This window comes from Peromyscus maniculatus, chromosome X (genome assembly GCF_049852395.1).
Source record: "Peromyscus maniculatus bairdii isolate BWxNUB_F1_BW_parent chromosome X, HU_Pman_BW_mat_3.1, whole genome shotgun sequence".
In the NCBI taxonomy this organism is placed as follows: domain Eukaryota; kingdom Metazoa; phylum Chordata; class Mammalia; order Rodentia; family Cricetidae; genus Peromyscus; species Peromyscus maniculatus.
The window spans coordinates 2,729,994-2,858,772 of NC_134875.1; the positions used below are offsets into that span (position 1 = coordinate 2,729,994).

A 128,779-nucleotide genomic window follows, 5' to 3' on the forward strand; every position below is an offset into this window, starting at 1 on the left:
CCAGATAATCTTGGCTTATCCAGCATAAGAAAGGAAGGTCAGGTGCTGGGGAATTAGCTCAGCCTGAACAGTGCTTGTCTTGCAAACATGAGGACCTGAGTTCACTCCCTAGTACCCATGTTACAGACAGGAGAGGCAACTTGTGTGCATAATCCCAGTACTGGAGAAGTGGAGATAAGTGGATGGCTGGAGTTGGATGGCTAACCAGTCTAGCCTATTTGGCGAGTTCCAGGCCTGTGAGAGACCATACTTAAAAACCAAGGAATGACACCTGCTGTTCTCCTTTGACCTCCACAGGCACATATACATGCCCATGTGTGTGCATACACAGGAACACACAAATGGAGCTCTGGAGTGCCAGGAGGACAGGAAAAGAGGCTCTAGAAGCATGGCACTGAGTGGGTTCTGGGGGATGTGGTCTACCTTTTTCCTCTTTCATTTTATTCATAAGCATTTAACTCATTGTAATGAATACAACCTACATTCTATTCTTCTTTTAATATTTATTTTTATTTTGTGTATGACTGATTTGCTTGCATGCATGTATGTGTACTACATGCATGCCTGGTGCCCATGAAGCCAGAAGAGAGCATCACATCTCCTGAAACTGGAGTTACAGACAGTTGTGAGCTGGCATGTGGTTGCTGGGAATTGAACCCTGGTCCTCTGGAAGAGCAGCCAGTGCTCTTAACCTTTGAGCCATCTCTCTAGTTCCCCTTTCTATTCCTGTAACAATTTTGTCAGATACCATTTTTCTTATTTTCTCTCTACATTTTATTATTAAAAATTTGAAACATACTGAACACTAGAAAGCTGGTGCCTATGTACCAACCCTTAATCCTCTACAACAGCATTATGTTGTATTTGCTAGATTCTATGTTTGTCTTTATTTTACTGACATATTTCAAAATAAGGTGCAATTAATACACTTTACCACTAAGTACCTCAGCAAGTGTAACAATAACTAGAGGTCAATATTTATGTACTGTCCTTTTATCTTTTGGAGGCAAAATTTACATTGAGTGAAATGTACAGATCTAGATGCTAAGTTTTGGCAAATACCTTTCTTAAACCCCCATCTATATATAAGCCTTTATGAGGTGTTTGGAAATTTCCCATGCATCCTATTCCAGACCATTTATAGCAAGATTCCACAGGGGAAGCCATTATTCTAATTTTTTCACTACAGACAGCCTATTTGAGTAATTACTATTGCATGAGAACGGAATCAGATAGTATATACTATTTTATACTATCTTATATCTGGATTCTTTCCTTTACTATGATATTTTTGAGATTCCTCTCTATTATTGAAATATGTTCCCTTTCCTTTAATTGCTGAGTCACATTTCATTGTATGGCTAGTTGATTCATTCACCACTTTATGATGTGGGCTGTGTGGGGCGTTTACCCACCACCCCCACAGCTTCCCAGAGTTTTCTTGAGTGTGAGCAGCAGGAAATATTAGATAGAAGGATTTATAGCGGAGAATCTTGTGGAGATAAACAGATAGAAAATAAAGGATAGCCTCGAGAGGGCCTGGAACCTATTCCAACGGGCCCGGACTGTCTCTGGTCCAGGGTTTTTATAGAGACGCCAAGGGGTGGAGCAAAAGACCTCCTCCCCCAGCACAGCCAAGTGCAGACCATCTCAGACACCTGCACTCAGGCCCGTGGTCCTGATCATCCTCTATTCGGACCTGCTGGGTAAAGCCACGAGGAACCCCAGAACGGGCTCCCACAGGGCTGTTTCCAGTTTGGGTTGTTATTCACTATATGAATAGTTTTGTATGAACATATGCTTTCATTTTTCTTGAGTAAAAACCTGGGAGGGGAATTTGCCATGTCATAAGGTAGTTGTATGAGTTATTAGCAACTGCCAGAATGTTTTTCAAAGTGGATATGTAATTGAGACTCCTACAAGAAATATGTGCGAGTTCACTTTCTTTCTCATCTTCATCAACATTTATGTTGTCAACTTTTATTTTTATCCATTCAAGTGGGTGTGAAGTGATTTCTGGGATCATTTCCTTGATGACTAATTACATTAAATATGTTTTGTGTTTGAAGTGCTCATTTCTGTACCTTCTTTTCTAATGTGTCTGCTCAAATTATTTGCCCAACTCTTCACAGTTGTCTTTTTCTTATGTGTTTTAAAAATAAAACCACATGTGCTGGAATTTGATATGCAATAAGTTGCATATTTAAACTGTGGTAATTAAACTTTGATAAGGTTTCATAAATACATGAGCAACTATGAAGTCTTCCACAAAATGAAGGCAATAGCATATCTATTACCTTGAAAGTTCATCAGATCCTGGTAATCTCTTTTTCCTCCTCTCCTATGCCCAGATAGCCAATGATTTGCTTACTATTCCCAAAGTTGTTTGTATTTCCTAGAATTGTATATTGCTTCCTGTTTGGTGGCTTCCACCCAACAATTTGATGATATTCTTAGTCTGTTGTACTTCTACAGTAAAATAATTGAGGCTGGGTGTTATGGTTTAAATCTATACCTTCAAAGTCTAGGAACTGTCAATCTGATCATATTAAGAAATGAGACCTTCAAGCCAGGTGGCGCAAACCTTTAATCCCAGCACTAGGGAGGCAGAGGCAGGAGGATCTCTGTGAGTCTGAGGACAGCCTGGTTTACAGAGTAAGTTCCAGGACAGCCAGAGCTACACAGTGAGACCATGGCTCAAAAAAAATCAATCAATGAGACCTTCAAGAGGGGCTACATGGGTCAGAGATGTTTGTTTCTTGCTAATTTTTATTGATATCATCTCCAGTAAAATGTTGAACAGAAGTTGTGAGAGTAGACATTCATGTCTTGGCCCTGATTTTAGAAAGAAAGCACTCACTTTCCACTCTTAAGCATGACAAGACTTATAGATTTGTCACAGATATCCATTGTCAGGCTAAGAAAATTGTCAACTTGTTCTGGGAGTTTAAAATAATTCTTTTAAAAAATCTGCAGTGGATGTTAGAGTTTCTCAAATGCTTATGGTGCAACCACTGAGTTAATTATCCAGTTCTTTCTTCTTCATTTGTTAATATGTTGAATTACATTTTGACTTGTATTTCCTTGAGCAACTCTGGTTATGACATTCTATCCTTTGACATTTTTAAAGTCACATGGCTAAAATGTTCTTTAGAATGTTTTATGTATATGTTTATTAACTATACTGATTTATAGTTCTCCTTTTTCAATTATTGAGTCTCATTATCAAGAATAGCAAAAAGAAAAAAGAAAAATAGCAAAGTAAATGCAAAATAAGTAGAAGGAAGGAGGTATTCTAGACAAGATCAGAAATCAATGAAACAGAAGACAAACTAGGAAGAAAATGAGTAAATCATACATGTTTTAAAAAGTAATGAGGTTTGTTATTAAAAGTATTGTTGTTAAAAAGTAAAAGGAATGTTAATTAAGAAAAATATGATATATTTAATCATTAGTATCAGGAATGAAAAAGGTATTGCCACAGATCATGTAGGTATTAGAGAATAATGAGGGCACGTAATGAGCAGCTTCACACCAATCATTTAAGTTACATAAAATTGACACAAGGCAATTTTCCAAACAAGCAGCATAACAAAATAAAATAAAACATGAATAGTTCTATAGTTTGTAAACAAACTTGATTTTCTATCAGAAAACTTTTCTAAAGAGTCTGGGGAGTAGCTCAATGGGTAAAAGCACTTACTACTTGTGATGGCTATTCTTGGTTGTCAACTTGACTACATGTTGTTGGTTGCTTCTTTTTTACTCTTTTGGCTCATTGGGGTCCCACCACCCAGCTCCCAGATAAATCACATGGAGTCTTATTATTACTTATAAATGCCTGGCCTTAGCTTGGTTTGTTTCTTGCCAGCTTTTCTTAACTTAAATTAACCCATCTACCTTTTGCATCTGAGCTTTTATCTTTATCCTGTATACCTTTCTTTAATTCTTACTCCATGGCTTACTGTGTAGCTGGGTGGCTGGCCCCTGAAGTCCTCCTCCTTCTCTGGCTACTTCTTTCTTCCTCCCAGATTTCTCCTTCTGTTTATTCTCTCTGCCTGCCAGCCCCACCTATCCTTTCTCCTGCCTTGCTATTGGCTGTTCAGTTCTTTATTAAACTATCAGGTATTTTAGATAGGCAAAATAATACAGCTTCACAGAGTTAAACAAATGCAACATAAAATAATGCAACATATCTTTTCATCATTAAACAAATGTTCCACATCATAAACAAATTTAACCCATTAAATAATATTAAATAATTATTAATTAAAATAATATTTCACAATAACTACATCTGGAATTAACTAAAACCCACGTGGCTTGATTCACCTGTGAGGGATTTTTTTCTTAATTAAATCATTTGGAGTGGGAAGACCTACTTCTAATCCACATCTTTGAGGTGGGAAGATCCACCTTTAATCTGGGCCATACCTACTGGCAGCCTATATAAAGGACAGGAAAGAAGGAAACTTTTGCTCTTTACCTGCATGCCCTCTTCTTGTTAGCACATCCATTACTTCACTGATATTGGAGCCTGCTTCTTTAGGATTCCAGCATATACTGAAGATAATCTGAGACATCCAGCCTCATGGACTGAGCAACTAGTGGATTCTTGGACCTTCTATTGGTAGACAGCCATTGTTGGAGTAGCTGTGGACAGCCTGTAAGCCATTCTAATAAATCTCATATATATATATATATATATATATATATATATATATATATATATATATATATACAGATTCATTCTGTAAGTTCTGTTCCTCTAGAGAACCCTCACTAATATATTACCCAAGTGTGAGATCTGAGTTTATGACTCAGTACTTACATAAAAGCCTACCCAGGAGCATGAACATATGTAATCCCAGCATGTCTAGGGGAAGATGGAAAGCTGGAGAATTTCTGGAAGCTTGTGGACTAGTTAACTTGGTTATCTTCTGTGGTCTGGAGAATGATCTGTGATTAGTATACTTTCAGTTTTTAATAGATGTGTTTATTAAGTATATAACAAGAAAAATTAAAAGAATAAATAGATAGCAGCAGATAGAAAGAAGCAGAAGACATAGCAGAACATCATCAAATCTGGTACCCACAATATCCAGAGGAGGTGACTGGAATAGCCTAATTGAGAAAGCATACAAAAATATCACCAAAATAGGGCTTACAAAAATCCAGATGAAATGTGCTGGGGCAGCTCCATTGAGGCAGCCAGCTCCCAGAGTCCACTTTCAACAAGTTTAAACACTTCATGACAATTTATCAATGTAACAAACATTGCACTGGTTATACAGCAGAAATACAATAATGAGACCCTGTTTCAAGCAAGGAAGAGTGACACTGAAGTTGTCCTCTGATATCCATGGAGTCACATGTAAACATGTATACATGCACATGTATGTATACATATACATACACATGGTACATACAGAGAGGGGAGTTGAATGTTAAAAGAAAACTTTGCTTTAAAAAGTGAATATGTAGGTGCAGATAATTTCATGGATGAATTCTAGCCAATATTTAAGGAACAAAAATCACAGATCTCATCTCACGTAATAGTAAAAAAACTAGAGCAGAAAAGGACTCCTACTTCATTCATGAGGCAAGGACATAGGACACAGTACTAAATCATTGTAAAAGATTATATATTTAGAAATTATAGAGCTGGCTATGGAAGGATTCTAGACTTGGGGTACAGACAGTTGTTAGAAAGGACACCTGATTGCAAGGTTGCAGATGATGGTGGGAGGAAGAAGTACATTTACAGTTGCTGTCTGGTAGTGCAGGGACATCAGCCCAAGAGGAAGAGGGATCCATGTTTATTATCCACAAGAGGGTGAGTAGGAGAAGACAGTAACCATGCTGGAGAAGAGAGAGGGGCCCCTTGATGCTATAGTAATTCGGTGAGAGGACCACAGGATACCAGCTGTATGTTTGGTGGGGCTTGGATTGCCTGGTGTCCATATGCCTTTCTGTCTTTTGCATTCACAGGCTAAAGAGGAGCTGCTACAGTCAGCACACATCCCTGTCTGGTCATGTTCCCTTCCAAGTCCACTGCTATGGCACTGGCGATTCTTCAGGACTGGTGTGGGTGGATGGGTGTCAATGCCCAGCGTTCACTGCTTATCCTGGGCATCCCTGATGATTGTGAGGAAGACGAATTCCAGGAGGCTGTGCAGGCTGCCCTCAGGCCCCTGGGCAGATACCGAGTGCTTGGCAAGGTCTTCAGAAAGGAGATAGGGGCAAAGGTTGCTTTGGTTGAATTCGCTGACAATTTGAACCAAAGTTTGATCCCCCGACAAATACCAAGTGATAGGGGGCCCTGGTCTGTGATCTTCCTGCCTCAGGTCCCTGATATCGAGTTACAGGGTACATTCAATTTCCCTGCACAGGCTCATGGGCAAGCTTTGCAAGGGGCTTCAGGTGGGGCAGGGGCTTCAGGTACATCAGGGACTGCAGTTGAGGAAGGAGATGGAGGTGAGACAGGGAATGTGGGTGAGGCAGGAGGAGCAGCTGAGGAAGGCGCTGAGGATGAGGCAAGAGTGTCGGAGGAGGAAGGAACAGAGGGTGAGGAAGGAGGAGCGGGTGCAGCCCCTCCTGCCTCCTTCCTACAGGAGGAAGGAGCTGCAGCTGAGGCAAGAGTGTCAGACAAGGAAGAGACAGAGGGTGAGGAAGGAGGAGCAGGTGAGGCAGGAAGAACAGCCGAGGAAGAAGCTGCAGCTGAGGCACGAGTGTCAGATGAGGAAGGAGCAGAGGCTGAGGGAGGAGTTATATATGAGGCAGGAGTAATAGATGAAGCAAGACTGTCAGACGAGGGGGCTATGGATGAGGAAGATGATGTAGTTGAGGCAGGGGCTGCAAGAATGTCTGATGAGGAAGGAGCTGGAGGGGACATGGGGGTTGCAGGTGTTATAGGAGCTATGGGTTGGGTAGGAGCTGCAGGTGAGGTAGGAGCTGCAGGAGAAGGAGGCGTTTTAGAGGCAGGAGCAGGTGATGATGGGTCTGCAGGTGAAGAGGGGTCTGTGGGTGATGAAGGGTCTGGGAGTGATGAGGGGTCTGCAGGGGATGAAGGATCTGTGGATGGTGGAGGGGCTGTGGGTGAAGCAGGAGCTGTAGGTGAGGCAAGAATGTCAGATGAGGAGGGAGCTGCAGGTGACATGGGAGTTGCAGGCATTATAGGAGCTGTGGGATTGGCAGGAGCCGCAGGTGAGGCAGGAGGTTCAGGTGAGGAAGGGGCCTTTGATGTGGCAGGAGGGGCACATGGGGCTGGAGCCTGGACCCAGCAGTGGAGCCAAGCCCTGCAGCCCATCCTGGAAAACATGGCCTACCAGGAACTGAGACACTTCTCTGGGATGGAAGAGCCCGGCTCTGGGGGTCAGTCTTTCGAGAGCTGGCTGGACCATGCCAATGACATGCTATACCTGTGGCGCCACATATCCGAGAGGGAGAGGCGGCGGCGGCTGGTGGAGAGCCTGGGGGGCCCTGCCCTGGATCTCCTGTGTGAGCTTCTGGAAGAACATCCAGATACCCCTGCACAGGACTGCCTGGCTGCACTGGTGCAGGTGTTTGGCAACAAGGATACCGTGATGACCGCCCGGCTGAAGTTCCTGACTTGCTCCCAGCGGCCTCAGGAGACCCTCTTTGCCTATGTGATGCGCCTGGAAGGTCTGCTGCAGATGGCCCTGGAGAAGGGGGGCATCCAGCCTGCAATGGTGGATCAGGCGAGGGTACGGCAGGTGCTGATGCGGGCCAGGCCCAACCAGATGCTGCAGAACACCCTGAGGAGGTTGCGGCTGGAGAGGCGGCCACCTGGCTTTGTGGGGCTGCTCAGGCTTGTCCGGGAGACTGAGGCGTGGGAGGCAGCTCTGGCTGAAAATGCGGTGGTCCCAGTGGGGGAAGGGGTGGAAGTGCATGGTGGAGAGCTGGATGTGGCCCAGGCTGCCCTTGTCAGTGTTGGGGGTGCTGAGCCTGCCCCTGCTGTTAGAGAGGCTCTGCCAGCTGGTGAAGATGCTGGCCAGGCTGCTGCTGCTGTTCTTGAGCAAGCTGCTGGGCCTGCTCCTGATAGTGGTGGTGCCATAAAGGCAGGCCCTGACTCTGATGAGGCCAAGGTCTTCCCTGTCACCCAGAGAGATGAAGATGTGTTGGCCCCTACTGGCTCAGGCCAGGCGAGGCCCACTGAGGGCCCAGGTGTGCCTGAGAGCTTGGCCCGTACAGGAGATCAAGAAGTAGAGCAGCCCTAGTAGCTTGAGGGGAGGATGGAGGATGACAAAAGATCAGTTGATGCTCATCTTGTGGTGGGACTGTAATTCCAGCCTGTGGTAATGTGATGGTCAATGTTGTCAACTTGACAAGATCTAGACTAGCCTAAGAGACAAGACTCTGAGCATGTCTCTATTGGATTAATTGAGGAAGGAAGACACACATTGAATGTGGGTGGCACCATTCTATATACTGGGGTACTGGACTGAACGAAAATACAAGAACATTCACTGCTTCCCACTTCCTGACTTAAATGCGATTTGATCACCTGCCGCACAGTCCTGCCACAATTATTTTCACCATGGTGGACTATACCGTCAAACTGTGAGCCAAAATCTGCACTTCCTTCATTAAGTTGATTTTGTCATGTATTTTGCTACAGCCAAGAGAAAAGCAACTGCATCCCACCACTGTTGGGGTAAAGTGGAGTGGCAGCAGTGGCTGGGTAAACATTGGCCAAAGAAGAGCTACAGCAGTCCCTTGGGTAGATGCTTATACTGTGGGATATACTGGTTACATGGTTTTCCAGAGATTGGGGGCAGGAATAAGGAAGTTATGTGTAAAAGGGAGAGTGCAAGACAATAGCCAGGCAGGCCTCAGGATCCTTGACAGTGTAGTGAGTATTGTGGCAGAGGGCATCTACCTAGAAAACATGGTGAAGAGGGGAGTCTACAAGGATTAGTGCATGCAATAGGACTTACCTTCAGAAGCTGTGTAAGACTCAGAGTTGGTGTTTGTCTACTCATCCTGTTTAGTCTACTTCTACTAGTAAGCAGAGCCCAACTCAAGTCTCTTCACTGAAGGATGTTTAGGGACTAGGTAAACTGGGTGCTACTCATGGGACAGAGAGTGAAGAACTGATTCCTCTGAAAGCACCCCCACAGAAGTGGATGGCAAAACAACAAAAAAGCATAAGCAGGGATAGCTCATCTCAGCCTGTGATAACACTCAGCTTGTCCCTTGGTCAGAGTGGAGGAGTGTGTGTGTGTGTGTGTGTGTGTGTGTATGCATTCCTGACAGTAAATGAATGTATGAGTATTGCTAGTGGATGGGGTCACTGTCATTGACTGTGAATGAGTATGTTTTTGAATGTTAGGAGCATGAATTTCTCTCAGAATACATTGAACATGATTGTGTGTCACTGAAGGTGAGCTTGAATTGAATATGTGTGACAGTGTGAGACTGAGACTGTGTAGAGTCAAAATGTGTCTTGAATTTGAGAGAGAGAGAGAGAGAGAGAGAGAGAGAGGGAGAGAGAGAGAGAGAGAGAGAGAGAGAGAGAGAGAGAGAGAGAGAGAGAGAGAGAGAGATTGATTTTGTATATTTCCTCCAAGGTCACCAGGAATCAGCAGGCCCCTGGTGGCCACCCTGTTCCCAGACCCCAGTCCTCTCCTGCAGAGCAGAGAATTCAGAAAGGACAAATGGTCTGTCTTTCTCCTTCACCCTTGGCCTATTCCTAGAGGAACTCCCCCAATGCCCTGACTCCTTCACTTCAGAGTGGTATGGGCCAAGACAGAAGCCCAGGTGCCTGCCAGCCACTTTGCAGTCCTGAGGCAGACTACTTTCCTGACATGATGAAAAGTGCAAGTGGAAAGATTACTCTGCTCAAAGCTTTGTGGTAAACTCAGATTACCCTAGGGACCTGTGGCCATGCTCTTAGAGCACATTATGATGCTTAAGACTGGGACCTGACCTTCTCAGTGTCCTAGATCCACTTGTCCCTTGTGGGAGCCCAGCTGAGAGACCAGCTCCCACCTTTTCCCCCAGGGTACTCTTTTTTTTTTTTTTTTTTCGAGACAGGGTTTCTCTGTGTAGCTTTGCGCCTTTTCCTGGAACTCACTTGGTAGCCCAGGCTGGCCTCGAACTCACAGAGATCCGCCGGGCTCTGCCTCCCGAGTGCTGGGATTAAAGGCGTGTGCCACCACCGCCCGGCAAGGGTACTCTTGAGGAGTGAGAGATAAGAGATTTAAATAGAAGGATAGAGAGGAGAGAAACAGATAGAAACACAGGATAGTCTTGGGAGGACCTGGATCATATCCACTGGCCCCTCCTGTCTCTTCTAAAGGGCCTTTTAAAGAAATGCCAAGGGGTGGAGCAAAAGATCTCCCCCTAACTCAGCCAAGTGCAGACCCTTCCAATCACCTGGTAACCATGCATGTGGTCAAGCAATCCTCTAATGCAGCTCTGCTGGGTAAAGCAAACTCAGATCTCACTAGAAAGCCTTTGTGGGCCTCCAAAGTCCCTGCACAAGGTGATCATCCTAGCACACACTCACCTGGCTCTCCACCCTGTGTCTTCCATGGCACTGCCCATGGTCTTGCTTTCCATGAGTACCCCACATATTGATTAGAGTTCCCTATGTCAGTCTGAAAGCATGATTCCTGGCCCCAAAAGACAGCAGATACCTGATTCTGAGATCCATAACTACTAGTCTCTATACCAAATATGAAGAAGGGTTTGGAGGCTGAGAATAGTAAACTCCTACTCAAGACCTTCTACATCCAAATACTGATTCAGGTAAGGCATGGGAGTGAATGATGGAGGCATATTCATGCCCTCCAGTTCTGTGCTGGCTAGTTCTATGTCAATTTGACACAATCTGAGAGGACAGAGCCTGAATTAAGAAAATGCCACTATAAGATTGGGCTTCAGGCAAGTCTGTATAGGATATTTTCTTAATTGGTGATTGATGCAGGAGGGACTAGCCTACTGTGGGTGATGCCATCCCTGGGTAGGTGGTCCTGGGTTCTATAAGAAAGCAGGCTGAGAAAGCCATGGGGAGCAAGCCAGCAAGCAGCACCCCTCTAAGGCCTCTAGTGTCAGTTCCTGCCTCCAGGTTCCTGCTCTGTTTGAGTTCCTGTCCTGACTTCCTTCAGAGATAAACAGTGCTGTGGAAGTGCAAGCCAAATAAGCCCTTGTGGTGGTTACAGTTAAAATATCTAGTCTATTTATATTTGGTAAAATTAAAGAAAATATTCTATCATCTATCCTATATTAGTGAGTCTAAAGTTTTATATCTAATTTACTTTTTACCATAACCAAGGAAAACTATAATTATAACTATCTAGTCTTCAACTCCATCAAAGACCCCCAGAAGGATATATTATCTAAGTAAACAGGAAGTGCATTGTGAGCAACTTCCAAAACTCTGGAAATGATAAGAGACATCTGGTTGCCTGGACAGTCACCCAAAGTTGCTCTGCAACATTGAGGCATCCATCTTCAGCCTACAGACTTTTTATTGAAGCAGGATATTTGAAGGATTGTTTCACCTATTGATAAAGGTCATCAGTCACTTTCTTCTGTGTCCTGCAGAATGTCTGGCAGTATCTTCTGTGAAGCAGGAACCTGAAGGACCATCTCGCCTCATTTTGGCAAAGTTCAGTGTTCACTTTCTCACTGAAATGTACAGTCAATACAACATACTGTCAAGAAGTCCAGACAAGAACACTTTCTTGACCAAATGGCCAGTTTTTCCAAGAAGAAGATAAACTCCATATGGAGTGTCTTCAATGCCCATCTTTCTCTTTGAAGTAAATTGGTGCTGCCAGGAGCAGACATGTCTCACTTCCAGAAAAGTCTAAGTTTTTAAAACAATTTAAATGCCATATTCTGTAGGTCTTTGAAGTGTTTAAAGATTACCTACCTAATTGAAATATGTCTATGTATATCTAGAAACCTTAACTAACATGACTGTAAGTTTGATTATCATACATGATTATTAATCTGTATTTCTTAGTGATACATTACAATTTTAAATGAGTTGCATAAACATAATGCTTTAAATAAGAGTAGAAATATACATATAGTATAATAAAATTATCTTTAAATTTGTATCAATAAACTAAAATCCATACCAATGGAAAGTATTTCAAACAAGTTGTTGCTTTTCAAAAGTAGATTCAATAATCTACCCTTTTATCCTATCCTATCTATATGCCCTTTTCTTCTTTAGAAAGAAATTAAATTTATAATCAAACCATTTTAAATAAAAATAACATTTACAAACAATATTTTGGGAATTTGGGCATAGCTTTTCATACTACTTCCTGCCGATTGAGGGAGCTGGCAGTCTTATGGGGATCCTGAGAAAATTAAGAGTTAAATCTTGGCTGTAGTAGTGTGTGAGGTTGTATTGACCATTCAGGGGGGTCTTGGTTGATCAAACCATATTAACCTAGAAGCAATCCATAGGTTCTCATCTTCTGTGGAAACAAAAGCAGAACCTCTTTTCCAAAGCAACTTATCCTTAGACATGAATTTTGAGGTCAAGATGCCTTTAAAATATACATCTTGGTTTAATTGAGTAGTGTGTGATATTGTGTCCCCCAGTATATTGTGCACCTTAATAAACTTATCTGGGGTCAGAGAACTGCTGTGGATATCACTCTGTATAAATAAAATGCTGATTGGCCAGTACCTAGGCAAGAAGTATAGGTGGGACAAGCAGAGAAGAGAATTCTGGGAAATAGGAAGGCTCGGGGAGAAGGAGACTCTGCCAGCTGCCACCATGACAAGCAACATGTGAAGATGACGGTAAAGCCATGAACCACATGGCAAGGTATAGATTAATAGAAATGGGCTGAATATAAGAGTAAGAGCTAGACAATGATAGGCCTGAGCTAATGGCCAAAGAGTTTAAATAATATAAGCATTTGTATGTTTATTTTGTAAGTGGGCTAAGGGACTGCTAGGGCTTGGCGGGACCTGGAGGGAAAACACTCAAGCTACAGAGAACAGAACAGCCTCTAGACAGACATAAAGACCAGAAAATGGTGGCACACACACATCTTTAATCCTAGCATTCTGGAGGCAGAGATCCATTGGGATCTCTGTGAGTTCAGCCACACTGGAAACAGCCAGGTATGGTGACACACATGTTTAATCCCAGGAAGTGATGGCAGGAAGCAGAAAGGTATACAAGGAGTGGAAACCAGGAACTAGAGTCTGTTAAGCTTTTAGCTTTTAGGAGCAGTTCATCTGAGATCTATTCAGATGAGGACTCAGAGGATCAGATGAGGAATTGGTCAGGTGAGGCCTGTTCTGTTTCTCTGATCTTTCAGTGTTCACCCCAATATCTGGCTCTGGGTTTGTTTTTTATTAATAAGACCTTTTAAGATTCATGCTATAGAGAAGCCCCTACAATCAAATATCTTTCTGCAGTTAAAAATCCCAAAGACAATATAATCCAGACTCTCTGTGTAATTTCCATCTTTACATGACTTATTTTTTAATATTACTTTATTCTCCTTTTAAAGGACTTTATTTTATTATTTTAAAACTATGTATTTCTTTTTTTATGATTCTCTATATCTTCTGACCATTGTTTTAAACTGTAGCATGACTAGGACCAAAGTGGCAGCTTTGGCTACTGACTGCGTACCTTAGCTTCTCAGCATGGTGGAGGTATGTTTACTGTCAGCTTGGGGATCCATGCTCACCACTGAGTCTGGGAAGCAGTGGGTTTATGTCTCCATCCAGCAGCATGTAGCCCAGAAACCTTTTTTTTCTGAATTAGCAAAAGCCAAACCCATCAGGCAGTGTGTTGCATGGTTTGGAGACACCTTTGTGTACTGTGGCAGGAATCTGCCATGCTATAGCTCAAGCATGCACACTGTGGTGTCTCTGTATCACAGCTTGCCTGAGAGACATAACAAGGAAGCTTCTCTTACCTCCATTTTAGAACCCTTTTAAAAAGCTTTCTCAGTTTTTGGGTGGAAACTCTTGCTACTACATTGGGCACCAAATGTAGAGGGATGTTTCTTGGTCCCACCTAGCCCCATGGACCAGACCAGACAAATCTCTCCCACCTAACTCTCACAGCTGCTTATAAAATAATCACTCAGAGGCTTATATTAATTACAAACTATATGGCCTATGGCTCAGGCTTCTTGCTAGCTAGCTTTTTCATCTTAAATTAACCCATTTCTATTAATCTATATATTGCCACATGGCCATGGCATTACCGGTCTTCTGGCATCTTGTTGCTCCTTGGGCGGCAGGCTGGTGTGTCTCTTCCTCTCTGTCTCTTTCCTGTATCTCTGCTTGGATTTCCTACCTGGCTCTAAGCTGCCTTGCCATAGGCCCAAACAGCTTATTTATTAACAAATGGGTATGGTGATATTTTATATGTATTAAAATGAGATTTGTATGTTAATAAATAAATTTGCCTGGGGGTCAGAGCTAATAGCAAGCCATCGCAGAAGCTGGGTGGTGCTGGTGCATGCCTTTAATCTCAGCACTTGGTAGGCAGAGCTAGGTAGATCTCTGTGTGTTCAAGGATACAGCCAGCATTGGAGACACACACCTTTAATCTCAATACCAACCATAGAAGACCTGGAGGTCTGTACAGACAGGCAGTGATGTGGTTGGGTTTACAACCAATGAGAAGGCAGAACAGAAAGTCTTTATAAAGACAAACACACAGGAAGTAGCTCACTTTCAGAGAGGTAGGACCACTGTGAGAGGAAGGGTAAGTTTTTTAGCTCTTAGCCATTGCTCTGACCTCTTGGCTTACTTCTTTGCATTGGTTCTGTGTTTCTTACTGAATAAGACGGTTGGTTCTACAAATGGGAACAACATATATTCATGGCCTACAGAAAGACTTCCCACAGCAGAGGTTACCAGCTATCCTTAAACTATGGAGAAGATCTTGTGTTGCCTGCTAGGAAGTAGCTGGGGGGAAAAAAAGAGGACACATAGTAGAAGATTCAGCTCACAATTGCTGACTGAAAATTGGAAGAGGCCCATGGACAGGCTGAAGGGCCACTACCAGGCAACAATTGGCAAGAAAGTGGGAACTGCAGTCCTACAACCTGGAGGGAACAGAGTATTCAGACATTGAGTGAATCTGGAAGCAGATTCCCTGCAAAGCCTTCAGATCAGAGTTCAGCCAGAAATACCCTGGCTGTAGCTTTGTGAGCACAGAACTTAAGGAACCAATTGAAGTCAGGCACTTCTGTCTTGGGGCAAGTGGGAATTAATAATAGGTGCTGTGTTTAGCTTCAAAGTCTATAGTGATTGGTTATGCCAGGCTGGATTAAGTAGGTGACATGATGTTCTCTTAAAAGTGAGGCCTCTTCCAATGCATGTGGTTTTTCTCATTACTACAAGTCCACGAGGTGTGGGATCCAGCTGGGTTCCTTGCTAAATTCTCTATTATGGCTGCAACAATGCAATTCCAGCAGTGTTTTGTCTTGCTTTGTCTTTCATTACACGTTTTTGCTTTCTAAATTTGTAAACCAAACTCATTTTTCCCTAGCAACATTTCTTGTCACTGCAATATAGTCACAGAAGATTTTAAAGTGTTGGGAAACCCCCCTTTAATCCTCTTCCATACACGTTCCAAACCTCTGGCACCAAGATATTTGATTGGTTCTAAAATTTTCAGGCCTAGATTATTCTCCTTATCCCATGTCCTTATCCCATCCAAGTAGGGATATCTTCAAAATAACATGAAGTTCCTGCTCAGCACAGCACACTCTATTCAGCCAACCTCAAGCTGACCAAACAGCTTCAGAGCATGACCTGGGTTTCTGAACACTCCCACGCATTTATGGAAAAACAGCACAGCAAGCACTTGTAAGGTTTTCCCCTGGGAATCTCTCTTGGTTCTTCATGACCATGGATGGAAGTGTGAAATTAGTTTCCTTGATTCAAGCCCATAGCTCTTTCCCTCTTCTCTTTTCCTTTATAAGTTCTTTAACTTTATTATGAGTTGAGTTGGAGTTTATGTTAGAATATCAACCCTGAGTACATCAGCATAATCTACAGATTCAGTTTTAACATGGTTATTGAGTTGCTTTGAGGTCATTTAGGTGGTCCAAACTTGTAGCAGGAATCTTAAAATGTTCTTATTAATAAGATCAAACCCAGGGCCAGGTATTGGGGTGAACGCAGGAAGATCAGAGAAACAGAACAAGCCACAGCTACCTCACCTCACAGTTCCTCAGCTGATCCTGTTTCCTCAGACTGGAAGCCTCTGAGTTCTCATCCAAATGGCTCTCAGCTGAACTGCTACTCAAATGTCTGAAAGCTTAACCAGCTAAATGCTTCTAGTTTCTGGTCTTCACGCCTTATATACCTTTCTGCTTTCTGCCATCAGTTCCTGGGATTAAAGGCTCACTTCCTGGGATTAAAGGCGTGAGTCACCATGCCTGGCTGTTTCCAATGTGGCCTTGAACTCACAGAGATCCCGAGGGATTTCTGCCTCTGGAATGCTAGGATTAAAGGCTTGTGCTACCACTGCCTATCCTCTATGTTTAATATTGTGGATGTTCTGTTCTCTGATCCCAGATAATTTTATTAGTGTGCACAATATTTTGGGGAACACAATACCACCACACAAACTCAATAGGATCGGTGTCCTTGTAAGGAGAGGAAAATTTGGAGGTGTGGGAGAGAGAGAGAGAGAGAGAGAGAGAGAGAGAGAGAGAGAGAGAGAGAGAACCAAGTAAAGAAGTAAAGATCAGAGTTATGAGGAAAAAATGGCTCTACCAATATCAATTTGGAGCATCAAATTAAGTAATATTAACTTACCAATTCTCAAAACCAACACATCTAAAAACTTTTGGTTTCATAACCCCTTTGCATTCTTCTTTTGTTGGTGTTAAATTGAGACAGGGTCTCACTCTGTAGCCCTGGTTGTCCTGGAACCCTCTATGTAGACCAGTCTGGCCTTGAACACACAGAGATCCACCTGCCTCTGCTTCCTGGGTGCTGGGATTAAAGGCATACACTGCTATGCCAGATCTAAAAGTGTAGCCCAGGATAGCTTCCAACTCCTGATCTCTTCAGAATATCCTACTGACATGCCACCATGACTGGCCCCATTAGAAATCTTATAGATTATTGAGAGCCTTGAAGAATTCCTCTTTGTTGGATATATTATACATATATACATGTATATATGTATGCATGTGTGTATTAATACAGTACAACATTTACTGTATTGAAGTAATGATGAGAAATTTAAAAATATTCATTGAAAGATATCAATAAAGTATGTTAACAATAATATTTTATAAAGAAACTATATAAAAATGAGCTTTAGTAAGAAGAACCCTGTAGATGTAACCATCTTATTAAATAAGAAACACAGAGCCAATGCAGAGATGAAAGCCCAAAGGGTCAGAGCTAAAAACCTTACCCTTCACTGCCACTGCTGTCTTCCTCAGCAAGAGAGCTACTTCCTGTCTGTTTGTCTTTTTTATAGACTTTCTATTCTTATTTCTCATTGGTTGTAAACCCAACCACATGACCTCCTCGTCACTGCCTGTCTTGTCTGTACAGACCTCCAGGTCTTCTATGGTTGGTATTGAGATTAAGGGCATATGTCTCCATACTGGCTGTATCCTTGAACACGCCTAGCTCTGCCTCCCAAGAGCTGGGATTAAAGGAGTGCACCACCACCACCCAGCTTCTGCTATGGCTTGCTATTAGCTCTGACCCCAGGCAACTTTATTTATTAACATGCAAATAAAATTACATTTCAGTACAAATAAAATATCACCATAGAACCCTTTTTCATTTTTTTTGCATATGTATAAATGTTTGGTGTGCTCACATGTGTATGGACATGTGTAGAATATTCCTGTGGAAGCCCAAGGTTGACATTTGGAGTCTTCATTGATCCCTCTTTACCTTATTCACTGAGGCAAATTCTCTCAACTGAACCCAGAGCTCTCTGGCAAGTATTTGACTAGCTGAGCCATCTCCCTAGCTCTCCTTTTACATTTCTTGTGATTCCTTTGATGTTTAAGAAGATAGATGGATTTTTATTGCCATTTCTGACTTCAGACTACCATGATATCCTCCAGATACTTGGATAACTTCCAGAACATTTCTTCATACTCTTGAGAAAGAAGGAGAAAGTAAAAGACAAACAATCTTAGCCTCACTATGAAGAGATAATTGGTTTTCTGGACCCTCCCTCAAAAGTGCACAAGAACTGCTCAGGGCTTTCCAGAACCCCTTGAGAAGTGCAGTGTTATTCCACTCTTCTTAGGTTTTGTGCATATTGAACTGTCCCCAGTAACTGTCATCAGTAACTGTGCATTTTGCATTTGTGGATACTCATTGCCCTATATGTCCTATATGATACTGCCGATTTGTGAATAGGAGGCAGGAGCATGGGTGAGACAACATAATGCCAAAGGCTCAGAGTTAAACAGTAATTAGTTCAAGCTATGGAGGAATATAACATTTATTAAATGTTTCTACAAGCTTCTACTAGTTATTGGGCATAAAACAATAAATAGGACAAGGTCAATTCCCATGGAAAAGTAAGAATCCAGCACAGAGACTAGATAAAAACAAAACTAAGTATTCAAAAAAATGGAGATCATTGCCACTACAGTAGCAACAGAATGTCAAGGTTGCCAGGGAGGATAGACCACGGGGAGACTATCTTGTGTGAGAATATGTGGAGGGTGTCCCTTGGGTGACTAGGGAAAAGGACATTTCAGATAGGGAAAAACGGATATCCTAAAATACAAAGACAAGGGAAGACCTTCAGCAACACAGCCTGCTAGGTCAGTGTTGATGTTATGATCAGAGAGGAGTTAGAGAGCTGGGAACAACAGCCTCAAGATAGCACATTTTAGAAATGTGGAATCTCTCCAAGTTTTTCTGGTATGCAGGAAGTCTTTAGAGCTGCTGCAGCCCAACAAGAGTGCATGACTTGGTGAGCCTTGATCCTAAGCCTACCCTCCTTACCCTAACTCAATAGACTTGTGACACTGACCAATGCTCTTTAGTTAACCTTTTTTTAACATCTTATTTTCACCATCTATGAAATGACCATAATGAAGACATGTGGTGGACTGTGAGTGTATGGACTGAGTGGGGCAGTATGTATAAAATATTATTGGTCTTCCATATGGACATTTGTGTTACCCCCTCACCCCAGGTACTTTGGGAAGTATTGCCTTTGATACCCATAAGACAGTTCTTGATATGGAATTAAGAACCTCAGTTATCCCTTATCACTCTGCATACTTGCTTTTGAGTTTTGTGCATTTTGTCTCAATGAACACCATTCCTTCCTTTTCTTGGTACCTGTTTCCATATTGGTAGGGTGGAGATTATAGAATGTACTCCTAGGGGCTAGAGGAATAGAGACTGTCCTTCCCTCCTTCCTTTTTGTAGCTGCTAGGATGGTTGTTTATGCATGTTCTAGGGATCTGAGATTACAGTTCTTCATGCTTGAAAGCTGGAAGCTCATGGGCAGGACAAAATGGCAGATAAGAGACTCTGTCTCAAACAAGGTGAAAGGCAAGGATTGACAACTGAGATAATCTTCTGATTTTCACACATATGCCTGTGAGCTCCTGTACTTTCACACATGGACACCACACACACACACACACACACACACACACACACACACACACACACACACACACACGGGGTGGGGTGGGGGGAGTCAGTCCAATGGGGAACAAATAATGAATTCAGAAAATGTCTAGTGTATATAGAGGCTGTCTTTCCTTCCTTCCTTTTTGTAGCTGCTAGGATGGTTGTTCTGTATGGCCCAATGTTTTGCCTATAAGAAACTTCCTCTGGGACTGGGCATCATTCTCACTCCTCTGCACTATCAATCGTCTGCAGTGAATAATGCCACTATGGGAATCAACAGTGGGAAGATCTGTCATCCAGCCTATATGGCCCACCTCTAGCTGAGTGGCACTGTGAAATCTCTCATAATTTCTGGAAAGCATGGAATTGTGACCAAGAATGGTCAGTGAGGCTCCCAGAGTGCTGAGTGGTGCTTGGCTACATAATCACTATTTTCCTTCCCAGACTTTACTTCTGGAAGTTGTTTGCACTGGAGTCAAGTTGAAATATATACAAGTTAGCTAGTTCAACTCCACTACTCCACTCTTTACTTACTGAATGCTTATTCTAGTGCTCAGCACTGTGGTACATGTAAGACTAATGGGTGATATAGCCTGTTCAACTTTTACTTATCCACAAGCATTTCTGTATGAGATCCTGTCATGTGCCAGGTAGTGTCAGGTTCTGAGAAAGCCAAAGCAAGCACAAAGCCACAGTCCTTTGCCTTGTTAAGGGGGAGGTTACTCAGATAGTCATATAAGGCAATTTACAGCTCTAGCCATAAAACAGTGAGGCTCTCAGGGCAGTGAGGGTGAGTGTATAAAGAGACTTGGCCTGTGTTTGCAGTACTAAAAGCTTTGCCAAGCCATACCTGTACACAGATGTACAGTGTGCTGTACAAAGCAATGGTTCTGCTTTCTACTTATCCATTCTCTGAATTCTTACCAACTCCTAAACTGTTCACTATTGGGAAACATCATGGCTTACTCCAAAGAGGTACTACTACTGTCTTAGTTAGGGTTTCTATTGCTGTGAAGAGACACTGTGACCACAGCAACTCTTATAAAGGAAAACATTTAGTTTTGGTGGCTTACAGTTCTGAAGTTTAGTTCATTATTACCATGGTGAAACATGGTGGCCTGCAACCAGACATGGTGCTGGAGAAGGAGCTAAGAATCCTACATCTTGATCCTCAGGCAGCAGGGAGAGACTATTGCACTGGGCATGGCCTAAGCATATATGAGCCCTCAAAGCCTGCCTCCATACTGACACACTTCCTCCAATAAGGCCACATCTACTCCAACAAGGCCACACCTCCTAATAGTGCCACTCTCTATGGGCCAAGCATTCAAACACGTGAGTCTCTGGGGGCCATACCTATTCAAAGTACCACAACTACCTAGAAGGGATAGAGGATATGTAAAAATGAAGCAGGCAGCATGATTGGCTTGTGCAAACAAAATGGAAAAAAAATTCTTAGCTTAAGCATCTTTCAAAGGTGACTTCGCATGGCAGTTACTATGGGGAGATATTGAGATGGTATCACCTAGCACTCTCAGCTTGACTCCACCCCTTCTTACCTACTGGTTCTGTGCTGAATGTGCACTGATGACATTCCTATATAAGGATGACCCTTTTATTCTGTGGAGGCTTGGAATCCTGACCTTTTTCTTTAGCTGAAATGATGCCAGTCATGGAGTAGGTACTCAGCAGGGCTCTGCAAAGTGAATTAGTAACACAAAGAACACTTCTAATGCAGGTTTGGGGATGAGACAGAATGGTGATATCAGGAAGCAACAGGGCTTCTGGGGACAGCTTCAGAGAACCCAGATCATGGCAAACCTTAGTGATCTTCTTCAAGACTTCAGGGTTGTGCCCTGTAGGCAAAGGAAGTGTTTGAAAGGCTTTGGAACAGTCATGTGTCAACACGATTTTTTTTTTCATATTGGGATAAAGAGCCACTTAAGGGAAGAAGGGTTAATTTTGGCTCCTAGTTCAGAGGGATTCAGTTTATGATGGACAAGTCATGGAGGTGAGGGCACAAGGCAGCTGGGCACATTATTGCCTCAGCTGGTTTCCTACTTGTTTCCCTTTTTATTCATTCCAGAACTCCAGCTCATGGGATGGTATGGCCCACACTCAGGGTGAGTCTTCTGTCCTCAGTTAAACCTCTCTGGTAATACCCTCATAGAAACATCTCCTAGATTATTCAAAATCTAGGCAGGTTGACAATGAAGAGTAAACATCACCCTCAGTTTTGTGGTCAGATGGAAGACAGGATTGGTGGGGTTGAGAAAGTAGAGGTTCCTAAAAAACCTCTTTGGGGTTTTCAAGAGTTTACATTGACATGCCTGTGGCTCTTCTAAACTGGTGGGTCTAGGAACAAGTGGCTCAATTCTATAACTATTTGAGAGGTAAGGTTGGCAGAAATTGGTCTGCATTGGATGGATAGAATAAGGGAGAATTCAAGGATACTGACACCTCCCATCCATCAACTGCTGCTGATGGGACTAGACATGCACAGAGATGATTTTATAATTCTTTTAACCACACTTGAGGTTCTAACCTATTGTTTTGAGGGTGAGAAAATTAAGGTCTAGGGTCACAAGCTAGAAAGCCAAAGGTTCTGGCCAGCTATGGCCAGGAAAGCTACAGGCATGAGTTCACCCTCCTGTACTGCTAGGAGTTAAGTCAACATGTCAGGCTTGTGGAGAAGTAATGAAGAACATTTAAATGAACTTTGTTTCTAACATACATTCTGAAGGTGATGCCTTCTAAAGGGTTTGCAATGAAGAGATGGAATAGAGTCTGAGGCTAGGTACTAAGCGTTCAAAGTCATTTAAATGGAAGCACAGAGGAATGGCCAATTGAAGGTGGAGGCACAGATTAGAATTACATGAATAGATGGTAGGTGAAGCTTAAGTACAGGAGTAGTTCTTAGGAGTTGTGTCAATGAATAAAGCCCTGAACCCACATTCTCTGGTAGGACATTCCACAGGCAATGTAAGAGCAACTGAATTGCAAGCTTTCAAGCTCTCTGATGTATGCGATCCAATAGTGATAAAAACAGGCAAAAATGTTCATTTGCTTCCCAGAGCTAGCACCACACAGACACAGACAAATAGGCATTAAGAAGTAAATCAAAACTAAAAATTTTGGTGAAAGGAAGTACTGTGAATTAGCAGAATAGCAGAACCAAGGGCTAGGAAGCTGCTATACTTTATAAAGGGCAATCAGAAAAGGTTCCTGAGAACATGGCCTATGATCCAAGAGCCAGAGGAGAAGTGGACATCTGTGCATATGTAGAAGAGTAGTCTAGCCAAATAATAAGATAGACAAAGTTCCTGTGGCAGGAGCCAACTGAAGTGACAACCAATTGATGCCTTAACAAGTACACAACATTCTCTTGTATTTTAGTAGCAGTCTGTAGCTTTGTTGTCTTGAACTTGCCCCCTATTCTTGAGCCCCTGGAGAGGAATTTGGAGCAGATAAGCCTGAGTTCAAACCTCACTTTGTTCATTTGTACTCACAATGCCAACTGGGTTGCCTATGGAGGATAGCATACAGTACAAGGAGACTACAGATTTGTTCAACAATTCTAGAATCCTGAAATAAGGGAGTCTTTTACAACACTGACTTAGGTATCAAGTAGATGACTCACTGGGTAAAGGCATCTACCTCCAAGCCTAATGACCTGAGATCAATCTCTGGGACCCACACGGTGAAAGGAGAGAACCAAGTCCAGCAAACTTTCCTCTGACCTCTACATAAGTGTGTTTACACACACACACACACACACACACACACACACACACACACACACACACACACACACACTATTCACATGATACATAATAATGTAATAGAACATTGAATGAAAGAAGTCTATGAAAAATTCTAAGAAATCTGATGGCCAAAATAGCCAAAATCTGATTTAGAAAGAGAATCCTCAAGTGAAACTGTTCTAGAAGACATGACAAGCTAAGTCAGAGAAAAAAAAATCTCTTCAAAATGTGACAATTTTCTAAGTCAATAAAATCATGAAAGCACTGATTAAGATAGCTTGCTTTTTAGAAAAACAGAGAAAATATGTTATTTGGCCACTGCATGAGAACTCAGAGTCTGTGATCCCAGTGTATTGTTCAAATCTTAGATGGTCTTTTAATAAAAAACCTAGAGCCAGATATGAGGGTGAAAGCTGAAAGATCAGAGAAGCAGAGTAGCCAGCAACTAGTTCTTAACTCTACAAAATCCTTAGACTGACAGAGCCTCTGCAAGAGAGTGAATTTCTGTGTCCTTCCTCCTTATATTCCTTTTTCTGCCTAGCCATATCATTTCCTGTTTCAACCTTCCTAGTGCTGGGATTAAAGGTGTGTGATCCCAAGTGCTGGATTAAAGGTGTGTGCCACCACTGCCTGGCTCTGTTTCTCTTTTAGACTGGATTAATCTCATGTAGCCCAGTGTGGCCTTGAATTCACAGGAATCCAGATGGATCTCTACCTCTGCCTCCTGAGTGCTAGGATTAAAGGTGTATGCCACTACTGCTTGACCTCTGTGGCTAACTCTGTGGCTGATCTGTCCTCTGATCTTCAGGCAAGCTTTATTTCTTAGATTACAAATATATCACCACACCAGTGTCCAGCCCACTGGTGCTCCATTTAACAACAGTTTCTCACCAATATTCAGTTACCCAGATGTTGCCTGAGACGATTAATCTTAACTGTCAACTTGACAGGAATGAGAAATGCCTAGGGGAATGCTACAGCACACCTCTGGCAGAGCAGCAGACAATTCATTAGGCTCTGATCTAATGACATTTTAACCACATGGCAGATTCATAATATGGTAGCATTAACTGGGAAGTTTTGAGGAATAAGAGATGGGGCCTAGTTGGAAGGAGTAGGTAACTGAAGACTTGTCCCTCCAGGCCATATCCTTTCCCTTGCCTCCTTTTGCATTCCCTTTGTCTGTGCTGTGTTCAGAAGAGATGTCCTCCCTAAATTTCAGGCATTTGAATACTTGATAAACAGTTGGTGGCTCTTTGGGTCAGGGGATTAGGAGATATGGCCTTGCTGGAGGAAATAAGTCACATAGGGCAGGCTTTGAGATTTCAAAAGACTTGTGCTATTCCAGTGCACTCTGTCTTCTGCTTGTGGTTTGAAATGTGAGCTCTCAGTTGCTATCTGCTTACCACCTGCTACCTCCTCTCTGCCATCATAGGCTCTAACCCTCTGGAACTGTAAGCCACAAATAATCTCTTTTTTTCCTTAAAGTTTCCTTGGTCATGGTATTTTATTATAGGAAGAAAAAAAGTAACTAGGGGCTGGAGAGATGGCTCAGTGGTTAAGAGCACTGACTGCTCTTCCAGAGGTCCTGAGTTCAATTCCCAGCAACCACATGGTGGCTCACAACCATCTGTAATGAGATCTGGTGCCCTCTTCTGGCCTGCAGTCATACATGCAGACAGAACACTGTATACATAATAAATAAATCTTTAAAAAACAAAAACAAAAACAAAAAACAAAAAAAAAGTAACTAATACAGTCTGATTCCTGCCCACCATAGTATGACCTGCTCTATCATGCCCTTTCTGCCATGAAGGACTGGCACCCCTGAAACTAAAATAAAACCTCCCTCCTTGTAGTTGTGTCTGTCAGACATTTAATCAAAGATATACAAAGGTCACTGATATTCTGCCATACCAGTTCACATTCTCATAAGCATTAAAGAATTTCTATAAAATTCTCTAACATCTGGTGATTAATTTAAGAAGTAGCTAACAGATACTACACTAGATGTTTAGCTGTCTTAATTATGTTCTATTGCTATGATGAAAAACCATGACAAAGGCAATGTATAACAGAAAGCATTTTATTGAGGTCTATCTTACAATTTCAGAGGGTGAGTCACTGGCCATCATTGTGGAGAACATGGCAGCAGGCAGGCAGGCATGGCCCTGGAGCAGTAGCTGAGAGCTCACATTTGAATCACAAGTTGCAGACAGAGAGAACCAGAGAGTGAGACCAGGCCTGGCATGGACTTTTAAAACCTCAAAGCCTATCCCCAATGATACACCTCCTCTAACAAGGCCATACCTCTTAATCCTTCCCCAAAAATCCACTAACTAGGAACCAAGCACTCAAACACATCAGCCCATGGGGGCCATTCTCATTCACACTACCACATTAGCCTTATGGAAGTAGTAGACAATTTACTTAAAATAACACCAAAACCCTTCAGCATACTGGGCCTGGTGCCACAACTACCTGTAATCCCAGCACCCAGAAGCCTAAAACATAAAGATTCACATGCTTGAAATCAACCTGGGCTATATAGTGAGTTCCAGGCTAGCCTGACCTATTATATTGCAAGACCTTGACTTACAGAAAAAGCTAACTTACATTTTATTTAGGCCTATAAAATATTCCTGACACTTCCCCACTACAAAAAGAATACAGGGCTGGAGAGATGGCTCAGAGGTTAAGAGCACTGCTTGTTCTTCCAAAGGTCCTGAGTTCAATTCCCAGCAACCACATGGAGGCTCACAACCATCTGTAATGAGATCTGGTGCCCTCTTCTGGCCTGCAGGGATATGTGCAGGCAGAACACTGTATACATAATAAATAAATTAATTAATTAAAAAAAAAAGAATACAAAAGCTTCTTTTCCTCCCCGTCCCCTCCTCCCTCTCCTCTGTTTCCATGAGTTAGGCAAACTTTGGCATTTTTTGAGTTTATAGACAACTCAAACAGTGATGAAGCACACATATTCTCTCAAAGCATTTACAATCCCACAATTGTTTATGAGATGTGAAAATGCAGGGATCAGCATCTTTTTCTTAAAGAGAAGAAAGCACAGATTGTTGGTTACAATCAGCTGTAACCATGTGTCTCATAAGCAGCTACCAACAATATGCTTGATTTCTATAAGTGTCTGAAGTCATAAACAGATAAAAGTCAGTAAGATAATTTCTCAACAGGCATTTCCTCATCCCCGCAGCGAAGGCCATTTCTGGCCTCTTTTTGAATTACTTAACTACATTGATGGGACAAATGCCAATTCTTTCTCTAGATGAAATCTGTTCTCATGTATTACTCACTGAATCCTAAAAGTAAAGTCAGACATCTTTAAACACTTCCTGAAGAACTTTTCCCCTCAAACTTCTGTCCCATAAATTCAGCCTGGAGAGAATGAGCCACAGAACTGTTTCCCTGCCCTTCCTGTCTGTGGTATATCTAATGTTAATCTCTTTCCTCACCTATACTTGGTAATGTATTTCTATTGGTCTGAAAATCATAACATGACTCCCTGTATTAGTCAGTGTTCTTTATAGTAACAGAATATATAATATATAATAAATAGTATATTACATATAATAATTTGTATAATATATTATTTATTTGGATCAATAATTAAATATTGATTCAATATCCAAATAATGTGGATCAACAATTAAAAAATTATATGCAATAATTATATATAATACATAGATAACAATTATATAATATATATTTTATTTTATGTATTGTATGTAATAAACTATATATATATATATATATTTATATATATATTAGGATGACTTACAGGCTGTGGTCCAGCTAGTCCTACAATGGCTGCCTATGTATTTGGAAGGTCTAAGAATCCAGTAGTTGTTCAGTCCACAAGGCTGGTTGTCTTACCTGCTCTTCAATATATGATGGAATCCCAAAGAAGTAGGATCTAATGCCAGTGAAGGAATGGACTTGAGAGGGTAGGAGGAAGCAAACAAAGAGAGAAAGCTTCTGTTAATCCAATTAAGCAAAAATCCCTCACAGGTATGCCTAAGTCATTTTTGGGTTTTAGTTAACTCCAGATGTAGTCAAGTTGACAACTAAAAACAGCTATCACACCTCTTCTTCTTAGCACAGCAGTATGCTGCAGATTTTATCATTCTTGTTCCATGATGTGGCACTGCCTCCTCCTGAAGTCTGGCAGAGCATAAAGATTCATGGAACAGTGGCAGATCCTTTCTTCCCAGTTTCTAGCATTTAAATGGCCATACGGGTAAGGCATTCACAAGGATGGTGGTATAGTAGCATTGTCCTCCTAGTTTGCTTCTGAGATGCCTCTAGAGATGAATGGATGCCACTTGGGCCCATAGTCCTAAAATTTCTTCATAGGATTGGTGTTGTCATAGTGCTATATTTTCCATAACTTTAAGTTGCATGTACATACTCCTTTCCACATCTCCTAGCCCCTTTACATTTTCATATGACATTCAATCCATCTAGCAAGTCTTGAGAAGTTTAGTGCTAGGGATTGCACAGAATCCACAACTCAGTTTTTTGTAGGACTGATATTTCAGATGTATTGAGCCTCCAATGCTGTACAACTGATACATAACTTGGCTTTTGTTTTTTATTTAAACATAGTTACCTACATGAATTTCTTTCTCTGGGTTGGCAATCTCTTTAGTATTTATATGGTGCCTGGCACTGTGCTAAGTTATAGGGACATGAATATTACCAAAGCATTGTTCTTGACCCTAGCCATGGACCCAGAGCACAGAGTCATGACACTGAACCCCATGCAGGGCTTAATGGAAGCATTCCTCTAGAAAGCCCAATTCATTATCTTCTCCCTTTTAAGATACACAATATTTTGGGGAACACAATACCACCACATTTCCTCTCTTTTTGTCTAAAATTAAAGAAAGCTTATAACTAATACAAGAAAAACTATCCAATAAGTATATACAATATATACAGCCAAAATTACATTAATGATGTCTAGTTCATTAACGTTTGACAGATTCAGATAAAAAAAACTCCATTATATAAACAATGTCCAGTCCAGTAACATCTGATAAACTCAGACCAAAAAATTTTCATTACTTATCTTATTTAAAACAAGTAGTTCCTTTTTAAAAGTAGACTCCATTATCACATTTCTCCCTCATATGCAAATCTTAACTTCTAATTGTTATATGTGGGTATTTATGTGAGAGTAAGTGTGGGGAGAGCCCAGGAAACTAGCAAAAGCTTTGTGTGGTAGAAAAAAGAAAAGAGGCTTTAAGTGAGGGAATAGAACAAATGGTATAAGAAAGTATATGGGTTCATAATACTGATGGCTGAAAGGTACATCAGGGAGTTGGGCTAGGGAGATGGTGAGGAGGAATGTGTCAGGAGGTTGGAGAATCAAACAAAACCATGTATGTATGGAAATGCCATAAGAAAACCTATAAACTTATATATTCATAAAAAACCTTATTGCAGGATAGTTTGCAATAGCAAAAGATCTGAAACATCTGAATGGTCATTATTGAGATAGTAGTTTTATTATCATGACCACTTGCATAATGGATTACCATGGCATGTAAAGAAAACTGTGGAAATTTCACATGGGTCTGGAAGTAGCAGGATACAGGACCATATTTGTTGCATTTTGACATTTCCTTATTTTTGAAATGAACAAAAGAATTCATTTGTACAAGTCTGGAAATAACACAGGAAATGCCTCTCCTACATTACTATTTTCTGGCCCAGGGAACTCCTACTCAGACAGCTCCCACTGGAAACCTTCTGTACACTGTGAATAGGGGAGCCACCCTTGCTGGATCTCCATAGTCCCCTGACTTCCCTCAATTCATTCTCCTAGGCCACAGTTTGTGTCATGTCATAACTAGGGGTATTGCACATTCTCAGTTTTCAGCCTAGCTATTGGCACATTTTAGACTGCTTTAAAATTGCTTATTGTGTGAATGAATGAACATGTCTCTATTCAAATTAAACAGGCTTTTATTTAGATAAACACTAAAATTCAATATTGTAGCTGACGGAAATAATTCAATTTATATCTCTACTTCTCCATAGCTAGGGAAAGAAATAGTAACAATGCTCCTGCTTAAAATATATTATTTATTTTTATTTTATGTTTATAGGTGTTTTGACTGTGTGTGTGTGTGTGTGTGTGTGTGTGTGTGTGTGTGTGTGTGTGTGTATGTATACTGTGTATAATCCTGGTGCTCACAGAAGCCAGAAGAGAGCACTCATAGTGGTCAACAGAGCTGGATGGACAAGGTGGGCTGCCAAGGGAACCAAGTGGCTTCCATGCCAAGTCAAAATGTCACCTTGGGCCTTGGACCCAGCCAAGTCAAGTCACTTTGCTCAGCTAAGCATTTTGGGTACACTAAAAGATAAACCTTTCAGTAATCCCCAATTTTCTTAAGTAACTTCTAGGAGGTCATTAATATAAAATAGCAGTCACTGAATTGTGTTCTGGAGCTTTTTCTAACATTCTGACTTCTTCTCTTTATAGAGGATAGTTGCAAGGCCCTGGTCATCTATCTGGCCCTAGAGACCTAAATCCTTGATTCTCAGGCAGCTGCAAAGCAAAAATGTTGGCACCAGATGATTTTAACCAGGTGTCACAATTTCTATTCCTCAAATCCCCATCAGTGAAATCTTTTGTCCTTATGAAATGTGTTTTTAAAATTTTAACTGTGGTACATAAACATACCATAAAACTGACCATTCTGAGTATTTTAAGCACATAGTAGCATTAAGTACATTCTCATTCCTTTGCAACTGTCACCACCACCTACCTTCAGAGCTTTCTCATCATCAAATGCTCCTCCTTGGCCCTCTCCCCTGAAAGCCTTTTGTCTTTATGAGTTTCACTATTTTATGGAACTAATGTTCCATAGCAATTGTCCTTTTGAGAGTGAGTTCTTTTGAGCAGCACAATGTCCTCAGGAATACCTGTTGCAGCTTGTGTCAAATTCCATTTATTTTGAAGGCTGATTCATCTTCCAATGTATGCATAGACTGTATCTGGGTTGTTCATTTTTTCATCACTTAGGTTGTTTTCCCCCTTTGTCTATTGCAAATGATGATTCTGGGACATGGCTGTACACATACTTCTTTGGGACCCACCTTTCAATTTGTTGGAGGTTTTTACCTAGAAGTGGACATACTGGATAAGATAGTCTCTGTTTAACATTTTGAGTAATCACCATTCTGTTTACTCCCTCCTCTAAACAACTAGCCCTTTAAAACTTTGAAAATAAAAATAAATTATTTTAGTAGATTAATAACCCATTGGTTATTTACCCATGGTTTTCTCCTCAGGACTTATAATAATGAGAAAGTCTTGTCACGAGAGAGGCATAGAGCTAAATTTCGGGAGTGGGACTAAAGTGGGGCCTATAAATAGAGCCAGAGAGCCTGTAAATTTGTACCTGCTTTCAGTGTAGAGTCCATAGTGTTCTTTCTGTTCTCAAGGAGGTTAATGATCTCAAAGGCTGTGAATGTACTGAAAGGAGGTTCATGATAATCTTCTCTTTCAACAACAGTCCTGGGAAAAGGGAAATGTACTGGTTGTGAATTATATATGTTCTCTAATGGGGAAGATGATCAATCTGTTACTATGTTACTGATATAGCCATTTTAATCAGTAGGTATTTGGAGGATGCTGTAGATTGAATTATGCCCCTTTAAGAAAGATATGCCTGTAAATGGACATTTCGATGTCCTGACTGCCCAATCCAAAATAACTGACTCAGAGGCTGAATATAAATTATAAAATGCTCAGCCAATAGCTCGGGCTAATTACTAACTAGCTCTTACATTTTAAGTTCCTTATTTGCATTCTGCCATGTGGCAATACCTCAGTTAGCATGGCCCTCATGCTTCTCCTCGCCCCTCCTTATCAACCCCTTTTCACCTGGCTCCTCCCTACCACTTCCTGTCAGCTAATTGCTGACTCAGCCTCATGAATGCATGTGAATTTTATTTCATCAAACACACCTTTGCATCATTAAACAAATGTTCCAAAGCATAAACAAAAAGTAACAAACCTTGAAATAATATTCTACAACATTTGTCCTCTGCATTTGCTTTACTTTTAATCTTTGGGGATGTATATTATATGCAGCATAGATTTTTTTGTCTACCCTTTTTGTCATTTCTCTCAAGTCTTCTTCCTCTCTTTGTCATTTTGTTTTAAATATGTACTTGGTTTCTTCATCTGTCTCATTTAAAAAAATGTGCATAAGTGTTTACCTGTATGCATGCCTGGTGAGTATGGAGGACAGAAGAGGGTGTTGGATCCCTCAGAACTAGAGTTACAGATGCTTGTGAGCTGCCACATGGGTGCTGGGAATTAAACCAGGGTCCTCTCCAAAAATAACATGTGCTCTTAACTACTAAGCCATCTCTCCAGATTCTGTTTCTTTTGAGGCATTATATGTTGTGTTTAATCACTTATGGGTCTTTTAACTTTAGTCTTATTTTCTGAGATTAAAAAAAACTCTTAAATTTCACCTATAATTACTTTCTAAATCAATTACTTCATTTCTGTGATTTATAACTCTAATTTGTGTCGGTCCTTCATGTCTTGGATTATCCTGTCTTGGTACTAATAATTGAACCCAAACCTTTTCACATGCTAAGCAACTACTGTATTGCTGAGCTACATATCTGGCCCTTTCTTACCATTCACCTTATTTCCCTAGACAATTTTACTTCTATTTTCTTTAGGAACTGTTATTCTCTCCCCCACTCTCTGTGTGTGTCTACTCTTTCCCTTTCTTTTTCTTCTCCCAAAGAACACAGACTAGCCAGGTTGTAGTATCTCAGTAGCTCAGTCTCTTGAAAGCTAAGAATAGCATATATCATTTAGTTTTATATCCTTTTACTTTTTTGTCTACTTTCAGCCAAGACTGCTTCACTATTCCTTCCTTTGACCCTACCATTCTCTGTTCTAGATATGCTTTCTTCCTCCACCTTTTTGAAGCCCACTAAACACAAAAGTGTTTCTTTTTTCTTTTGGCTCAAGACCAAGTAACTAATATATTAGTGTACAGCTACTGTCAACACCCCTTTCCTTCCTAAGATGATTAATGTTTCAGAGGTGATTCTTTTTCAAACATTTCCAAAGGTTTTATTTGTGAATATGTTTTTAGAAAAGATGTTTCATCTGACCAGTGGAGTGAATAGCTCTGTCCAGGAATCCATCAATAATGGAGGAAAGGACCTGGTTTATTCAACTCTACTCATACTCATAGTCCCTGTCATGGGACACAATCAGTTCTTCAGGCTTAAATCATACACTGATCTCTTTCCCAACACTTTTCACTGAATCGTTGCCAACCTGAATGTAGAAATCCTCTTAAATGGTACCTGGATTCGAATCAGCTGGATTGGTCTCTCTCAGCATCACTCAGCCTGTCTTTACCACATTGAGCCCCTCCCATGGCTACCATAGACCCCAAATTCATGTACTTCACTAGACCCAGGAAGAAAGGACAGTCTTTCAGGTCAATGTAGTGTTGCTTCAGGTGCTCACCAGAAGCTCAAAGGAATTTCATAGCCATCATAAGGAATCTCTTCTGCTCAGAGCCCTTGATGATCTCTCCCATCAGCCTGAATTTTGTGATTCTTTTGACTGAGCCTCCAGAGTATCAGATTATGTATGTTTGATAGCTACACACAACTTGTGCTATTATCTTAATGACTTTATCCTAGTTTAAAATGAGGAGTCTAGGAGGGTGCTATTCTGCCCTTATTCCCTTTCTCTGTTAGTATTTTGCATGAGATTTGTCTTTGACTGTCTTCTGTTAGTTCATTTTCATGTGAAATGAATGTTTTCCTGCTCTTGGAGCACAGCACAGGCTGATTGTCTCTATTCACGTATGTGGAGCACCCTCTTCTGTTGACTTTGAGAACTCTGCCATACACACAAAGCTTGCTTTGTGTTCCCCAAGTGGTTGTCCCTTTTCTTTCATGGGGCTGCTCTTATTTCTTTGTCACCATTCTCATCTCTCTGCACCTTTATTCTACCCCTTGTATTTCTCCTCAGTGGAATATCCCTCATTCCTTCTGAAAGAAAAACTTGAGAATCCATTGAGCTAAGTTATTCCAGCCTCCACCTACTGGGTGTTGACAAGCCCCAAGGTTACTTTGAGTGTGGGATGTTCTTAGCTGATGCTTCTCTGTGTCTGAGGCTCTGAGATCTCCAGGACCATCTTCTATTCCTCATGATTCTTGGGTTCTTCCCCTCACCTGCTCCCAGACTTGTTACTGAATATTAGCACATAGAAATCATATTTTCTAATCTAATTTCATTAGAAAACAGATTTGTGGTGTCTAAAGACTGATTCTTTAGGTTTCAAAAATTGCTTTATTTTAGTCCCTGCATAAGTTCTGCTGCCCCTAGTCATCCCTGTGAAAGGATCAACATATCTTCGCTTTTCAAGTCAGGCCCTGGTTCTCAGTAGTGCAGGTTTAGTTTTGGTGCTACCACTCGGCTGGAAACTGCTGGTTGTAGACTAATGTTTCTTGGTCCAACCTGGTCCTGCCTGGGTAGCAGCCATTTTTATAAAATAATCACTCAGAGGCTTAATATTAATTACAAACTGTTTGGTCTATTGTAGATGAATGGTCTTATTAAATAAGAAACACAGAGCCAAATGCAGAGTTAATAGCCCAAAAGGTCAGAGCAATAGCTAAGTGCTAAAATCCTTATCCTTCACTGCTACTGCTATTCTTCCTCTCCACAAGGGCGCTACTTTCTGTGTATCTGTCTTTTTATAGACTTTCTGTTCTGCCTTCTCATTGGTTGTAAACCCAACCACATGACCTCCTCGTCACTGCCCATCTGTACAGACCTCCAGATCTTCTATGGTTGGTATTGAGATTAAACGCATGTGTCTCCATGATGGCTGTATCCTTGAACACACAGAGATCTGCCTAGCTCTGCCTCCCAAGTGCTGGGATTAAAGGCGTGCACCACCACTGCCCAGCTTCTGCTATGGCTTGCTATTAGCTCTGACCCCCAGACAACTTTATTTATTAACATACAAATAAAATCACATTTCAGTACAAATAAAATATCACCATAGTCTATGGCTCAGGCTTCTTGCTTGTAGCATGAATCTTAAAGAGTCTTATTAATAAAATCAAACCTGAAGCCAGGTATTGGGGTGAATGCTGGAAGATCAGAGAAGCAGAACAAGCCACAGCTACCTCACCTCACCAGTTCCTCAGCTGATCCTGCTTCCTCACACTGGAAGCCTCTGAGTCCTCATATCTGAATGGATCTCAGCTGAACTATTGCTAGAAGCCTAAAAGCTTAACCAGCCAAATGCTTCTAGTTTCTGGTCCTCGTACCTTATATATCTTTCTGCTATCTGCCGTCACTCCCTGGGATTAAAGCTTCACTTCTTGGGATTAAAGGCATGTGTCACCATGCCTGGCTGTTTCCTTGAATAGATGGATTTCTGCCTCTGGCATGCTAGGATTGAAGGTGTGTGTACCACCATTTTCTAGCCTTTGTATCTAGTGGCTGTTCTGTTCATCCCACAGCAGCTGGTTGTCAGAATATCCCCTGTACTCCCTATCTTATCTTCTTATTATTTGCTTTATTATGTCAGAGTACCATTCTTGTCTCCAGTTAAGTGAAGGACAACAAGCTGCCCTACCCAGGCCACATCCTCACCTTCTCCAGCCTGCAGGCCACCAACCTGCTCTAATCTACACTAAACTGGATTTAATTTCCCAAGGAGGCTCAGGTTTCATTTTTTTCTTAAATACATAAGCCTTACCTGGTTTCCAAGCTCTAGTCCATTTCATTGTCTCCTCTTCATGTCACACTTCTACCCTCTGCCTGGTGGGAAGCCTCTGGAGAAAGGTGCTGAAGCCGGATGCCATTAGTTCATTTCCTTTACCCTCCCCGAGCTACAGTGTTTTTTCTGTGCTCTTGTGGATTATTTACATACAGCATCATGTTTAACTTATGCTGCCCCTTTGACTTTATTTCAAATATATGAAATGTATAACCAGTACTTCCTGATTCATAGTAAAAGAAGTAGAGATACAAAGAGGCAAACAGCAGATCAAAGTAATTAGTTTGATGCATCTACAATAGAACACAGTCTCCCAACTTGTGAGATAGCTGTTGGCAGTTATAAAGAATAAGAATAGTCAGCATCATTTGCCACGAGTGTAACACATGGCTCTGGCAGCGCCACTACCTTGAAGTTATCATGACTGTACTTCTCCCCAAGAATAGCTTGCTGCCTGAGTGCTGCCAAGATGTGAAGGCTGGTCACTTTATAGCAGATGTGGGACAATTCCTTGGTGGCTAGATCTAATGTGAAGACTCCCTTGAACCTGGTCAAAGTGACCTGAAAATTGCACATGCTTCCATATAGTTCCTGGTAAATGGGGCTTCCCAGAGGGCATCATTTAGGATTGTGATTTAGAAAAACAGTGAGAGCAGGCTAAAGAGAGGTAGGGGAGCAGCACCATGTAGGAGATAAGTTAAAACCATTTGATGATTGATGTCAGAATGTGCCTGGCATGTAGAGCTACTGTGAATAAAATGAATGATAAAAAAAAAGCTTAAATTGCCATGGGGACGAGACAGTCCCCCCCTTTTTTACTTATCTACCCTTAGCCAAGAGAGATTTGGGACTTTTAAAAGATAATGGAGATTTAAGTATTGTGCACACAATTAACTCAGACATTCTACCAAGTAGCACTTATTGATTATGTTATTTCTAGGTCTCCAGCATGGAAATTAAGGTGTAAATGTCTCTGCTCTGATGCAGAATAAACAATAAATAAACAAACAATGAAATTTATAGGTGCTCCAACTTCAGTGGTATTAAATACCCTTATAAGAACAGAATTAGATGTTATGATGAGTCATAGAAGAGTTGGGGGGATCTTTATGTGGAGTAGTTAAAGAAGCTTTACTCATGAGTTTGCTGTTGCTGGCAGCCAAGTGCAATTTCAAATGATTGTATCTAAAGCCAAGAGATTGACTGAGATGGTCTAGCATAGCAGTTCTCAAACTTGAGATTCCATCAGAAAGACAAAAGGGATTGTATTTCAATAAGCCAATATTTTGCTTTCCCATAAAGTTCCCTATAAATGTTTAGGTTCCAGGATCTGCACCACTGGATCTGGATGTACCTGGGAACAGAAGGCAGATTAAATTCAGGTTTCAAGGTTAGGAGCATGAAAAGGGGCAGTTTGAGACAGACAGAAAATCAAGAGGAGGGATTGTCCCTGAATCCAGGTGAAGGCAGTTTGAGAAAAGCAAGAATGATTGTTTACATTGACTGTTAGCTGAAGAGTTTGAGAGCTGAGATCTGTGAAATAATATTAAATTTAATGAGAGAAGTGTCATTGATGATTTCGGTGAAGGGCCAACGAAGTGGTAGGTATATAAGGAATTAATACAAGAGGTTTAAAATTTTTCTTCTGAGAAACTTTTGTGTTCAAGGGAGACACAGTGAGTGATGAGTAGGAAATGGGAATCAAAAGGGACTTCTACTTTCTGGAGGTGGATAATAGTAGCACACACTGGAATTATCAGCTGAGATGAGGAGAAGGAAAGAGTGTGGAAAGTTTGTAGAGAGGAGACTGAGAAGGGGTAAATGGACCAGAATAAGGGAGTAGGAACTGATGGCCAGTTCCAAGGAGTGATTGACTTGACATGTGTAGTAATATATCTAGGGGAGAACTAGTGACATGGTTTTGTTTGAATCTGGCCACACATGGTGTAAGGAGTGATCACAGTGGTGCCAGGACAGAGAAAAAAGGACTGGTGGCAATTTGGTGGGACTGAGAAACTATTGGGAGATCAAGTGTGTATAGAAAAGAGAGAAGGGGTGGTCAGAGAACAAGATCCTTAGCATCAGTTGTCAGTAATAAGAAGTGAAAATGTGACCAAGACAGTAGGTAACAGAGATTACAGAACTGGAAAAATCTTCAGGACTTGAGAAAAATAAGGTGAGGAGAGTCAGGTCATTAGATAGGGCATTATGAGGACTTCAGTGTCTCAAGAAGCAATGACAAAAGTAGTGGAAGAAAAAATAAGGGACAAGAGACAGCAGGAAGGTGAGCAGATTACTGGAGCATTGAGGACAGTTATATCTTGTCCCACAGCTGGTGCTCAAAGTGAGTAGTAAAAATGGAACCAAGTTAACTTGCAAGGTATGTAAAAAGAATACCTCAGGAAGAGGATGCTGTAGGCAGGGAAAATAGTGCTGCTGGGACAAATAGGCCCATGAATGGCAGGCAAGGAGAGAGTGTTATGTTGTCAGAATATAATGTACAGGGGCAGAGACAGTTAAAGTCATAGGAGAGGCTGAATATGGAGATAAGAATATGTCTGACATAGAGCCTGAGTACTTCACTACTATGGTTCTTGGGTATGCATTGGGGAGAACACAATGGTCTTAGACTTGATCATCTCTTGGAAGAGCCATTAACAGATTGGAATTATTAATTCCTCCTCTAGGTGGAGTCAAAAGCAGGAAGAAGGGAGGTGTCAGGGATTTTTTACTTTTTAAAGTAAGAAGGATTGTTATACTGTGTTGATGGCTTTTACAGAGAGACAGCTCATAACACAGATGAAAAATTGGGTTCTATTTTAAAATATTCTGCACATTATTGATTTATTTTTGGTGTGTATACATGTTCCTTTTTGTGAGCACCTGAATGAGGAAACCAGAAGTTGACACCATGTGTCTTCCTCATTTATGCTCCACATTAGTTTCTTTAGACAGGGTCTCTTCACAGAAAAAAGTGCTTGCAGATTCAGCTGTACTGGCTGGTCAGCAAGACCAAGTGTTCTTGTCTCTGCAGTCCCACTACTGAGAATACAAGCCCATACAACATTCCTGACAGTTTTTTTTAACCTGGGTAAGAGCCCACTGTGTACAGAAAGGAAAGCAGGAAATTAGCATCAAGTACTAATGTTCAACAAAAACAAAAAAGGTATTGTGAATACAGAGACAGGCTGCAGAATACATGGACATATCACAGAGATTCAGTCAAGAACAACACAAGAGGCTCCTATAAGGTTGTACTTGAGAGTACACGGAGGCACCAATTCAGTTCCCTGTCACCAAAATATGTCATGGACTGTGATTCAAGACAGGGAAAACAGGAGCTTCTGAGAGATATGGCAGGGCTGTCTCTCATCCGTGTATACCCCAGGTGTCAGTGACTCCAAGGAATGTTAGGTCCCCTCCCTTTCCTGCAAGCAGCACAAGTCTCTGATCTCTGAAATGTGAGAAAAGCTGGGATACTGATGTTTGCTGCAGAGAGTCAACCCACGAGGTTGGCAAATCTTTCTCATTAAGAGTATGAAGTCTCTGGGGAGCAGAGGATGCCTGAGAATGTAAAGTGCTTTCTGCATGAGGTGACACCCTGAGTTCATTACCCAGTACTCATTTAAAAAAAAAAAAAGGTATATGGACAGGTATGTTTAATCTCAGCACCAGGGAGAGAGAGACAGGAGGATCAAAAAAACCTGTCTAGCCAGTCATTCTAGCACAATCAGTGAGCAAGCTACAGGTCCAGAGATCCTGTTTCAAAAATTAGAGAGAGAATAACTGAAGAAGGCACCAGATTCTGACCTATCACACACACACACACACACACACACACACACACACACACACACACACAGACACACACACACAGACACACACACACACACACACAGAGGGGTGGTGGTGGTGGTGGTGGTGGTGGTGGTGGTGGTGGTGGTGGAGGGAGACAGAGACGACAGAGAGACAGAGACAGAGAGAGAGTGTGTGTGTAAGTTCTTTGAAATCAGGCTATCTCCGAGGTCACAACATTTCCAACCCCTTCTTTGGCTTCAAAGCACAGCTCAAAGCACACATCTGTTCCTCTCCTTCAACGTGAGTGAGCAAGAATGAGGTAATGGAGAAAACAGTGGAATCCGGACCCATCCATAGAACCCTAGAGAGGACAGGGAGAGAGACATAGTGTCATCAGGGACCTGGTGTGCTGTCTGGGTGCGTGGGGTCCGTGCAGAGAGTGCAAGGCTGTGCATAGCTAGCTAATACTCCACCCATGGCTGGTGACGTTCCAGAGAGGCGCCCCCACCGCGCCTTGGGCACAGGCTAAAGAGGGCTAGGCCTGGCCTGAAGCTTACAGGAATTGTCGAGCCGATGTGGACATCTGCATCGTCAAGCATGGACATGAACATTTATTTCGAGGGTGTGGGTGGGTGGGTGGGTGGGAGGGGAGAAACGTGTGCAGTGAGGAGCTTTCACAGTGGCCATAGCAAACCCCAGAGTCTCCCAGATGGTCCTCTTTTGGAGGTGGAGCTGCAGGGGTGATGGCTGAAAGGAGGAAGCTCCCTTCTAAGGAGAGGGTGCAGAGGGGTTCCTGGCAGCCCGAATCCTGGATGCTGACCTCATCCGGGCAGCCTTTAGGATGGTCTTGTCAAAGAGCTCTTTTTCACGGTAGTGCACGGGTGGGCCACGCAGGTACTTCTCTTCTGCCTCCTTGTAGCTAAGCTCGTCGAGGGCAGCGATGGAGCAGATGATTGCTTCTGGAAGAAGAACCTCCATGGTAAACCGGACTTTGTCTCCTCTTGCCAGCGAGAGCAGGGCCTCATCCGCTTCCTTGGATATTTCTTGCAAGTGTCTGGCCACGAGATGCAACTGGTCCTCATCCTCCAGGTAGGTCTCAATGCAGAAGACTTCCCTCTTTGATTTCCAAAGGTCGTCCAGCCACCTGGACGGTTTCCTGCCCTTCACAATGTCCCGCAGGTGCTGGTCGGCCCCCTTTCTCTTCACGATGAAGTCTACTAGCTTCTGGTTGGCTCTGTCCCAAGAGGCCCTCATGCGGTCAGGCAGGAGTTTCTTGCGGGGCCCCTTCCCACCCAGGGCTGTCTCCTCCTCCCAATCTTCCAAGTCGGCATAGCTCACCTTGGGGAAATCAATGTGCAGGTCGCCCTCTTGGATGGCTCTCCTTAGCGGATAACTGGCTTGGGAGGTGTAGTAGTCCATAAAGGAGCCCAGGAAGGAGCCACAGGCAAGGTCTTCTTTGTAGTGGTCAATCACTGAGAGGCACCAGCTGATGCCCTGGCTGTACACTCTGCTGGCTCTCCGCAGGAGCGATAATTTTGCTCCACAGTCCAGGTGCTTCAGCTTGCGGAGAGGGACTCTGACACCCCTGTGCTCAAACTGCATGTTGCCCTCGATCAACAGCACCCTCGCCATCTTGCCGTTTTTGCTGACACTCTTGACCACCGCCGGCCAGAAAGGAAGGTCCTGGAATTTGAACCAGACCAGCATGCCTCGTTCGATGGTACTCGGCTCTTGAGCAGAAGCCACGTTGGTGGCTTGGCGGTCTTCTTGAACTCCAGCCGCTCTCCTCTTGACCCCGGTGTTAGTTGCCTTTGAGTGCATCTTAGTTGCCAATTCTGGGAGCCCGCATTGTGCACACAGCACATGGATCTTCCTTTTCCGGGTAGCAATGCGGAGAGATCTTCGTAGCCTCGGGATTGGAGGCATGCAGGCTGCCGATGCTCCCTTTGAGTCTGGTTTCGGGGTCCCCCGGCCGGGGTCCTCCTCGTTCTCTGGGAGGGTGGTCTTCCTTTGGGCTCCAATAGCCCGGATCTCTAGGCTGCCGCACCGTACTTGTTGTTTGGGAGCTCTGGGCAAGGTAGAGACATGCCTCGGTGGCCCAGAGGCAGCCTGCTGCTCATTTTTATCCCGGGCACCCTCCCTGGAGGCCGGGGCGCTCAAAGACCTGAGCTTGGATGTGCTCAGCTTTCTCTTGCTGGGATTATCACCAGCATTTCCTGCTGGTGTCTTGCAGGAACCTGGCCACACTCTGGTGCGTCTTGGCATGTTTCCTTGCATTTCAAAGTGAGCGTGCCCAACAGCACTGTGCGCCCGGGCTTTCCCCCCTTGCACTGCAGGCATATTCGGTGAGCCCATCCACACAGATCCCGGGCGGCCCCGCTTCCCAGGACTCCTGTGGGAGAGCCCTTGGCCTTTCTGGTTGCGCCCTTGGAGGTGCAGGCGCTGGCGTGGGCTGGAGCTGGCCTGCTCTTTCGGAACCTTTGGCGCCGCTGTGCTGGTTCTTCTGCCACCTGCCCTTCCTCCTTGATACAAGCAGGTTCCCTCGCCCAGAACATCCAGTGCCACCTTGAGGGCTTTTCTGTATGCCCTGGTCTGCCTCGGCGAGCTTTTGCCCTGTGACTCCTTTCCTGCCAAGGAGGCGATGGTTACGGTTTCAGACTTGGTTAGGGGCCTCGCCTCTGTGCTCCTTACTCTCGTCTTCTCACCCACAGGCAGGATTTGGACCTCCAGGAAAGATGCCCCTCTCCTCTTCCTATGGGCTGAAGTCCCGGGTCTGGACAGCACCCTTGCAGGCCACAGCTGGCCCTTCCAGCCACAGAGCACATACTCTGCAGAGTCCATGGTGCTGTGCTGATCAGGACAGGGTGACTGGCTCCCTTGATTGTGGTGGGCACTGTGACTGCTGGTCGTCTCCGGCTTGGCTCCCCTGCCTGCGGTGCTATCCTCCCTCCAGAATCCGGTAGACAAGCTTGAACTGATGTCCTTGCTCAGAGTGATGTGGGCGTATCCTGTAGTGTGCGAGAGGGAAGCAGGGCTGCGTTAGGAAGGAATTAGCCTTTAGTGGACACAGATGCATCAGCTCAATGAGGTGAGGAGAGAGAAAGCAAGGGGGTGCACAAAGTCTGTTCCACAGAGCTGAGGGTGCATCCGGGAGAAGATGTGGAAGGATCCAGAGCAGATGTGTAACACACGGTTCCCCACCTGGGGCTGAGGTGGTGAACTTCCTCCTGGAGAGGTGAGTTTCTTTACATGGCTTGTGTATTTTCTTGCCCATCCAGTACCTTGGGGCTCCCTGGGGTTCCCTGGGGGTGGGGGGAGCCTCATTGTTCTCTTTCCTAGGGAGCTAATCCCACTCTGCCCCACCCCAGGAAGCCTGTGGACACCTAGTGCACCCGTGCCTTCCACACCAGTGTGATGCCAGGTTGAAGAGCAAGGGGGTAGGGAAATCTTCACGGTGATTTGCATAACATGGCAAGTAAGGATGGTTGAGGTCACTGTCATAGCTTCTGGCGTCCCTCCCCCTCCCCCAGCCCCCCATATTTTGGTTCAGATCTCTTGTTCCCAACTCTGTCCTGGACCTCGCTATGGGATCAACTGTCCACATGGCACAAAGGAGAGCCCCCAAAAGAAAGCACTTCATTGTGGAGAAATGCTTAGTAATTGGCAGGCTCAGTAGTGTCAGATGGAGAGCAACAGGGTAAGTGTCTCTGTTGGAATTGCCCACCCTCCTGCTGCAACCTCAAGTCTGGAGACCCTGCCACACCCATATCTGCTGGTGATAGGCACTGTTCTACCAATAGACCCCAGGCCACAGAACTCTCCTGCCCACAACCTCTGTGCCCTAACGTTAATCCACAAAGTCTTAGACAGGCAGGAAATCAAAGCAGTTAGCTTGATGACCTTGTATGGTCACTTGCCCATCCCTAAGTCCAGAAGGCATGCTTTGAATCGGAAGTGGTGTCCAGTCTCACCTGTAGGGCAGCACTCCTGTTCATGTTCCTCCATGCTCTGCCTCTCCACACAGTCCCTCCCCCTTGTGCTTCTCAGTGGAATCTCATCCCTTTCTTCTCACTGTGAGTAGGTGTGTATCAGGGTCTCTTCCTTTCCTGACTGCTCTTGCCTTTTGGGCCCGTGGTTTCCTGTCAGCAGTGTGCATGTCGTGTGTGTGTGTGTGTGTGTGTGTGTGTGTGTGTGTGTGCGCGTGCGTGCGGGAAACAAAGCCCACATCTGTCTGATCCTCAAAAGAGGCCCACTGTGCTTGCCGAGAAGGACCACACACTTTAAAGGACCACAACACAGTAGAACCATGAAGGGCTCACATGCCACAGCTGCTTACCTCTCATGCGAGGATGCAGGTGCTTTCTGTCATTGATTGCCTGGGTGCCACCAGGCACAGTGAGGTAGAACACTGTGGACTCGGCTCCTAACACAGCTTCCTAAGGACACTGCTGTTCTTTGGGGCTCCCGTTACCCCATGTCCCTTCTGTGAGTGTGGGCACACTGAGCTCTCTTAGGGACTCCAGTCCTTATCCATAGCAATTCCCAACCATACAGAAATACGGGAGGCAGATGATATTCACATCATTCCCTCGGTCCTCCCCCTCCAACCCTCTCTGTATCCATAAACACCTGGTGTTACATTCTGGCTCCCTAGTCACTGCGCAAATGTGCGGCGGCCCTTCTGCCCTATTCCCATTCAAGTCTTACTGACTTCGAATCTGATTTCACAGTGTGTAAAGTGGCTATCTACATAAAGAAGCCTAGGTCTGTCCCAGGCCACACCTGCTGGGTGATGCAATAGTAAATGTGTACTGTGGAAGTCTGGGGCCCAATTTAGGGATCACCTGCAGTAATCTTTCCTCTGAGGAATCTGTGTGATCTCACAGGGTTGGCCTTCTCTGATCCAACCCCCTCAGAGCCCTGGGCCACAGCTGTCTCTTGAGGACACAGAGGAAAACATAGGTGCCTCAGTTACTTCAGGCTGCCTTCTGCTGGACCTTCCTAGCACATGCCCTCCAGCAAGGCTGAATGAGCACCATCAAGCCCCAACGTGCCCCCATGTCCAGGCACCACACCTCGGGCACAAGAGAGCCCACCCCTCACTCAGTGCCCTTAGCAACCACGGATGCCCGAGTTACGCTTATAGAACGCAAGCTTTTGACCCCAGGCAGGCCTTGCACGAGCTTCTGCTTCCCTCAAGCATGATGTTCTCAGCCTCACACACGTCCTGAGTTAGAAAATATACCTGGGAATACCAAGTATGTGTTCAAGCCCACAAACCAGGATATCCACGCAGCATCTGTAACTCAGTCATAAAGAGAAACGTTTGCACTCAGATCAGGCCATACTCTCCACAGTGTGTGTATTCCATCTGTGCATGCCTATTGCTCCAGGGCATAGAAAAGTCCTTACATTTTCTATAGCCTGCTTAAATATTGTCAGTATTGCCACCCGCCTCCATCGTTTCAGGCATCACCTCCAGTGCACTACCTTCAACGGTTACCTTTCCGATGAAAGAAGACTATCTTCCCCAGAGGTGCACAGAGAAGTGTGCGAGATAGGATCCTGAAATCTCTGTCTCAACACACGCTTTGGCTCCGTGCCCGAAGGCCTTCTATCAAGAACTTGCACACACGATCCCTGTGTGCGACGTCTAGTCACATTTTCTCCAGATGGGAGCTTCCAGATGGCTTCCCTCCCTGTGGTAAGACACACAGACAGGGGACAGTCTGATGAGAGGGTGCAAGAAGGGTACAAAAGCATATTGCTCACACACAGGGACAGAGATACACAGAGATCCAGATGATGTGCTGGTGGGTCAGAGAGAAACCTGTAATTACACATCCTGTAATACCCAGCTGATGCTTAACCCAACCGTGAGCAGAGTAAAGACTCAGTCCCGGACACAAACTAATACCTGTCCAGCGAACAAACTCTGCCCCTTCCTCAGGTGTTCATACCGCACTGATTTTACCTCAGTCTGCCTAGCTGTGATTAGTGGCCAGCTTGGAGGCGGCTGTCTTTTGGGGAGGCATTTCTTACTTCCTGTGTCAGGCCTCCAGGCCAAGAGACCTGGAGACCTTGGCTTCAATCCTCCAAGGAAACTGCCAGTCATCGTCCCCATTTACCTCCTCTTTAAATGCCTTCCAGCTTCTCTCCCTCAAGACAACACAAGCCACAACTATCTCAGGTAAGGTGCTGTCACATGAGCAGGGTCATTCTGTCAAGAGCACATGTGACAATCATCGCCAAACAGAGACGAGGCATCCGTTACGTAGGTTGGCGATCTATGCTTTCAGGGCCTGAAACGATAAAGCTGGTACCAAAGAGGTGTCACCTGAGGACAAAGAGACAGGGCTGGCTGAGCAGCCAGTCCTTGGGGCTTCGCGTCAAACAGTAGTAGTGAGAACCTTTCCTGTCCCGTGAAAGGGCCAGCACGCTCCCACGGCACACTCACAGGCTCAGCTCACACTCACTCAGGCTGGCTACAGGCACCTACCTATGCGCTTTGCGTGTCTGTCTAGTGATTCCACCTCTCCATTCTGTGAGTATCCTTCGCAAATGAATCTGTAACCAGGAAAGAATGGCTTGTCCCCGTTGTCATGGCAACCACCGTGTCATGGGGGAAAAAAAAAACAAAAACGTTCTTTCCTACTAGCCAGTTCTCTGTGGAAATCAGGAAGTGCTAATCCACCCAGGAGGCTGACTGTTCACTTCCATCTCTGTCACCTAGTTCCCTACCCCACCCCCTGCAGCTGCACACATGAAAGAAAGCATGCACACACACTACAGGAGGTGATGCTGACGTTCCAGGGTGCAGGGGGCCTTGGTGCAGGGGCTTTGACCACAGAGGGTCTGGGACAAGGCAAAACAAGAGACGGCAGGTTCTGTTCTGCCTTCATAAGATCAGGAAGGGGCCAGGTCTGAGGACACCTTTACACCTGCCAGAATCTGGAAGGCAGGCACGTTGTTTCTCCAGAGGTAAATAAGTGTTCTAGGTCACTTGGCAGAAAATATGGAGGACTGTGGACATGCAGGAATTCAGGTGGCATCATCAAAAAAAAAAATCCATCTTGACTCTCAGGCAGCAAGGAGATAAAGCAAACTTCAAATGGCAGGAGGCTTTGGAAACCTCAAAGCGCACCCACAGGGACATATTTCCTCCAGCAGTGCCACACCTCCCAAACAAACCCAAACAGTACTAGGAAATAAGTATTCAAAAGCCCCAGGCTGTGGTGGATATCTCATTCCAATCAACACACGCACGCACGCACGCACGCACGCACGCACGCACGCACACGCACACACAACACACACACACACACACTCACACACACTGAGAGAGAGAGAGACAGACGACAGACAGACAGACAGACAGACAGAGACAGAGAGAGAAACCATTTGCCTCTAAGCTGCCTCAAGGCATGCCTACTAGTCCATGTACCCATCCCTGCATCTAGTGGGATGCTTTCTCACCACATTAGATGACACCAATTTGGAAAGTTCACCTCTTCAGCGTTTTTCCTACTCTGACCATGACACATACATGGATAATTACAGAATGTGCCTTTTGTCTGACCAATTTCAGTTAAAATGCTCCCACATTCATGGAGTGGCAGTGCATTCCTTCTTAGTGCTTGGTAGTATTCTGTTGTGCAGATATACCATGCTTGGTGTATCTCTTTATCATGAGGGGGTAATTTGGGACTTTCTCACTGAGACTAGGGCTGCCATGAGCCTTTGTGTATCTATCTATATTTGCTCAAATGCTTCTATTCAGGGGATTGGTCCACACCTGGGGGTGGAGTGATTGTGTGATGGGCTGATGCAACAGTTCCCATTTTGATGAATGCAAGGGTGCTCCCCACAGTAGATACGGCATTGAAAATCCCCACAGCAACAAGGCCTTGGGATTCTTCCTGTGCTTAACAGTGGTTCTCAATTTCCTTCCTAAATAGCCAAGTGGGCAGGGGTGGAGGGAGGGGAGAGGTGGATTTAACTGCTGTCATTGTATGTTTCTTGCATAAGGTCAGATATCATGGTACTTGTGTTCTGAGCCCCCACGCTTTATGCATGCCCAAGATGATATGGTGGCAAAGCATGGCCATCTTAGATGCACAGTCCTTGGGAGAGGACAGTAGGACCATGAAGTGTCCGAACACAAGCTGAACAATACAGTGACTGCCAAGAGTCTCACTTATTCTTTAGCTGGGATTAAGCTCCTGAAGGCAATCAGGAAGGGGGCCCTGGATACTGCAGGCCTAAAAAGGCTGGGCACGAGACTGTACAGTGGGCGGGGGACTAGGGGCTTCCTTTTTCTGCCCCTTGTGTATTTTTGCACTCGTCATTGGACGCCCGGGTCCTCCAGAGAAGCAGCCACGAGTGATACTTAGACAAGAGGGGCTTACTGAGGTCCGATGCGCATGCGCAACCACAGACCTGAGTCAAGCCTGAACAGCTACAAGCCCCAAGTTACACTCGTGTGATTGCTGGATGGGTGTCCCTTAGGAGCACCTTCAGCTGGTCTCACGCATGCTTGCTTGCTGTGGGATGTTCTCTATGCTGTGAATGTGTTGTTCTGGCTGGTTAATAAATAAAGTGCTGATTGGCCAGTAGCCAGGCAGGAAGTATAGAGGGGACAAAGAGAGAAGAGAACTCTGACTCTGGGAACAGCAAGGCTGAGTCAGAAGATGCTGCCAGCTGTCGCCATGAGTGCCAACATGTAAGATACTGGTAAGCCACGAGCCATGTGGCAAGGTATAGATTAATAGATATGGGTTAATTTAAGATATAAGAAGTAGATAGCAAGAAGCCTGAGCCACATGGCCGTACAGTTAATAAGCAATATAAGTCTCTGTGTGTTTACTTGGTTGGGTCTGAGCGGCTGTGGGACTGGCAGGTGAGAGAGATTTGTTCTGACCGTGGGCCAGGCAGGACCAGGAAAACTGCAGCTACACTTGCTGATTTTTCTAGAGAGGCCAGCACCCTTAGTTTCCAGAAGTGAGGACTAGCCCTGGAAAAGGAGGGTCTCGGGTGACTGTCATGAAGCATGTCTGTATAGGTAAGTGGCTAGGTGTTAGGGCCCATGAGGTGATGTCATGGGCCTCACTTCCACCCTGGAGTGGACAAGGCCAGGAAGGGCTGCCTGGGAAAGCTTTGTGAAGGTGCTAGGGACCCCAAGGAGTGGGCAGGTCAGCGTGTGTGCCCCTGCAGAGACTAAGGACCTTCCACATGGCCCTTTCAGTACCCTTTTGGGTACTCCCGCCATTCTGCACAGGTCCATACTTCCCCATGTGGGAGCATTGCAAACAGGGAGCAGAGGTGCTCCGGGCACTTTCAGCCCTTCCTAGGTGAGTTCCCAGTTTATGCGTGCACAACCGAAAGCTCCAAGTCAAGTATGAGTTAATACGGGGTGGGCCTCAAGATGGAATAGCATTGGCCAGGCTCACATACACAGACATGGTTTCCACAGAGGTAGAACACTTTCCGGAAGTGAGGCATACCTGCCTGAGACCCCACCCCCCACTCCCCACCTCCACACCCCCGAGGACAAAGAGGATCTCGGGGATTGTGGTGAGCTGTGTCCCTGTAGGTGAGTGACTAGGTACTGGGACCCAGGATAGTCCCTGAGGTGACGTCCGGAGCCTGAATTCCACAGTGGAGTGGAGGAGGCCTGCAAGGGCTATGTGTGGGAAAGCTTTGATAGGAAGCAGGGACTGAGAGGAGTGGGCAGGACAGCATGTGTTCTTGCAGAAGGACTAGGGACCTGCCACATGGCCCTTTCTGACGTCTTTGGGCACATGAGACCTTCATCCGGGTCCACATGTCCACTGTTGGGCCTAATTAAAGCAGGAGTATGGGTGTTTCAGGGTCTCCCAGGCCTTAAAGCACAATTTCCCGTCCACCCGTGCACGGCGGTGGGTGGCCCTAACCAAGGAAAAGGCCTGGGCAGGCGCATGCGCACACACGCGCCCATGCTTTTCCACGGAGGCCGACTATTTTCTGCAAGTGAGGACTAAGCAGCTCTGACCACCCTGGAGGGGAAGCAGGGTTTCGGGTCGCAGTGCTGAGGCCTGCTCCTCTAGGTGAGTGGCCAGGTATTAGGACCCAGGATATTCCCTGAGGTGATGTCTGGCTCCCAAATTCCACACAGGAGGAAAGTCTAGGAATGCTTTGTGAGAGTTGCAGGGACCGAGGGGAGTGGACCAGGCAGCACGTGTGCTTAGGGAAAGACTAGGGACCTTCCACATGGCCCTTTCTGCGGTCTTTGGGTACTTCTGATGTTCTCTCGGTCCACATGCCCATAGGTGGGACTATTTGAAAGAGGGGTGTGGGTGTTCAGTGCCTCGCAAGCCTTAGTGCAGTGGTTTCTAGGATGCGCATGCGCAACCCCGAGACCCAAGGCACGCATGCGTGAGTGCCAGTTGGGCCTCAGGATGGGGGCGGCGGCCTGTTTCACACATGCGCAAACGTTTTCCACTGAGGTGAAATACTTCCGGAAGTGAGGTCTCACTAGCTGTGACCGCCCTCGAGGACGTTTTTCCACTGAGGTGGAATGCTTCCGGAAGTGAGGTCTCACTAGCCGTGACTGCCCCTCGAGGGTAAGAGTGGTTTGGGGGGATTGCAGTGAGGCGTATTCTCCTAGCTGAGTGACTAGGTGTTGGAACCTACCGTAGTCACCCATAAGGCGACTTCAGGAGCCTAAATTTCCCCATCGAATTGGAAAAGGCCCGGGAGGACAGTCTGGGAAAGGTTTGTCAGGGCCACAGGGACTGAGAGGAGTGGGCAGGACAGCATGCGTCCTGGTGGAGTGTCTAGGGACCGTCTCTGCGCACTCCAGACATTCTCGCGGGCCCATATTTCTACAGGTGGGACCATTTAAAAGAGGGTTCTGGGTGTTTCGGGCCTTTCTAGGCCTTAGTTGCACAGTTTCGGGTTCACACAGTTTCACACAGGTTCTGGAAAGTTTCAGTAGTACATGCAGGCGCAACCTCAACCCCCACACCCCCACACCGCCACACCGCCACACCCCCACACCCGCCCTGGCCCTCACCCAGTCACACATATGCGATTGCCATGCTTGCTTTTCCAGATGCAGAGATGCTTACTTTCTGGGAAGCCTAGCTAAGTGTGACCCACCTTCGTGGGTAAGGAGGGTCTCGGGGATCATCGTGAATCCTGTCCACCTAGGTCTGTGAGGAGGTATTGGGACCCAGGATAGCACATGACATCCAGAGCCTCACTTCCAAATGTAACTGGAGGAGGCCGGATTGAGCAGTCTGAGAAAGCTTTGTTGGGGCCCCAGGCCCCTAGGGGAGTGGGCAGGACAGCTTTGCCTGCTGGGGGAGGGAGTAGGGACCTTCCTGGAGGCACTTTTTGTACTCCTTGGGTATTTTCCAGATTGGTCCACGGGAGAGAGCTAGACAGGCAGGCATGCTGGAAAGAAGGGGTGCTCTGGGCCTTTCCCACCCTTGATAGTGCAGGTCTCATTTCAGGCACGTGCAACTGCAAGCCCTGAGTCCCTAGGCATGATTTCTGGGTGGACCTCACCATGGAACAGGGTTGGCTAGACCCGTGCCTGCACGCTTTTCCTGCTCTTCCAGAAGCAGGGATTCTTAAGTTCAGGAAGTGAGGACTAACTGGGTGTGACCACCCTCGAGTAGAAGGAGGGTCTCGGGGGACGGTGGTGGAGCAGGTTCACTTGGATGGGTGACTAGTTATTGTGACCCAGGGTAACCCTTGAGATGATGTCTGGAGCCTCACTTCTGCATCAGACTGCAAGCAGGGGGAGAGGGGTGGGGGGGGAGGCGGATCTGAGAACGATTTGTCAGGATCGCAGGGCCCTGGAGGAGTGGGCAGGACAGCACGTGTTCTGCTGAGGGAAGTCCAGTTCCTTCCGGCCCCTGTTACTGCAGTTCCCAGCTCAGTCAGGTACAACTGCAAGCCCAGGTTACCACACATGCTCGATTACTGGATGGGTCTCATCCTTTAGCACCTTGGAGCAGGCTCACACATGCCTGCATGCTCTCCCCCTAATCAGAAATCATTCCATTCAGGGAAATGGGCCCTGCTCAGGTGGGACAAGCCTCTGAGGGGAAGAAGCATGGCCACCTAATCTGAGTGGATCCCTGTTCTGAGGTTCTGCTGGTTACAAAATCAGAGTCAGCCTAGGCCCACACAGTGCTTGGTGGTGGCACAGAATCACAGGGTGTCGGGGGCCTGGTTGAGGTGATTTCTGCAAACCTCCCTTCTGCAAGGGCCTAGACAGAATCCTGGGCTCTGCAGGTACTAGAAGGTGTGTGGGAAACAGAGTGAGGGATGGGCGAGAACATGGAGGGTCCCCATTGCCCCTTGTGTACTCTTTGGTCACCTGTCGTGCATGGCAACTGCTGGGCCCGAGCCAGGCACGTGTGACTGTTGGACCCATCTGTTGCAAGAGCACCTCCTAGCCCACCTCTTGAGTTTGCCTGATACGCCCAGGCCATCCATTCATCTGTGCCAGGGCAGCCTCAACCAAGGATGGATACTTGGCCCACCACAGGCAAGTGTGCCTGCTGGGCCAGCCTCAAGTAGGTAAACTTGCTGAGGGGCCCCGCACAGGGACAGAAAGATGCATATTCACCTGCTGGGTGCTCAACCCTAGCCTGTATCACCTACCACGCATGTCAGGCACCCCCCTCCAGACCCCACACACCCCACCCACCACCGTGCACGCATGTACTTGCGTGCACATACACAGACACACACACACACACACACACACACACACACACACACACACACACACACCCCTCATATATGTATGCCATCTGGGCCCACTTGCTGGGCCTTTCTCACGTATAGGTGCTGTTCCAGCCAATCAGTAAGCATGCTTGCTTGTGGAGGTAGGCAGTAGCTAGGTGTTACTTTCCTGAAAAGAGAAAGAGGTTTCTGGGGGGGGGGGGGAGGTGTTCTCATAATAGGATCCTCTTGGTGGGTGACAAGAAATCAGCAGAAAGGGCTGAGACTGAGGGCTACAGGCCTGTGGGGAGCTCTGCATTCAGCCAGAAAAATGGAACAGAAAGTGATTGGATGTGGTGGGATATCAGTGTCATCCTCCTGCCTCCTCTTTGCTCCAGCACAGCAAGTGCCAGGACACATGGCCACAGCCTGTGGAGTCCCGGTACCTGTTTCCATTGCCGTCATGAAATTTCTTCTTGGTGTCTTTACTGTCTGTGCACACCAACATTTCAGGAGTTCTGCCCAGCCCGGCAAGGTCCCAGCCATGTCAACCAAGGAACAGAAAGACATGGAGAGACGTGCCAAGCGCCCAAGGGTTGATCAGAATCTCCCATCAGATGACTTCCAGAACCAAGATGCAATCACCCCTGGTAACAACTGATAAGGGGCATACAGGGCTGGGCCTAACGGAGAGGACATTCTACTACTCCTTGGCAGGTGGAGCACAGGGCTGGCGTGGTACTAACCAGGTCATTGCATGGGATTGGGTGGGTGGGGTGGAGATGGGAGATTCGGGTGCTGAGAGCTGATTCTCAAGCGTGTTCTGGGTTTCTGTCCCCACCTGACGTTCTCACCCTGTGGCGGAGGTACAAGGCTCACAGAGGAGAGCCATTGTCCTGGCCAACGTGCCTCTGACAGAGCCCATGGGTCACAGTGGATTTCCTTGAAAAGCTTGTACAAATACATGTAGCTGCTGTCCCCAGACTCTGGCCGAGCTGAATTTCACGTGTGTGTGTGTGTGTGTGTGTGTGTGTGTGTGTGTGTGTGTGTGTGTGTGTGTGTGTGTGTTGGGGTGGGGGGCATGAGTTCCTGGAAGACTACTTTAAAACTGTTGTTGGCCATGGGCTCAACCAACCCTAGAGTGAAGCTGTTTCCCATGTGTGATGATGAGAACAGCACACTTCATTTGCAAAGGTTTTTTTTTTTCCTTTCTTCTCAATGCAGCAAACAATCCAGCAGTTGATACCAGTGAGATGGGCAGCTGTTCCTCAGGACCAGACGTGCAAGCGGCCAGGTGATGTCTTAAAGGAACTTTGGCCTGTCCCAGGAGGTAGTTTCAGTGTGGTTACATGCAGGCATACAAAGAAATTTCTGCCCTTTGCTGGAAAATGGATCCAAACGGGGAGTTTGGTGTTAAGTGAAATAAGCCAGCACCACAGAGACCACAGTCACCTGTTTTCTCTCATTTGATGATCCTAAATTATAAATAGGTCCATAAAATAATAGAAGCCAAATTCAGAAGAGAGGCTGGGAAGAGGCAGGCAATGCCCAATAGAGGGGAAGGTTTGAGGAGTAGAGGCAGACTCTGGAGGTTGAATATGGTCACATGGCATGAAAGTTGAAGAGACACTGGCTGAGTGATAGAGGAAGCCTAGCAGGAGGGTACTGAGGAAGGATGAGAGTGAATATAGCTGGAGTGCACGACAGATGGGTGAGTACACCTTTATGAAGCGCCTTGCAGCTGTACCGTGAATGGATTCCAGTAAACCTTTAGTATAAAATCCCCTACGCTGCCACAACATAACACGAAGTCACCGCTTGAGGAGAGGAGACACTTCCGTGGAGCTGCCTGCAGTTGGGCAGGGAACGGACGCCAGGGATGCAGTTTTCATGTGTCATCCAACACCCAGCCAGAGGTTGGGGTCCTTGGGGATACAGCTGACTTTGAGTCACCCATGCTCCAGTAAGTAACCCTTACCCATGTGCCCCTATGTATTCTGCAGTGAACTCATTGGTTCACTGTGAAAACGCGAATAAAGGAATAAAAGTAATGGCCCCAAACAGGAAAATCCAACTTTGCCTCACGTAAGCGCTAGTCTCTTCAAAACCGAGCGCCTCACCTTTCCTTCGAAGCAAACTTGGCATGTTTGTCCTCAATTAAGGATCCTTGTGTGCATTTTCCATAGGGAGCCTGTTCAGAAGAGGATACCGGATTTCAAAGGTGTGTTTGAGCAGATGTTGCTAGTCCCAGAGCCCTCTTTCTGACCCTACAACTTAAGATGTGGTGAGAACGTGGTCACCAGCCAACAGGACTCTGTTACACTTCTGTCGCCCAGAGGATTTTTGGGGGGTGGGGTGGGGTGGGGTGGGGGAGACAATAAATTACCATTTATCCTTCAGGCGGCACCTTTAGTTTAACTTTTAACTAGCCTCTCTGAGCAGGGGTGTGTTGTAGCTGTCACTGAGGCCTCGGGGAGAGTTTCCTGCTTCCTGCATTGCTGGAGAGTGTTACTAGGGATGATGGGCAAGCAGATAAATCTCTGCCTTTTACCTTTACTGCACGAGTGGCATGTCGCATTTCAACAGCTGTTTTTCACCTTCTGAATTAAGTCATTTTTTTTTTCCTGGCTTTCCGAAGTTGCTCTCCTCCAGGAACCCCTGCCAAAGGAGGGCATGGAAAACAACCTTTAGGCCATACACGTTTATGAGCCTGTCAGGGAACGCTGAAGGCAGCCACACTGTGGACAGGGAAGAAAAGGGTGATAGCATGCAAACATCATGCATGCCACACTAGCTTGTTTTCCGTCATCCACAGTAACCAAGTCAGTGTATCACACGCCCCTCAGGCTGAGACAGCTTTTATTCACTTGTATAGGTGGCCCTAAAACAGCATTACTGGAGAGACACCGTCAGTTCTTAGCCAGTGTATTGAGTCAGTTCGTACAAGCAAGGATGTCTGACAGCATTGCTCTCTCTGGTACAGATGAACTGCTTGGGTTTTTGAGGTGTCCAGAAAATGGTTTGTCAGGGGCGGTCACTCGTCAAAGCTCGATGCCCCCACACCTGTATTCCTAGCACTAGGAAGTGAAGGCAGGAGAATCAGGAACTGGAAGTCGCCCTCACTTGCCTCTCAAGTTTGAGACCAGCCTGGGCTACACAAGACCCGGTCTCAAATTAAAAAATAAAAATATAACGAAGAGCAAAATGGACACCAGATCTTTAGATACTCCTATTACCGTGTAGGTGATGTGTCAGGGATGAAAGTGCGCCTCTTCCTCTGGGTATTTGACTTAAAGTGATAGCATTTCCTTTCTCGACTAGGTGACGTTAATCGGTACCTTCTGGCAAAGAGGAAGCAGTTTGAAAAGGATATAAATGCCTCTTTCAGCAGCCTGAATGAAAACCTCCAGAGTGTTTTCAAAACCCAACAGAAGTCAAGGTAAAGTTGTGACCCTCTTGTCAAGGAGACCTGTACAGGCTTTGACTCTTCCTTCCAAAGTCACTCCTGCCTGCCATTGTGATCCTGCACAGAGTGGAGTCGCTAATGGGACCTACATAGCACTGCATTTTATCTATGAGCTAGTCCTATTCATAGCTGGTGGGACCCCCCCCTTCCCCCCTCTTTAAGCAGCTGAGATGTATTAGCTTCAAGACTGGCAAGAGACCAGCTTCCCCCTTACCAGATAACTTCCTGCAAGGAAGGCCAGTCTTCTATGGTCTACAAAACTATACCTATTAGGAGGTACCATCAGCACTCTTTTTGGTAGATCGTTGTGCCCATGTGGGGGGGGGGGGAGGTTCTGTGCCCTCTCCGTGTATCTAAGTCCCAGAGGATGAAGGGTATGTTGCCTTCACAACACAGACTTGGGCTCTCAGAAGAATCTCCAGGTTACTCCATAAGGGAAAGGGAAGAGGAGTCTAGTTTTAAGCCAGGAATGCAATCTTGGGAAATGTATGCATCAGAGCGTCCTAGGTGTTCGAGAAGGAAGACACGTGAAATGGCGCGTCACTGGCAGCAAATTAGGACAACATTCTTCTGGGACGAGAGTCACATTGCCGCCTCTCAAGAGCCAATTTCATTCATGTCCCCTTTCTCTTTTGCTCCCCGCTCTGGTTTCAAAACGTTGAGTGTGTGTGCCATTGCCTTACCCACACGCAGTGTGACAATGCTCAGCAATTGTTACTGTGTTTTACAGGCAGGAGCTTCACTCCATGCACTCCCAGGTGTTTGAGTCTCTGTATCACAAGTGGCTGGACGAGGTGGGGAGAGCAAGGGAGCAAGAAGAACACCTTACTGTGAGTGTCAGGGCTTCAGTGCATCAAGTCGAGAGGGAAAGGGACAGGACAGGACGTGAGCATACGGAGACAAGGAGGGTGGTGAATGTGGCCTGGAGAGACTGGCCATCCTCTCTGGCTTGCTTCTTTTTCTGTAGAGGGGTGATGTGGTCATGGGTTAGGAGCCAGCATGGGGGGCTGGGGAGGCTGAGCAGGCACTGCCTGGAGAGTGCAAGAGAAGGTATGGACTTGTATGCTCAGAGGGAGGGGACCCTTTGTGATCCACACAGTGCAGATGCCAAATAGTGCGGGACGGGGTGGGGTGGGGGTGGGGTGGGGGGAGGGTCCCAGGTGGCCTTCTGACACAGTGATCAGGGAGGCAGAGTGAGAACGGTCAGTATGGACACCGAGTAGTGCGGTCTTGGAGGAATATTTCATCCTGATGGAGGACAGAGCTGTACTCCCAAAGGCGCCGACTTCCAAAGGTGGGGAAGCAGAACCTAGAATCTGAGGGAGATGGAGACAGATTCCAGTCTGGTGGTGAGGAGCATGTTCTCTGGACCCCATTGCTTGGGATGCAACCATAGTCCTGACACTTGCTCATTGTGAAAGCTCAGGAAAATAATTAACCTCCCTGCCTCAGTTTCCTAGGACTGAAAGCAGACCTGTGAAGAATCCCTACCTTTCTAGACTTTGCGTAGTCGGTGGTTTCATTTTGTGGCATGTTGCTATGGAACGTTTGACTGTGGGAGCTGATGCATGTTTGCTATTCGTCTTCCCTGCCCTTCTTATTTGGTTGATAATGTAGTTGATGGGAGGTTACAAGCTGGGGAATGACTGGTTGATGAGGAAGGCTTAGGTCAAAACTTTTTTTTTTTTTTTTTGAAAAGAAGGGTTTCCTTGGAAGCTATTCTGTGTCCTCGTTGTATTAAAATAAATACTTTATGAACACAAAGGAATGCTTTGTACTTAATTTTGGTGAGGTGAGAATCCACAGATTAGGTGGGTCTTGTGTTAATTTCAAAATGAATAATTATTTCATAGAATTTTTGCACAGGCTTGACAGACTATCTCACTCTGTGACTGGTCAGACCGTGTTATGTTGCTTTTGGCAGTGAAGGGCACGTCTTCAAACTTGTTCATGAATGCCAGAACACAAAACATCACGGGAAGCAATTCCTGTAAGCAGCAGGGTTGGATGTTCAGTTTTACTGACATTTTGTCATTGATTCCCTCTATTGCAGCTTATAGCTCAGCAGCAGATGAAGATTTTACAGAAAGCTCTAGAGGATCATGAAACCAGGATTGAAAACGCTAAAGATTTATGTGACACAGTTTTGAAGGTCTGGTGGATTGCACTTGTAACAGAACACACCCATTTTATGTCACACCAGGTGTCTATGAAAGCAGAAGACAGGTTGGCCCTTTCTCAGGTTGTGGGAGAAGTAATTAGTTTTGAAATCCGGGATCACATTCTCTTTGGATTATTGTCCCCACACATAGGAGAAATGCTAAGGTTTGTTTAAGCTGGGAAACTGATGACAGTGTTGGGGGCAGTGTTCTAGCATGGGAGCTGGTGACTGGAAATTTGCTTAGAAAGGAGCATACTGCATCGCAGTGATGAGCTACTATTGACCTCCCGTGACATTTCGAGGGAAATTGGCAAGTCTGGGGATCCTTCTGGTTTTCTTTGACTCGTTTGGATTGGACAGGTCGGTCAAACAAGCAATGGGCAAGGGTAGGTTTTATTTTCTTTCATGTTGAGTGTTTTGCAGTCTTCCGACATCAGCATTGTTCTTGAGTATTGGTGGTCGTGTATTTCAAGAGCTCCCCAAGAGATGTGGGGAATGACAAAGCTGGCAGAGGATTAACCCTCTTTGAACTGAGAGCTGCGAGCTGGCAATGGTAGCCTTGCTGAAGCTCTAGGTCCTGAGTGACCTCTATATACCCAGGAGTTGAAGCAGCCCTTCAATGGGAATTCTTTTTGATGCTCTCATTTAAATAGGCTATGAAATAATCTCTCCTCATATCTGATTCTGATGCCTTAACTCAAGTGCTCAGTGTGCCAAGGTAAATTAAATGTTTTCAAGATGCTATCGAGAAGCTAGGTCTGTCTTTGCTGAGCAAGCATGAGTACCCCAGTTAGTACCCTAGTGTATATCCCCAGCAGCCATGTGTCCTCCAGGCACGGCAACAGGTGCCTATAACCCCAGAGTGGTGAGGGTAGAGAGAGAGACACAAGGAGCCCTGGGGCTTGTGGGACCACCAGTACAGCCAAATTGGAAAACCCCGGGTTTAGTGAGAGACCCTGCCTCAAAAAGTCATGTGGTGAGCGGTTCAGGAAGGCGCAGGCACACGGGAGCACACACATATGCGTGCAAACATGTACATGTGAAGGAAATCACTTTGAGTGTTTTTTTTTTTTATCACCTCTGGTCTCCACACCCAAGCACACATACATGGACACCCTCTGGCACACACCCATGCACACAGAAAAGTAAAACTGAATTTTCAAGACCTTGGGGGCCATCTACATACATCCAGTCCTTTAGGAAGAGCTTAAGGAAAGGGAACATGCAGCTCTAGTGCAGCTGAATACTGCTTGGGAACTGGTTGGAAGAACTGACCGGAAAGGCTTGCTTCTAACTGTGAGTGCTCAATGTGAGTAGCACCACAGAGGGAGCCTTGTGACTGGGCCTCTCTGGCTTCCCAGGTGGTCCCTGCCCTTCTGCCCTGTGCTCTTCTGCCTCTCTCACTCTCTTGATCTCCCTCTGCTTCTCCACTCAGGCTTCCTTCCTTTCCTAGTCCTTGGCTCTGGCTCTGAGGGACTGTTGTTCTCTAACATGGCCTTCCCCTCTTCCAGATTTCCCAGTGGCCTTCCTTCTTAATTCTCTCTGCTTCCTGTGTCCTCTGCACAACACGCCCGCTCCCCCCCCCCCAGCCTCTTGACAGCTTCACTGGCTGCCTGCTTCCCTCTGTCCATTTTGTCTTCCCTCCTCCCAGTGCACCAGCTTCCCCTGAAGTGGCTCCTATTCCGTGTCCATGCTTTGCTTCTGCTCTTTGCCCAGAAAGCTCCCCGCGCCTTGTCTTCCCTAAGGAAATCCTATGTTTTTACGGCTTGAAGTCACCATTTGTGTCCTTTTCAGCCGCGAGCCCAGCAAGCTCCCCTTCCATACCTGTTTTCAGCTAGTGTGCATGTCATCTGTTCCCAAGCTGCTCTGGGCCCTGAGAATAGGGCAGAGACCGAACAGGCATTTTGCAATTTCTGGACAGAGGGTGACACAGTTCTTTCTCCTCTGTGTCCACCACTGCAGTGTTCTTTGAGAGATCAGAGGGGTTTGAGTCCCCGCTTGCGCTTTTCTTAGATTGAAGGGTCATGGGATCGTACACTGTGTCTTCCTCTGAAAAATCACATTCCATGGACATAGCGAATGGCTCCTTCCTCTGGGGAAACCTTGGGGGTCTCCAACGTGGGCCTGTGCCTCGTTTTCCATGTCTGCTCCGTGGGACCTTTTAACTGATCCTCCACCCATTTTCCGAGATAAGTGCCTTAGCTGTTGTTGTCCCACAAGGGCACCACCTTAAAATGTGGCACTGGAGCTTTGTTTGGAGTGGCTATTTAGATGTGTGTGAAGTAGCCACTGTTCTTACTTTGAATTCATAACAAGCCTCCTTTGGATATGCAAAGTCGGTTCTTTTAAAATTAAATGAGGTGAGGTGTCAAGCCAAGCCAGGGCTTTGTGCTCAAGCAGAGTTTTGTTTGTTTGTTTGTTTGTTTGTTTGTTTGTTTGTTTGTTTCAGAAAGCCAAGGACTTGAGTAAACATCGAAAAGCTTTTATTGGTGGTGAAGAAAGTGAAGTGAAGAAAGAAATCTGCAAGGCGCAGGACAGAGTTATCATGGAAACTGTAAGTCCTGTGTCTGTAATGCCTTGTGCCTCGGGATGGCTTCCTACGGGCAGAGATGGAATAACAATTCCCTAATTCTCCATTTCCAAACAGCAAGAGCAAGATGTGTCTGTTGTTGAAACATACCTTCAATCCCTGGTCCTTGACCACTCTGAAGAAACCACCTGAAGCTCACGTAGAGGACGCACAGGGAGCATTAGCCGTGCTAAGAGGACGTTAGTAGCAGTCAGGGCAGCTCCTTTCTCTTTACTTTGCCTGTTAGAAATATGACTGAGACTCTGTTAACCGTTAAGTCAACCCCCAACAGTTCTGTGAGTAGCAACAGTTCAGTGTGGATCCTCTAGCCCCTGACAGCAAGGGAGATACATTCTCCCCAGCAGTGGCACTCTCATTTTGCAAGAAAATGTCATTTGATTTCACGATTGGCTTCTTTGGTTCCCTGTCACTTGCCCAAAGTGAATGTTACCTGTCTTATTTTAGGAAGAAATAAATAACGGTGGGATCCATTTTTCTCTGCGTGCTTTCATTTATTCAGGAGGTCACAGAGCCAATTCCATTGCAAACGGGCCTTTATAGGAAAACCAACCCAACATGTTCACTCAGACTTAAAACTGAGCACAACTCATGTTTTCCTGCCCAGATGTGCTAAACTGTTGACAGCGTTCCCACAGCAGAGCCAGATCTTAACGTGTTGGGTGTGAGCTTGCAGTGGGGCTGTGGCATTTCCCAAAGACTCGTTTCTGGGCTGTATTCAACACTGGTTGGAAGACACCTGCCCTTATCTTTGGTCACAAACATTTTATCATCGATGAATATCTACATGAGCATTTACAGTTTCAGAATTTTAGATGGGTGTTTCCAGGAGCAATTTTTATAGTGCTTCTATTATTCATATTATTTACTCAGCTTGGATGTGGAATTGTACACAATAGGCCTCTAACTCTAAAAATTAAAGATTTCCTATTTTTTCCCTTATTTTTTCCCTGTGCTGTTTTATAAAGTCTTGAAAACCTTTTTCTGAATCCATTTGAAGTTGTCTTTAATATATCCTTCATGCATATTCTTTGTGTAGCTTACAATTAAAAAGAAAACCCATCTCCCAAAACTGATTTCCATATTTCCCCCATATTCCTCATTTCATGTGTCTGTATTATCCATTCTTCTCTTCTTTTGTATATTTTTAAAATTGATTTATATATTTGAAATTATCCTTAGTTTTACAAGTGAATGTTCTTCATGATTTCATTACCACATATGTATATCTGCATATCTGCATACTGTATATATACCAAGCCACCAGACTTCAACCCTTTTCTTTCTTCCAAATATGCCATCTTCCAAAATCACCTGTTTCCAACAGTCTTCTCTTCTGTTTTCAGGGCCTTTAAATTATTACTTTTTTTCTCCACATATGATAGATAATATATTGTACTTGTGTTTCTACGTCTGGCTTTTTTTCCCTCTTAGTATCCTACAGTTCCATCCATTTGCTTACAAATGGCAGAATTTCATTCTCTTCATAAGCTGGGGGAGGCTTCAGATTTGTATGCATTTATGTAATTTTTTTGCCTTCATGAGTTGGCCACTTGTGTTGTCTGTTTTTGCTTTTCTATGTCTCCTCTACTTGAATGGTCCTATGAAGTTGTTAGTTTCCTTTGTGTCAGGGGAGGGAAAGACAGAGTATGGTGAGTTTGCAGGGAACTGGGCAGATAGAAGCGATGGTGTCAGTGCTTAGACTGATGGGTACAGGCCTGAGCTGCTCCAGGTTATGGCCTCAGCTGAATTTGGGAGGGGTGGCCAAACATTGCAAATGAATGGGCAACTGCAGCTGTTTGAAGTAAGAAGTGGAAGGTAGCTATGGCATTCTTGCCCAGAGCATACAGAGAGGTTTCCAACTCCAGTCACAGGTCACGGGAACGATGTCTCAGATTCTGTCTGGCCATCATACCTATATGCAAATGATAGCCTGTGGGAGGAAACCAGTCGCCAAACAAATATGCTGAGGGTGGGACTTGGATAGCCAAAAATTGAAGGAAGGGCAAGCAGAGTGTCAGACCATTCGGCAAGTAACAGTCTGTAGGGTAGAGTTTAGCTTTAGGGACAGGACGTCATGTACAAAACCTCAATCCCAGGGCAGGCAAAGCCATAGATAGACGTTGGAGCATTCCAGGCACTGGCACACAGGTTATATCTTAATCACATCCAGTGCCAGGCAAACCTCCTGGCAGATCTTGCTGATGAATAATGATTAATAAAGGTTAATAATGAGTCATAATCCTCCATGACCCTATTCCTGACATGCCACTGTTCTGTTCTGTTCACGTCTGCATCCCCAGCCAAAAGGCCGCCTTGGCACGTGGGTCGTCTCTGCTCTGTGGTCTCCTATGAGAAGGCCATCTTTCTGATGCAGCTGGCCAGGCTGGCCCTGCATGCGTGTTCAGGGCCAAGAGGTGCATCGTGGGTACCCCCACCCAGGTCCCCCCTGTCTCCCTCCAAAGCGGCGGTTCCCCCACCACCCCGGCCTGCCTTCCACACCTGCACCCCGAACACCACTGTGTTGCCGCACTAGGCCACCCTGACCTTCTTCCCCTACCTTCCACTCACTCCCACCTCATGCCCAAAGGAAAAACGAGGGAAACCAGCCTGTAGGTCACCCGCACCCCAGCACCACTCCCACCCGCTGTGTTCCTCCAAGTAGGCCCACCTCACCCTCTGCCCCCACCGCCGCCCTCACCCCCAGCCCCAGCCCCAGCCCCAGCCCCAGCCCACCCCGTGCCAAAGGAAAAGCCAGGGAAGCAAACCTACGGGGTTCTCGAGCTAAAGCTTTAATAAGAGCACAACAGGGAGAAGGAAGGGGCGAGGCTGACCAGCCTCGCAGGGCTGTCTGTGGGGAAGTTGGGGCGGGATGAACTGATGCTCGGCGGCGGAGAGACTGGGGCGGATGGGCAGGTCAGCAACCCAGAGCCAGCCAGCAGCAGCAACGGCTGCGGGTAGTAGCTAGCGTTGACGTCGACGCCCACGATGAGGGCCACCAGCCGGGGCCACCTGGGAGATGGTGGCGAACTGGAACAGTTCGCTGAGCATCGTGTTATTGTAGACAGTCATGTCCAGCAGCTCTGGGGTGATGAGCCTCTGTGCGCCTCGGCGTTGGGCCTCATTGCCTGCCAGCTCCAGCAGCCTGCGGGTCAGGAACTCCAGGATGGCGGTCAGCAAGATGGGCACCGTTTCGCTCAGCCGCCGGCCATGGCCGCTCTCCCGAAGATGGTGTTCCACCAGGCTCACAGAGAAGGTCAGCTCGGCTCTGGAGGTGCGGGAGCGGCGAGACGACGACGACGACGACCCTCGACGGCTGCCCTGTCTGGTCCTGGGCATGTTGGCCTCGGAGCGCGACCTCACAGGCTGGTTCCGCTCCACCTGGCTGCTCTCTGCTGGCCCGCTGGGCTCTGGGCCTCCAGGCCGATCCCAACGGCCCCCTCTGCGTCTGGCTGCGTATCCTAGCGACGCCTCACGGTCGAAGGTCACTCTTCCGTGCTCCCACTCCAGCTCCCACTGATGACGTGTCGTGTGTCATGGCTCCCAGGCAGCCCTCGCTAGGGGCGCTGTCGCCACCTTGACACCTTGGGCTGCTCAAGGAGCCTTCTAGGAAAGACCTGGGGGGGGGCAACTCAGTGGTTCCTTTGAGAACCAAGCCCTTCTTCACAACCCTCGGCTTCTAAGGTACTTTCACCGTGCCTACCCATTAAGCGTGAGCTCTTTGTCCCTGCCTTCCCCACCACCACCCACCACCCACCCCACGCCCCACCCAGGATCCCAGTCACCGCTGTAAACCTGAGGGTTTTTTTTTCCCTTTTCCTGCCGGAGACTTAAACTCGGAGCTCCAAGCATCCCGAGCAAATCCAGAGCTACAGGCTTTCCTGGTCCCTGGGGCCCCTTAGCCACTACTCTGCTTTCTGCCGCGTCAGCTCATCTCTGAGTTGGACAGCTCTTGTAGGTGGAATCATTCGGCAATCTGTCCTCTTGAGTGTACCCGTGTCTGTCCGTTTCACTTAGCATCCTGGATTCATGATGTTTCACCCACAGTACACAGTTCCTTGTGTCTCACCTCGCCTATGTAGCGGCTTGAACCAGTGCTCCTCCATTCCTTTCCACACCCGAATAATAGTCCACTGTATGCTAACAAGTCCTTTGTAGAACATTATTTTAAGCTGTGTTACTCTTGTTTGTGTAGCATGAATCTTAAAGAGTCTTATTAATAAAACCAACCCAGGGCCAGGTATGGGGTTGAACACTGAATGATCAGAGACACAGAACAAGCCACAGCCACGTCACCTTGCCAGTTTCTCAGCTCATCCTGTTTCCTCAGACTGGAAGCCTCTGAGTCCTCATCCAAATGGATCTCAGCCGAATTGCTGCTCAAAAGCCTAAAAGCTTAACCAGCCAAATGCTTCTAGTTTCTGGTCTTCACGCCTAATATAGTTTTCTGCTTTCTGCCATCACTCCCTGGGATTAAAGGCGTGAGTCATCATGCCTGGCTATTTCCAGTGTGGCCTTGAACTCGCAGAGATCCATGCCTCCAGAAAGCTAGAATTAAAGGTGTGAGTGCCACCATTTTCTAGCCTCTGTATCTAGTGGCTGTTCTGTTCCCTGACCCCAGATAAATTTATTAGGGTCACACGATATTTTGGGGAACACAATACCACCACATCCCCCCCCTTTTGTTGTATAAAATTTTAAAAAGCTTATAACTAGTGCAAGAAAAACTATATCCAATAAGCATATACAATATATACAGTCAAGAATTACATTGACGATGTCTAGTCCATTAACATTTGAAAGATTCAGACCAATAACTCCATTAATATATAACAACGTCCAGTCCATTTGCATTTGATAAACTCAGACCAAAAAAATTCATTACTTATCCTATTTAAAACAAGTAGTTCCTTTTTAAAAAGTAGATTTAATAATTGACCTTTTTATCTTATCATATCCATATTCTCTCTTTTTTTTCATAATAGATTCAATAGTCTTCTACTTTTTGTCATTTATATATCTTCCCCTTTTTCTTTTTAGAGTAGATTCAACGATCTACCCATTTATCCTATTATTTCTTTATCTTTTTTTCTCAGAGTAGATTCAATGATCTACCTCATATCTATATTCTCTTTTTTCTTTTCTTTTTTTTAAACAAAAACTCTGAACCTAATCTCCTTGTTCAGCTTTTTCCCTGACCATTAACAATTAACAACTTGTAACTAACCGTCATAAAGTGACAATATCCCTAACTTACTAAACAACCAAAAAACACCCACCCCACTTCTTGGGAATGTGGGCGTCGTGTACTTAAAATTGCTTCCTACATTCTGGGGGTTAAGACAACCTTAGGGAATCCTAAAAAGAAAATTTGGGGGTTAATTGTCAAGTCCTGATAAAGTTAGTTGTATCTGAGTCAATTCAAGATGGCAGAGACAAGCAGACGCAGGTAGGCCCTTTGCAGCTGCCCGCAGAGGTAGACGGGCCCAGCAGCAGCCGACAGGGACATTCAGGCCCGGAGGCAGCCGGCGGAGACATTTGGGCCCAGCGGCGGCCCACAGAGGTGGACAGGCCCTGCAGCGGAGATAAGCAGACGGAGGTGGACGGGCCCGGCAGCGGCGGCAGACAGAGACATTCGGCCGACAGAGACATTCAGGCCCGGCGGCAGCGACCCACAGAAGTGGACAGGCCACGCGGCGGAGACAGGCAGACACAGGTTGGTGACCTGCGGAGGTGGATGGGCCCAGTGGCAGCAGCCAACAGGGACATACAGGCCCAGCGGCAACCAGCAGAGACATACAGGCCCAGTGGCAGCCCGCAGAGGTGGTTGGGCCCGGCAGCAGTGACAAGCAGAGGTAGGTAGGCCTGCGGTGGCAGGCAGCAGAGACATACAGGCCCGTTGGTGGCCCGCAGAGGCAGACAGATCCAGCGGCAGCTGACAGGGACATACAGCCCCAGCGGCGGAGACAAGTGGATGCAGGTGGGCCTGTGGCAGCGGGACCCAGGGGTGGACAGGCCTGGGGACGGAGAGGGGCGGATGCAGCTTGGAACAGGGATACCCCTAGCCCCAACACCTGGGGAAGAGGCTATCTCCGTGGGTCGGAACCAGGGTGAGTCTGGGCACTCCGTCTGGGGACAACCCAGGGCCCAACTGCTGATCCTGTGAAACCCAACAACTTGGAGGTGAGACTACCCTGCTCAGCTGAAACCCATCTGGGAGAGGATTCAGATGCCTACAGTTTGAAGTCTGAAGAAACAAGATCAGCTGAGGAGTTGACAAATGAACAAAACGTGACCTGGGAACACAGAAGAAGGCGCTACCCAGCCACTAAACCAGATCACCAGAATCATAAGTATATAATTCACCGACTGAAATCAGCTGTCCCTGAAGAAACAGCCCAATAGCAACAATTTAACCAAGAACCCCTACTAAACCAAGGCTAAAAATTAGAACAAGAGAGGCACTCTCAGACACAGACACCACCTGCACTGCAGAGAGGAAGAGATGAGTAGACGCCAGCGCAAAAATACAGGCAATAACATAAAGACCTATATGGCAACATCAGAACCTAGTGATTCTACACCTGCAAGACCTAAACATACCATGACAGAAGAAACAGAAGAGATCAACCCTAAAAATGACTTTAAGAAGATGATAGAGGCCCTTAAAGAAGAAATAAAACATTCCCTCAATGAGGAAATAAAAACTTTCCTTAAAGAGGAAATGAAAAACTACCTTAAAGAGGAAATAAAAACTTTCCTTAAAGAGGAAATGAAAAACTACCTTAAAGAGGAAATTGAAACTTTCCTTAAAGAGGAAATGAAAAACTACCTTAAAGAGGAAATAAAAACTTTCCTTAAAGAGGAAATGAAAAACTCCATTAAAGAGGAAATAAAAAACTCCCTTAAAGAAATGGAAGAAAAAACGAACAAAAAATGGGAAGAAATCAAATCAAGCCTAGAAAAAGCAATTAAACAGATGAAAGAAACATTCCAAGATCTGAAAAATGAATTTGAGACAATAAAGAAAACACATGCTGAGGGAATGCTGGAAATAGAAATCCTGACAAAACGAACAGGAACTACAGAAACAAGCATAACCAACCGATTGCAAGAGATGGAAGAGAGAATCTCTGACACTGAAGAAACAATAGAGAAAATAGATTCGTCAGTCAAAGGAAACACTAAAGACAAAAAAGTCGTAACACAAAATGTCCAGGAAATTTGGGACACCATGAAAAGACCAAACCTAAGAATAATAGGGATAGAAGAAGGAGAAGAATACCAACTCAAAGGCACAGAAAATATATTCAACAAAATCATAGAAGAAAACTTTCCTAACCTAAAGAAAGAAATACCTATGAAGATACAAGAAGCTTACAGAACACCGAATAGACTGGATCCAAAAAAAAAGTCCCTTCGCCACATAATAATCAAAACACTAAACACACAGAACAAAGAAAAGATATTAAGAGCCGCAAAGGAAAAAGACCAAGTAACATATAAAGGTAAACCCATCAGAATAACACCAGACTACTCAATAGAGACTATGAAAGCTAGAAGATCATGGACAAATCTCATGCAGACACTAAGAGACCACGGATGCCAACCCAGACTATTATACCCAGCAAAACTCTTAATCACCATAGGCGGAGTAAACAAAATATTCCAAGATAAAACCAGATTTAATCAATACTTGTCTACAAACCCAGCCCTACAGAAAGCACTAGAAGGGAAAATTCAACCCAAAGAAGCTAAACACATCCATGAAAAATCAAGCAATAGATAATCCCACACCAACATACACCACAGAAGGACAACACAACACAACCACAAAAAATAACAGGAATCAACAATCATTGGTCATTAATATCCATCAATATCAATAGTCTCATCTCACCTATAAAAAGACATAGGCTAACAGAATGGATAAGAAAACAGAACCCATCCATCTGCTGCATACAAGAAACACACCTTAACTTCAAAGATAGACACTACCTCCGAGTAAAGGGCTGGGAAAAGGCTTTCCAAGCAAATGGATCTAAGAAACAAGCTGGTGTAGCTATCCTAATATCTAGAGAAAAAGGATGTTTCAAAAGAGAAGAAGTCTTGTGGCAATGCCTCAGTGGTCCAGGTAACTACCAGAACTCGGGAATCTGTGACAGAGACTAAGGCAGCAGAGATCTAGAGTGGAGTGCTGAGTTCTGGCAAACAGCTGCATCTTTCTTCCAGTAAGTACCTGAACAGGGCTGATGTGAATTATGTACAGTCCAGATTTTAAGAATCATACGCTCTCAGGGATCTCCACAAACTAGTGGGTGTCCTCCCTCACTGCCCCTGTGAGACAGTCTCTGTACGGGAGAGGCCTCACGTGACTCTGTCTCTGGTGTTCCTCTGGGGACACCTGTGTGAGAAACTGTATGCTCCAAAACCAGCTCTCGTGTCCTTTGGCCAATGCCGGAGTGTGAAATAGTCCAACGTGGGAAACAAAAGATGATCCCAATCGGGAATCGTGACATTTTTTTTTTTTTTGGATGATGGTCATGTTCTGTTTTGAAATAACCTCTGTGTATTTCATTTATTTTCTTTTACCTGGCGATCTCTGAGCAGGCTTCAGGTTTTGACAGTTGATGAAAGATACGACAACCATTAATGTGTGGGTGAAAAGCTTGGTGAAATTCTGAGTGAAGTTTAAGTTAAAGTTGGTTGAACTTGGGATTGACTGGGAGGCCAAAGATTTAAAAAGCAGAAGATTCTCTCAAGACACAAGTTGTGTGATAATAGTGTGTTTTGTGTGTGTGAATGAGAATTTGTAAATGTTGAATTCTAGGCTTCGACAATCATTGTCAGTGCAGATCAAGCTGCAAGTATTTATGTTTTAAAACTTAAATTATAAAGCTAGTTATGTCTTTCTAACAACTAGTTTTAATGTTTATGAGCATATTTTACCTACATTACCTTTTCAGGATGTTGAGAAAGATGCATCACAAGCACAGACTGGAGGCTGGGGGCTAGATGGTTTTGAGGAAGAGGTCTTGGTGGACTCTTTCATAGAGCAAAGGGAAGCAATGCCTTCTGGGAAATGAGCTAAGTTTGAATCTAGTCTTTAAGATTAGAAGTCAAAAACAAAAATATTAAGGAAAGGAAAACCTTGGGATGGCTTCCTACGGGCAGAGATGGAATAACAATTCCCTAATTCTCCATTTCCAAACAGCAAGAGCAAGATGTGTCTGTTGTTGAAACATACCTTCAATCCCTGGTCCTTGACCACTCTGAAGAAACCACCTGAAGCTCACGTAGAGGACGCACAGGGAGCATTAGCCGTGCTAAGAGGACGTTAGTAGCAGTCAGGGCAGCTCCTTTCTCTTTACTTTGCCTGTTAGAAATATGACTGAGACTCTGTTAACCGTTAAGTCAACCCCCAACAGTTCTGTGAGTAGCAACAGTTCAGTGTGGATCCTCTAGCCCCCGACAGCAAGGGAGATACATTCTCCCCAGCAGTGGCACTCTCATTTTGCAAGAAAATGTCATTTGATTTCACGATTGGCTTCTTTGGTTCCCTGTCACTTGCCCAAAGTGAATGTTACCTTTCTTATTTCAGGAAGAAATAAATAACGGTGGGATCCATTTTTCTGTGCGTGCTTTCATTTATTCAGGAGGTCACAGAGCCAATTCCATTGCAAACGGGCCTTTACAGGAAAACCAACCCAACATGTTCACTCAGACTTAAAACTGAGCACAACTCATGTTTTCCTGCCCAGATGTGCTAAACTGTTGACAGCGTTCCCACAGCAGAGCCAGATCTTAACGTGTTGGGTGTGAGCTTGCAGTGGGGCTGTGGCATTTCCCAAAGACTCGTTTCTGGGCTGTATTCAACACTGGTTGGAAGACACCTGCCCTTATCTTTGGTCACAAACATTTTATCATCGATGAATATCTACATGAGCATTTACAGTTTCAGAATTTTAGATGGGTGTTTCCAGGAGCATTTTCTAGTGTTGTCTTTAGAGTTTAACTTTCATCAAGTAGTTCTGCTTGCATGTTTGTGTTTGTCTAATTCTTGAGTTATTCTTTTACCCCTGTCCTGTCCTCTGTTTTCTTTATGAATCTTTAGAATCTGTGTTCATTCCATTTCACACATATTTTCATGGGTGTGTACTTGTTGAGACTTTGTGAGCATATTCCAAGCATGTGTCGGCACCCTTTAAGGCCAGAACAGGGGCTCAGTTTCCCTGGGGCTTGAGTTACAGGTGGTTGTGAGCTACCCAAGGTGGGTAGTGGCTAGCTGGATTCCAGTCTTCTGGAACAACAGCAGGTGCTCACAACTGCTGAGTCATCTCTTCAGCCCTGTTCAACTCATTTGAAATTGCTTCACCTTTTACTTGGAGTTTGTGAGCTAAACTTATTCTTTGTGTAGATTACAGAAATGAATCTATGATGGAAAACAAAACCCTTCTGACAGGGAAGAGAGGAATGTTGATCATTTCCCCCTGTGCTGTCCCTTTTCATGTGGCCCTGTCTACCACTCTTTTCTTTCAAATTTTCCTGGTGGTTTCAGTTTTAATTGTTCTTTGAAGATGAGCCTTTTTTTTCCACACAGGATGTGAAATTTATTACTGAACATGATTTAGTAGGGTAGAAGAGAGCACCACAGTAGACAACCTCAGGAGTGCAGGGCCCGCCAATGCCCAGCGGACCATGATTGGTGGTGTATTTACCCCCTCAGCCATCAGGGATGAGTCGCTTCTCAGTGTCCATGTCTTTAGATCAATCTGCATTCAACTTAGCAAAGACCCACCTCTTTGAGATGTGGGTCTGGAGAGAGACAGATGAAAAAAAAAAACTCAGTGAGGATGATCAGGGAAAGAAAGTGGGAGGAAGGGGCTTAATAACATCACTTGCCCTCTGGCAGTCAGAGCTTGAAGTTGGCTTTCAACTTTCAACATAGGGCCTCCACTAGATGTTCCTTATTCTGAAGTGTGATTCAAGTGGACACAATGGCCTGGACAATGAGAACCCTGGCCATGGTAAGCTGAGGCACCACAAATACCTGCCTGGAGCCTAGACTGAGCACAACATTGAGATCAGAGACTTGAAAAGCCATCAGAAAATTGTCTCCCAGGTCCCTTAGGGTAGCTCATATAAGCAATAGGGTGAATTCACTCCCAAAGAGTGTGCCGTTAGCAACCATTGTACACTAGGCCCCCATGAGGAAAGGGACCTACCTGGTCAGCTTAGTTGGGCTGCGGATTTACCTTATCTTTTAAGGCACAGCCTCTCGGTGAACATGGAACTCACTGATTTGGCCAGGCTGAGTGGCCAGGAGCTTTGGAGATGGATCCACCAGTCTCTGTCCTCCACCCCAGACATGATGGCTCTGGGCTTAAAGAGTATTACTGTGCTTGCATTTTCCATGGGTGCTCGTGGTCTAAACTCATGTCCTCGTGTTTGCATGGCAAATACTTTACCCACTGAGCCATCATCCTTGCCCATCTTTAATTTTATGGTTGGTAACGTTAGTGTTACAAATGAATGACATTTATGGTGCCATTTCCTCCCATGTACATATGTGTACAGATGATACACAGCCTCACCATGTTTCTAACTTCTCCCACACTCTCAGATGCTGCATCTCACAGACCTTTTCACAGTCTATAATAGTTCTACTCTGGTCCATGGGTTTGATTTTTTTTTCCAGTTTTCATGTATGAAATAAAAGAGAATATGTGACACTTGGTGTATTTCTCTTACTGTTAAGTAATGCCCTGTTACATTCATTTGCCTGTGGAGAACAGGCTTTCCTTTTCTTGTCCCTCATGTGAATGTGCCATGGAAGGTATGTATTATATAATATATGCTGTATATAATATAGCATTTTCTTCATGCTGTCATGTGTTGATGGCCACCCAGGATACTTACTTGAGCTTGTACATGTCTCCTCTAACTAGAAGGCCATGTGTCTTGGTTAGTCTAGGTTGTCAACTGGGCTGGATTGACAAGATGCCTGGAGTGAGATTAGGGAAGCTCACTTCTGGTGTGCCTGTTACAGCATCATTTTCAGAGAAGACTGATTCACAGTAATCCTGCATGTGGATACTCCATACAGTAGTCTGGGAGCCCAGGCAGAATTAAAGAAAAATAAGAGACAGCCTGCCAGGGCAGCCTAGCTCCATCCTTCCTGAGCTAGTGCATGTAGCACTGTCACCATTGCCCATGGCCACCAGATTCCAGAGCCTCCAGCTGTCCAATGAAGATGCACAGCAGCTATGCTCCAGGGAGCTCCCAGGCCTGGATTGGGGCTGCATCATTTGTCCTCCTTGAGTTGAGGCTTTCAGCTTGTCCATTTAGTTGATACTGAATTATCCCACTCTCCAGCATGCACAAAGTCATTTTTAGACAACCCAACCCCCAATTGGGTAAGACATTCAATGAATTCCACCCACCCCATGTACTTGCATGTGGTGTGTGTGTGTGTGTGTGTGTGTGTGTGTGTGTGTGTGTGTGCGCGCGTGCATACATTTTTCTATTGACTCTACCTGGAGAACACTGACTTACACAAAGTTATGCATGTAGTTGCCAAGATTTCAGATACTGTCAGCTATGATTTCAATGTGCCAGGTGTTTTTTCTTCTGTATCCATAGTCTTGCTCATTCTAGAGAATCACTCTACTGCAAACCTGTACCTCCAGCCCTCGGTCACCCTTTCATTGAGTACGTTTTCCGTCCTCAACAAGCAGCTCTCCTGTGGGTTGGTTTGCCATGGAGAGACATTTGATCCTATTAGTATTCCAGGGATCCTGTCACTGCCCTCCATATTTGTTTGTTTCCCTTTATTGCTGTCTGAATGTAATATTCCAAAGAACTTGTGTACAAGCTCTGATGTCCCTTCTCCTATTCTGTTCTTGGGGCTTTCCAACGAGATTTTAAAATTTGACTTACTCCGGCCTTTTGGAACTGTTACTCACTCGTGTTTCTCCCTTTTCCTGAAGTGCTGAAGAATCAACCCAGAGTGTCAGAATAGCTACGTTGCCATTGTACCACTGAACTACATCCCTGGCTGAACTGTATATTTTGTTTCAAACCAGAGTTTATTGTTGAGGTTTTTTTTCTTTATCTTCCTTTTCTCATTCCTTTCCTCTTTAAAAAACCTCTTTCAAAAATAATCGTATAAAATATACCAATTATTGAATTTCACTGTGATAAGCTGTGATCATGCTCACTCACGCTTGTTTGTACCTTTACTTTCCTTCCCATCTCTCCCCCTCCATCAGGCTCCTTTATTTCCCTAGAGGTCCCCGTTCATGGGGGTGGTGAGTTCTTCCCTTCCCATGTCAGGATGAGCTGGTGCTAGTGGCTCCACAAACTTAGGTGGAAACAGCATATTAGAGGAGGCAGAATGAAGGAGCAGCTAGGAAAACCCAGCCCTGTCTCCTCAGGCAGACTTCAAGGAGAAGTGACTAAATGGAAAGTGGGCTTTCAGTTTCCACTGGCCATTTCAACCTCAAAGACAGGACCACCTTAGATGGCGCATTACTGCTTCTAAATGGTATTAAGATTTTAAATGAGAAGTACAAAAATGAGATGGTGATTAAAAACATTCTTCGGTGTTCTGTTTGCTTGATTTTTCTATGCAATGTATTTCTTTTGGTAATGTCTCCTCATAGGGTAACTAAATTGAGCTGTGTTTCCTAACGGTGAATGAATTTGACTTTTTATGTAGGTGCCAAATTACAGTTGGATTTTGTTAAGCAGAATAAAATGCGCTTGCAACCGAGTAATGTTCTGGCTGTGTTAAATTTAAATGTCTCAAGGCATTGGTCTTGTAATAGACAGCTGTGTTCAGTGTGATAGGAAAAAAAAGTCCATCTTACACTGATGATAATGTATGAATTTACTGGATAGGGTTCACTATTCTTGTGTACTGATATCATTGGTGGGACAAAGTAGAGAACAACAAAATATCGTCTACTTAATTCTCTGATGGTAGTGTATATATATCATCCTCATTGAATGTATTCTTCAGAAAGAGAAAACAAAGAGAAATCTCTTCTTGGCAGGAACACAAACACTTGTGGAATATTTATAAAATGAGCAGAGTCATCACCTTGAGTTACATATCTGTTGGCGAGCCCCACGGACTCCAAATGGATACTCCCCAACTCATGATCCCATGGACGGGCCTGATTAAACTCAGTCAGGGCTTCGGTGGAATATCTCAGTGGTTAAGAGTACTTGCTCTGTGAGTATGAGGTCCTGAGTTCAAAGCCCCAGCACCCATGTAGAAATACAGACATGGCTGCATGTGCCTGTAATTCCAGAGTGGGAGACAGTTGAATCCCAATTGGGCAGTGGCCAGGCAGCCTAAACAAAACATCTAGCTTTTGCTTCATTTGAAAGACCTTTCAAGGCAGTAAGTGGCAAAGCTGTGGAGAAAGCCATGTGATGTCCTGCTCTAGCCTCTGCATGCACACCAGACATGTATGCATAAATATACTACTGCATACACATGCAAGAAAAGAAAACTCAGTGGGTCAGAGCACAAAAGGTCATGAAAGTGGGAATGGAATTTTTAGGGGGCTTCAGGGCTGACAGAAGATAGAGGGAGATAAAAGCAGGTTGGATGAGAGTAATCAGAACATGTCAGAAATTGTCAAACAAACAAAAACAAACAAAAAAACAAAAAACCCCAAAACTTAATTTAACAGACAATGATTCATCCTGAATTGTGCAGAGGTAAGATCTGTGAAGTGACTTGTCTCCCAGCATGGGAGGAAGAAATACTGTTAAGACTACATAGTCTACTTCCATTTTCTATTTCCCCTTAGAATATTTTAATTGCCATTTCCCCATCTTCCATCGATAGTGTTAGCAGAGAGGCAAGTCTGTTGTGCTTTGAAAGCATTTTATTCATATTGTGATGGAATACCACAGTGTTCATTGCTATCATTCACGGGCAGAAACTTTAGACTATTCAGATTATGATTTTGAATATGAAGTTAACGATGGATGCAGATTGTGGTGGTTTGAATAAGATGGGCCGTCATAGGCTCATATATTTGAATGCTTAGGGAGTGGCATTAATGGGAGTGGCCTTGTTGGAGTAGGTATGGCCCTGTTGGAGAAAGTGTATCCCTGGTTTGTCGGTTTCAAATGCTCAAGCCAGGCCTGGTGTCACTCTCTTCCTGCTGCCTGTAGAACTCTCAGCTCCCCCTCAGCATGGTGTCTGCCTGCATGCCACCATGCCCCCTGCCATGATGATAATGGACTGAACCTCTGAAACGGTAAGACAGCTCCAATTAAATGCTTTCTCCTTTATAAGAGTTGCCATGGTCATGGTGTCTCTTTGAAGCAATAAAACCTAACTAAAACATATATCAAGAGACAGACAGAAAAACTCTCTTAGCATTAGGCTTAGCTTCTGAAGAATCCATTGTGTCAGAGTCTGAAGTGGCAGGGCTTTATGCAGTGGTTCAGGAGGGAAGGTAGATGGTATGAACTTAGAGGGCCAAGCAGGATGGCATAAGTGGCCGTTCTCTCTGGATTGCTTCTGTTCCGGGGAGAGATGTGAAGGTCATGGTTTAGGTGCTGGCATGTTGCTGGAGGCAGTAGGCAGAGCAGGTACTGACTGGAGGGTGGGGTAGAACATTTGGGATTATATCCCGAGAGGAGGCACTTCAAGATCCTTGTGCTGACAATTTGCAAGCAGTGTGTGTGTGTGTGTGTGTGTGTGTGTGTGTGTGTGTGTGCTTTCAGGGGTTGAGGGTTCAGAACAACCCAGTCCCAGAGCCATGGTGTTCATTAAAGGACAGGCAGATATTAAAAACATGTCAACATACTCCCTTATAGGAAGAGAAAGTCCATCAGATCTGGGGGAGCGATGAGTGGCTTGTCACGTCTTTATGAAAAACCTTATACCCATACCCATACCTAACGCTGCAAAGTAGGAAACTTTGCCATTAGATGATTAGGAGTGAGGTAATTGTGCAGGGTATTTGTGTAGAAGTGGGTTTCTCAAATTTTGTAAATGTGGTTTTAAAGTCTGTTCAATGAGAAGACATTAAATGTGTTCTTCACCATTTTGTGTTAGTAGCTGCAGAGATGATGGGCTCAGTGGTTAAAGTGCTTGAAAGGCAAGCATGGACACCTGGATTTGGGAGGTCAGTACACACATAAACAAACAAACAAAACAAACAACTAAAACAGGATTAGTGCCATATGCCTGGAAGCCCAGTGCTCAGAGGTGGAAAGAGGAAGATTCCAGGGACTTGTTGGCCAAACACCCTTGTCACTCTGGGAACTTCAGGTTGTCATTGATTCTGTATCAGAAACAGAAGGTGGAGACTGATAGAGCAAGACGCCCAGCATCAACTTCTGGCTCCTGTGTGAGCACCCACAGGTATACACATCCACATATGTGCACAAACACATGCATATACCACACAGAGACAAACCTGTCATGTTAAAGCATAATATAGAATCACGTTTTTTGTAAATTTCCCATTCTTCCTAAATGTTGCCTTTATCTTTCATAGCATAGACCATGTGAGGACAGATCACTTGCATTGGAGAGAAAAGCAGAGCCCAACCTCAGGTGGCCCAGACCAAAGGAAAGAGTTAGTCCTGAGTTTTCTTGTCCTTGGGTGAAAAATGAAAGGTACCTGACTTAGTCAGCATTTCTATTGCTGTGATGAAACACCACGAATAAAAGCAACTTGAGGAGAAAGGGGGTTCTTTCGCTTACCTAAGTCAATCATGGAAGTCAGTTGGGGCAGGAACTCAAATCAGGGAAGGAACTGAGGCAGGAGCTGATGCAGTGGCCATGGAGGAGTGCTGCTTACTGTGTTGCTCAGCCTGCTTTCTTAGAGCAACCAGGACCACCATGCACGTGGGGGGGGGACCTGTCACCCACAGTGGTCTGGGAACTCCCACATCAATCACTAATTAAGAAAAAGCCCTGTAGGCTTGCCTACAGCAGCAATCTTTGGCTCTGGCTTGTGTCGAGTGGCCATAAAATTAGCCAGTACAGTGGCCATTTGATTACATCCCCAAAATACTTTAGTACAGAACAGCTGTCCTTTGCCACTTCATAAGCCATAAAGTGATGGGATTCAGTCTTGAGCATCCATGGAGCTGACACTCATTCATAACTTTTCTTCCTTAATTTTCCCTTGCCTTTTATGATATCAATACCCGCCTTAGACTGCAAGTACTGTCTGTCATTAGAAAAAGAGACAACAGGTGTTTGGGACCACCAGATGGAGATGTTGAGCTGCTATTGATAATGTCATCCTGGAAGTTCTGATAGCCACTAGGTGACAGGTTCTGTAATTAGTGGGCATTAGCCCATCCTGGAAACACCCTCCCTCCCAGGAGCACATCCCATGCCCACTAGTCACAGACAGACTTGCTCAGGCCTCGAGATTTGCCTAGATGTTCTTATTTTGCCATCTTCTCGTGCTCCTCACACAAGCTGCTCCAGGAAGCACACTGTGAGGAACTCTGATGGCATGCATGAAATGGCAGTACTCACCTCAAGGGGTCCTGGGAAAAGCTAGGCCATGGAATTGATTTCATGAGCAGGCTCGTTGAAGGAGGGGGAGCTAGCAAACATACACATAAGAAGCTATGCAGAGAAAGTCTAAGACTAGACAGGAAAGTGATCCACAAAAGGAGACAGACAACACTGCTGATGGCCACCAAATGTCATATGAGGTGAAGGCCAAGAATGGTCATGCCATACAGGCCAATGAAAGCTTTTAAAGGCTGATTTCAAGGTTAGAACTCTCATGGGAGAGACCTGGAGCCAGGATTGGTTGGCTGTGGGATGAAGAGCACTCAGCGGGTCAGGAAATGCAGGCAAGAGTAAGTATAGTTAGTTGACTCTTTGTGGTGGAGGAAGCACCCATGATGTGCATAATGCTGGTTGTGAAGGAGGAGCTTTAAAATGGTTAACTGACAAACCTGTGTGGGTAGAACAATGGCCTCTGACATCAGAAACAAATTACAGGCACAAGAATAGCTGGTACAGGAGCAGGTAAATGCTCAACATATTGATGAATTGACCAGTCCTCAGAATTTGCCTTAATTTTCCATTAAAAGACATCTGGGTAATGGAGAGTGGTAACAGATCTGAGAGCTGTAAATATAAGGTGATCCCACCAGTGGGCTCTTTTCAGCCTGTTATTCCATTGCCTTCTGCATTACCAAAGGGATGGCCTATTATAGTGATTGATTGAAAAGACTGATTGTTTTAAACTATACCTTCACAAGAACAGGATAGAGAACAATTTGCTTTCACGGTGCCCACTTGAAATAATTCTCAACCTGTTAAAAGGTACTATTGGAGGGTCTTGCCACAAGGAATGTTAAACAGCCCCACTTTGTGTCAATATTTTGTACAACAGCTGATATAAATGATTTGTAAACAGTTTCCCTCAATCTATAATTACCATTATATAGATGATGTCTTACTGGCTGACTCTATGTTTGACCAAATAAAGAGAATTTTGCCATGTTGGGTATTAAAAATTGCTCCTGAAAAAATACAAAGAAGAGATTCTATTAATTGTCTAGTATATAAGATAGGTTTACAGAAAATTCAACCACGAAAAGTACAAGTTAGTCCAAAAAAAAAAAAACCTATCAGCTGAGGCTGAGAGAGAGAGAGAATTGGCTCTGGTAGAAAAGAAATTCCAGGTTGTACATATGGATCACTTGGATCCAGAGCTTGATTGTATTCTAGTCATTTTACCTTCTGCTCATTCTCCTTCAGGAATTCTTATGCAGAGAGGAGATAGTATCTTAGAATGGATATTTTTAGCACACAGAATAAAAAACTAAAGACCTATGTAGAAAAATATTTCTAAATTGATTTTGAAAGAAAAATGAAACTTTGTCAATTAGCAAGGAATAGACCCTGCAGAAATGGTAGTTTCCTTTTACTGATGTTGAGATTGTCTCATTGTAGGCAGAAAATGAACACAGGCAAAGAGCTTGCCATAATTTCTTGGGAGAGATTAGCAACAAACATCCCCAAAGCAAGAGACTTCAGTTTATAGAAAGAACTAATCGGATTCTCCCTCATATAGTGAAGGGGACACCAATTTCTAGAGCCCCTACATTCTATTCTGATGCAAATAAATCAGGAAAGGCAGATTATAAGTCAGGAAAAATAAGTAAATTTGCTCAATGCCCTTATGATTCTGTTAAAAAATCAGACTTATATGCTATTCTCGTGGTTTTATTAGATTTTCCAGAACTCTTAATATACTTATGGACTCTCAATATGCAGAAAGAGTTGTTTTATATATTGAAATCACTGAACTTATTCCAGATGATTCAGAATTAACTTTGTTATTTATTCAATTACAACAAATAGTCAAAAATAGAAATCACTCGTTGTATACAACACATATCAGATCCTATATTGGGTCTACCAGGCCCTCAGCACAATGCAATGATGAAATTGATCAGCTATTGGTAGGAAATGTACCAGAATGCCTCAGAATTTCATAAGAGACATCATGATAATAGCAAAGGTTTGAAGAAAGATTTTTCCATCACTTGGCAACAAACCCACAAAATTATAAGGAAAGGTCATACTTGTTCTTTGTATAACCATAATCTAAATAACCTGCAGCAATTAACCCAAAAGGTACTCAAAGAAATGAAATTTGGCAAATGGATGTGTTTCATTTTGCAGAATTTGGAAAATTAAAGTATGTGCACCATATCACAGTTACATATTCAGGATTACAATGGGCAACTGCTTTAAGTTCCAAAAAGGCTGACTCTGTAAATACACATTTATTATAAGGTATCGCCATTATGGGAATACACATACAAATTAAGAGTGACAATCTCCAGCATATGTCTCTAGTAAAATGAAACAGTTTTGGTTTTTTTTTTCTTTTTGTTTTGTTTTTGGCATCCTACAACATAAAGCATGTCACAGGTATACCACACAGTCCTACAGGGCAAGCAGTTATAGAAGGATCTGATTGCACTTTAAAAAGATATGCTTAATAAACAGAAAAGGATAATAAAGACATCTCCCCTTCCAGAGATAGATTATATTGTGCCTTATTAACTTTAAATTTTCTAAATGCTAATGAGAAAGGATCGACAGCTGCAAATGCATTGGATAGTAGAAAAAAAGTGCTGATTAACTCAGCCTGTATATTTTAAAGATGTGTTGACCTCAGAATGGAGACCAGGATATGTGTTATTATATTGGGGAAGAGGTTTTGCTTTTGTTTCCATGGCAGAAGAAAAGCTATGGATACCATCAAGATTAATAAAGATTAGATTTGACAGGAGAGAACTCCTGATCTTATAAAGACTAACAAATGCCTTTCATTTGATCAGGTGTGAAAAAATAAAATATAATAATATTTTTGAATGGTAATTTGCCAAAGGCACATTTGCCTTGCTGGCACAAAATGAAAAAAAAAATGGGTTTTCTTAAACCACATGTTTTAATTCCATGCCAGAATGTTAGACTGTAGATTGCCATGTGGTCCATGCCATCTTGGACATCAGCTTTTGATTTTTCTTCTTAAACAGGAAGGGTATTTTTGTTGTTTGGTATTAAAACCCAGTTAAGAGATTTAAAATGTTTTAAGTAAATTCAAAGGGTTACTACAGTTAAAGCTTGTTTTCTCACTATTTAAGAGTTGGAGTGATTTGGAGCTGAGATAAAATATTTGATCAGGGCAGTGATAGCCCTTACCTTTAATCCCAACAGAGACAGATGGATCTTTATAAGTTAAGTTGTATTCTAAATTCTAGAGTTATACTGAACAAGCTGGTGGTGGCACATGCCTTTCATCCCACCTCCTAAGGACAAAATTCAGATATAGTTCCTAAATGGAAGATTTGCATAGTAGAGAAATCATATAACATATTTACTTATTATTATGAAAACCCTCTACAGGGTTACTAGAAAGACAGGTTAAAATTAAAAATGAATGTCCTTTGTGATCTAAAAATAAATACAATTAAAGATTGATATATGAAAAAGGATGAGAAATATGGACATATTTGTCCACATGTAGTAAGGTCTCTTTAGTTTCAAATTTTCAATTTTTTAAAATTAAAAGATAATACTTCTTCTGTTGCCAAAAACTTTTTGCCCTTAACAAAGTTATAACCTGCCAAAAAAGAAACTCCCCAAAGTCAGGGTTGAGGCAGGTTTTTTTTTTTTATATGTTTCTGGTAGAATAAAAGCATCCAACTTAAGAATCAGGAGACCACTGAACAAGTGAGACATCTAAAGAATAAGGATAAATCATCACAAGAAAAATGTCCCAAGGAAAAGAGTTAAATTGTTATGATGTTATAGCCCACCTCCAACAGGGTAGAATTTTATAAATCTTCCCAAATGCTTATTTTTCCTGCTCTCTATAGACGTAAATGACAAATGGTCTTTTTGTGGTCCCAATTCAATTAAAAATTAAAGCTGGCTTTGGAGTTGGAGCATGGCTCTCTTGTTCTGTAAACTCAAGCATGTTTGTTAAAGGAAAATCCATAATCTCTGTCTCATGTCAGAATAGCCACCTTGTATGGGACCAAAAAAAAAAAAGCTAAAATTAGGGGACTATTCTGTTGCCCCTAATCTCATCATCCTTTGGTTCCCATTTGAATCTTTAAAACTGTTCTTAAGGCATGAATATTATCTCAAAATCTATGAGATTATTATGCATATAGAAACATTCTGTTGTGATATTAATGGTCATATAGAGTAGTAACTAATTCTAGAAATAAACTTCCTACATGTGATTTGGGGTTTGAGTCTGAAGCAGGTAACTAGGAACTATGTTAGTGTAGCCTGGATATACTTAATAGATTGTGGTCTTTTAACCTCTCAGAGATCTGCTGCACATGGCATTTAAAATGTTTAAGTTTTCTGCAGTGAACCATGACCATTCCTAACAGTGTGACCTTTGAGGTCTCCAAGAAGATGTTGGGCCCCTGCAATGATGACTACGCCTAGATTGTAATAATGCCACGAAGCTGGCAAACACCACCCCAAGATCAGCTTGGGACTACAAATTGGTCAGGACAGCTTCAAAGTGGTTAGCTAAGATGGTCCAGCCTCATAAAACTACTCCAGCCAGGACTTAAGATAAGCCCCGCACTTTCCCACCACACAGAGACTGGACAGAAAATGATAGAGCTAGCTCTCCCAGGACTTACTTGATCATTATCCCGGTTTTCTCATGGTCCCCTAAAGATGCCATCACCCCCAGACAGCAGGAAGTAATTTAAAGAACATGATGCCCATATTCCCAAGATGTGGGGTGGGTGGTTTTGAGTCATCTAGAGGTTTATGGATATTTGTCATTTTTTTAGGGTGGTAGGTTGCAAGTTGTTATTGGTCATGGTTAGGGAGGAAAGTAAACAAAGGAGGTTAAATTAAGGGACTTCTTTCTTTCTTTTTTTTCTTTCCTCTATCTTCCTCTCTTTTCTAAAAAGGGGGAGTGGTATAGGAATGATGGTATAAAAGGTAGACTATTGAATCTACTTTTAAACTAAAAAGCAACTACTAGTCTCAAATATTTTACATTGGTTTGGATTTTTGTATATTGATACAAATTTAAAGTTATTTGTGTTACAACATACTGTATGGTATTATACCCATGCACCTCATTTAAAATTGTAATACAAAGTTCTAGTCCTTGAAGGCTAGTATTACAAATGGATAATTAAGATAACAATCAAACTTGTAGTAAGGGTTTAGATGTAGACAGAAATAAGTTTTATTTTTGCCTCGTGTATTTTAAGATAGGTAGATGGTCTTCAAACGCTTCAGAGATCTACAGAATATGGCACTTAAGATGTTTTAATACCATAGGGCTTTTCACGATGGTGAGACGTGTGCTCCTGGCAGCACCAATCTACTTCAACAAAGATGATGGGCATTGCAGAACCTCCATATGGAGTTTGCTTCAAATGTGGCATAGCTAGCTGCTGGGTAAGAAACTGCCCGTTCCTCAACTGCTGACAGTATGCTGTCCAAAGTGGACAAGCAGGACACAAAGGAAGTCAACTGCCATTCTTTGCCAAGACAAGGTAGACCAGTCCTTGAAAATTTCTGCTTCACAGAAATGTCTGTTGGCTATTCTGTGCCTGTAGGTCAAAGCTGGATTTTCCAATGTTGCAGAGGAACCTTGGGTGACTGACTGGACTGCCCAGGCAGCCAGCTGTCTCTGTCATTCCTATAGTTTTAGAAGTTGCTTGTTCTGCACTTCCTGTTTGCTCAGGTAATATTTTATCCTTCTTCGGTCTCTGATGGGAGTGAAGTCTAAATAGTTACAGTTTTTCAGTTTTCCATGTTACCAAATTCAGCAAATACAAATGAGCTGGACATTGTGAATGTAATTCTTCCCTGATAATTGTTCTTATTGTATATAGTTTTACTGTGTTAGAGTTTAAAAAAAACTTTCTTTTGTTATTTATACCAAAAGGGGGAGACATTGTGGAATATTTGATCACACCATGAGCCTGGAGATTGTGTTAATGAAATAAAAACCCGAGGTCAGGAGGCAGAGCCAGTGGCTGATTGACAGGATGTAGCCATAGAGAGTAAAGAGGGAGTCAGGAAGATAGGTAGAGGAAGGCACAAGAAGTAGAAGGGCGGGAAGGAGAGTTTGGTGGTTCCTTTGGCTTGGAAGGGCGGAAAAGCTCTCTCTTTCTGAGATGCTGGCTAAGGAGGAAGGTGAAGTAGCTGCTCCTCAATCTCTCTGAGCTAGCAGGTTTTCACTCCAGCCTTGGACTCCCGAGTCTTTAGATAAGATACAAATTTACATAAAAACGACACTCTGAGTCCACCTCACATGTTCATGGATGACTGGCACACTGCACTCGTTCATCCCTGCTGTTCCAGCTGATCAGGGGAGCTCTGTACCTGAAGAGTTATTTAGGCCTAGCTAGGTGTGGTTGTCCTCTGAGGGGAAGGAGTCTGTCTGGGGATTGTGGTGGAGCAGGGTTGCCTACGTAGGTGACTGATTATCTGGGTTCCTTGTGGTGAGGCTGTATGTCGGTGGCCAGTGGCCGTGGGTGAGTCAAAGGGTGGCAGGTGGCAATTGAAGTTCAGGTGTCAGCCCACCAGAAGGAAAAACTCTCCGATGGGTATATCTCATTTAAGCAAGGCTTTTGAGAATACAGACTCCAGACTGTCTTTTGCTTCTGCTGTGCCTTTGCATGCTTGCTACTACATGTTTTCTCTGGTATCTGATATGGTGTATATTGGATGTGGGGACTCCCCCACTACCTGTATTGTAGTGTGTTTATCTCATGACAACATCCCGATCTACTGGGCATTCATACCCCTGGACTGTCTAGAAGATGATCCTTCCTTAGCTGTCTAGTTTTTATGAATAAAACTGAATACAAGGATTTGCTACGTAGTCTAGGCCCATAATTTCCCCCTAGAAGCTGCTTTAGATCACAGCTCAGATTTATGATTTAGGAAAACATTTTAGTCCAGGAGCCTGGCTGGCTCAAATTCCTTTACTCTTAATGCTGAGGATTGCGGTTTACAGGTTTCCCGTGTACCATTAGGTTGTTTTGGCCTCAAAATAGCTTTAGATTAGACCAGATGCCTTGCTAATGGCTTTTAAGATAAACATTCCCAGAAAAGCAATCTGTAAGGACACAACTGAGCTGTCTGTCTAGGTCATAAATACAAAAACTGCCCAGTTATTGCCAGCTGGCAAATGACTAATTCCTTACACCCATTCCTGACCTCAATTTGTGAAGACAATTTCTGACAAGTCAAGGCTACAGAAAATAATTTGACTTTGTAGCCCCAAATGAGGGATGAGGGTTTTCTTGGATAGTCAGGCATCTCGCGAGACTTAGAGTTCAGAATTTATGACTTCTAATTACAGAGTGTTAGTTCAAAATGCTTACATAATCATGGGTTAGTTTGAACTGGCTTCCCCCTGCCTGGGACATGTTTTTATCTATAATCATTTACTTGAGAAATGGAATGTCCCTTTTCATGACCTTTGCATTGCCTGAGAGATTCCGTTAGAGTATTTAAGCAGTGGAAGGAAAGGGAACAACGGAGCAAGGAGAGTAGTACAGCATGAGAGAGAACAGCAAGGATGAGAACAACATGAGGAGAATAAAAAAAATGAAACCATCAAGAGAATGTGTGAGTGTCCTTTTTCCTTAAATAGAAAAGTCCTATCTTCCTTGACACCGTGGATTCCTTTCAAGCGCTGAGCTGCCTTGGAGGCTGGTTCCCCCACAGGCAGCGTTAGCTGTAGTGGTGAGGAAGCTTGGTGAGCCTGGAACCCCAGTCCTTGCATGAGGAGAATGGAGATCTCAAAGAAGTAGGGCACAGGCTGGGAAGAGCACATGAGGGAGACTGGAAGAGATCACTCCCGCTGGACACCCAAAGTGCCCAGAGCTTGTGCCATCATTCCTATCTGTGGGTCACTTTCCAAACTGAGAAATCGTGAAAGCTTTTGAGACAAAGGACATGGTTGGCCCCACCCAGCTAAAGCTATAGGCATGGGACACACTCTAGCAAGAAGGCCCATCTCGGGGTAGGGGGTCATGGCCTGACAGGCCTGCCTCAGGCATGTGTGAATGCCTGGGGCCATCATATGCATGTACTTCACTAGGCTGGCCTCACTCAGGTGTGCCTTCTGGGTCCAGCTTCCCACGTGGGCATGCTGGAACAAGCTCAGCCATGCTTATTCTAGATCCTGCTCACTCAAGTACATCTGATGGGCTCCCATGCTGGGGCCAACTCATGCTCATGCTTATGCTGGGACGATGTCAGGAATGCATGCCTGCAGGGCCTGCCTCACCCACAAGCTCCCCAAGATTGCTCTGTTGAACTTTCCCAGGTAATCAGAAATGTACATCCAGGCAGGTGGAGCTTAACTAGGTATGATTGATCACCCCAAGGGGAGAAAGGAGGCTCTGAGGGGACTAAGGTGATGCTAGGATCACTTAGATGGGTAACTGTACGTAGGTAGGTGTCTCTGTGCTAGGCTGCAATGGTGTGGATGTTCAGTCAGCCAGCATCTGCAGCTTACTGGGGCAAGAAAATGTAGAAGAGTCAGGGACCAGGCTTGGAATGGTAGATGATAGAGGCCAGAGGCAATTTCTCCTGCTGTCCACCTCAGTTCTCATATCAGGTGTGGGGTCCAGGGCCAGCCACATTCTTCCTATCTCTCAGTTACCTGCCCAGCCAAGGAACCGTGAAAGCATTGTGATCAAGTACCTGGCAGGCCTCAGTAAACCTGAGGACACAGCCCTCAGAAAAATTGCCCATCTAAAGGGGTCTTGGCCTGAGAGACCTGCCTAATGCAAAAATGAATGCATGCCACGTCACACAGGCACCTTGCAGGCCCGGCTAGGCCAGAATTGCATAATCACAGCAGCTGGGGCCCCACTGTTGGACTAGACTGATCTTGGTCTCTCATAAAGGAACAGATGAGCAACGTGAAAGTAACTTGGCAAGCAATTTCTTTTTGTAAAACTCGGAAATGCATGGCAGGCCGGGGAGTAGCAGAACACATGGCCTACTTGGCTTTTTTTACTCCTCACTCAGGGAGCATGTTGGCTGCTCCTCATTAGCTGAGGCTCAGCTTTCCAGTCTGGTCCTACCTAACTGAGAAATGTGAAACAAAAAATGGAGAACAGAGGGAGAATGCAGAATTAGCCAGGATTGGGTGTATATGCATTCCAAGGATCCCAGAAAGCTTACCTGAAAGCATGCTTATCTAACAAAGGAATAACAAAAGGGACCCTGTGGAAGGAGGGGACAGGAGGAAGCAGACACACAGCCATTTAATCTGTTTGTCAGAAGAGAAATGAGTGAATCTCTCACACCATGCATGCAGGCCTGATGGACCAGACATGTGCCTACAGGGCCCACCATGCACATACACAAACGACAGGTCAATCTCAAACATTTTTGCCTGCTTTATTGTGGAAGTTTCTGAGAAGCTGAGTCACCAAGCCATTTTCAGTTGAGGAGAGGAAACAGCACCCCAGGATCACTCCATAATGGCATTGGCCCTCAGCCTCAGCCAAGTTCAGTAGCCTCTTATTAGGTGGGAGAGCAGAGGCAAGCAGACAGGAAGTACAGAAGCGCATACACGGCAGTAAAGTGTGGTTGCTGGGTTGAAATTTAGTTACCCTACCTCCTCAGGGCCTGGGGTTTCTCTGGGGGTGGGTTCAGTTCAGAGGAACTATCTCAGCCCTGGGGAATTCCATTGTTTTTTACATGTGGCAGTTGGGGGGGGGGGTGGATTTCCACCAGAGCATCACCTGTGTGCTGGTTTGTAGGAGATGTGCCCCATAGTCTCAGGCATTTGAATACTTGGTCCCAAGGATGCTAGAATGCCCTGGCTGTAGACAAGCATTAAGTCTCTGGAGACTGTCTTGCTGTCATTGCCCCACTGCTATGGGTCAATAACATCCATAACTCCAGGCTACGGCAGGTAGTTTCTCAAGATAGAATGCCTTGTTTGGGAACACAATCTCAGGAAGAGGAGATCATAAATTTCTCGAGAACATCTTAATCTGCATGTACCCCACAGAGCTCCATCAAGTTCCTCTTATCCAAGCCCCTTGCCCACCCCTGCCCACTCCTATAAGCGCCCTGACCAGATCCCTCCCCTTGGCACAACTTCCATTCCAGAAAGTTGCAGCCCCTCGCTTTGCTGATAATCACAGTCAGGCTTATCTGTTGAGGTCAGACTTTGGTTTCTTTCCACTCTGAAATTGAACAGTGGCTGTTTGGAGAGGCTAAGGAGATGAGGCCTTGCTGAAGGAAGGAAGTATGTCACTAGGGGTGGCCTTGAGGTTTCAAAAGACTCACTCTATTTGGAGTGTTTTCTCTTGACTTCCTGTTTGCAGTTTGAGATGGGAGTCCTCAGCTCCAACTTCTGGCTGCAGTTGCCATGTCTGCCACCTGCTTTCCCTGCCAATATGGACCCTAACCCTCTGGAACCATAAGCCCCAAATAAACTCTTTCTTCTCTGTTGTTGCCTTGGTTATGGTGTTGTATCACAGCAATAGAAACCCTAACTAAGATAGACTGATACAAGACCTGAAGGGTCTGCCCCACGCATGGGTGCTATTTCAGCAGACCTAACTGTATACTCAGGGAGGTGGCCTTTAACTGGATGAGACCCTCCCCTCATCACTCTAGAAGTAGAAGTATCTGAGGGTACCCTGTTGGATCGGGGTGGTGAAGGTGTGTGACTGACTATTAAGGAACTCCGAGGTGAGGCTTCAGCAGTGGCAGAGACTGCCTTTATCCACAGCCCTTGGGGAGGAGAGTGTGTATCGTGAGACATGCCTAATGGCCACCCATCAGGTATGCATGCACGCGTGGATGAGCCACTGCACTCATTCGATCATGCCGGGCCTGCCTCGCAGGTGAGCACACATGCCCTTCCAGCAAAAAAAAAAGAGACATGTACGTTGGAAAGGCTGGGACTAACTAGCTGTGACTGCTCTCTGAAGGGAAGGAAGCTCTCAATGGTGTGGTTGGGTCAGGGTCACCTAGGTGAGTAACTGGGTGAAAAGGCATCCTCTGGTAAGGTGAGTTAGGAAGAGTAATGCTTGAACCACAGCCCTTAGGTGTGTGGGGATCACAAGGAGGCTTGCGCAAGAGGGCCTGTGATGCAATGTGCCTGAGTCTGGCTTTAGCCTCGGACTGGACTAGGCACCTCTGGAAGCTCAGAGAAGAGGTTTGAGAAAGAGAAGGCCTGGGATGTCTGAGCCGGACAGTGTGGTAGAGGAGGGACTCATGATATCCAACATCTGCCCACCGTGTACTATTCAAGGCCAGACTGAACACCTGAGACCTCTGAGATAGAGCCACGGGCCATGGAGCAACAGGAGCGCCATTTAGAGAGAAAAGTAACGCGGAGCCCTCACGCATGTGCAACTGCTGTGCCCAAGTGTACAGTACATGTCTGTTTGACGAATAGCATTGCCCATCCCTCGAGTTTCACCTGAGCTCCCTTTGCGCATGCGTATACTATTGCCTCACGTGAGTGACCCATTGGACTGCTGGCCTCTGTCACACAACCATGAGCCTTCCTGTTCCAGCCAATCAGAGATAAGACACATAGGAAGATGGGCATAACTGGCTGTGGCTCTGGCCCAATGAAATGAAGCCAGGGGACATCCCTCAACGGGAAGGCAAGCATGAGTGGGCGGGGCGTGCTGGGCCCCTTGGCGCATGCGCAAAGTGCTGGTACCCACTGCGCATGCACAAGTGCTATTATGCCAGCCAATCAGAGAGCGTTATATTGGGAGGTGGGGCCAAACTAAGCGTGATCAACCTCTGAGTGGAAGGAGGCTGTCCGGTGGAGCCAAGGCACGTAAATGGGTGACGGGATTTTTGTTTGTTTTCTGGGGCTTTTTTGGGTGCTGTGGTGTGGCTCCAGGGGTGGTTTAGGGGCGTCAGGAAAGGTGAAAGCTCTTGACGTAGGACAGTGGGATCACAGAATGAGAGGGTCCAGGGTAGCCAGTGAGATGACTTCGGGAGCCTCACTTCCACTTTGGGCTGGAAGAGGCACCAAAGCCAATAATGAAAAGGGGTGATGAGGGCAGCAGGGCCCTAGAACAGTGGGCAGGGCAGAGTTAGTGGGCTGAGAGAGGGAGTGGGGACTTTCCACATCTGCCGGTTTTTTTGGTTGTTTTTTTTTTTTTTTTTTTTTTTTTAGCCGCCTTTGGGTCTAGACTGGACAACTGGGTCCGCCTGTGATGCTTCCACTGGCAATACCTCGACAGGCTGGGTAGTCCACTGGCAATACCTCGACAGGCTGGGCAGTCTGAAGGGGAGGAGGAACCCTGGCCACTTTGTGCAAGCATGTGCACAACAGCAGGACCCAAGTCAGGAATGGGTGATTGATGGGCAGGCCTCACAGCTTTGGGAGTGCCTGTAGGCAGCCTTGGTGCCCACGTAATGGTGTTTCAGCTAGTCAGAGATCCATTCCAGGAGATGGGGCCTCTCAGAGGAAGGTGGTGAAGTGTGGTCACCTAGGTGAGTGACTGGGTAATTAGCAGACTCAGTCGTGATCCCGGGGTCAGCCTGGATCCACAGCCCTTTGGGGAGGAGAGTGGGAGCTTGAGGCAGAAGGGTCAAGGTTTATGTGTGATGTGAAGTTTGCAAGACTCACTTTCACCTGGTAGTGAAATAGAACACCGAGAGCAGTGGAGGAAGGGGTCCTGAGGGTTTCGGGTTTGAAGAGAGCCGGGTGTGACAGTGAGGTGTAGAAGAAGAAAAAGAAGAAGAAGAAGAAGAAGAAGTGACCTTCCACGTATTGCTCCTTGTGTCCAGTTGGAGGCCTCAGTGGACATCTGGGTCTCGCTTACATGCGGCCATGGGCCTTGCCTGGACAGAAATGCCTCTCTGAAGGGGGTGGGGCAGGACTGGGCCCCTTCACCAACCAGCAGCTTCTGCATACAAATCCTACAAGTGCCAGTTTAAGCCACTTAATCCTGGGCATGTATGCCTTTCTAGACCGTCAGAGAGATGTGCATTGGGAGGTGGGGCCTAGATAGATATGACCACTCTCTGAGGAGAAGGAGGCTCCCAGGGTGGGAGAGTACCCTGGGTGGACGATTGGCTATTGGGGAACTCTGTTACGAGTCTCCCCAGTTGTGACAGGGATCAGAGAGGAGCCTTACATAGCTCATGTGGTAGGACAGTGGGGTCACAAAGAGGCAGGACGAAGGCAAACCTGTGGGGTGTTCACCTGCAAATGGGACTGGACAAGGCCCCAGAGGGCAAGGCTAGGGAGAGGTCATGAGGGCTACAGGGATTGGGAGGGCTGAGTGGGACAGTGTACGAGCTGGGAGATATGGCCTTGGTGACTGAGTAGGCCCTCAGCAAGTTGGAATTCCCAACCTGACACCAGCATTAGGTGCCTTGTTTTACAGGGGAGCGGCAGTGCCCAGGATTTTCCTGACCAAGGGTTGGGAAAGCAGCAGAGAGTAACGATCTTGAGAAGTGGTGCGTTGGGGAGCTCCACATTCTGGTAGAGAAATGGGACAGAACAGAACATTGGTGACATCCTCTTGCCCTCTCTTTGCTGCAGCACAAGTGCCAGGACACCTGGCCTCACCCTGTGGAGTCCCAGTCCCTGTTCCCATTGCTGTCTTGTAATTCCTCCTGGTGTCTGTAGTTCTAGGAGTCCTATCTAGCCCAAGAAGACTCTAGCCATGTCAAGCAGGGAAAGGAAAGCCACTGACAGTGCTGCCATGCGCCCAAGGCTGGATCCAAATCTCACATCAGATGACACCCAGAACCCAGATGCAATCACCCCAGGTGAAAAACAGATGGGCTCCTGTAGGGCTGTGTCCACCCCGGGGGACATCCTAAAATCTCTTGGCAGATGGAGCGCTGAGTGGATGAGGTGCATGGATTTTTCCTGGACCAGCGGGAGGTTTCAGATGCTAAAAACTGTTGCTCAAGCTTGTTTGTGGCTTTAGGTTGCCCTATCTTAAATTCCCACTCCACAGGAAACCTGCAAGGCGCATAAGGCCGTTCTTTCTAGTCAGCCTGCCTCTCTGGGAACACATGGGTCACAGTGACTCTCTGGAAGACCTGTACAGGCCCCTGCACCAACTGTTCCCAGACTCAAGCCCAAAGAGTTTTGCGTGCGTGCGTGCGTGCGTGCGTGCGTGCGTGCGTGCGTGCGTGCATGCATGTGTGTGTGTGTGTGTGTTTGTGTGTGTGTGTGAGAAAGAGAGAGAGAGACAGAGACAGAGAGACAGACAGACAGAGAGACAGACAGAGAGACAGACTGAGAGAGAGAAAGTGTAACCATTGCTATGGGATCTAGAAACCCCAAAATGAAGCTGTTTTCCATGGGGGATGATGGGAACAGCACACTTTGTTTCAAAATATTTTTCCTCTTCCTTTTTAATACAGTGGACAAAGGAGTCATTGATGTCAGTAGTGAGGACATTACTTCCTCTGGAAAAGAAGGGCAACAGGCCAGGTGATACGTTTCATTGTTTACCCACTCATAAAATAAATTTAGAAAAGTCTGGCTGGAGAAAGGGCTCAGTGGAAGAGTGGTTGATGGACAAACACAAGAACCTGAGTTCAGATCTGTAGCACCCACAGAAAAAACCATGCATGGCCACACACACTTTTTAAGCTCAGAACTGAGGGGTATGATGTGGCAGAGGCAGGAGGATTGCGGATGCTTGCTGACTGCCAGCCTAACAAAATAAACTGAGATTAAATAAATAAGTAAGTAAGTAAATGCAGCAGCCTGTAATGTGTATGCATCGCATGAATGTACTGGGTGCATTGAGCTTAAAGGCCTCAAAGCATTCATCCCGTAGTCAATCAGATGTTCAGTGTGGTAAGAAATGAAAGTCTCATGCCTCCAGCAGACTACAGGTCCTGTCATAGCATCTGTCTGACAGGAATAAGGTGGAGATGGAGAGAGGAGGACACCACACTTCTACCTCTGAGGTTGGCATGGGTGCACACATGCCCTTCCTCTGCACACAAAGAAATCTAGAAAAGTCAGTGCCTGCTCTTGAAATGTGAATTGTATGTAGGCTGTGTGGCACACTCCACTTCCTCCACTCACACTACAAAACGGCCTTTTGTATACATTAAAGTAAAAAATGCGATTTCTTTGCAGGAAGGAAATACAGGATTTATTTGAAGAATTTGAAGGTATGTTCTAGGAGATATTAGGAATTTGAGAAAACTGTTTGGCCCAAAGAAGTCCAAGGCGAGGGAGTTGTCACTTGGCAGACAAGAGAAGTGTGCTTACTACCTTGTTCTCAAGCACTCAGTGTCAAAATAGTATTTATTAGATTGCCAACTCTCTACCTCATGTTAACTGTCAATATGGAGAACATGGCACCGGCAGTGTGGATGCTTTTATTTATTCACTGTGAGATATTTGAAAACTATGAAATTATCTGTCGCCCAGGTTTTGATTCACACAAGTGATATGTCTGTTTTAAGTATCACATTTTTACTTCACTTGTTTGTATTCTAGTCTGGTTCTCTGTGTGTGTGTGTGGGGGGCAGGTTGGTGAGGGCCAACCCCTCTTAAATAGATACCCACTGTTTAATGTGCAAAAAAAAAAAAAATAGCACATGCAGTGGAAAGCTGAAGTCAGCACTGGTAGCCTGTGACCATTATATGATCAGACTGAGTCCTGCTTTAAATTGCTGTGTCAGATGTTAGTCACATGAACTGTTCAAAACAAAACAAAACAAAACAAAACAAAAAAGCATTGCAAACTTGACAACTGGCTGGGAGCTCTGTAGAGTTTTCTGATGGAGAGTCATATCTAGAAACTATTCAGGAATCAGGTTATAGGGATGTAGCTGAGTGGGAGAGCACTTGCCTAGTATGCTTAAGGTGCTGGGTTCCATCCCCAGTACCACACACTTTTCTACAAATCAATGTGGTTCCCCACCTTTAAATTATTCAGGGTGTCTACCTTGTCAAATTTGTCTAAAAACTTCAGTGGCTGCAATAATTACAGTATTTTCATCTCGCTGTGCAATAATCTCTGAGTCTTTGGAGAGCTTTGTAAATGGACTACTTTTGTGTTTTGCACAAAGCGACCCAACAGTCCCTCTGAATGTGTCCTTGAACTGGAGCACATCTTGAACTGGAGTACACTGATTAAATTTATACCTCATAAATGACGTCTCATAAAGAAATTACACACTGACTTGAACCCCTTTTTGTAAGTTTTGTAAGGTCCACTGTGTTTTGTATGTAATATATAGACACTGAAGCCCAGCTGTCCAATTCCACATCAAGGTCATTACCACAAATTCTTGACTGAAAGGAAGGAGGCAAATAATCTTATCATTGACAGATTGTTTCCATCTATTGATAACAAGTGTCTTTCCAAGTAGAAAACTAAAGTTGAGGGAACTGTACAGTAATTGTTAGAAGATTGTGTTTCAATACAGAGCCCATTAAGAACTTTCTTCAGGGAAACAGAGAAAGATTCACAGCGATCATCATGGCGTCTTTTGAAACCATGGAGCAGAAAGTTGAGGATGTCCTAAAAATCCAGTGCGAACAAAGGTACGGTTGTTGCTTCTGGGTGCTTTGATCCTCGCGAGACCCTTTGACATTTGGTTAGTAAGCATGATGGCAAGAGGTTGAGGAATAGCCGGGCCCCCCACTGGCCAGAAGCTCGGTTGGAAAATGTATTTGGCTTGGTTTTTCTGTATACAATAGACTTCCTTTAGTCTTATTATAGCCTCACATCATAACCGAAGTCAGCTGCATTTCCTAGGGATGAATTACGATGACCGTTCTGACACATGCAGTTGAATCAGTGCAACAGTAAGGACGGTGTATGCATCGCATGAATGTGCTGGGCATGATGAGCTTGAAAACCTCAAAGCATTCATCCTGCAGTCAGTCGATCATCTGTTCCATGTGACATAAATGAAAATCTCATGCCTCCATAGACATGCCTCTATGTCGCATAGATTTCAGGAGCAGTGTTTACTATGCAACTGTACCAAAATCCTCACTGGCACAATGTGAGGAAGAGTGGGTAGGCCTCCACAGAATTCTCTGATGGTAGTGGATGTGCATGCTCATTGGATCTGTTCTCGAGAAAGAGGAAATAAAGGAGAAGCTGTATGTGTCAGGAAGGTGAATACTTGTGGAATATTAATAGAATACTAATGATAATTCTCCATAAGTTTTCTAGAGCTCAGGCATTTGAAGTGACTTCTCTCTCAGCCAGGGAGGAACAAATACTGTCAGTGTAAGATGAAATAATCCACATGGGCTTCCTTTTCTCTGCCAGAATATTTTAGATGCCATTTCCCCATCCTCCACCGATAGTGTTAGTGAGGGCAAGTCAGTCGTGCTTCGAATGCACTTTCTTCACATTGTGATGGAATATCACTCTGTTCATTGCTATCATTCACAGGCAGAAACTTTATCAAGACTATTCTCTTCAGATTATGAATTTGAATAGGAAGTTATCCATGGATGCAGATCAAGTCAAGAAACAGGCAGAAAAACTCTCTGTGAGTATCAGCCTTAGCTTTGAAGGAATCCATTGTGTCAGCATCAGAAGTAGTAGGGCTTCCTGCAGCAAGTCTGGAGGGAAGGGACAGGACAAGAGCTTAGGGAGACAAGGATGGTGGTTGGTGTGATGAGGAGAGACTGGCCGTCTCCTCCCTCCACACACCCCCCCTCACCCCCCGGGCGTGTTCCTTTCCCTGCCAAGACATAGCAAGGTCAGTGATGGGTTAGGAGCAGTCATGGTGGGGGGATGAGAAGGCACTGCCTGGAGAGTACAGGAGAAGGTATGGGATTGTATCCTGAGAGGGAGCCCATCATGATCCACGACATACGGAGGGAGATGGAGATGCTGTCCAGTCCAGTGGTCAGGAGCATGGCCTCTGCAATCCCACCAGCTGGAATGCAGTCACAGTTCAGTCACTTGCTAGTTAACGCTAACTCGGGAAAATAATCTACCTCTGTGCCTCAGATTCCTAGAAGTGAAAGGAGAAGATACTTAAAGTGCCTATGTCACGGAAGTGTTCCAAAATATCACATCTAAACACTTTTAGATATGTATTCTTAGATCGGTCCAGGACAGTGTCTTACAGAATCCTTCCATGTTAAGCATGGCACTGTGGGCTCTACTCTCACTGGGAAGGACAAAATGGAGTGGGTTCCTATGTAGGGGAGTGGCAGATGGTCACAGGGGACATCTCACGGTAATTTCTATAAAAAACAGAGAGTTTGACAGCTATGGAGGCCTCTGATGGGTGGGTTTTCAAGTCTTCAGGAGCTAACAGGGATGTTTTGAATACTGTTAAGTAGGAACACTTTCCATTAAGTGAATGGAAACTTATCATTATTAAGGTTATTTTGTAGTATTAGATAACTCATGTAAAGTGGTCATTGTGTTGGTTAAAAAAAAAACTACAGTTATTTCATTCTCTATGTTTTGCATAAATACAATACAGAGTCATGATTCTGTAAGCTTTCTGTTTTTCTTCCCCTGAATTGTTCTTACACCTTGTATTGTCTTTGTTTGCAGAATATGTTTAACGAGCAACGAAAATTTATTCATCAGTCTCTGATTCTTCAGAAGAAGAGAATGGAAGGCTTTAAATCACTGTGTGAACAATACTTGGAGGTCTGTTGTACAGTCTGAGGAAGCAGCCTATACATAGGGCATTGAATACTCTGGCATTCTTTCCGTGCTCTTTGGAAAGTTACCCATAAACATCTTCCAGCATTTTCCTCATGGTGTCACTGTTCCATGTAAACCTAAGTACAAAATGAGTTTTTGCTTTTAGGATTCACTTCTGTTTGGCAGCATCATTCCAAGCAGGAAGTGCTGCCTTGGCGATCTCATCTAGAGTTGTTCATATTGTACAGGGCATTAACGCTTTTCAGATCGTCTCTTCTTGTCTCACAGTACGTTTTCCATTGGGTGGGTATGTGCACACAGGTACGCACACGTGTACTTGTCTGTGGGTCTATGTGTGGAGGCCAGAAGCCATCTGTGGGTATCTTCAGTCACTCTCCAGCGTATCCTTTTGAGACAGGACCGCTCACTGAACCTGGAACTTGCTCACCACTGTGGCCTGCCATGCCCCAGGTCAACATGTCACCATGCTTGGCTTTTAATATGTGTGCTGGAGAGCCGAAGTTGGCTTTGGCTTTTCCTACTTGTGGAGCAAGCTCTTTGCCCACTGAGCCTTCTTCCCAGACCCTACAATCCATTTTTTTTTTTTTTTTTTTTTTTTTTTTTTTTTTTTTTGGTTTTTTCGAGACAGGGTTTCTCTGTGTAGCTTTGCGCCTTTCCTGGAGCTCACTTGGTAGCCCAGGCTGGCCTCGAACTCACAAAGATCCGCCTGCCTCTGCCTCCCGAGTGCTGGGATTAAAGGCGTGCGCCACCACGCCCGGCTCCTACAATCCATTTTTAAGCAGAGCAGTGACAAGAATATATCGCATTTGCTCTTGCTTTATTTCCTCAGCCCACTTTGATTTTATACCATTGCATGACTGAAACGTGGTTTTATATGGCCAATTAGAGTTGTAAGACAGCTCCCAGATGCAGCACACAGTGGAAAAGTTAAGTAGAAGACTTAAGTAAGAGAGAGATTGTGAATTGCGAGTCACTCTCTGTAATAGGCCCATCCTTGTAAATTCTTCCTAGGCACATTGACCTATGCTATCTGCAGGTTTACAGCTATTTGCAGAAGAATTAAGTACTCAGCATTCTGGGTTGTATTTTTTTTTTATTCTAGACTTGATGTGAACTGGCTTGTGTTCAAGTTGCTGTTAAAATTTTGTTCATCCCGAGTAATTAAGACAATCCAAACAATCTAGTTATAAGAATTCACCCCATGCTTTCTTATACTTATCCTCTACAACAGCCCCGCCACCCCCACCACACACACACACACACACACACACACACACACACGCTCGCACACACGCACGCACGCACGCACGCACGCACGCACGCACGCACGCACGCACGCACGCACTGCCAGTATCTGTTCCTGCTGAAATGTCATGCTTTTGACAGCCCGGTGGCTCAGAACCTTGCTTGCCCATTCCAACATTAAGATCTTTGTGTTGTTCCTGCTTCTGTGTTTTCTGCATCACCAGCCTATGGAAGAGGTCCCGCAGAATTCTATAATCTCTCCCCACACACACACACAGTATTTAACAAAACCATTTAGATGTAGTATGTTTGATTACACTCAGCACTAAAGGGACTGTGTGGGTGGAAACCATGAGTTTTAATTTTGTGGTGTTCAGTGGTCATAGTACAGGACAAGCTACTCCATCTCCAGAAGAAGTGGGTGAGTGGCAGTAAATGAGCTCATGCCTCATGTTCTCCGTTTTCATTCGGTTTCATTTGCTTTTCTTCTTGCTGTGCAGGGAGAAGGATCCCAGGGTCTCACACATGCTAAGCAAGCACCCTTCCCCTGAGCCACCCTCATTGCTAATACCTCATGATTGAACATTCAGCAGAGGGTTGTGGGGTGGCAATGTCTGTGTCTCTTTGGTGGGTGTTTCGATCTCCGTGTTGTACATGCTGTATACTTGTTTTGGAATAATTAAACCATGTCTTTTACCGAATTTACTCGCTTTTAAATGTTGCTGTTCACATTTGTAAACCACGATGACATGGGGCTGATTTCTGAACATGTCTTTTCACTTTAGAAACTTGAGATACTGAGGGATTCTCGGGGAAATTCTGTGGCTGAAGAGCTGAGACGTCTAATAGCCACCTTGGAAATAACACTTCTGACGGTGAATGTAAGTACTTAGTCTTTCACGTCGAAAATGATGATCGAAGAGCACTACTTATTTTATCCCATTTAATATGTCCTTGTACTTAACAGCGCCAGCAAGAGAGTGCTGCTGCTCAACAGTCTCTCCTGGATCTGTTATTCTCATAATACTTTGAGGAAACGAAAGTCAATAGAAGGGGAGCGGTTGTTTCATGGAAATTCGCTGGGTGAAGCTCATTGACGTTTGCAGCTTCAGTGACTACATCTTCTTGCGTTCCCCTGTTCCTAAAGATAAACCCAAATAAACCCAAGGATTTGTGTGACAGCAGTCCAAAGATGTCTGTAGCAACCTCCAGCCCTCGGGAAGTAATGGCGAGGTTTTCTTTTCTTGGTAGCATCATAATTAACAGTTAGCACTGCGTTGATGTCGATACAGCGGGGTCTCATACCTCAGCATCACTTTCAGAAATCAGAAGGCACAAGAGTGGTCCATCCTTGTCATCTTCAGAGAAATAATTAAAGAAGACACACTCTTGCCATGACATTCTGCTATTAAATTTGTTCAGTCATGGAGCCTATGGGAATGACCATAACCTTCCAAAGGGAATGTGCCCTGTATACTTCATAAAAGACTGTGCCCCAGAATTAGTTAAACTGGTAGAATTCATTAAACCTCCCGAGTAAGAAAGATGTGAGTATTGTGACATAAGTTTGTGAAAATGTCACTTTCAGACAAAATTTACAAGGTCTTTGAATTAAATGGGGTCTGCTACCCAATGTCATCTGCCTGTCACATCTTAAGAGTTGATCCTTAGCACCTGTACAGCTCAGTTCCTCATAGTTTATGTATTTCGTCCTTTGCATGGATAGGAATAACTAGGAATGTTTTGTTTTTCAAATTTATTGTGCACGTAGTATGTGAGCATCAGTGATATACTGAGGTCTTCTGTACAGTTAAAGCTCTTGTCCTGTGATTTCCTTTGTATACACACACACACACACACACACCTACACACACACCATGGGAAATCTTTACTTGGAAACATTTGATTTAATAAACATGAAATTGTTTCAGACTTGCTGGGATGAGTCATTTAATTGCCCTGCCTTCCTGACGTTTCATGCCTTTTAAAACAAAAATGGTCCCATGCCATGTAGAGGTGTGTTGTCACCCACGTTTCTGCATGGGGCCAGTTGTAGTCCTGACCACTTGTCTCATTGTGTCTTGTTGTGTAGAAGCACTGAAAACAGAGTGCGTTCAGCATCTCCCCTTTTCTACAAGTGGAATTCGTTCCAGTACAGTCAATGAGGGCTTCCCCTCTGGGATCACTTTACTTCTTAAACTTTGAATTATCTGGGGGAACTTCCCTGCTTTGTGCAAAGTATGTGTGGGTGTATGGACCTTTAGTAATATTTCCAGCTTTGAATATCTCCTACCTGAGATATTCTGACGATCGATACCAAATGATAAATACATTACCATAGTGGTGAATCCTGTATGATTCGAGTGTGTGCGTGTCTCTGTGTGTGTGTGTGAACACTTTGGTATGTGGAGCAGGTGTATGAGTTTGTATGTGTAGCACACATGTGAGAATACATGAGAGAGAGAGAGAGAGAGAGAGAGAGAGAGAGAGAGAGAGAGAGAGAGTGTGTGTGTGTGTGTGTGTGTGTGTGTTTGTAAATCTTTTGGTATGTGGTGCATGTGTATATGTGTTCATATGGTAGGCACACCTGTGTGTGAATGCATGTGCACACTTGTGTGTATGCGCGCTTATGCCCACAGGGGGTGCACATATGCCACCACACGTGCTTTGGCATGTAGAAGCAAGAGATATTTCAGGTATCTACCTTATTTTGAGACAGGGTATCTCTCTGAACATGGAGCTCATCGATTGGGCTAGAGCGTCAGGCCATTGAGCTCCAGGAATCCACCCTGTCTCTACCCTCCAGTGCTGGTGTTACACTCACTTTGGGGCTGAGATTTTTATTTTTTTGGATTTATTTCCCTTATTTTATTTATATGTATGTGTGTATGCCTCTATGTACGTATGTGCAAATGTGTTCGTTCAGGTGCCCGTGGAGGGTGTCAGACCCCCTAGAGGTGGAGTTATCAGTCAGTCTCAGGCCACCTGACAGGTGCTGGGATTTGAACTCGGGTCTTCTGCAAGAGCAAAAAGTGCTCTTAACCATCGAGCCATCTCTACAGAACCCTGTGCTGAGGTTTTCAAAGGCTTCTAGGGAATCTGAACTCAGGACCTCATGCTAGTTCAGCAAGCATTTTACCTGCAGAGCCATCCCACCAACCCCATGTATACATTTGTTTCTTAGGAGCCTGAACTCAGATATTTTATCCGTTCCTTGTACACACCGATGATGCATACAGAACACATTCTGACAGCTCTCATTATTTCATGTGAGGCATCTAAACTTTGTAGATGTGGGTCTTCCTCCCTGGGTACACCTCAACTCCTATCACAGTATCCCAGGCTGTTGGGAGCAGGCAGGTCCTTGTGCCCATGGATCTCCATGGAAACCAGGAATGTTAAGGATGCAGAATTGTCTTTTCAATAGAAAAGATGTAAAACCTGTTCTTCCATCCAGAAAGCTGGGAATTGGAGGTGATTAATAGCCTGGTGATCTGCACTCTCTGTTGGGCCTGACCATATCAAACTCCTACAAACAGGACCAGAAGTAGCTAATAATCTAAAGGGCCCCAACAGCCAGGGGCTCCCACAATCGGGACCAGATATACCTAAGAGTCTAAATGACCCTTACATTCCTTGTACAGCCAGGGGCTCTCTTAAGCTCTGACAAGCAGGACCAGAGATACCAAAAAGCCCAAATGACCTTCACATCCCTTGTACAGCCAGGTGCTCCCACAAGCTCCCACAGCCAGGACCAGAGATACCTAATAGCCCAAATGGCCTGACATTTCTTGTATAGCCAGGGGCTTCCCTAAGCTCCCACAACCAGATCCAGAGATACCTAATAGCCCAAATGACCCTTACAATCCTTGTACAGCCAGGGGCTCTCCCCAGTTCCCACAACCTGGACCAGGAATACACAACAGCCCAAACGACCCTTACATTCCTTGTACAGCCAGGGTGATGGGGGGGATGTCTTTCTGTAGGCTGTGAATTTGTGTTGCTCTGATTGGTTGATTAATAAAGCCATTTGGCCTATGGCAAGGTAGCTTAGAGGCAGGAGGGAAATTCAAGGGGAGAGACAGGAAGAAAGGAGGAGACGCCAGCCCACCGTCCAGGGAGCAGTATGTAATGGCACACAGGTAAAGCCACAGAACACGTGGCGACATATAGATGAACAGAAATTGGCTGAGTTTAAGTGTAAGAGCTAGTCAGTGGTAAGCCCAAGCTAATGGCCGAGCAGTTTTAATTCATATTAAGCTTCTGTGTGTTTACTTGGGTCTGAGCAGGTGCACGACTGCGGGACCTTGGGACCGGGCAGGACACAGAAAACCTTCAGTTACACCAGGGCTCCCCTAAGCTCCCACACCAGGACCAGAGATACCTAAGAGTCTAAATGACCCTTGCATTCATTGTACAGCCAGGGGCTCTCTTAAGCTCTGACAAGCAGGACCAGAGATACATAATAGCCCAAATGACCTTCACATTCCTTGTACAGCCAGGGACTCCCACAAGCTCCCACAGCCAGGACCAGAGAGACCTTATAGCCCGAATGACCCTTATATTTCTTGTACAGCCCGGGGTCCCCAGATGCTCAAACTACAAGGACAAGAGATACCTGATAACCCAAATGACCCTTACATTCCTTGTACAGCCAGTTGCTCACCCAAGCTCCCACACCATGATCAGAGGTACCTAAGAGTCTAAATGACCCCAAGTTCCCACAACCAGGAACTGAAATACACAAAAACCCAAATGACCCTTATATTCCTTGTACAGCCAGTCGCTCACCCAAGCTCCCACACCAGGATCAGCGATACCTAAGAGTCTAAGTGACCCCTACATTCTTGTACAGCCAGGGGCTCCCCTAAGATCCCGTAACAATGACCAGAGATATCTAAGATTCTAAATGACCCTTACATTCCACGTACAGCTCAGGACTCCCCAAAGCTTCCACAACCAGGAATAGAGATACTTAATAGCCCAATTGACCTTTACATTTCTTGTATAGCCAGGGGCTCCACCAAGCACCCACAACCAGGACCAGTGATACCCAATTACCCAAATGACCCTTACCTTCATTGTACAGCGAGGTGGTCCCTGAAGCTCCTACAACTGGGTCCAAAAATACCTAATAGCTCCCACCCCCCACCCCCCCCAAAAAAAACCTGACGTTAATTGTACAGCCAGGGCTTTCTCCAAGCTCCCACACCGGGACCAGAGATAACTAAGTGTCTAAATGACCCTTATATTCATTGGACTGCCAGGGACTGCCACAAGCTCCCACAAACAGGACTAGAGATACATAAAATCCCAAATGGCCCTTACAATCCTTGTACTGCCAGGGGTTCTCCAAGCTCCCACCACCAAGACCAAATATACCTAAGAGTCTAAATGAGCCTTACATTCTTTGAACACCCGGGGCTCCCCCAAGCTCACACAACCGGGACCAGTCTGAAAGACCATTACATTCCTTGTACAGCCAGGGTCTCCCCAAGCTCCCACAAACAGAAGCAGAAGTACCTCAGAATCTAAATGACCACGACAGTCTCTGTATAGCTAGGAGCTCCCCTAAGCTCCCACAGCCAGGACCAGACATACCTAAGAGTCTAAAGGACCCTTACATTCCTTCTACAGCCAGGCACTCCCACAAGTTCCCACAACCAGGACCAGAGATACCCAATAGTCCAAATGTCCCTTACATTCCTTGTATAGCCAGGGGATCCCCCAAGTTCCAACATCCAGGACCAGAGATACATAATAGCCCACGAGACCCTTATTTCCCTTGTACAGCCAGGGTCTATGCCAAGCTCCCACATCCAGTATTAGAGATACCTAAGAGTCTTAATATCCCTTACATTCCTCGTACAGCCAGGGGCTCCCAGAAAATTCCTCATCCAGGACCAGAGATACATAAGACTCTAAATGACCCTTACATTACTTGTACAGCCAGGGGCTCCCCCAAGCTCCCAAAACCTGGGCCAGAGATACCAAAGAGTCTAAATGACCCTTACATTCCTTTTACACCCTAGTGGCTCCCCAAATTCCAACAACTACGACCAGAGATACCTAATAGCCCAAATGACCCTTGCATTCTTTGTACAGTATCAGGCTCTCCCAAGCTCCCACACCAAGATCAGAGACACCCAAGAATCTAAATGATCCTCACATTCATTGTATAGCCAGGTGCTCCTGGAAGCTCCCTCAACCAGGACCAGAGATACCTAATAGTCCAAATGACCCTTGCTTTACTTGTACAGCCAGGGCCTTCCACAAGTTCCCATAACCAGGACCAGAGATACCTAAGAGTCTTAATGTCCCTTACATTCCTTGTACCGCCAGGGGCTCCCCATAGATTTGGGCTCTCCCAAATCTATGATGTGAGATACCTAATCGCTCAAATGACCCTTGCATTCGTTGTACAGACAGGGACTCCCCCAAGCTCCCAGAACCAGGACTAGAAGTACACAATGGCCCAAGTGACCCTTACGTTCCTTGTACAGACAGGGCTCTCCGAAGGTCCAACATTAGGACCAGAGATGGATAACTAAGAGTCGAAATGACCCTTGCATTCTTTGTACAGCTAGGGGCTCCCTGAAGCTCCCACAACCAGAAGCAGAGTTTCCTAATAGCCCAAATCACACTTACATTTCTTGTACAGCCAGGGCCTTTCCCAAGGTTCCACAACCCCAACCAGAGATACCTAAGAGTCTAAATGACCTCTATGCTATCTGTATGACCGAGACCAGGCCTGATCCTTCCTTAGGTCCTTAAGCTAACACAAGTAGCCTATCTCCAGAACCAGTCTTCTTGGGAGAAATTATATGTACCCTGAGTTAAGTTTCGATGTAACTATGCTTCCTTCCGCACTGGCAATTGTACTACACCAGGAAACTTTCCCCCTGGTCATCGTGTATTTAAATTTACTGGCAATAAACCTTCCTGGCATCACACTCCCCAAAGTTTGATCCAGGTTGACAAAGTCAATCTGAACCGAGTTTTTATTCTCACCTCTTTGTGGGTCACTTCACTGCCTGCTGTGACACCTGCAGAGACTCCTCACCTCCCTCTCCCTCTTTCTCTCCCTCTCTTTCTCTCTAATTTCCAGTGTGCGTGCCTAGAAACAGGATTGTCAGTCACATGTCAAACCAGTGGGAAGACATCGTGTAGGTCTGAGGGGTATCCTGACTTTGGGAGTTAATGGACAATGGGAAACACAGGCCCATAGACTGTGGGGAGATGTCCGACCCTGCTGCCCTGTAATCGTGCCATTCTTCTATGCACCAAGGCTGTGATGGTGTGTGAGTCAGCTGAGTTTGTGTCCTTTGGTGGGACAACAGATTGCATGGTTCTCGTGTGGTGGCTGGCCTCTTTCCAGAACATGATTAGATGACCTGAGCCTCCTAAGCACCACCTTTATTTCAAAGCTGGAGGACTACAGCAAAGTGGAAAATGTAAATACTGCCTGACGGGGGCCTCCTAGCTTAAATTATCCAAAATAAACAAATTAGCAGCATTTTTGTCCCAATTTTTTTCACGTGTTTCATGTTAAAATTATGAAATTGGATTATTTGTTTCATTTTTAGCCACCAAATACGGTTATGAAGAGAGTATTCTCTCACATTTGAACTGTGCTTTCTATAATTGTGTTAGTGCACCTATGTACATATGTACAGTTCCACTCTTACTCAAAAACTCTATGACAAAGACAATTACTCAGTTCCTAGGATTTCAGTTGCACCAAGTCTGTCTATCAGGGAGGAGTGAGCATTTAAATTTGTGTAAATGAAACTTCTGGAGAAGGAGTTGAGCACCAAAGATGTACAGCTTCATCTGGCTCTGGATATGTTTACCTTTATTCCATTTATGATTCCGATCCAGAATAGGCCTGAAATGCCCATTGGTAGAAGGTCTGGTCCTGACTGGTAGTGCTATTGTGAAGTAGTAGAAACTTCCGAGGGCAGAGCACAGTTGGAAGAAGTAGTTCGCTGAGGCATGCATCTTCAGACCATTCTAGCAGCCTTTCCTTTCTTCTTTCTCTCTGCACATTGAAAGAGTATATCCATCTATTAGAAATGAAATTTTACTGAATATCAATACATGTTTTCTTTTAGTATCAATGTGTGTATTCATGATCTTGATCTTGTGTGTGAATGTACAAGTGTGGGAGTGTCATGAATATATGTGAGCATGCTTTTGGAGGCCATAGGTTGATGTCAAGTGTCTCCTCTATAACCGTATATCTTACTTTTTCAGGATTAAAACACGTGCTATGAAAAGTTGAGGACCAGTGTGAGCCTGTTTTCAGGTTCCTCGTGGCTTTACCCAGCAGGTCCGAATAGAGGATGATTAGGACCACAGGCCTCAGTGCAGATGTCTGAGGTGGTCTGCACTTGGCTGTGCTGGGGGGAGGTCTTTTACTCCACCCCTTGGTGTCTCTATAAATACCCTGGGGCAGAGACAGTCAGGGCCCATTGGAAAAGGTTCCAGGCCCTCTCAAGGATATTCTTTATTTTCTATCTGTTTATCTCCGCAATATTCTCAACAATAAATCTTTCTATCTAATATTTCCTGCTGCTCACACTCAAGAAAACTCTAGGGAACTGTGGGGTTGGTGGGTAAACGCCCCACAGAATGGCGCCATGAACAGGGACTAAAGAAAAAAGAAAAAGGGACTAAAGAAAAAAGGGGGGGACTATAAAAGGGGGGAACTAAAGACAAAGTAATAGGGACTAAAGATAAAAAAAATAATAGTTTTATTACAGAGTTTTTGGTGAAAGTGTGGGTCAGCCCTGCCAGTGGAATGGCATGCCAGTGTTATGGAAAAAAATACAATATATATATATATATATATATATATATGTATAATTAAGGGGTAGGGGTTTTATCCTCGAGAGTAAAGGAAAACGGACTGGAAGGATGTCCGATGCTGCAGCGCAAAATTGTCTTCTGTCAAAATTTTCTATTTTCTATCCCTTTCTCAATTCTATCTGTAAAAAAATAAGCATAAGGTATAGGGTAGTAATATAATGGAGAAAAAAACTTAGAAATGTAAGATCGTGTAGAAAAAGCAACTAGACAGAACTTCAATTTTCTAACTTTGGGGGCTATGAATGCAAACTGGGGGAAAAAAATCTTTCTTTGGGCTTTACGGATAGTAAAAAAGCTCTTCTCTGAGCTTATGGGGAAGAAAAAGTTTCCTATGGAATCTTTTGTCCTGGGGACAGCTGAAATGCTAAGTCCAATCAGCAACAGAAAGTGTTTTCTCCCTGAGGCAAAAATGGGGGTGTAAAAAGCCAAAGTTTAAAGTTCAGAAGTTTTGGGAAAAGTTGGTCTTTCTCTCTTGGGGAAAAAAACTTTCTCTTAAACTAAAGCTCTTCTTGGAAAATTTGGGAGCGGGGGGGGGGGGGGAATCTCTCTAAAAAGCTTTAATCTTTCTCAAAAGCTCTCTTAAAAAACTTAAAAACTAAAACCTTTCAGGACTCTCTCAGAAGGACAAATTAGAATTGCCTGAAGATATTAATATGGGGACCACCTGTGATTAGCTCTAAGGGAAAACAACAAACTTCTTAAGACAGCAAAACCACTCCAAGTTCTGTCTTTCAAGCTTTAAAAATCCTCCCTGCAATACAGGAGGCAGGGATGGATTTCTAAAAACATCTCTTCTAAGCTCTGTCTCTTCGAGCTAGTAAAAGAGAGTGGGTCAAAGTCCCCTGAGGGAAACACTTGGGAGAGTTTAGAGATAGAGAGCACAAAAGGGCAGGAAACTACCTGAGAAAAGCAAAAAAGCCAAGCTTATCAGTTACAGCCGAGCTGAAGCATCAAGGATTTTGTTTCTGATTGAGCTATGAAAAAGTGCTCCTAATCGTCCTAATGCAAACTGTTAGCATTGTATCCTTGCTTCTAACCAAAAACTAAGAAGCAATTGGCCAGTGTCTCTGAGTTGGAGTGCATTTCGGGGATACTAGGGTTCCTGCAGTTGTAAACTTCCTGGAGCACAGTGCTGAGGCAGGAAGGTGCAGGAACCAGTATGGTGGTATTTGTACTGTACTGAAATGTGATTTTAATTGTATGTTAATAAATAAAGTTGCCCGGGGAGCCGTAGCAAAAGCTGGGCGGTGGTGGCGCACGCCTTTAATCGCAGCACTTTGTAGGCAGAGCTAGGTAGATCCCTGTGTGTTCAAGGATACAGCCAGCATTGGAGACACACGCCTTTAATCTCAATACCATAGAAGACCTGGAGGGTTGTACAACAGACAGTGATGAGGCAGTCATGTGGTTGGTTTTACAACCAATGAGAAGGCAGAACAGAAAGTCTATATAAAGATAAACAGACAGGAAGTAGCTCTCTTTTGGGGAGGTCTCTTGGCTTAAGAGGCTAGCTGCAGCATGTGGGTAAGGCTCTTAGCTCTGATCTCTTGGCTTTCTTCTTTGCATTGGTTCTGTGTTTCTTATTTAATAAGACGGTTGGTTACTTCTACAACCCAGGGGAAGATTGCCAATGAACAAACAAAACTAAAGCCAGTGGGAACGGCACAGTTGTCTGCTTTCCTACAAGTCCCGGATTGATAGGTCCACAGCTGCAAAAAGAAATCTGAGAAAAGCTTTCCTATCAGAGAAAGGACCTTTCTGGGAAAACAATAAAGCTGAACTGTGTCTGAAGCAGTTGTGCTGCTGAGTCAGAACACTGTGTGTGGAAAGAGCCCAGCCAGGGCAGGACAGAACTATCCAGGAGTAAAGCTTTCTTTTCTGTCAGAGAAAGCATCTCTTTGAGAAAAGCTTTGTTTCAACTGACTGCCAGTGAGATGAGGGAGTGTAGCCCTAAGGGGTGATTGCCTCTGGCATAAGCTCTGTCCTTGAGCACCCAGACAAAAAAAACACACTGGGGGACTGGGCCAGGTGAAGGCCTGAGGGAAAAACACCTGTCCTAATGTGAGCTTAGAGATGGCAAAAACCTCCCTTGTTAGATTTTCAGTCTGTACGTAAACCACACAGACCCTGAAAATAAACAGACAAAAAGCCCCTAACTCCAGTAGCTGGGAAAGCCGCCACTGTAGTGTCGGAAATTATTTCTGGATTAGCGGGGTAAACTGAGACCAAACTTGATACTGTCAGGGAGAAAGACTCTGAAGAAACAGAGGGGACAGATTCCTCCCCAGAAAATTCATGACCTGTGAAAGCTGCTAAGAGTTTGAGGTAGATTGGGGGGGGGGGGAAGCCTCTACTTCCAAAGGCAGCTAGCAGAGGAACAGAACACCCTGTGATATCTGAAGCTCTGCATCTGGGGGGAAAGGAACAAGGAAAATGAGAATAAAATCAGTGGGAGAAAAATCTCTGAAGGAGCTATGGAAAAGCTGTTGTAAATATTTGTTTTTCACTGACTGGCTAAGGCAAACACAAGCCCCAGGATAGTTGCTATCAGAAATGCCAGACTCAATGCCGGCTAAAGAGGCAGGTGCGGTTCTGATTTGGAGGCCAGAGTCAAATGAAGGAGAGACAACCTGCTGAAGCCAGCTGAGGAGAGACCAGAAACCTCCCAAGGTGCCATAGCTGAAAATGTAAAATGCTTGTTCAAACCTCCGGGGCAAGAATTTGTAAGCAAGTCTGGTAAAAGAGAACCAGTTGACTCTCGGACACGAAAAGATCTATGGGAAATGAAGTCCAAAAGCTAGCTTGCAATAAGGGACTGTTATAAGGGAAATGCATTGTGGGAAAGGTAGTTTTTCCGCTAAAGATGGCGACATTGGCCTGAAACACTTTTGTCAGCTCAAAAATACGTTCATGGTAAACGTAAAATACAGCTTTTAAAAGAATAAGGAGGGGAAATCCACGATGGAGACTAAAGCAGCAGAGATCTAGAGTGGAGTGCTGAGTTCTGGCAAACAGCTGCATCTCTCTTCCAGTAAGTACCTGAACAGGGCTGATGTGAATTATGTACAGTCCAGATTTTGGGAATCATACTCTGTCAGGGATCTCCACAAACTAGTGGGTGTCCTCCCTCGCAGCCCCTGTGAGACAGTCTCTGTACGGGAGAGGCCTCACGTGACTTTGTCTCTGGTGTTCCTCTGGGGACACCTGTGTGAGAAACTGTATGCTCTAGAACCAGCTCTCGTGTCCTTTGGCCAATGCCGGAGTGTGAAATAGTCCAACGTGGGAGACAAAAGATGATCCCAATCGGGAATCGTGACATTTGGTAAGGAGCGTGGAACTAAGGAAGGTCAGCTCCAATGAAGTTCCAATAAAGGAACCAGAATGAAAGTGGCTTGATTAGTGTTTCTGAGGTTTTGTCACTGGTTCAATGCAAATAGTGGGGAAATAAGAGTTCGGAGCTGTGCTGCTTTTGGCTTTACTAGCTCCTTTAGAAAAATACTTTATATCACCTAATAGCTGTGCAGTATTTGGCAAAGAGCTTTACAGCAGCTAAATATGGTAATTTCACCCTCAGTGTGAAGTGACGTTTTTCGGTAGAACAAACCAAAAGCACTGCTGTAATAGAAACGCTTGTCTGAATTGAAGCACTTAGGGGAGCTATTATGAATTTGGGTGAAGGGACAACCTCTAGTTAAAAACCGTTTACTGCTGACAGTGTATCTCTGCCGGTTCAGGAATGGCTGAGAGAACTCAGCAACTTTGGGGTGTGGCTTCGTCCAGAGAATGTTACAGTCCCCTAGCAACAAGTATCCCAACCCTAATGACAACACTCACTAAATCCTAGTGTTATAGCAAAGCTGACTACAAACTCTAAACTTTAGAAATGATGTACATACTTCCTGTCTAGTTAAGAGAATCTTTCTAATAGAGATAGTGATAATAATTAAGAGTAAGAAGTAGAAAAAGATGAAAATAAGATATGTGAGTTTGTAGAAATTCTGTCTTGTTAGATCTCTGTGTTAAGAAATCTTTAGGTGTTTGCTAAGTTAAATATATGCTAATGGTAGCCCTATAAAAGTTTGTAAAATAGATCTATAGAGTTCCTTTAAGAATATAAGCTTGCGCCGGGCGGTGGTGGCGGCGCACGCCTTTAATCACAGCACTCGGGAGGCAGAGGCAGGCGGATCTCTGTGAGTTCAAGGCCAGCCTGGTCTCCAAAGTGAGCTCCAGGAAAGGCGCAAAGCTACACAGAGAAACCCTGTCTCGAAAAACCAAAAAAAAAAAAAAAAAAGAATATAAGCTTGCAAGAAGTATCTAAGGTAGTCCTAAGACATATAGTAATAAGCTTGTAAGAAGTAAAGATGCTAGTTGTAAATGTAAGTTTAAATAAGAAATAAGAAGATAAGAACAAGAAATATATTTGCTAAAGTAGTTCTATAGTTTCCTTAAAGAGTATAGATAGATGTTAATATGTTATATGTGAGTTTGTAAAAAATGTGTAAATGTTGAGTGTGAGTTTATACTTAAGCACGTTATATGTGAGTTTGTGAAAAAGTGTAAATGTTAAGTGTGAATCTATGCTTAATGTATATGGTGAAAGAACCTGAGATACAGGCGTTAGTGCCCTAGCAGACTGCAAAGCAGGCAGTCTGAATGGTTTCAAAAGCTCCAGAAGCCGCTAAGAATGGTTGATGTCAGAATCAGCACAACAAGGCATCTGCAGCTGAGATCTGTGGAAAATCAACGCAACACAGAAAAACCTGAGCTAACAGCAAAAACGGAGCGGTTTAGAATACTACTGTAACTAGAAAGGTCTCTGTCTGTGAGAACAAAAGTTGCAGAGATGCTTGTTTGAACTGAATTTGTTAACTGCAAAACGTTTTGGTTGTAAAACGTCTCTTCATATTTGGAAGTGAAAGCCTGATACCAGAATTTATTTCTTGTTTGAACTTTTGGAACTTAAAATGAGATAAAACTACAGAAAGATTTTGGTTATGGATTTCTTCATATTTGGAAGGCTAGTACCAGAATTTATCACTTGAATTCTAGGACGTAATGAACTGAACAATAGATTTCATTGCAATGGGACAATTTTGAGTTTACTTATAGTAATGACCTAGAAACTGTTTTCTGGAACTTGTTTTGTGTTACAAATGGAACTGTTTAAACAGAAAAGTTTGGGTTTTCTAACTAGCCTTGGGACTTTGTTTAAAAAATTATAAAGAAAGGAGGAGTTATGAGGTTGAATTATGTTTGCAGAAATTATGTTTAAACTATTGATATTAATGCACCCTGGTTTTGTGGAGTTAAGGAAACATTCAAGTTTGATGTGAATACATCAAAGTTTTTCCTATGTTCTGTTAGCAAGAAAATTCAAATGATTAAGAGTTAAAGTTGTAAGATGGAGAAAATTATTAACTATATATAGCACCATATATGCTAATTCAAATGGTTCTGTTAAGAGTTTGCTTTGTGTTGTAAGATTGGGAGAATTGGGACTATGTATAGCAATATTTATGTTAACCTGTTAATGGTAATAATGAAGCTAAGGGATTCTTTAAGTTTGTAGTCGCCTTAAGAGTTTTTGGTTTAGAAAGGGCTTGAGGCAGTTAAGACTGCTGTAGTCACCTTGGACCTAATTCAAAAGAGAAATGCCATCTTTATCATCCTCTACTCCCATACTTGGAGGTGTAACAGCTATGGAGATTGCTGTAAGCCATTAATAATTAGTTATTTTTATATATATTAAGAAAGGAGGACCTGTGGGAGCCTGTTTTCGGGTTCCTCGTGGCTTTACCCAGCAGGTCCGCATAGAGGATGATTAGGACCATGGGCCTGAGTGCAGGTGTCTGAAATGGTCTGCACTTGGCTGTGCTGGGGGACGAGGTCTTTTGCTCCACCCCTTGGTGTCTCTATAAAAACCCTGGGGCAGAGACAGTTGGGGCCCGTTGGAAAAGGTTCCAGGCCCTCTCGAGTCTATCCTTTATTTTCTATCTGTTTATCTCCACACTCTAAATCCTTCTATCTAATATTTCCTGCTGCTCACACTCAAGAAAACTCTGGGGAGCTGTGGGGTTGGTGGGTAAACGCCCCACAAGGACCTGACTTCAATCCCCAAAACCCACATAAAGGTGGAAGGCAAGAAGTGACTCTGCAAAGTCTTCTACGGAGACTCTTCTCTGACATTCACATATATGCTGTGGCTCACATCACAGAAACACAGAAATAAGAATAATAGCCCAAGGAATGCACATCCTTCTGCAGAGATCCATGAACATGTCATCTATGGAGAGCATCAGTGAACATGCTCATCCATGTTCATTGCTGCCTTTTTTTTCCATGATAACTAGGTGATAGCCTAGATGTCCATCAACTGATGAGTGTGAGTAATGAAAATGTGGTACGTTACACAATGTAATATTCAGATATGAAGAAAAATGAAATGATGAAATTTTCATGTAAGTGGTTGGAGCTGGAAATAATAATTCTGAATGAGGGAGCATAGACCCAGAAAGATAAGCATTGAATGTTTGTTCTTGTGAGGATGCTAGCTTTGAATCTTTAGATATGTTTGCTTAAACTGGTGTAGCAGTAGGAGCCAGGAAACTTGTAAGGGACCATGGAGGAGAAAGACTTCAAAATAGGGGTATAGAACACAAGTGGTATGAAGGGCAAAAGGGAGATAATGGGTCACAGAGCGTTGTGAGTGGTGGGAATGGAAAGTGTCTTAGTTACTGTGCTATTCCTGTGAAGAGACACCATGACCATGGTGACTCTTATAAGATAAAACATTTACCTAGGTCTTGCTTGCAGTTTCAGGTTGTATCCATGATCATTGTGGTGAGAACATGACAGCACACAGGCAGACATGGTGCTGGAGAAGTATCTGAGAGTTCTACACCCACATCTGCAGGTAGCAGGAAGAGAGAGATACTTTTGAGGCCTTAAAACCCACCCCCAGTGACACACTTCCTCCAACAAGGTCACACCACCTAATTCTTCTCAAGTAGTGCCACTCTCTGATGACTGTGAGGCTATGGAGGCTATTTTTATTCAAACAACCACAGGTGTGTAGTTCAAAGGAGGTAGGGGCAGGTGAAGCATTTACCTAAATTATTCTATTATCACTAAAAGCATGGGAGTCAGATATTGGGCTAAAAACCTGGTAGATCAAGAAAGCAGCAGAGGAACGACCAGCCGACTGGTCAATAGCTGAACAGGATAAAATTAGGTGGGAAAGTCAAATTGAGAATTCTGGGAAAGAGAAGGGCAGAGTCAGGAGTCGCCAGCCAGACACGAAGGGCGCAGGAGATGAATGTGCCAAGCTAATAAAGGTACCACCGCACGGCAGAGTGCAAGTAAGGCATATGGGTTAACTTTAAATGTAAGAGCTAGTTAGTAATAAACCTGAGCTATTTACAATTAAGTCTCTGTGTGTTAATTTGGAAGCAGTCACAGGATGGGGAGACTCTACCTACACACACTTCCACTGTTTCATGAAGATATCAGAAGGTACAGCGTATGGCTAGTTGGGGTTGCGACCTTTAGCATATGTTAATTTGAAAGTGTATCCCATAGGAAAGTCAGTCTGCCTAGGTCTCTTGCATCTCCCCAGTCTTTTGCCATCACTATCCTATACCATTTTGGGACAGTGAATGTAAGAGAGCTACCAGCAGACCTTGACACCTGAAGCACAAACCATAATAAACCTGTTCTTTACAGTTAGCACCAATTGTGGTATTGTGTTATTAGCAATAAGAAACAGTAAAGCAGTATGCAGAATTCACTGGTTTTGTGCCACATACCCTATTGGCCAATCATCAGGGGGCTTTTTAGAATAATGGTCTAACTCGGGCGTAAATAGGGTGACAACATGGGAAAAACACTTAGGGAAGTTGGAATACTACCCTGCCGGATGTGCTGGGTGCCTTAAACCAGTGTTTGAAATGATACCATCTTTCTGAAAGCAAAGATCCAAGAACCACAGAAAAAAGTAGAATTGGACACTATTTCACCCAATACTCAGTTGGAAACATTTCTTTGCTACCTATGCTGAGTGCATTGGGTTACATAGTTTAGTAGGTCTATGTTGTCCTTGTTTAAATTGTTTCTGCCTTTTAAGCCACAGCTGTCTGAATCAGCAACTGCAGCTCCACCGCTACCAGCAGCGGTTAGGCCGCAAGGGCCGTAGATGGAGGGGAATCTGTTCCCTCAAGCTCCAACTCTTGCGAAGCTACAAAGAGAACTTAACTAAACCTCTGTCCCTCTAAAGAACTCAAGATTCAAAGGTTAAGGTGGAATTGTGCTCTTCAGAGAGACTGAATGAATAGCAAGTAGCTCACCTCCTCTCCTTGCTCACAGTCCTCCAAAAAGCCCTCATGCTTCTCCTCGCCCCTCCTTATCAACCCCTTTTCACCTGGCTCCTCCCTACCACTTCCTGTCAGCTAATTGCTGACTCAGCCTCCTGAGTGCATGTGAATTTTATTTCATCAAACACACCTTTGCATCATTAAACAAACGTTCCAGAGCATAAACAAAAGTAACAAACCTTGAAATAATATTCTACAACAGCTCTGGTTTCCAAGGCAAGCATATTTAAGGGAATACAATTATAGTTTTAGGGAATTTGACTTCTCAGGACACTGAACCGAAAGGCAGAAAGGAACTCTAGGTATTGGCTAGGAAGATATATCTTGACTGCACAGGGGCAATTGTGTTATGTTTCACAATGAGAGCAATCAGAGCCCTGGTTTGGAAACTGAGAACCTATTCCAAAGACTAAGTAATCTCTTGCCCAAAACTTCTGGATAATGGAAACTTGCTGAGACCCAATAAAGGCAGGATCACCAAGAGATCACATGTGCTACTCAGAAGAAAGGTTTTGATCACTCAGTCAGGAAGAACCCAGGCTAGCAGAGTGTGCAGAGGGTAACATCAATCTGGAATGTATGAGAGAACACGCCAAGTCTGCTTACCAACATAGTCCTCATGTTCAGGTACAGAGAGATTATAACAATTACATTTTATGTCATCTGCTGCTTTTCCTATTCCCTAGACTGCTAGGCTAATTTATAAGGAAATCAAGAAATAATATATTACAAGAGGGGGTATGACCAAATTGGCAAATCCCCATAATATTCGAGACACAAAAATTTCTAATCTTTCCTAGATATTTCTTGATGACGCCAAACCCCACCAGGAATAAAACAAAAGGAAACCAACTTGCCAAAGGAACATCTGTCCTCCCGTGTTTATTTTCTCTATACTTAGAACAGCCAGAAAAACGAATCAACACAGTATCCAGCAACTGGCCAGCGCATAAAGCAAGCAGATTGTTACACAGTGGAGTCTTGTTCAGCCTTAAGGATGAAGTTACCTCGTTTGAGGCAGTATGGACGAACCTGAAGGGCACTAATTTATGTAACAAGCTAGGCACCTACAGCTAAACTACCACATTGGCAACAGAAACGAGAAAAAAGAAAAAGAAAAACAGAAACAAGATCACATCTTCCACCACCTGTCCCCCAAAATAAAACAAGTTGGTACCAGGAGGAAAGGCTGTTTGGTTCAGGTGACTTATCAGACCCCCTGGCCCGAGGGGGAGACTGCTTCCTGCAGAACGAGGTGAAGGAGGTGGTTCTGCTCAGCAGTCAGCAGCGGCCACATCTCCACCTGCAGCTTCTTGATGCCTTCTGTGTCCTTTTCATGGGCAGCCATGACCAGGGACTGCAATAGCAAAAACAGCTCCTCAGGAAGCTGGCCGCTGCTATCCTGGCCGTGGCCGTCAAAAGCCTCCCAGGAGTATTTCTCCAGGGTCTGGGCGTGCTCGGGCAGCAGCTTGGCGGGCGGTGGTTGCAGGAGCAGCAGGAGCAGCACACGGGACACCTCACACCTGACAAGGATGTCTGCGAAGGCACCCAGTGTACCGGGAGAGGGCGCAGCAGAGCCTGGGGCCTGGTCCGGGAGCAGCAGCGGGAGGGGCAGGGTCGGGGCCAAGCCGGGTCTTGGCTGGGGTCCCGGCGGGGGCGGGGGTGGGAGCTCGGGATGCTGCACCGGGTGGCTGCCATGCTCCCGTGCCAGACGTTGCATGCGTGTAAAGAGCGCCAGGGCGCCGGTGTAGTCGCGCGCCAGCAGCTGGCAGGAGGCGGCGTCGCCGAGCGCCTGCAGGGCGGCCAGTGGCATCAGGGGCAGGTGCAGCTGAGCAGCGCGCTGAAAGTGACCTGCGGCAGCGGCCGGCTGGCCCAGGGCGCGAAGAGCGGCGGCCAGCTCAAGGCACAGGGCGGCGGCGGCGGCAGGCTGGCCCAGCTCGAGGTGAAGGCGCACAGCGGCGCCCAGGGCGCTGGCAGCCGCCTGCAGAGGCTCGCCGTAGGCGGCCGGACAGCCTAGGCGCTGGCGCGCGTCGCACTCCTGCCGCAGGAAGAGTCGAGCAGCCTCCGTGAGGGCCAGCGTCTCCCCGGGCCCGTGGAAGAGCGCCTGCTGGCAGCGCGCCACAGCTAGCTGGCACCAAGCGGCATAGGGCAGGCACTCCTGGGCGCGCAGTTCGCGGGCTAGCTGCGCGAACTGCTCCCCGGCCTCGGCCACGTTCGGCTTCCGCAGGAAGCGCTTCTTGAGCTTGTTGGACACCTGCCGATAGCGGACCAAGAAGTCCCCAGCCTCAGAGCCAGGCCACGCACCGCCGCCGAGGGAAGACGCGGAGCCCGCCGCCATGTTAACCCGCCGGCCGCGCCTCCTGACTTCCGGTCGGGGTGCGCTGACGAAGCAGCCACAGCTACCTCAAGGCTAGCGCTTTGTCTTCACTGAGATCACGCATCACCTCAGCTTCCGCCTCAGCGCTCCAGTGCTCTCTCCAGACCCGCCCCCCCACCCCCACCCGTTGCCAAGGTGATACGCAGAGTGCTGCTGGAGGCAGGGCACCAGATGCCAGGAAAGCCAGGCAGAAAAGTAGGGCGGGGTCCCTGTGGCCACAGGCCCCATTTGTAAATAATACTCTGTGGGGGCCGCGCTTGTTGACACATGAGGGGCGGGTAACAAGAGCTCCGCGTATGCAAATATTGTAGGGCGGGGCCGAGCTTCTAGACTCTAACCATCCTCCACAGAAGAGACCAGCCTCAAGAGGCCAGAACTGGTCCTGACAGGGCACGAGACTTCCCTAGTTTACACCTCATTGATAACCATTGCCAAAGGAGCCTCCTGGCAGATCTTGCTGATGAATAATGATTAATAAAGGTTAATAATGAGTCACTTATTGGCCACTTGTGTTGTCTGTTTTTGCTTTTCTATGTCTCCTCTACTTGAATGGTCCTATGAAGTTGTTAGTTTCCTTTGTGTCAGGGGAGGGAAAGACAGAGTATGGTGAGTTTGCAGGGAACTGGGCAGATAGAAGCGATGGTGTCAGTGCTTAGACTGATGGGTACAGGCCTGAGCTGCTCCAGGTTATGGCCTCAGCTGAATTTGGGAGGGGTGGCCAAACATTGCAAATGAATGGGCAACTGCAGCTGTTTGAACTAAGAAGTGGAAGGTAGCTATGGCATTCTTGCCCAGAGCATACAGAGAGGTTTCCAACTCCAGTCACAGGTCACGGGAACGATGTCTCAGATTCTGTCTGGCCATCATACCTATATGCAAATGATAGCCTGTGGGAGGAAACCAGTCGCCAAACAAATATGCTGAGGGTGGGACTTGGATAGCCAAAAATTGAAGGAAGGGCAAGCAGAGTGTCAGACCATTCGGCAAGTAACAGTCTGTAGGGTAGAGTTTAGCTTTAGGGACAGGACGTCATGTACAAAACCTCAATCCCAGGGCAGGCAAAGCCATAGATAGACGTTGGAGCATTCCAGGCACTGGCACACAGGTTATATCTTAATCACATCCAGTGCCAGGCAAACCTCCTGGCAGATCTTGCTGATGAATAATGATTAATAAAGGTTAATAATGAGTCATAATCCTCCATGACCCTATTCCTGACATGCCACTGTTCTGTTCTGTTCACGTCTGCATCCCCAGCCAAAAGGCCGCCTTGGCACGTGGGTCGTCTCTGCTCTGTGGTCTCCTATGAGAAGGCCATCTTTCTGATGCAGCTGGCCAGGCTGGCCCTGCATGCGTGTTCAGGGCCAAGAGGTGCATCGTGGGTACCCCCACCCAGGTCCCCCCTGTCTCCCTCCAAAGCGGCGGTTCCCCCACCACCCCGGCCTGCCTTCCACACCTGCACCCCGAACACCACTGTGTTGCCGCACTAGGCCACCCTGACCTTCTTCCCCTACCTTCCACTCACTCCCACCTCATGCCCAAAGGAAAAACGAGGGAAACCAGCCTGTAGGTCACCCGCACCCCAGCACCACTCCCACCCGCTGTGTTCCTCCAAGTAGGCCCACCTCACCCTCTGCCCCCACCGCCGCCCTCACCCCCAGCCCCAGCCCCAGCCCCAGCCCCAGCCCACCCCGTGCCAAAGGAAAAGCCAGGGAAGCAAACCTACGGGGTTCTCGAGCTAAAGCTTTAATAAGAGCACAACAGGGAGAAGGAAGGGGCGAGGCTGACCAGCCTCGCAGGGCTGTCTGTGGGGAAGTTGGGGCGGGATGAACTGATGCTCGGCGGCGGAGAGACTGGGGCGGATGGGCAGGTCAGCAACCCAGAGCCAGCCAGCAGCAGCAACGGCTGCGGGTAGTAGCTAGCGTTGACGTCGACGCCCACGATGAGGGCCACCAGCCGGGGCCACCTGGGAGATGGTGGCGAACTGGAACAGTTCGCTGAGCATCGTGTTATTGTAGACAGTCATGTCCAGCAGCTCTGGGGTGATGAGCCTCTGTGCGCCTCGGCGTTGGGCCTCATTGCCTGCCAGCTCCAGCAGCCTGCGGGTCAGGAACTCCAGGATGGCGGTCAGCAAGATGGGCACCGTTTCGCTCAGCCGCCGGCCATGGCCGCTCTCCCGAAGATGGTGTTCCACCAGGCTCACAGAGAAGGTCAGCTCGGCTCTGGAGGTGCGGGAGCGGCGAGACGACGACGACGACGACCCTCGACGGCTGCCCTGTCTGGTCCTGGGCATGTTGGCCTCGGAGCGCGACCTCACAGGCTGGTTCCGCTCCACCTGGCTGCTCTCTGCTGGCCCGCTGGGCTCTGGGCCTCCAGGCCGATCCCAACGGCCCCCTCTGCGTCTGGCTGCGTATCCTAGCGACGCCTCACGGTCGAAGGTCACTCTTCCGTGCTCCCACTCCAGCTCCCACTGATGACGTGTCGTGTGTCATGGCTCCCAGGCAGCCCTCGCTAGGGGCGCTGTCGCCACCTTGACACCTTGGGCTGCTCAAGGAGCCTTCTAGGAAAGACCTGGGGGGGGGCAACTCAGTGGTTCCTTTGAGAACCAAGCCCTTCTTCACAACCCTCGGCTTCTAAGGTACTTTCACCGTGCCTACCCATTAAGCGTGAGCTCTTTGTCCCTGCCTTCCCCACCACCACCCACCACCCACCCCACGCCCCACCCAGGATCCCAGTCACCGCTGTAAACCTGAGGGTTTTTTTTTTCCCTTTTCCTGCCGGAGACTTAAACTCGGAGCTCCAAGCATCCCGAGCAAATCCAGAGCTACAGGCTTTCCTGGTCCCTGGGGCCCCTTAGCCACTACTCTGCTTTCTGCCGCGTCAGCTCATCTCTGAGTTGGACAGCTCTTGTAGGTGGAATCATTCGGCAATCTGTCCTCTTGAGTGTACCCGTGTCTGTCCGTTTCACTTAGCATCCTGGATTCATGATGTTTCACCCACAGTACACAGTTCCTTGTGTCTCACCTCGCCTATGTAGCGGCTTGAACCAGTGCTCCTCCATTCCTTTCCACACCCGAATAATAGTCCACTGTATGCTAACAAGTCCTTTGTAGAACATTATTTTAAGCTGTGTTACTCTTGTTTGTGTAGCATGAATCTTAAAGAGTCTTATTAATAAAACCAACCCAGGGCCAGGTATGGGGTTGAACACTGAATGATCAGAGACACAGAACAAGCCACAGCCACGTCACCTTGCCAGTTTCTCAGCTCATCCTGTTTCCTCAGACTGGAAGCCTCTGAGTCCTCATCCAAATGGATCTCAGCCGAATTGCTGCTCAAAAGCCTAAAAGCTTAACCAGCCAAATGCTTCTAGTTTCTGGTCTTCACGCCTAATATAGTTTTCTGCTTTCTGCCATCACTCCCTGGGATTAAAGGCGTGAGTCATCATGCCTGGCTATTTCCAGTGTGGCCTTGAACTCGCAGAGATCCATGCCTCCAGAAAGCTAGAATTAAAGGTGTGAGTGCCACCATTTTCTAGCCTCTGTATCTAGTGGCTGTTCTGTTCCCTGACCCCAGATAAATTTATTAGGGTCACACGATATTTTGGGGAACACAATACCACCACATTCCCCCCCCCTTTTGTTGTATAAAATTTTAAAAAGCTTATAACTAGTGCAAGAAAAACTATATCCAATAAGCATATACAATATATACAGTCAAGAATTACATTGACGATGTCTAGTCCATTAACATTTGAAAGATTCAGACCAATAACTCCATTAATATATAACAACGTCCAGTCCATTTGCATTTGATAAACTCAGACCAAAAAAATTCATTACTTATCCTATTTAAAACAAGTAGTTCCTTTTTAAAAAGTAGATTTAATAATTGACCTTTTTATCTTATCATATCCATATTCTCTCTTTTCTTTTCATAATAGATTCAATAGTCTTCTACTTTTTGTCATTTATATATCTTCCCCTTTTTCTTTTTAGAGTAGATTCAACGATCTACCCATTTATCCTATTATTTCTTTATCTTTTTTTCTCAGAGTAGATTCAATGATCTACCTCATATCTATATTGTCTTTTTTTTCTTTTTTTTAAACAAAAACTGAAATAAAAATAAAAAATACAAAATAAAAATCTGCAGGAACCATGACTACATCTAACAGCAACTTTGAAATCTTCAAAAAGATAAGAGGAGCCCACAATGATGATTCCACATGAACTATGATTAAAACAAAAAAAAACCATTAAGCTGATTAACACCACCAAAAGATTGACTTTGGACTACAAACTGCTCAGAGCATTTTCAAGATGGCTAGCTGAGATGATGCAGATTCATAGACAACTTGAGTAAGGACTTGAGACAAGCTCTGCACTTTCCCATTATGCAGAGACTGGACAAATGATACAACTAACTTTTTTTTTTCCATCACAGGCAATTTATTTTGTTCTATTCATTCACAGTTAATACAGAAAATACTTGGAAACATTTCCATATAATGTTTGACACAGAAATCATCAAATAGAAGTATACAATGTTGACAGGAGGCAGTACATTTATAATTTATAACCCCAAATGTATTTATAAATTAGAAATGGAAAGATCTACAAATGAAATTATGAAGGTTCACCAAAGTCATTTAATCTGTCAGTTTCTCATTCATTTTTATGTCTTAATAATATTCTATTGTATGAATAAGCCACATTTTATTTCTCTCCAGTATTTGATAGCTATTTGAGTTGTTTTAACTTTTTTACTATTAGCAACACACTGCTGTAAACTTTCATGTACATGTTTCATAGGTGCACATTTTCAGTAGTTTGAGGTTATATTCCTAAGGGTAGAATTGTTGAGTAACAGAGTAACAATGTTTTGCATTTTGACCAAACACCAAACTGTTTTGCCAAAGTGGCACACCATTTTACAATCTCACCAAATCCTTGTTTTTAAGGCTCTGATTTTTGTACAAAAGCATTCAATCATTCTGTCAGACCAAACCAAGAAAAGTAAGCTATAGTTCAGAGCTGTTCTATTCCATTTACTATGCAAAGCCATTCTTGGCATTTGCAACTCTCAGCCCTTTTGAGTATTCTTGCAGTGTTCACCTTTTCCTCCACCACTTTTTTTTCTTCTTTTTTTTTCTGGTTTATTTCTATCTATTACAAATGTATAAAAAATCCTCCATCAATGCTGCTGTTAGCAGCAGAACCTTGAGAAATATACCTTTGGTTTCCCTCAGAAAAGGAACACATATTGCACTGTAAAGTTTATAAAATTGGCGCAAAACATTGTGATAATGTTACAATACCAGTTTTAAGAGTTCAGTGACTAATGGGGAGCCGATGGGATACATGCAGAACTGTGAAAGCGATCTCACTTAGCCAGCTGTACACGTAGACTGTAAATCTACATTCAGATCATTTCTGAACCTAAGACTATCATCTCAGTTTATCTGTTGAGGTCAACCAGGAAACCCTAGAATATACCTTGATTTTTGCAAAAAACAAAATAGGGGGAGGGGTTTCTTCAGCATTTCAGTCCACGAGTAACGGTATCCTAACAGGCAAAGTGTTCTCTCACTGTCAACATAGAATGAACTGCTGCTGGAGGTCAACTTGGGCTTTAATTTGCATTAGCACTTACATGCATAGTAGTCCAAGTTGTTGACCTCATGACTTTAAAAAGTAACTCTAAAAAAGTAAAATGGCCCTTCTTGGAAGACTAAAGAAAGACATCCAGCCACAGTTGTAAAAAGTCTCATCAAAACAATATACCCTTTTATGAATTACGCCTCAATTTTAAAAAAAAAAAAAAGTAGCCCCAAATAAGAAGCAGCTCTGAAAAGGAAAATATAACTTAAGATATATGAAAAAACAAGGTGAATACAGGTTCAAAAATAATTAAGATACATTTTCTTAAGGCTACCTAGAATTAGGCTTTAAAGAATTCTACCATTTCAAGTTTACCACTAGTTACTAGATACCTATTTACAAACAAGATGTTCACTTTTTTTGTTCCTTTATCAAGAGAAAAATCTACCTTCAGACTATGAGGGTGGTGATGGGGAGGGACTAGAAAACAAGATTCAAACAATCCCATGCAAATATCACATTTTTCAAATGGAAGAACTCCAAACTGCACTAGAAGTTCCTATCACTAAGACACTTTCCATTGAAATGATTTAAGTACAACTACATGGCACCAAGGTTTAGGCCTAATATAGGCCTGACAACCAAGTCCTTATTTTCTGGAAGAAAGGCCTCAAAAGTCCCACTCAATTCCACATAACAATACTTCAAAGATCAATTAGGTTTTCCTTTCCTTAATATTTTTGTTTTTGACTTCTAATCTTAAAGACTAGATTCAAACTTAGCTCATTTCCCAGAAGGCATTGCTTCCCTTTGCTCTATGAAAGAGTCCACCAAGACCTCTTCCTCAAAACCATCTAGCCCCCAGCCTCCAGTCTGTGCTTGTGATGCATCTTTCTCAACATCCTGAAAAGGTAATGTAGGTAAAATATGCTCATAAACATTAAAACTAGTTGTTAGAAAGACATAACTAGCTTTATAATTTAAGTTTTAAAACATAAATACTTGCAGCTTGATCTGCACTGACAATGATTGTCGAAGCCTAGAATTCAACATTTACAAATTCTCATTCACACACACAAAACACACTATTATCACACAACTTGTGTCTTGAGAGAATCTTCTGCTTTTTAAATCTTTGGCCTCCCAGTCAATCCCAAGTTCAACCAACTTTAACTTAAACTTCACTCAGAATTTCACCAAGCTTTTCACCCACACATTAATGCTTGTCGTATCTTTCATCAACTGTCAAAATCTGAAGCCTGCTCAGAGATCGCCAGGTAAAAGAAAATAAATGAAATACACAGAGGTTATTTCAAAACAGAACATGACCATCATCCAAAAAAATAAAAAAAATGTCACGATTCCCAATTGGGATCATCGTTTGTTTCCCACGTTGGACTATTTCACACTGCGGCATTGGCCAAAGGACACGAGAGCTGGTTCTGGAGCATACAGTTTCTCACACAGGTGTCCCCAGAGGAACACCAGAGACAGAGTCACGTGAGGCCTCTCCCGTACAGAGACTGTCTCACAGGGGCAGTGAGGGAGGACACCCACTAGTTTGTGGAGATCCCTGAGAGAGTATGATTCTTAAAATCTGGACTGTTGCTGGAGGGCTTCTCTCCAGGTTCCCCAAGCCCCGCAGTCCCACAATCCACGTATAAAATAATCACTCAGACGCTTATATCACTTATAAACTGTATGGCCGTGGCAGGCTTCTTGCTAACTGTTCTTTTATCTTAAATTAACCCATTTTTATAAATCTATACCTTGCCACGTGGCTGGTGGCTTACCAGAGTCTCTACATGTTGCTTGTCCTGGCGGTGGCTACAGTGTCTCTTCCTCAGCCTTCTGCTTCCCAGAATTCTCCTCTCTCCTTGTCCCACCTACTTCCTGCCTGGCCACCTGCTTCCTGCCTGGTCACTGGCCATCAGTGTTTTATATATATAGAATGATATCCACAGCACTGGACTGTACATAATTCACATCAGCCCTGTTCAGGTACTTACTGGAAGAAAGATGCAGCTGTTTGCCAGAACTCAGCACTCCACTCTAGATCTCTGCTGCCTTAGTCTCCGTCACGGATTTCCGAGTTCTGGCAGTTACCTGGACCACTGAGGCATTGCCACAAGACTTCTTCTCTTTTGAAACATCCTTTTTCTCTAGATATTAGGATAGCTACACCAGCTTGTTTCTTAGATCCATTTGCTTGGAAAGCCTTTTCCCAGCCCTTTACTTGGAGGTAGTGTCTATCTTTGAAGTTAAGGTGTGTTTCTTGTATGCAGCAGATGGATGGGTTCTGTTTTCTTATCCATTCTGTTAGCCTATGTCTTTTTATAGGTGAGATGAGACTATTGATATTGATGGATATTAATGACCAATGATTGTTGATTCCTGTTATTTTTTGTGTTGTCCTTCTGTGGTGTATGTTGGTGTGGGATTATCTATTGCTTGATTTTTCATGGATGTGTTTAGCTTCTTTGGGTTGAATTTTCCCTTCTAGTGCTTTCTGTAGGGCTGGGTTTGTAGACAAGTATTGATTAAATCTGGTTTTATCTTGGAATATTTTGTTTACTCCGCCTATGGTGATTAAGAGTTTTGCTGGGTATAATAGTCTGGGTTGGCATCCGTGGTCTCTTAGTGTCTGCATGAGATTTGTCCATGATCTTCTAGCTTTCATAGTCTCTATTGAGTAGTCTGGTGTTATTCTGATGGGTTTACCTTTATATGTTACTTGGTCTTTTTCCTTTGCGGCTCTTAATATCTTTTCTTTGTTCTGTGTGTTTAGTGTTTTGATTATTATGTGGCGAAGGGACTTTTTTTTTGGATCCAGTCTATTCGGTGTTCTGTAAGCTTCTTGTATCTTCATAGGTATTTCTTTCTTTAGGTTAGGAAAGTTTTCTTCTATGATTTTGTTGAATATATTTTCTGTGCCTTTGAGTTGGTATTCTTCTCCTTCTTCTATCCCTATTATTCTTAGGTTTGGTCTTTTCATGGTGTCCCAAATTTCCTGGACATTTTGTGTTACGACTTTTTTGTTTTTAGTGTGTTCTTTGACTGACGAATCTATTTTCTCTATCGTGATTTCAGTGTCAGAGATTCTCTCTTCCATCTCTTGCAATCGGTTGGTTATGCTTGTTTCTGTAGTTCCTGTTCGTTTTGTCAGGATTTCTATTTCCAGCATTCCCTCAGCATGTTGTGGTGGTAATCTAATTGTACTGAAATGTGATTTTGATTGTATATTAATAAATAAAGTTGCCCGGGGTCAGAGCTATTAGAGCCATAGCAAGAGTGTGGTGGTGGTGGCACAGGCCTTTAATCCCATAGATCTCTATGTGTTCAGGGATACAGCCAGCATTGGAGACATATGCCTTTAAGACCTAGGGGGCTGTACATTCAGACAGTGACGAGGCAGTCACGTGTTTGGGTTTACAACCAATGAGAAGGCAGAATGACTGGAAAATCGATTTACAGACAGGAAGTAGCTCTCTTTCGGGAAGCTGGGACACTGCAGGCGGAAGGGTGAGATTTTAGCTCTGAGCCCTGACCTCTCGGCTTTCTCCTTTACATTGTTTCTGTGTTTCTTATTTAATAAGATGGTTAGTTACATCTATATCTGGCGCCTAACGTGACAAGAATCCATTAAAAACCGCTTGGCTTGGCGGCAGGTCCGTTTTCCTGCAAGGGCGGCAGACTGGGCGGCTGGCGTCCTAGTCCAAGCGCCGGCTTCCTAGTCTGAGCGGCGGCCCCCTAGTCTGAGCGGCGGCCCCCTAGTCCTTGGCCTCAGGCCGGACTAACTGAGCTGCTTGCTTAAAGCCTGCTAACTTAAAGCCGGTGCTACAAACAACTCAGACCTTCCCTGCCGAACAGGACCCTGCCTGTAAAGCCAACGCACGTGGTCGGAGCTTAAGGAAGCCAAACCCAAGCCTTGACTCGGCACAAGAGGGAACACGTGGCTGCATTTAAACTTTAGCCAGCTACGCTTTCTTGTTCTCTCTCTCTCTCTCTCTCTCTCTCTCTCTCTCTCTCTCTCTTTCTCTTTGGATTTACACCTGGGACACTAGGTAGCTGTTTTGAAAATCCCCTCGGATTTCTACTGTTCCACGCAGATTTGGTAAGTCATAACATATCAGATATTTTAAAGGAAACTATCTAAAAGAGAATTTTTTCCACATTAAAAAACAAATGGGTTTTATGTGTACATTGGAAGAAAATTGGTTTTTGTTTGAAATTTTAGGCAGTCTGATAATGGAACAACTATATAATATTAGTATTGGTGGAATTATGCAGCTTATCACTATACTAATCCACATTTTAATATTTAAAAAGATAATCAATTTAAGTGCCAGGATAACAGCTTTAGAAGAACTTGTTAAACCTGTAAAAATTCAGACAGAAGAAATTAACAGTGAAGTTGTTTCAAGTCGGGATCATAAGGTTGCAGAAAGAAAGCCTGTTTTCACACAGTCACCCTTAATTTATCCTGTAACCGTACAGCAGATGCCTGATCAAATGGCTACACAAAATATTGGGCTCCAATTGAAATGTTGGATTTAAAAAGGTTTAAGGAGGCAATAGTATCTTATGGCATGCATTCCCCATATGTAAAGCAAATGTTAAACTCTTGGTCAACATATAATAGGATAGTACCACAGGACTGGCGGGACATTGCACAAGATGTTCTGGAACCCAGCCAGAGACTTCAATTTCTGACTTGGTTTAAGGAGGAGGCTAAAAACATAGAAAAACAATGGAGGGATAAAGGAATACAAGTTTGCCAGGATCAGCTTATTGGCGAAGGCCAATATGCTTCAGCACAAACACAATGTTTATATGATGTCCAAACCCTAATTTTATGTCAAATGGCAGCCTTGAATGCATGGGACAGAGTTGAGGAACCAGGAAAAAAATCTGAGTCATTTTGAAAGGTGACGCAAGGTCCAAAAGAGTCTTTTACAGATTTTTTACAAAGACTGGCTTCAGCAGTAAAGAGAATGGTCTCGGATTCAGAAGCTGGTAAGGCAATAATTGAATCTTTGGCCTTTGAGAATGCGAATGCAGCATGCAAAAGAATAATCAGGCCATTAAGGGCAAGATCTGCACCTATGGAAGATTGGATTAGAGAAACAATTAATGTTGAAGCTGATGAGCATGATGATACATGGGTAGGAGAAGTAATTTCAAAAGGTTTGAGGAGTGTTAGATGTTTTGGATGTGGAAAGCAAGGACATTTGAAAAGGGACTGTAGACAGGTCATACCCAGAAACAATGTTTCTTCAAGGAACAATGGCAACAGAATACCCCTTCCTTCTGGAGTATGCAGAAGGTGTGGTAAGGGAAAACACTGGACCAACGAATGTAGATCAACAAAGGACAGACAGGGTAATCCTTTGCCTCAGTCTTCGGGAAACTCCCAGAGGGGCCTCGCGCAGGCCCCCAGTGCAAATCCAGTTCAAACCTTTCCTGCAGCCATAGAGGAAATCCCTGCTCTGGAGAGCGATTAAATAACCAAATGCCTATTGGAATAAATCATGCTGGTCAGGTTGATGAAACAGAGAGAATAGAAAATTCAGGAGAAAACATAAAGAAAATTTTTTGGCAAACTTCTATTAATGAACAAAGACCAAAATTAACGATAAAAATAAATGGTGTTTTGTTGTCTGGTCTGGTAGACACAGGTGCGGATGTTACCATAATTGCACCAGAATTTTGGCATCCAACTTGGCCTCTTCAGGAGGTAAACGTTCAACTGTTAGGAATTGAGACATTATCTCAGGTGAAACAGAGTGCAAGATGGCTCGAATGTATAGGTCCAGAAGGACAGAGAGGAAAATTAAAACCATATGTGGCTAACATAACTATGAACCTGTGGGGTCGAGACTTGTTGCAACAATGGAATACTCAGATTAACATCCCTCCAATCTCAGAAACAAATCATAAACTAGCACATGTTACTGAGAGAAATATTAGAAGATATTGTTCTAATGAGTGGTCAACAGCCATCCATATTATACAAGAACAGGGCACAATAACTGATGATCTTCCAAAGACACCAACAGCTCTACCTTTAAAATGGTTAACAGACAAGCCTGTATGGGTCTAACAATGGCCTTTAACAACAGAGAAACTCCAGGCTTTAGAAGAGCTGGTAGAAGAACAGTTAAATGCTCAGCATATTGAAGAATCAACCAGCCCTTGGAAT

The 128,779-nt window shown here is 44.8% G+C and overlaps 6 protein-coding genes, 1 non-coding gene and 1 pseudogene across 18 annotated transcripts; 3 read left to right on the forward strand and 5 right to left on the reverse strand.

Moving 5' to 3' along the window:
- The first annotated feature begins 5,994 nt into the window (after positions 1–5,994).
- LOC121825797 (paraneoplastic antigen Ma6E pseudogene) lies at positions 5,995–8,240 on the forward strand (annotated as a pseudogene).
- Positions 8,241–39,589: 31,349 nt separating this feature from the next.
- On the reverse strand, positions 39,590–44,641 carry Pwwp4 (PWWP domain containing 4). Of its 2 annotated transcripts, none has more exons than XM_076562830.1 (2): positions 44,502–44,641; positions 39,590–42,006 (listed from the first exon to the last, which is right to left on the reverse strand). In XM_076562830.1, the coding sequence occupies exon 2, from the start codon at positions 41,837–41,839 to the stop codon at positions 39,767–39,769; it is 2,073 nt and encodes a 690-aa protein (XP_076418945.1). In that variant the 5' UTR covers positions 41,840–42,006; positions 44,502–44,641; the 3' UTR covers positions 39,590–39,766. The 2 variants fall into 2 exon arrangements, with proteins under 2 accessions (XP_076418945.1, XP_076418946.1); XM_076562831.1 differs by having other exon boundaries at positions 44,489–44,616.
- On the forward strand, positions 44,563–60,701 carry LOC143271030 (X-linked lymphocyte-regulated protein 5C-like). Of its 7 annotated transcripts, none has more exons than XM_076562833.1 (9): positions 44,563–44,702; positions 52,232–52,368; positions 52,943–53,012; positions 53,905–53,939; positions 55,040–55,157; positions 55,915–56,014; positions 57,238–57,336; positions 59,795–59,899; positions 59,993–60,701. In XM_076562833.1, exons 1-9 carry the CDS (start codon positions 44,671–44,673, stop codon positions 60,065–60,067), a joined length of 771 nt encoding a protein of 256 aa, XP_076418948.1. In that variant the 5' UTR covers positions 44,563–44,670; the 3' UTR covers positions 60,068–60,701. The 7 variants fall into 7 exon arrangements, with proteins under 7 accessions (XP_076418948.1, XP_076418952.1, XP_076418950.1 ...); XM_076562837.1 differs by lacking the exon at positions 44,563–44,702 and adding an exon at positions 46,853–48,059; XM_076562835.1 differs by lacking the exon at positions 44,563–44,702 and adding an exon at positions 46,853–47,720.
- Positions 60,702–62,709: 2,008 nt separating this feature from the next.
- On the reverse strand, positions 62,710–63,686 carry LOC143270915 (histone H2A-Bbd type 2/3-like). The gene has a single exon (XM_076562253.1). It carries the CDS (start codon positions 63,269–63,271, stop codon positions 62,897–62,899), a length of 375 nt encoding a protein of 124 aa, XP_076418368.1. The 5' UTR covers positions 63,272–63,686; the 3' UTR covers positions 62,710–62,896.
- A 7,355-nt stretch (positions 63,687–71,041) lies between these two features.
- Positions 71,042–71,181, reverse strand: LOC143271114 (small nucleolar RNA SNORA70). The gene has a single exon (XR_013048338.1). It is a non-coding gene; the product is annotated as a small nucleolar RNA SNORA70 (small nucleolar RNA).
- A 1,208-nt stretch (positions 71,182–72,389) lies between these two features.
- LOC143270914 (40-kDa huntingtin-associated protein) lies at positions 72,390–117,194 on the reverse strand. 5 transcript variants are annotated; one of them, XR_013048129.1, is made up of 4 exons: positions 115,775–117,194; positions 113,025–113,135; positions 105,211–105,398; positions 72,390–95,441 (listed from the first exon to the last, which is right to left on the reverse strand). XR_013048129.1 is itself a non-coding variant. In XM_076562251.1 (2 exons), the coding sequence occupies exon 1, from the start codon at positions 116,933–116,935 to the stop codon at positions 115,808–115,810; it is 1,128 nt and encodes a 375-aa protein (XP_076418366.1). In that variant the 5' UTR covers positions 116,936–117,193; the 3' UTR covers positions 99,245–105,398; positions 115,775–115,807. The 5 variants fall into 5 exon arrangements, 1 of the variants encoding a protein (XP_076418366.1); XR_013048128.1 differs by lacking the exon at positions 113,025–113,135 and having other exon boundaries at positions 72,390–95,043; positions 95,301–95,441; positions 115,775–117,193; XR_013048127.1 differs by lacking the exon at positions 113,025–113,135 and having other exon boundaries at positions 72,390–95,043; positions 115,775–117,193.
- Positions 91,112–98,995, forward strand: LOC102917241 (X-linked lymphocyte-regulated protein 3A-like). Its single transcript, XM_076562252.1, has 8 exons — positions 91,112–91,250; positions 91,857–91,926; positions 92,587–92,621; positions 93,888–94,005; positions 94,871–94,970; positions 95,996–96,094; positions 98,143–98,238; positions 98,325–98,995. Exons 1-8 carry the CDS (start codon positions 91,145–91,147, stop codon positions 98,379–98,381), a joined length of 681 nt encoding a protein of 226 aa, XP_076418367.1. The 5' UTR covers positions 91,112–91,144; the 3' UTR covers positions 98,382–98,995.
- A 1,511-nt stretch (positions 117,195–118,705) lies between the features above and the next one.
- LOC143270761 (histone H2A-Bbd type 2/3-like) lies at positions 118,706–119,682 on the reverse strand. The gene has a single exon (XM_076561814.1). The coding sequence runs from the start codon at positions 119,265–119,267 to the stop codon at positions 118,893–118,895; it is 375 nt and encodes a 124-aa protein (XP_076417929.1). The 5' UTR covers positions 119,268–119,682; the 3' UTR covers positions 118,706–118,892.
- Positions 119,683–128,779: the final 9,097 nt, after the last annotated feature.

Excerpts from the sequence above, each read along its gene's own strand:
- LOC102917241 (XM_076562252.1), top strand. The coding sequence starts at position 91,145 with ATGTCAAGCAGGGAAAGGAAAGCCACTGACAGTGCTGCCATGCGCCCA. Across the intron at positions 94,971-95,995 it reads AACAGGCAGAAAAACTCTCT|AATATGTTTAACGAGCAACG; the intron begins GTGAGTATCAGC and ends CTTTGTTTGCAG. Across the intron at positions 98,239-98,324 it reads TAACACTTCTGACGGTGAAT|CGCCAGCAAGAGAGTGCTGC; the intron begins GTAAGTACTTAG and ends TGTACTTAACAG.
- Pwwp4 (XM_076562830.1), bottom strand. The coding sequence starts at position 41,839 with ATGGACTCTGCAGAGTATGTGCTCTGTGGCTGGAAGGGCCAGCTGTGG.
- LOC143270914 (XM_076562251.1), bottom strand. The coding sequence starts at position 116,935 with ATGGCGGCGGGCTCCGCGTCTTCCCTCGGCGGCGGTGCGTGGCCTGGC.
- LOC143270915 (XM_076562253.1), bottom strand. The coding sequence starts at position 63,271 with ATGCCCAGGACCAGACAGGGCAGCCGTCGAGGGTCGTCGTCGTCGTCG.
- LOC143270761 (XM_076561814.1), bottom strand. The coding sequence starts at position 119,267 with ATGCCCAGGACCAGACAGGGCAGCCGTCGAGGGTCGTCGTCGTCGTCG.
- LOC143271030 (XM_076562832.1), top strand. The coding sequence starts at position 52,050 with ATGGAACAGAAAGTGATTGGATGTGGTGGGATATCAGTGTCATCCTCC. Across the intron at positions 53,013-53,904 it reads CCAGACGTGCAAGCGGCCAG|GGAGCCTGTTCAGAAGAGGA; the intron begins GTGATGTCTTAA and ends CATTTTCCATAG. Across the intron at positions 59,900-59,992 it reads ACAGAGTTATCATGGAAACT|CAAGAGCAAGATGTGTCTGT; the intron begins GTAAGTCCTGTG and ends ATTTCCAAACAG.